This window comes from Salvelinus alpinus, chromosome 1 (assembly GCF_045679555.1).
Source record: "Salvelinus alpinus chromosome 1, SLU_Salpinus.1, whole genome shotgun sequence".
NCBI classification, from domain to species: domain Eukaryota; kingdom Metazoa; phylum Chordata; class Actinopteri; order Salmoniformes; family Salmonidae; genus Salvelinus; species Salvelinus alpinus.
This window is the reverse complement of record NC_092086.1, coordinates 99680769-99785704: the sequence shown is the minus strand read 5'-3', so window position 1 is coordinate 99785704 and position 104936 is coordinate 99680769. Positions and strand designations below refer to the sequence as shown.

At 44.1% G+C, this 104936-nt stretch overlaps 1 long non-coding RNA gene and 3 pseudogenes across 1 annotated transcript; all 4 read right to left on the bottom strand.

The window, feature by feature from the left end:
* Positions 1-12120: 12120 nt before the first annotated feature.
* LOC139567519 (WD repeat-containing protein 70-like) lies at positions 12121-72767 on the bottom strand (annotated as a pseudogene).
* Positions 72768-75553: 2786 nt separating this feature from the next.
* Positions 75554-79270, bottom strand: LOC139536567 (uncharacterized). Its single transcript, XR_011667328.1, has 3 exons — positions 78144-79270; positions 76090-76183; positions 75554-75721 (listed from the first exon to the last, which is right to left on the bottom strand). It is a non-coding gene; the product is annotated as an uncharacterized lncRNA (long non-coding RNA).
* A 649-nt stretch (positions 79271-79919) lies between these two features.
* On the bottom strand, positions 79920-85586 carry LOC139567510 (ciliogenesis and planar polarity effector 1-like; annotated as a pseudogene).
* Positions 85587-89378: 3792 nt separating this feature from the next.
* On the bottom strand, positions 89379-101974 carry LOC139536559 (ankyrin repeat and LEM domain-containing protein 2-like; annotated as a pseudogene).
* Positions 101975-104936: the final 2962 nt, after the last annotated feature.

Sequence of the window (104936 nt, the reverse complement as noted above, 5' to 3'; positions counted from 1 at the left end):
ATCTAGAATCGGCTTCCTATTTCGCAACAAAGCCTCCTTCACTCATGCTGCCAAACATACCCTCGTAAAACTGACTATCCTACCGATCCTCGACTTCAGCGATGTCATTTAAAAAATAGCTTCCAACACTCTACTCAGAAAACTGGATGCAGTCTATCACAGTGCCATCTGTTCTGTCACCATAGCCCCATATACCACCCACCACTGCGACCTAAATGCTCTCGTCGGATGGCCCTGGCTACATATTCATCGCCAGTCCCACTGGCTCCAGGTCATCTATAAGTCTTTGCTAGGTAAAGCTCTGCTTTATCTCAGCTCACTGGTCACCATAGCAACACCCACCCGTAGCACGCGGTCCAGCAGGTACAGTTGAAGTCGGAAGTTTACATACAAATAGGTTGGAGTCATTAAAACTTGTTTTTCAACCATTCCACAATTTTCTTGTTAACAAACTATAGTTTTGGCAAGTCGGTTAGGACATGTACTTTGTATATGACACAAGTCATTTTTCCAACAATTGTTTACAGACAGATGATTTCACTTATAATTCACTGTATCACAATTCCAGTGTGTCAGAAGTTTACATACACTAAGTTGACTGTGCCTTTAAACAGCTTGGAAAATTCCAGAAAATTATGCCATGGCTTTAGAAGCTTCTGATAGGCTAATTGACATAATTTGAGTCAAACTCACAGCCTCTTTGCTTGACGTCATGGGAAAATCAAAAGAAATCAGCCAAGACCTCAGCAAATAAATTGTAGACCTCCACAAGTCTGGTTCATCCTTGGGAGCAATTTACAAACGTCTGAAGGTACCATGTTCATCTGTACAAACAATAGTACGCAAGTATAAACACCATTGCATCACGCAACCGTCATACCGCTCAGGAAGGAGACGAGTTCTGTTACGGCAGATTTCCTCCTCTTCGTCAGAAGAGGAGGTGTAGGGATCGGACCAAAACGCAGAGTGGAAAGTGTCCATGTTTTATTCACAATAAACTGAACACTACACGAAACAAAATAACAAAAGATAATCTAACCGAACAACAGTCCCGTGTGGCACGAACACTGACACGAAATACAAACACCCACAAACACACACGTGAACCCCGGCTGCCTAAGTATGATTCTCAATCAGGGACAACGATTGACAGCTGCCTCTGATTGAGAATCATACCAGGCCGAACGCACAAAACCCCAACATAGAAAACAACACAGACAACCCGCCCAACTCACGCCCTGACCATACTAAATAAATACAAAACAAGAGAAAACAGGTCAGGAACGTGACAAGTTCTGTCTCCTAGAGATGAACGTACTGTGGTGCGAAAAGTGCAAATCAATCCCAGAACAACAGCAAAGGACCATATGAAGATGCTGGAGGAAGCAGGTACAAAAGTATCTATATCCACAGTAAAACGAGTCCTATATCGACATAACCTGAAAGGCCGCTCAGCAAGGAAGAAGCCACCGCTACAAGACCGCCATAAAAAAGTCAGACTGCGGTTTGCAACTGCACATGGGAACAAAGAATGTACTTTTTGGAGAAATGTCCTCTGGTCTGATGAAACAAAAATAGAACTGTTTGGCCGATAATGACCATTGTTGTGTTTGGAGGAAAACGGGGGAGGCTTGCAAGCCGAAGAACACCATCCCAACCGTGAAGCACGGTTGTGGGGGTGCCGTGAAGCAGCATCATGTTGTGGGGGTGCCTTGCTGCAGGAGGGACTGGTGCACTTCACAAAATAGATGGCATCATGATGAAAGAAATGTATGTGGATATATTGAAGCAACATCTCAAGACATCAGTCAGGAAGTTAAAGCTTGGTCGCAAATGGGTCTTCCAAATGGACAATGACCCCAAGCATACTTCCAAAGTTGTGGCAAAATGGCTTAAGGACAACAAAGTCAAGGTATTGGAGTGTCCATCACAAAGCCCTGACCTTAAACCTATATAAAAGTTGTGGGCCGAACTGAAAAAGCGTGTGCGAGCAAGGAGGCCTATAAACCTGACTCAGTTACACCAGCCTTGTCAGGACGAATGGGCCAAAACTCACCCAACTTATTGTGGGAAGCTTGTGGAATGCTACCCGAAACATTTGACCCAAGTGAAACAATTTAAAGGCAGTGCTACCAAATACTAATTAACACCAGATTGACTAATTGAAGGAAATAAAAGCTGGAAAAAATCAACCTCTCTGCTTTTATTCTGACATTTCACATTCTTAAAATAAAGTGGTGATCCTAACTGACCTAAAACAGGGAATTTTTACTAGGATTAAATGTCAGGAATTGTGAAAAACTGAGTTTAAATGTATTTGGCTAAGGTGTATGTAAACTTCCGACTTCAACTGAATATCTCACTGGTCATCTCCAAAGCCAACACCTCCTTTGGCCGCCTTTCCTTCCAGTTCTCTGCTGCCAATGACTGGAACGAATTGCAAAAATCGCTGAAGTTGTAGACTTATATCTCCCTCACTAACTTTAAGCATCTGCTATCTGAGCAGCTTACCAATCGCTGCAGCTGTACACAGCCCATCTGTAAATAGCCCATCCAACTATCTACCTCATTCCCATATTGTTTTTATTTACTTTTTTTGCTCTTTTGCACACCAGTATTTCTACTTGCACAGTGTTAATTTTCTAAATTGTAATTACTTCGCTACTATGGCCTATTTATTGCCTTACCTCCTTACTCCATTTGTATATAGATTTTTCTATTGTGTTATTGACTGTACTTTTGTTTATCCCACATGTAACTTTTTTGTCGCACTGCTTTGCTTTATCTTGGCATGGTCGCAGTTGTGAATGAGAACTTGTTCTCAACTGGCCTACCTGGTTAAATAAAGGTGAAATATATATATTTTTTTAATGTGGGGAGTATTACAAGCTGTGTGCAGTATTACAAGCTGTAGGGAGCATTCCAAGAAGTGGGCAGTATTACAAGCTGTGTGCAGTATTACAAGAAGTGGGCAGTATTACAAGCTGTGGGCAGTATTACAAGAAGTGGGCAGTATTACAAGCTGTGGGCAGTTACAAGCAGTTGTCACGACTGCCGCCGAAGTCGGGTACTCTCCTTGTTCGGGCGGCGCTCGACGGTCGGCGTCGCCAGTCTTCTAGCCATCGTCGATCCACTTTTAATTTTCCATTTGTTTTGTCTTGTTTTTCCACACACCTGGTTTCAATTCCCTCATTTACGTGTTGTGTATTTAACCCTCTGGTCCCCCCATGTCTTTGTGTGGGATTGTTTATTGTAGTGCTTGTGCACGTTCCCTGTGAGCACACAACGGGTTATTTTTGTGCCCATTTATCTTGTTGTTCTGGATGCCGTGGGTTTTGATTAATAAATCTCTGGTTATTACCCAGTTCTGCTCTCCTGCGCCTGACTTCTCTGCCGCCAATTACGCACCCCGCTACAGCAGTGGGCAGTATTACAAGCTGTAGGGAGCATTACAAGCAGTGGGCAGTATTACAAGCAGTGGGCAGTATTACAAGCTGTGGGCAGTATTACAAGCTGTGGGCAGTATTACAAGCAGTGGGCATGGATGGAGTATTAGTGTGGATTGGAAGACCCTAGTTAACCCCAGTTTGACAAAGTGAGCGTGTGGGTGGAGGGAGGGATTGTATGTACATGTGTAGCAGTGTGGTGTTTTTTGTGTGAGGTGTGTTTGCCAGAGAGAGAGTGGTGTAGCTGTGGCATGGCGTGCCCTGGCCCTGCGGGTGGATCAGGGTAGCCCTGTGGAGGGTGGGACAGGATGAGGAAGGGCAGGACTAAGGGTGCTGTGCTGTGGGGAGGGTTTGTGACAGCGTCAAAGCTGCTTAACGCACAGCTGTTCAGCCTCCCACCAGGCTCCCAGTGGTAAGGGGGAACCCCACACACACAGCAACACAAAACACCCTTATAAATGCACATACTTACACAATGCATAGGCATTACACATCATGCACTTACGTAAACAGTCAGCCAAACACCTCCACCCCCAGACCCCGCAGGCACCACCAGCAGCTGTGTGTGTGCCGAGTGAGTAAGTGTACTGGACATATAGGGGTTAATCTGCCCCACTGACCATGTGGTGGAGTAATTGATGATTTAGAAAGATCAAGAAAACGCTCCCAAACAGGACTTTAGGTAATCTATCCTATCAGCTTGAAGATTATAGATCATTTCATTTACATCACATGAGGATTTCCATTACACTCCAGTTGAGCTCAGAGACTTGACCCAGTAGCCTAACACAGGCAATAACCAAGTAGAACAACAGTCCAGTCCGATCCAACCCAACTGACTTAGCCCAGTCAAGTATAGCCCAGGCCAGCAGAGCTATGCAGTAGCCTCACCCAGGCGACCCAGCAGTAGGGTTCCAATGTGGATATTCAGAGCCATGTGTTTATAGTGTGTTTATAGTGTGGGGAATACACTGTTTACACTCCTACTCCACTACATCACACCATGAAGGAGATGAGAGAGGCTCTTTAATCAGCTATTCAATAGCATTCTTTCTCTGCCTCCTGTCTGAAAAGAGAACATGTAGTGGATAGTATCTATCAATGTGTGGCTGATGAAGAGAAACAAATTGGTTAGATTTTGGTTAGTCAAACTGAGCATGTTTTTGATCTTCAGAAAGAACTTCCTGGCCCTTGGTTAGCTGCCAGTGTGTTCATTTTAACAGGGGTATTGCTGTTGACAGAGAGAGATAAATGGTGGCCCGGCAGAAACAGAAGGGAGAAAGGACCACAGCTGACTATTTACCCACAGCAGCCAAACATCTAGCTTTGGTATAAGTAAAGGGGGAAATCTCAATTAAAGTGTGAGTTTGCCTTAGCACCCCATAACCGACATCAGAATGAACTCCAAATAGGCCATTGTGGAGGAGCAGTGTACTGACCCACAAAGAGGAGAACCATAGCCCATTTTCCCCTGTCCCACCTTTCACCCTCCTCCTCCCTCTAAAGATGAAAGCCTAAACCTCTCCATCAAAGAAAGAAGGAGAGGGAGAGGCAGGCTTCTGTTTGAGAGCCACCACGCGTGAGAAGTGAAGTGTAGAGTACAAACATCAACACACAGACACGCTATGGGAATGTGAGGCAAGGACAACACAACTAAACACAACTTATCTAGGTCTTCCCCATTTCTTCCCAGGGCAATCTACTGTAGGATTTCCAGGACTGCTACATCCACTAGTACTCTCACTGAGAGGTATTTCTCTGAGATATTTCCCACTGTACCTCAGTGGGAGTGAGTCTGTGAGTTGTCAACAGGCTCATGGCCTCCTGTGATAGACAGAGATAAGTTAAGAGTGGATGGAGTATTTACCTTATCCAGGATTAAAAAAAATCTTCCGTTCCTTAGCACAGCCTATGGCCCAGGTCTGGGTTTATGCAGACTGTTTAGTTACCTTGCCTTTCACTCGACTGTATGGTACACCACTTCATAAAGACAGCACTTAAATTCTTAACCCATCTCAGAGCAGGACGGGCTAGTGTAAACACAGTAAATTGCTCATTCGTCAGGTCCCGAGTGCACCCCCCACCCCCCCCAAAATTAACTTTACTACCTAGCTCTGCTTATCTGGTTTGGGATGGGGAAGGTACTAAATATACATGGGTACAGGCACTTAGAGGTGTGTCTCTCTCTCTGTAGGCTGTACCAGGCCTGCTGTCAGACAGGAGAGGGAGAGGTGATGGCAGCCGGCTGGAAGAGGAGAGAGGCAGGGCGCAACATGGCCGCTGTAACCCCAAGGAGAGGATAGCCGAACCTGGCTGTCAGGCCTGGACCAGAGGGATACTGAGTTAGAAGCTATTAGCCTCCATCAGACCTCACTGTTATGACTACAAATACACTCTGCTAAATCCCCTGGCCGACAGAGACAGTAGAGTTGGAGATAGAGAGAGGGAGGGAGACAAATCAAATCAAATTGTATTTGCCACATGCGTCGAATACAACAGGTGTAGATCTTACTGTGAAGCACTTACTTACAAGCTTCTCTAGGGTAGGGGGCACTATTTTCACCTCCGGATGAAAAGCATGCCCAAAGTAAACTGCCTGCTACTCAGGCCCAGAAGCTAGGATATGCATATAGTTGGTAGATTTGGATAGAAAACACTCTAAAGTTTCCAAAACTGTTAAAATAATGGCTGTGAGTATAACAGAACTGATTTGGCAGGTGAAAACCTGAGAAAACTCCATCCAGGAAGTAGGATTTTTTGTTTGTTTGTAGTTTTCTATTCAATGCCATTACAGTATCCATTGACTTAGGACTCAAATTGCAGTTCCTATACCTTCCACTAGATGTCAACAGTCTTTAGAAATTGATTCAGGCTTGTATTCTGAAAAATGAGGGAGTAAGACCAGTCTGAATGACTGGACCCTAAAGTGTCACAGAGCTTTTTCATGCGCAATCCCGAGAGCACGCCTTTCTTGTTTACCTTTTATATTGACAACGTTATTGTCCGGTTGAATTATTATCAATTATTTAGGCTAAAAACAACCTGAGGGTTGAATATAAACATCGTTTGACATGTTTCTATTAACTTTATGGATACAATTTGGATTTTTGTCTGCCTGTTGTGACTGCGTTTGAGCCTGTGGATTACTGAAGAAAACGCGCAAAAAGAGAGACTTTATCGAACAAAACAAACATTTATTGAGAAAATGAATGTCTTCTGAGTGCAACCATATGAAGATCATCAAAGGTAAGTGATACATTTTATCTCTATTTCTGACTTGTGTAACTCTTCTACTTGGCTGGTTACTGTTTGTAATGATTTGTCTGCTGGGCGATGTTCTCAAATAATCGTATGGTATGCTTTCGCCGTAAAGCCTTTTTGAAATCTGACACCGTGGTTGGATTCACAAGAAGTTGATCTTTAAACCTATGTATAACACTTGTATGTTTTCAGAATTTTTATAATCAGTATTTCTGTTTTTGAATTTGGCGCTCTGCAATTTCACTGGATGTTGGTCAGGTGGGACGCTACCGTCCCATGTACCCTAGAGAGGTTTTAACCAACAATACAGATCAAAAAAAGATTTACTAAATAAACTAAAGTTTTTAAAAAATCAAATCAATCAAAAAGTAACACAAGAAATGCACATTACAATAACGAGGCTATATACAGGGGGTACCGGTACCGAGTCAATGTGCGGGGGTACAAGTTAGTCTCTGTATTCAGATAGCCAAAAGGAGCGATGGAAAGGGATCGAGGTGGAAGAGGGGAGGGAGAAAAAGAGCTGCACTGTGCATACTGTAATGTATGACATCACAGACAACAGAGAGAACATACTCCCAACAATGAGCTGTGCATACTGTACTGTATGACATCACAGACAACAGAGAGAACATACTCCCAACAATGAGCTGTGCATACTGTACTGTATGACATCACAGACAACAGAGAGAACATACTCCCAACAATGAGCTGTGCATACTGTACTGTATGACATCACAGACAACAGAGAGAACATACTCCCAACGATGAGCTGTGCATACTGTACTGTATGACATCACAGACAACAGAGAGAACATACTCCCAACGATGAGCTGTGCATACTGTACTGTATGACATCACAGACAACAGAGAGAACATTTCCAACGATGGGCTGTGCATACTGTACTGTATGACATCACAGACAACAGAGAGAACATACTCCCAACGATGAGCTGTGCATACTGTACTGTATGACATCACAGAAAACAGAGAGAACATACTCCCAACGATGAGCTGTGCATACTGTACTGTATGACATCACAGACAACAGAGAGAACATACTCCCAACGATGAGCTGTGCATACTGTACTGTATGACATCACAGACAACAGAGAGAACATACTCCCAACGATGGGCTGTGCATACTGTACTGTATGACATCACAGACAACAGAGAGAACATTTCCAATGATGGGCTGGTGGTGTGGTTTCAATTATCGACAGATCTCTCTCTCTGATCTGAACCTCTATTTAGCCAGGTGAAGAGAGCTATTTTGATTGGCTAATGCAAGACAGTCACTGCAGTGGAGTGTTGGTGAGGAGAACACCTGCAGCTGATGTATCTCTAGAAGCATTATAGAGGTGTAAATAACTGCTACTCCATTTTATGTTATGGATCCATGCACTTTGCCTTGGCAACACATAGCATGTAGGTTCTCTACATGCAGATAGATTGTGTAGAACATTACTTCACATGCACATTAATATGTGTGTGAATGGACTATAATAATTTTGCTAGTTATACTATTTCATTCTCTATCTAATGTTTACTGAAGCAATTGGAAAAGCATCTACTGTGCCTCTCCTGCCAACACTGGATGGAGATGACAGGCAGAGAATAGGGGTACATTTCTACCCTCTTTTCTGGCTTGGCTGGGCCTTCAAATCGTGTTCCTGACTCTTTTCTCCTCTCTTCTCTTTCTTCTAGATGGGCTTGGCAGGGTTGAGCTGGGTTTTCCAGTTCTCCCTGCACTGAAAGACGATCGTGCTACTGGCAAACCATAGTGTTGGGGGAACATCACCATTCTGGTCTCATCCACATGTAGCACAGTTGGTCACATAACTCAAGTCAGATGTTTTAATGAAAGGCTTTCTGTTGAAATGTAACAATGATACATGTAGGCTAATTGTGATGTTCAGAAACAAATGCATGGCTTGAATTACATCATGTAATACAAAGCCTTAGTCAATTGTTCCATAATTAACAACCCAGAACTTCCGACTTCCTGACGGTCTGCCCCCAGGTGGTAAGGGTAGGCAACAACACATCTGCCACGCTGATCCTCAACACAGGGGCCCCTCAGCGGTGCGTGCTTAGTCCACTCCTGTACTCCCTGTTCACCCACGACTCCATGGCCAATCACGACTCCAACACCATCATTAAGTTTGCTGACGACACAACTGTGGTAGGCCTGATCACCGACAACGATGAGACCGCCTATAGGAAGGAGGTCAGAGACCTGGCAATGTGGAGCCAGGACAACAACCTCTCCCTCAACGTGAGCAACACAAAGGAGATGATTGTGGACTACAGGAAACAGCGGGCCGAACAGGCCCCCATTAACATCGATGGGCTGTGGTGGAGCGGGTCGAGAACTTCAAGTTCCTTGGTTTCCATATCACCAACAAACTATCATGGTCCAAACACACCAAGACAGTCGTGAAGATGGCACGACAAAACCTTTTCCCCCTCAGGAGACTGAAAAGATTTGGCATGGGTCCCCAGATCCTCAAAAAGTTCTACAGCTGCACCATCGAGAGCATCCTGACCGGTTGCATCATCGTCTGGTATGGCAACTGCTCGGCATCCGACCACAAAGCGCTACAGAAGGTAGTGCGTACGGACCTATACATCACTGGGGCCAAGCTTCCTGCTATCCAGGACCTCTATACTAGGCAGTGTCAGAGGAAGGCCCAAAAAACTGTCAAAGTCTCCAGTCACCCAAGTCATAGACTGTTCTCTCTGCTACCGCACGGCAATCGGTACTGGAGCGCCAAGTCTAGGTCCAAAAGGATCCTTAACAGCTTCTACCCACAAGCCATAAGACTGCTGAACGATTAATCAAATGGCCACCCGGACTATTTACATTGATCCCCCTCTTCCCTTTGTTTTTACACTGCTGCTACTCGCTGTTTATTATCTATGCATAGTCACTTTACCCCTACCTACATGTACAAATTACATTGAATAACCTGTACCCTCGCACATTGATTCAGTGCCAGTACCCCCTGTATATAGCCACATTATTGTTACGTAATCCTATTGTGTTATTTTTTTATTTAATTTTTTACTTTAGTTTATCTAGCAAATATTTTCTTAACTCTATTTCTTGAAGTGCAAGGATGCTTAGCTAACATTCACCTAGTAAGCATTTCACGGTAAGGTCTACATCTGTTGTATTCGGCGCAAGTGACAAATAACATTTGATTTGAAATAACTATTGATTTTCTGCATCATTTAAAAACGCTAAACTTAGATGTGTTTTGGTTGTTGAGTCAATTAGAGCATGCCCATTTCAAGCTCATCTTTCCAAAAAATAATGTTATTTCAGAATATTTAGGCAAGTTAGCTGGCTAACTCATTGATCCTACTTTGTAGAATGGCCCTCTGGTGGCTACTGGTTCTGTTGCATTGTGTGTACTGGTCTGTGTAATATACCCCTCTGGCCTAAGTAATTATGTTTAGTGTTTAGCAGTATCAGACCTTACTAATTGAGTACAGCAGTATCTACAGTATCAGACCTTATTAATTGAGTACAGCAGTATCTACAGTATCCGACCTTATTAATTGAGTACAGCAGTATCTACAGTATCAGACCTTATTAATTGAGTACAGCAGTATCTACTGTATCAGACCTTACTAATTGAGTACAGCAGTATCTACTGTATCAGACCTTATTAATTGAGTACAGCAGTATCTACTGTATCAAACCTTATTAATTGAGTACAGCAGTATCTACAGTACCGGCCCTACTTAATTGAGTACAGCAGTATCTACTGTATCAGACCTTACTAATTGAGTGCAGCAGTATCTACAGTATCAGACCTTATTGAGTACAGCAGTATCTACTGTATCAGACCTTATTAATTGAGTACAGCAGTATCTACTGTATCAGACCTTACTAATTGAGTACAGCAGTATCTACTGTATCAGACCTTATTAATTGAGTACAGCAGTATCTACTGTATCAGACCTTATTAATTGAGTACAGCAGTATCTACTGTATCAGACCTTATTAATTGAGTACAGCAGTATCTACTGTATCAGACCGTATTAATTGAGTACAGCAGTATCTACAGTATCAGACCTTATTAATTGAGTACAGCAGTATCTACTGTATCAGACATTATTAATTGAGTACAGCAGTATCTACAGTATCAGACCTTATTAATTGAGTACAGCAGTATCTACTGTATCAGACCTTACTAATTGAGTACAGCAGTATCTACTGTATCAGACCTTACTAATTGAGTACAGCAGTATCTACTGTATCAGACCTTATTAATTGAGTACAGCAGTATCTACTGTATCAGACCTTATTAATTGAGTACAGCAGTATCTACTGTATCAGACCTTATTAATTGAGTACAGCAGTATCTACAGTATCAGACCTTATTGAGTACAGCAGTATCTACTGTATCAGACCTTATTAATTGAGTACAGCAGTATCTACTGTATCAGACCTTATTAATTGAGTACAGCAGTATCTACTGTATCAGACCTTATGAATTGAGTACAGCAGTATCTACTGTGTCAGACCTTATTAATTGAGTACAGCAGTATCTACAGTATCAGACCTTATTGAGTACAGCAGTATCTACTGTATCAGACCTTACTAATTGAGTACAGCAGTATCTACTGTATCAGACCTTACTAATTGAGTACAGCAGTATCTACAGTATCAGACCTTATTGAGTACAGCAGTATCTACTGTATCAGACCTTACTAATTGAGTACAGCAGTATCTACTGTATCAGACCTTACTAATTGAGTACAGCAGTATCTACAGTATCAGACCTTATTGAGTACAGCAGTATCTACAGTATCAGACCTTATTAATTGAGTACAGCAGTATCTACTGTATCAGACCTTACTAATTGAGTACAGCAGTATCTACAGTATCAGACCTTATTAATTGAGTACAGCAGTATCTACTGTATCAGACCTTACTAATTGAGTTTAGCAGCATCCAGTATTCCCCAGGCCAACTCTCCTCTCCTGCCTGTATAGTCACAGTACTGTCTGTACTGTAGCTCTAATCCCTGCTGGGGATAATTCAGCTCTGGTTAAATGGGAGATTAAAGAAACTACCGTAAACCTCTTAATCTAAACAGACAAGACTTCTTTCCTGCCCAAATGAGAGCTTAGACTGATGTAGGAGAGTTTTAGGATGGAACACAAGGACAAACCACAAATCCTGAGAGGAAATTCAATTCTAGGATCTTTCTAGGTAAATCCTCAACACTGCATCTGTTGCAATGTACACAAATTAATGTTGTCCCTTCAACCAAATAATGTTGGATTATCTATGTCCATGGTTGTTTATGGTTGTGAACCAATACATTTAAATGAAACTTTAGGATATGATGTAGCCATTCTGGTCAGTTATTATTAGTGTTGCTTGCAGTCAGAGTTAAAGGATGTTACTCACCACGTTGGTGACATCTATCTCATACACCTTCTGGAAAGAGGCTCTGTCGAAGAACACCAGCTTCCTATTGCCCTCGTCCTTTTTCACCGACGTCCCCGTCACCAGCAGCTTGTCATCAGGGCTGAAAGAACAGTCTGTCCTGTGGGGGGGCATCACACAGTCACACACCACAGTTCAGCCAGCTAATACTTGACAAGCACGTTTGTACAAAACTTAATGTCATACAGTTGTCTTCAGTAACTGTACCCTGCACATGTAGGTAGTGTGCCAACCAGTTACGTTGAAGTAATCACAAGAAATCCCATAAAGGGTGTTAAAATCACCAGTGATTAATGTCAAGGGAATAATGACAGTAGTACTCACATGGGGAAGAAGGTGGAAAGCCCTGTAGCCACATTCAAAATCAAAATCAAATTTTATTTGTCACATACACATGGTTAGCAGATGTTAATGGGAGTGTAGCGAAATGCTTGTGCTTCTAGTTCTGACCATGCAGTAATATCTAACAAGTAATCTAACCTAACAATTTCACAACAACTACCTAATACACACAAGTGTAAAGGAATGAATAAGAATATGTACATAAAAATATATGAATGAGCGATGGCCGAACGGCAAAGGCAAGATGCAGTAGATGGTATAGAGTACAGTATATACATATGAGATGAGTAATGTAGGGTATGTAAACATTATATAAAGTGGCATTGTTTAAAGTGGCTAGTGATATATTTATTACATAAATGTTTCATTATTAAAGTGGCTAGAGATGAGTCAGTATGTTGGCAGCAGCCACTCAATGTTAGTGATGGCTGTTTAACAGTCTGATGGCCTTGAGATAGAAGCTGTTTTTCAGTCTCTCGGTCCCCGCTTTGATGCACCTGTACTGACCTCGCCTTCTGGATGATTGCGGGATGAACAGGCAGTGGCTCGGGTGGTTGTTGTCCTTGATGATCTTTTTGGCCTTCCTGTGACATCGGGTGGTGTAGGTTTCCTGGAGGGCAGGTAGTTTGCCCTCGGTGATGCGTTGTGCCTACCTCACTACCCTCTGGAGAGCCTTACGGTTATGGGCGGAGCAGTTGCCGTACCAGGCGGTGATGCAGCCCGACAGGATGCTCTCGATTGTGCATCTGTAAAAGTTTGTGTTTTTGGTGACAAGCCAAATTTCTTCAGCCTCCTGAGGTTGAAGAGGCACTGCTGCGCCTTCTTCACCATGCTGTCTGTGTGGGTGTACCATTTCAGTTTGTCCGTGATGTGTACGCCGAGGAACTTAAAACTGTACACCTTCTCCACTACTATCCCGTCGATGTGGATAGGGGGCTTCTCCCTCTGATGTTTCCTGAAGTCCACGATCATCTCCTTTGTTTTGTTGACATTGAGTGTGAGGTTATTTTCCTGACACCACACTCCGAGGGCCCTCACCTCCTCCCTGTAGGCCGTCTTGTCGTTGTTGGTAATCAAGCCTACCACTGTAGTGTCGTCTGCAGGCGTGCATGGCCACGCAGTCGTGGGTAAACAGGGAGTACAGGAGAGGGCTGAGAACGCACCCTTGTGGGGCCCCAGTGTTGAGCATCAGCGGGGTGGAGATGTTGTTACCTACCCTCACCACCTGGGCGCGGCCCGTCAGGACGTCCAGGACCGAGTTGCACAGGGCGGGGTCGAGACCCAGGGTCTCGAGCTTAATGACGAGTTTGGAGGGTACTATGGTGTTAAATGCTGAGCTGTAGTCGATGAACACCATTCTTACATAGGTATTCCTCTTGTCCAGATATGTTAGGACAGTGTGCAGTGTGATTGCGATTGCGTCGTCTGTGGACCTATTAGGGCGGTAAGCAAATTGGAATGGGTCTAGGGTGTCAGGTAGGGTGGAGGTGATATGGTCCTTGACTAGTCTCTCAAAGCACTTCATGATGACGGAAGTGAGTGCTACGGGGTGCTTTCTTGGGAACAGGAACAATGGTGGTCCTCTTGAAGCATGTGGGGACAGCAGACTGGGATAAGGATTGATTGAATATGTCCATAAACACACCAGCCAGCTGGTCTGCGCATGCTCTGAGGACACGGCTGGGGATGCCATCTGGGCCGGCAGCCTTGCGAGGGTTAACACGTTTAAATGTTTTACTCACGTTGGCTGCAGTGAAGGAGAGCCCACAGGTTTTGGTAGCGGGCCGTGTCAGTGGCACTGTGTTGTCCTCAAAGCGAGCAAAGAAGTTGTTTAGTTTGTCTGGGAGCAAGACATTGTGGTCCGCGACTGGGCTGGTTTTCCTTTGTAGTCCGTGATTGACTGTAGACCCTGCCACATACCTCTTATGTCTGAGCCGTTGAATTGCGACTCTACTTTGTCTCTATACTGACGCTTAGCTTGTTTGATTGTCTTGCGGAGGGAATAGCTACACTGTTTGTATTCGGTCATGTTTCCGGTCACCTTGCCCTGATTAAAAGCAGTGGTTCGCGCTTTCAGTTTTGCGCGAATGCTGACATCAATCTACGGTTTCTGGTTGGGAAATGTTTTAATAGACGCTGTGGGTACAACATCACCGATGCACTTGCTACTAAACTCGCTCACCGAATCAGCGTATTCATCAATGTTATTGTCCGACGCTATGCAGAACATATCCCAGTTCACGTGATCGAAGCAATCTTGAAGCGTGGAATCCAACTGTTCGTACCAGCGTTGAACAGACCTGAACACGGGCGCTTCCTGTTTTAGTTTCTGTCTGTATGCTGGGAGCAACAAAATGGAGTCGTGGTCAGATTTTCCAAAAAGAAGGGCAGGTTTTGCCAGCCCGGGTCGCGCATTCGATATGCTGATAAAATTTAGGGAGCCTTGTTTTCAGATTAGCCTTGTTAAAATCCCCAGCTACAATAAATGCAGCCTCAGGATATGTGGTTTCCAGTTTACATAGAGTCAAATGTAGTTATTTCAGGGCCGTCGAGGTGTCTGCTTAGGGGGGATATACACGACTGTCATTATGATCGAGGAGAATTCTCTTGGTAGATAATGTGGTCGGCATTTTCTTGTAAGGAATTCTAGGTCAGGTAAACAAAAGGACTTGAGTTCCTGTATGTTGTTATGATCACACCACGTCTCTTTAATCATAAGGCATACACCCCGCCCTTCTTCTTACCAGAGAGATGTTTGTTTCTGTCTGCGCGATGCGTGAAGAAGCCGGGTGGCTGTACCGACTCTGATGACGTATCCCGAGTGAGCCATGTTTCCGTGAAACAAAGAACGTTACAATCTCTGATGTCCCTCTGGAAGGCAACCCTTGCTCGGATTTCGTCTACCTTGTTGTCAAGAGACTGGACATTGGCAAGTAGTATACTCGGGAGCGGTGCGCGATGTGCCCATCTTCGGAGCCTGACCAGAAGACCACTCCGTCTGCCCCTTTTGCGGCGCTGTTGTTTTGGGTCGCCGGCTGGGATCCGATCCATTGTCCTGGGTGGTGGACCAAACAGAGGATCCGCTTTGGGAAAGTCGTATTCCTGGTCGTAATGTTGGTGAGTTGACATTGTTCTTATTTCCAATAGTTCCTCCCGACTGTATGTAATAAAACCTAATATTTCCTGGGGTAATAATGTAAGAAATAACACAAAAAAACAAAATATTGCATAGTTTCCTAGGAACGCGAAGCGAGGCGGCCATCTCTGTCGGCGCCGGAACCATTGTCTAAGCTGGAAGAGGCTTCTTGAAATTAGGGATGTCCCAGATCTTCAGAGTGTCATCACCTGGCAGAGAAAACAATGTAAACAGGGGAGTTATTCAAGAGTTATTGTAATTATTTCATGGTGGTCTGAAGTACAACTCTCTCCTGTGTTACATACTATAGGTCACATGGCCTGATAATTCTGGTACAGTGTTCTTAACTCAACAGTGACCTTCCTGGAACTAGAATGGTTTAAGAACACTGGCACCACGATGAGAGAGTCCACACAGGCATATAGAAGTCTGAGGCATGGCGGGCCAAGCAGACGGTCCAGCTTAGAGGGACATACGGCTACAACAGAACACTCATTAAGACTCCAGGGGAACCCCTCTGCTTCTGTGTATAGAATGTGTGCTGGACAGCTTTGCTGATGGTGACAGACTGGCCGTCTTTATTTGCACTTGGGGAAAAAGATTAGCTCTTTCCCCGCTGAAACAACAGAGAATGTAGGATGCGTGTTCAGACATTACAGCTTCCCTGAAAGCGCTGAGTCAAGGCTGGAGAAGAGGGACTCGCTCCAATGTATATACACACAGGCAAAGAGCTACAGTACAGTGCTGTTGAATGCACAGTCAAGCAATGCTGATGTTCATGTTAGATTGGTGGTGTACTGTAGTAGGAATGAATCAGGAAAGCATAGGCAGTGAGGCAGGCTGATAGATCTCACCTCCTCGAGATGCCAGTGTTGTACCGTCGTAGGAGAAGGTGAAACAGGAAGTGTCTATTCCTGCGGCGTGGGCCTGGCGACAGTGGAACTTGGTGTGGACCTGGGGATGGAAGAGGATAGAGGTCAAACGTATGACAAGTGAAGGTGACCCAACATTCACAGACATTGTATCAGAGTGAACATTCCGACCAATCTGAATCCACGCTTCAAGACTGCTTTGATCACGCGGATTGGAATATGTTCCGCACGGCGTCCAACAACAACAATGATGAATATGCAGATTCGGTGAGCGAGTTCATTAGGAAGTGCATTGACGATGTCGTACCCAGAGCAACGATTAAAACATTCCCAAACCAGAAACCGTGGATTAACGGCAGCATTCGCGTGAAACTGAAAGCGCGAACCACTGCTTTTAACCAGGGCAAGGTGACCGGAAACATGACCGAATACACACAGTGTAGCTATTCTCTCCGCAAGGCTATCAAACAGGCTAAGTCCCAGTACAGAGACAAAATTGAATCGCAATTCAACAGCTCAGACACAAGGGGTATGTGGCAGGGTCTACAGTCTATCACGGATTACAAAAAGAAAAGCAGCCCCGTCGCGGATCAGGATGTCTTGCTCCCAGACAGGCTAAATACCTTTTTTGCCCGCTTTGAGGATAATACAGTGCCACTGACACGGCCCACTACCAAAACCTGCGGGCTCTCCTTCACTGCAGCCGAGGTGAGTAAAACATTTAAACGTGTTAACCCTCGCAAGGCTGCAGGCCCAGACGGCATTCCCAGCCGCGTCCTCAGAGCATGCGCAGACCAGCTGGCTGGTGTGTTTACGGACATATTCAATCAATCCTTAGCCCAGTCTGCTGTTCCCACATGCTTCAAGAGGGCCACCATTGTTCCTGTTCCCAAGAAAGCTAAGGTAACTGAGCTAAACGACTACCGCCCCGTAGCACTCACTTCCGTCATCATGAAGTGCTTTGAGAGACTAGTCAAGGACCATATCACCTCCACCCTACCGGACACCCTAGACCCACTCCAATTTGCTTACCGACCCAATAGGTCCACAGACGACGCAATCGCAACCACACTGCACACTGCCCTAACCCATCTGGACAAGAGGAATACCTATGTGAGAATGCTGTTCATCGACTACAGCTCAGCATTTAACACCATAGTACCCTCCAAACTCGTCATCAAGCTCGAGACCCTGGGCCTCGACCCCGCCCTGTGCAACTGGGTCCTGGACTTCCTGACGGGCCGCCCCCAGGTGGTGAGGGTAGGTAACAACATCTCCACCCCGCTGATCCTCAACACTGGGGCCCCACAAGGGTGCGTTCTGAGCCCTCTCCTGTACTCCCTGTTCACCCACGACTGCGTGGCCATGCACGCCTCCAACTCAATCATCAAGTTTGCGGACGACACTACAGTGGTAGGCTTGATTACCAACAACGACGAGACGGCCTACAGGGAGGAGGTGAGGGCCCTCGGAGTGTGGTGTCAGGAAAATAACCTCACACTCAACGTCAACAAAACAAAGGAGATGATTGTGGACTTCAGGAAACAGCAGAGGGAGCTCCCCCCTATCCACATCGACGGGTCAGTAGTGGAGAAGGTGGAAAGTTTTAAGTTCCTCGGTGTACACATCACGGACAAACTGAATTGGTCCACCCACACAGACAGCGTTGTGAAGAAGGCGCAGCAGCGCCTCTTCAACCTCAGGAGGCTGAAGAAATTCGGCTTGTCACCAAAAGCACTCACAAACTTCTACAGATGCACAATCGAGAGCATCCTGTCGGGCTGTATCACCGCCTGGTACGGCAACTGCTCCGCACACAACCGTAAGGCTCTCCAGAGGGTAGTGAGGTCGGCAGAACGCATCACCCGGGGCAAACTACCTGCCCTCCAGGACACCTACACCACCCGATGTCACAGGAAGGCCATAAAGATCATCAAGGACAACAACCACCCAATCCACTACCTGTTCACCCCGCTATCATCCAGAAGGCGAGGTCAGTACAGGTGCATCCAAGCAGGGACCGAGAGACTGAAAAACAGCTTCTATCTCAAGGCCATCAGACTGTTAAACAGCCACCACTAACATTTAGCGGCCGCTGCCAACAAACTGACTCAGCTCCAGCCACCTTAAAAATGGGAATTGATGGAAATTATGTAAAAATGTACCACCAGCCACTTTAAACAATGCCACCTAATATAATGTTTACATACCCTACATTACACATCTCTTATGTATATGTATATACTGTACTCTATATCATCTACTGCATCTTGCCATCTTATGTAATACATGGACCACTAGCCACTTTAAACTATGCCACTTTATGTTTACATACCCTACAGTACTCATCTCATAGGTATATACCGTACTCTATACCATCTACTGCACCTTGCCTATGCCGTCTGTACCATCACTCATTCATATATCTTTATGTACATATTCTTTATCCCTTTACACTTGCGTGTATAAGGTAGTAGTTGCGGAATTGTTAGGTTAGATTACTTGTTGTTATTACTGCATTGTCGGAACTAGAAGCACAAGCATTTCGCTACACTCGCATTAACATCTGCTAACCATGTGTACGTGACTAATAAATTTGATTTGATTTGATTTGATTTGAACATTCCAGGACATTGTCTCAGAGACTGAGGTAGAAAATGCATGCTCCGTAGACTGTCAACCATCCTTAGTGAACTTCTAAACACTTTGCTAGAGGTTTTCTTTCACAAACGGATGTTGAACTCCACTCCAGTAACATAAAGCCATTTTCATGCTCCATCTCTTCAAGACAACATACGGTTTCCATTTCTTCCTAAAACACTATACCCTCAAAACCTCCAAGCTGTATGAAATCCTCCAACCTTTGCAGACAGGACACATACAGTACACACATTTGTTTGATTTTAGACTCCGGGCGTTTACCTTGGCAAGCTGAGCTGCCTGACTACTAGTCTTTGTTTTTCTCTATTCAAATTCGAAACACACTACAGTTGCCATAACTCAAGCCATGAGTCCCACACCACATTACATAGCAGACAAACCACTTAGGCCTGGGTAGGTTGGAAAGCTTACAAGTTAATAGATTTTACATGTGACTGGGGTCAGTCATAGTAATATCAATAACACTGTAGCCAATGTGTCAGGAGCGTCATATGTCCACTGACCTAACAACACCTAAATGACAATATGGTTGACATGATCAACATGTGCCACTATGGTGGTCCTCTTTAGCTCAGTTGGTAGACCATGGATAGCGGGTTCGATTCCCAGGACCACCCAGTGGTGAGTGAGTGAGTGAGTGAGTGATTGAGTGAATGAGTGAGTGTGTGTGTGTGTGCATGTTGGAGTGTCAGTGTATTATGCGTGAGGGTGTGGGTAGAGTCAGGGTGTCAATGCAAAAAGTCTGGGTAGCCATTTGATTAAGCTCTTTAAGCTCTAGACCCCCTCTCAACTTCAGCCCCGTCGATGTGAATGGGGCGTGCTCGGCCCTCCGTTTCCTGTACTCCACGATCAGCTCCTTTTGTCTTGCTGACATTGAGGGAGAGGTTGTTGCCCTGGCACCACACTGCCAGGTCTCTGACCTCATCCCTGTAGGCTGTCTCATCGTTGTTGGGGATCAGGCCTACCATCGTTGTGTCATTGGCAAGCTTAATGATAGTCTTGGAGTCGTGCGCGGCTACGCAGTCCTGGGCGAACAGGAAGTACAGGAGGGGACTAAGCACGAACCACTGAGGGGCCCTCGTGCTGAGGGTCAGCGTGGCGGATGTGTTTTGCCTACCCTCACCACCTGGGGGGCGGCCCGTCAGGAAGTCCATGATCCAGTTGCAGAGGGAGGTGTTTAATCCCAGGGTCCTTAGTTTAGTGATGAGCTTGGAGTCAATGAACAGCATTCTCACGCAGGTTAAAGGACAGTGTAGAGTGCAATAGATTGCGTCATCTGTGGATCTGTTGTGGCAGTATGGGAATTGGAGTGGATCCAGGGTGTCTGGGATGATGGTGGCTACAGATGTGAGTGCTGCGGATTGATAGTCATTTAGACAGTTTTCCTTAGTGTTCTTGGACACAGGGACTATGATGGTCTGCTTGAAAAATGTTGGTATTACAGACTGGGTCAGGGAGATGTTGGAAATGTCAGTGAAGACACATGCCAGCTGGACAGTGCATGCTCTGATTATGTGTCCTGGTATTCCATCTGGCTCTGCAGCCTTGTGAAAGTTAACCTGTTTAAAAAGGTCTTACTCACATCGGCTACAGAGAGTGGCATAACACAGTTGTCCGAAACAGCTGGTGCTATCATGCATGGTTCAGTGTTGCTTGCCTCGAATTGAGCATAGAAGGTATTTAGCTCATCTGGTAAAATCACGTCACTGGACAGCTTGCGTCTGGGTTTCTCTTTGTAATCTGTGATAGTTTGCAAGCCTTGCCACATCTGACTAGCGTCAGAGCCAGTGTAGAAGGATTCGATCTTGGTCCTGTATTGACACTTTGCCTGTTTGCTGGTTTGTTGGTTTGAGTAGCGGGATTTCTTATGTGTCCGGAATAGTGTCCCGCTCCTTGAAAGCTGCAGCTCTAGCCTTTAGCTCAGTGCGGACGTTGCTTGTAATTCATGGCTTCTGGTTGGGATATGTACGTACGGTCACTGTGGGGACAACATCGTAAATGCTCTTATTAATGAAGCTGGTGACAGATGTGGGAAACTCCTCAATGCCATCGGATGAATCCCAGAACATATTCGCCCCACAGGGAGAGTTTTGTATGCATCTCTGTATGTAAAGGTGATCTAGAGTTTTGTATGCATCTCTGTATGTAAAGGTGATCTAGAGTTTTGTATGCATCTCTGTATGTAAAGGTGATCTAGAGTTTTGTATGCATCTCTGTATGTAAAGGTGATCTAGAGTTTTGTATGCATCTCTGTATGTAAAGGTGATCTAGAGTTTTGTATGCATCTCTGTATGTAAAGGTGATCTAGAGTTTTTTATGCATCTCTGTATGTAAAGGTGATCTAGAGTTTTGTATGCATCTCTGTATGTAAAGGTGATCTAGAGTTTTGTATGCATCTCTGTACGTAAAGGTGATCTAGAGTTTTGTATGCATCTCTGTATGTAAAGGTGATCTAGAGTTTTGTATGCATCTCTGTATGTAAAGGTGATCTAGAGTTTTGTATGCATCTGTAAGTAAAGGTGATCTAGAGTTTTGTATGCATTTCTGTATGTAAAGGTGATCTAGAGTTTTTTCGCCTCTAGTTGCACAGTTGACATGCTGGTAGAAATTAGATAAAAAGGATTTCAGTTTTCCTGCATTAAAATCACCGGCCACTAGGAACACCGTCTCTGGATGAGCCGTTTCTTGTTTGCTTATGGCCTTTTACAGCTTGTCTTTATGCTAGCATCAGTTTGTGGTGGTATATAGACCGTTTTTTCCCGAAACTGTCTCGGTAAATAGTATGGTCTACAGCTGATCATGAGGTATTCTAATTTAGGGAGCAGAACCTCAGGACTTCCTTAATATTAGAGATCACGCACCAGCTGTTCTTAACAAAAAGGCACATGCCCCCTCCCCTGAGTTTACTCAAAGCTGCTGTTCTGTCCTGCTGATAAAGAGAAAAACTTGATAGGATAGTCTCGAACAGGTGCTCGTCCAGTTTATTCTCCAGTGATTGCACGTTCGCCAATAGAACAGAGGGTAGAGGCGGCTTATCCACGGAAACATTATGTACAAAAAAAGTTAAGAGCATCGACGAAAGAAATAGCACAGGAGCCCGTAAAACGGCCGCTATTCCCTCCAGCGCCATCTCTCTTTAGGAGTCTCGATGGGGTTATGGTAAATTGGTGTTGACGTAGCACAGTTAGGCTACTGATTGAGATAAAAGCTAGTGGCCACCAACATTCATCTCAGCTCCCTAACCATGTCCACTCAGCCTGCCTGAAGGTGTTTCCAAGATGGCCTCCCTCCCATCAAATATGGTTTCTCTGTGCTTACTGCTTACTCAGTTTGTTACAGTGCAGCAGCTCCTGTGGTGGTAGAGTGGCTGTGTGTGCCAAGGCCCACAGGTCTGTACTGTTGGCATTGCCCCAATGTGCTTTCAACATGGAATGGCACAGAGAGTTATAACCTTATGCTGCTCAGCACAAAAACAAAGCTGCTCAGAAAGTGCATGAGAGAAAAACTCTAGAGATGAACATCTGTACAGCCCAGCTAGTACTGAGGTTAAATTTGAAACTGAAGATAACCAGACTGGAATGATAGTGATGAGGTTCTCTATTCTATGATATAAAGACATATCTGCCTCTGCCCTCTACCTGCTTCATTCCTGTGTGACTTGGCAGTGAGCTCTGGCCAGCATACCTTGGTTTTACCTGTGCTGAGTACAACCAGACTACCAAGTTAAATCACAAACAGACAGCTTTTAACACATAGGTAAAATACTTCCCATCACTCAAACATAGACAACCAGTATTTATGTATGTAAACATTCATAAATTCTAAACAATAATCAAATAAATAAATGGTCAAATATAGCAACAAGGGAATTTCAGTCAGCGAGAAAAGGTATTTGAGATGGAGGGAGGGAAAAAAAGACCGAGAGCAAGGAAACAAAATAATAATATTGCCAGGGAAAGAGAGGAGTGGAACAAGTGGTGGTGTACTGACGATAGAGATGAAACAGGGCCGTAAGCATTTCCATACTAAGTGGAGGGACGTTATTAAGCTGGAACCGAGCGAGAACGCTGATAGCGATATACAGTGCATTCGGAAAGTATTCAGACCCCAAGAATTTTTACACATTTTGTTTTATGTTACAGCCTTATTCTAAAATGTATTGAATTGTTTCCCCCCCCTCAATCAATACACAATACCCTATAATGACAAAGTAAAAACAGGTTCTTAGAAATGTTTGCAAACGTATTAAAAATAAAAAACTGAAATATCACATTTACATAAGTATTCAGACCCTTTACTCAGTACTTTGTTGAAGTACCTTTTGCAGCGATTACAGCCTTGTCATAGCTGTATTTGGGGAGTTTCTTCCATTCTTCGCTGCACATCTATTTTCAGGTCTTGCGAGAGATGTTCGATCGGGTTCAAGTCCAAGCTCTAGCTGGGTCACTCATTCAGAGACTCCTGCGTTGTCTTGGCTGTGTGCTTAGGGTCATTGTCCTGTTAGGTGAACCTTCGCCCCAGTCTGAGGTCCTGAGCTGTTACAAATCCCTTTGGCCCGACAGTCTAGGGGGGATGGTAATGGGACCCGTAACACAACTCATGCAAATTATAGTAGTGAAAACGTAACAGTGAGAACAAATAACACAGACAACTTAATTACCGTCAAACACTAAATGTTTATTTATAAACACACGGTAAATGGGGGGGAAGCAGGAAAAGGGGCTGAGCGGGACCCAAGGAATGAAAGAATAATAATTCAAAAACACCCCTAAGCTAGACTAGCCTACTTCACAAACAGCTAACTAACTAACCAAAAATACAGGGGGTGGTCCGCCCAGTTCTAACTAGTGTTTTTAACAATGTTTAACTACGGGTAGTGTAGCCCAAGGGCGACTTGTCTGGTTACCCCCTTTTCCCACCATCAAACAAACACTCAAACACCATAACCAAAACAATACTCACAGGTGGGGACAAAGTGACATGCAGATGCAAAACACACAAGCGATCTACAGACAGAAGGCATGTTACAAAGAGATTGAGCTGGGGAGAAAACAACTGACAGGGGTTTTAAACCAAGGGAAAGGGACTGTGATTGGGTAAGGGAATAGGAGCAGGTGTCTTCCGATTAGCGACTGATTGATGACTGATTGGGGAATGATTATTGTCACCTGTGAGTAGGGGAGAAGGAGAGAAAAGAAATACACACAGGATACACACAGAACACTTGTATCCGTAACACCCCCACCATTAAAAGTGCAACCCTAGTGATTGCGAACACATTTACAAAACATATAAACATCATTATTTTTCTATCAGGCGTTTGAAGCACATAATCAGTTTCACTTAATTTCTTCTCAATGAAATAAGGACCAGAGAAACGAGCTGACAGTGAAGATCCTGGAACAGGCAATAACACCAGTACTTGGTCACCTGGCCGTAGTGGACGAGAAACAGCCTCTTTATCATAGTGTCTTTTCATGCTCCTTTGGGAGGAAGACAGAGCTTCCTTTGCAAGAGCACAGGCTTGGTGTAGGCTCTCCCGAAAGCGACTAACGTAGTCCAACACATTTTCATCTCCTGTACACAACTCTTGGGACAAAAACTGTTCTTTAAGAACTTTCATTGGTCCTCTCACTGTGTGACCAAACACTAGTTCAGCCGGGCTGAAACCCAGGGACTCCTGTACAGTTTCACGAGCAGCAAACAAAACTAGAGGAACTCCCTCATCCCAATCTTTCTCAGATTCCAAACAATATTTACGTAGCATAGACTTCAACGTCTGATGCCAACGTTCAAGTGCACCCTGAGACTCTGGGTGATAGGCGCTTGACACACGGTGCGTAATTGACAAGGATTTTAACACCTGCTTGAAAAACTTTGTACCACCTTAGGTAATCCGAATGTCGTGAAGAATTTAATTAAGGCTTTACTCACTACCGGGGCTGTAATCCTTCACAGAGGAATGGCCTCGGGGTATCTTGTTGCCATACACATAATTGTCAACAGAAACTGGTTACCCGATTTTGTCTTCGGTAACGGTCCAACACAATCAACCACCACATGTTCGAATGGTTCACCTATGACAGGTATTGGACAAAGAGGAGCGGGAGGAATAACCTGATTTGGTTTTCCTGTTATCTGACATGTGTGGCATGTACGACAGTACTGAGCCACATCTTGTTTTAAACCTGGCCAAAAGAAATGGCGAAGAATCCGATCATAAGTTTTTGTGATTCCTAAATGACCAGACCACTGGTGATCATGAGCAAGGGATAACACATTTTGTCGAAAGGCTGTAGGAACCACTATTTGGTAAACAGCATTCCAATCTCCGCCCGCGTCATCATGGGATGTCCATTTACGCATGAGGAGATTACCATCAATGAAGTAAGCCACGTTTTTCTTCTTTACCTCTTCCAATGAGACAACACTAGAAAAACATTTAGCAAGCTTGGTGTCAACCTTTTGGTTAGCAACCAGCTGCTCACGAGTGACTGGTAACTGTATTGCATCAGCAATAAGTTCAACATTCTTCGCTTCTTTCCTGGGCTGTTTGTCAGAGGTGATCAGCTTCCCAGAGGTAGCGCACAACCCATCCTCTTGATCATCCTCTTTGAACAGAACAGTGTTCGACAAATCTATCACGTCACTCTCTTGTCGTGCCTGAGCACGAGTGACAGCACAAGCAGGGAACACATGTGGATAACTCTGTGCCAGCTCATTGGAGAGAGAGTGGTCACTTTTATCCAATACGGGTACTACCTTTCCTCTGGCAATATCGTTACCCATTATAAAGGTCACACCTTTTACTGGCAACATGGGACGTACCCCCACTCTGAATATTCCACTGATTAACTCAGAGTGTACTTTCACAAAGTGCAATGGCACTGGGACAAAACCCATTTCTATACCCTGAACTAACACACTGGAACCACAGTATGTATCGTCGGATAAGGGCAACACATCAGACAATATAAACGACTGCGCCGCACCAGTATCTCTAAGGATTTTAACCGGACGCTGAGACGCTTCGTCATTCGCTAGGGACACAAACCCCTCGAAAATGAACGGTTCATAACTACGGTCGGGAACTGGGACTTTCAAAATACATTTACCCTTAGGCACCTGTTTCGTTTCAGACCTCACAACCGTACGAATTAGACCAACACCTGTTGGTGGCTTGGCACGAAGAGGCATCCCTTGTTTACGTTTTAGCAGGAAGCAATCATTAATCATATGTCCCACCTTATGACAATAGAAACAGGGACGCTCATTTTTCTGGCGTGCTTGATATACTGCTGGCCGACTAGGGCTATAAGTACGCAATTCTGTAACTCTACTCTCAGTATGAGCCGAAAACACACTCTTGTGCGTCAACACAAACTCGTCTGCCAACACAGACGTTTCTGACAGGGAGGATACTTTCTGTTCGTTTAGGTACACTACAATGCGTTCAGGTAAGCAATTTTTAAACTCTTCCAACAAAATTAACTCCCGGAGAGAGTTAAAATCAGTTACCTTGCTAGCAGCATGCCATTTATCAAACAGATTTCCCTTCTCTCTAGCAAATTCCACATAAGTCTTACTAGAAGACTTCTTATGAGACCTAAATCTCTGTCGGTATGCCTCAGGCACAAGCTCATAGGCGCGAAGAACAGTAGCTTTGACCACTTCATAATTTAAACTGTCTTCAAGAGGTAGCGCTGACAAAACCTCTTGGGCTTTACCAGTTAATTTACACTGAAGTAATAGGCACCATACCTCTTTAGGCCATTTCAAGGCTACGGCTATACGTTCAAATACACAAAAATAGGAGTCAACCTCTGACTCTCTGAACAAAGGTACCAAGGCAATCTGCCTACTAATGTCAAAAGTGTTGGGAGCTCTAGTTGGTGAGGACGGCTCACTAACAGTCACTGCAGGAACGAAGGCTAGCCTCGCTGTCTCTGCCTCCAGTTCCATCTGGCGCATTTTTAACTCCATCTGCCGCTGTTCTCGTTCTTTTTCTGCCTCAATTTTACACATCTCCAAATCTAACTGCCGCTGTTCTCGTTCTGCCTCAATTTTACACATCTCCAACTGGAGAGTCTCTCGCCTAATTTGGGCTCTCTCTTCCGCCTCCAGTTGGAACTGTATTGACCGGACATCCCTCCTGGTATCACCGGTTGACTGTGGGGAGAGTGGATCAAAACAGGGCAATGTGGCTGGAGCTTTAGCCTCGCCCTCAGACACCACTGGGCTTAGAGGAGCAGCAACATCCCCTACAGGGGTAGTAGGCTCAGGCAGCGGTAATACAAGCACCTGTTCTTCCAACAAAACATTCAACACTAGTTGTTTAACCTCCGCTTTAACTACATTCTGTGGAATCAATACTGAATAATGGTCAGCCAAGGTCATTAAATCAACTCTACAACACCTATCAAAAACCTCCCACGAAGGGTTATCCAAAAAGGACTTCAAATCAAATGTAGCCATTTTTAAATACTACACAGAGCCAACAAATAGCAAACACTAATTCTACTTTAGCTATAATGTTCAACACTGAACTAGACCACTAAAACAATCTGCACAAGCAGTATGGGTGTCAGTAATGACAGATCCCGGATGAGCCCCCACTTATGTTACGAATCCCTTTGGCCCGACAGTCTAGGGGGGATGGTAATGGGACCATCCCCCATAGTTCTAACTAGTGTTTTTAACAATGTTTAACTACGGGTAGTGTAGCCCAAGGGCGACTTGTCTGGTTACCCCCTTTTCCCACCATCGAACAAACACTCAAACACCATAACCAAAACAATACTCACAGGTGGGGACAAAGTGACATGCAGATGCAAAACACACAAGCGATCTACAGACAGAAGGCATGTTACAAAGAGATTGAGCTGGGGAGAAAACAACTGACAGGGGTTTTAAACCAAGGGAAAGGGACTGTGATTGGGTATGGGAATAGGAGCAGGTGTCTTCCGATTAGCTACTGATTGATGACTGATTGGGGAATGATTATTGTCACCTGTGAGTAGGGGAGAAGGAGAGAAAAGAAATACACACAGGATACACACAGAACACTTGTATCCGTAACATGAGCGCTCTGAAGAAGGTTTTCATCAAGGATCTCCCTGTACTTTTCTCCATTCATCTTTCCCTCGATCCTGACTAGTCTCCCAGTCCCTGCCACTGAAAAACATACCCACAGCATGATGCTGCCACCACCATGCTTCACCGTAGGAATGGTGCCAGGTTTCCGCCAGACGTGACACTTGGCATTCAGGCCAAAGAGTTCAATCTTGATTTCATCAGACCAGAGAATGTTTCTCATGGTCTGAGTCCTTTAGGTGCCTTTTGGCAAACTGATGACAGTGGGCTGTCATGTGCCTTTTACTGAGGAGTGGCTTCCATCGGGCCACTCTACCATAAAGGCCTGATTGGTGGAGTGCTGGTTGTCCTTCTGGAAGGTTCTCCCGTCTCCACAGAGGAACTCTGGAGCTCTGTCAGAGTGACCATTGTGTTCTTGGTCACCTCCCTGACCAAGGCCCTTCTCCCCCGATTGCTCAGTTTGGCTGGGCGGCCAACTCTAGGAAGAGTCTTGGTGGTTCTTAACTTCTTCCATTTAAGAATGATGGAGGCCACTGTGTTCTTGGGGACCTTCAATGCTGCAGATATTTTTTGGTACTCTTCCCCTTCCCCATATCTGTGCCTCGGAGCTCTCGGACTATTCCTCCGACCTTGTGGCTTGGATTTTGCTCTGACATGCACTGTCAACTGTGGGACCTTAAATAGACAGGTGTGTGCCTTTCCAAATCATGTCCAATCAATTGAATTTACCACAGGTGGACTCCAATCAATGGAAGGATGATCAATGGGAACAGGATGCACCTGAGTTCGATTTTGAGTGTCATAGTAAAGGGTATGAATACTTCTGTAAATAAGGTATCTGTTTTTTATTTTTTATTAAATTTGCAAAAATTTCTAAAAACCTGTTTTCACTTTTTCGTTATGCGGTATTGTGTGTAGATTACTGATGATATTTTTTTATTGAATCCATTTTAGAATAAGGATGTAACATAACAAAATGTGTAAGCAGTTAAAGGGTCTGAATACCTCCCGAATGCACTGTACCTTCAGCCTCAGATAACACACACACACACGTATCCAGACTGTTGATCCCTCAGCGTCTCTCTCCGTTTATTTCCAGTCCTCTCCACCACTTGGCCTTTGCACCTTTTTCTAACTTTATTTTATTTTAGCATTATAATATTTTCCCTCGTATTGCCGAACCCATTTTCTTTTAACTTGTTTATTGAACACAGTGATTTGTTTTTCATGGTCAAAAGTTCACAATGTTAAATGAAAAACTGGCAAATTGTAATTCTCTCTGTGTTGAGATTAAAACTAAGACAACATCTGGTAGCTCTCTTAACCTACAAATAATACATTTTGCATACCACAAGAATTAAATTCGCTTTTCTTACTGTGATAAATGTGACAACCAAGAACTAAGTTCATATTTTGGGTCAAATGATCTAATTTAAGAGCTCCTAAATATTTTTGAAAATCAAGCAATAACAAGAAGTTCTTACTTTTGCTAAACTGAGCAATGTGACCTCTACTTGAGCTTTGGGAAGTGGGGTATTTTTTCTCCCAGCCCAAAATACAGACATGAGGTAAGCTTTGATTACAGGGAGATTTGATTACTGTTGACATATTTCAGCCCTTTTTCTGCACCCCATCATCAGGAGGGGAAAGTGAAAGGGGAAGGGAGAGACAGAGAGAGAGGGGAAGAAGGAGATCGAGAGTAGCTGAGAGATGAAGAGGAATGAAGAAAAACCAAAAGATTGTGCCTTCGTGACAGTCAAGTTTTCAACCACCAGGAAAAGCTCTTCTGAGATTTGCGAATCCTGTTTGCTCTATGCAGAGCCCCAAATTCTTCTGATTTCACCCATTGACGGCTCTGCGCAGACCTTCTTTTTTTATAAGGAGCACGTGCCAAGTTGAAAAAATATATTAAAGCTAGAATTCTTAGTTTTTCTAGGCGCACTGGTGCTCCTAAATAAAAATTCCAGGTTTCACAGCAAAATGTTTTGGCGCATATGCCAGTAAAATGTTTGCACTGTAGAGCCCTGGGGAAGAACCTTCCTAATAGTGACCAATAAATCACACTGACTTAGCTATTCTACCTAAGTCATTCATGGTAAGTGATGGTAAATCAACCATCATTGTGCCAACAAAACACATAATGCAATTGTGTTACTTATTACAATCATATAATGGGTTTTCCTGAATACATTCTTACAGGTGTGCAGGTTTCAAGGTTTTATGTGGTCATTTCCTGATGTTGGATGGCAGCAACTCCTGATGTTGGTTTGTTTCCCGTGTTAAGCCTAGCTTCCTGTTCTGCACCAGGTTATGAGACTGGAGGCTCTTCCTCAGTATTTAAAAAAAAAAAAAAATTCACCTTTATTTAACCAGGTAGGCTAGTTGAGAACAAGTTCTCATTTACAACTGGGACCTGGCCAAGATAAAGCAAAGCAGTGTGAACAGACAACAACACAGACTTACACATGGAGTAAACAATAAACAAGTCAATAACATAGTAGGGGAAAAAAAAGAAAAAAAAAGAGAATCTATATACAATGTGTGCAAAAGGCATGAGGAGGTAGGCAATAAATAGGCCATAGGAGCGAATAATTACAATTTAGCAGATTAACACTGGGGTGATAAATCATCAGATGATCATGTGCAAATAGAGATACTGGTGTGCAAAAGAGCAGAAAAGTAAAGTAAATAAAAACAGTATGGGGATGAGGTAGGTAAATTGGGTGGGCTATATACCGATGGATTATGTACAGCTGCAGCGATCGGTTAGCTGCTCAGATAGCAGATGTTTAAAGTTGTTGAGGGAGATAAAAGTCTCCAACTTCAGAGATTTTTGCAATTCGTTCCAGTCGCGAAAGGCGGCCAAATGAGGTTTTGGCTTTAGGGATGATCAGTGAGATACACCTGCTGGAGCGCGTGCTACGGGTGGGTGTTGCCATCGTGACCAGTGAACTGAGATAAGGCGGCGCTTTACCTAGCATAGCCTTGTAGATGACCTGGAGCCAGTGGGTCTAACGACGAACATGCAGCGAGGGCCAGCCGACTAGAGCATACAGATCGCAGTGGTGGGTGGTATAAGGTGCTTTAGTAACAAAACGGATGGCACTGTGATAAACTGCATCCAGTTTGCTGAGTAGAGTATTGGAAGCTATTTTGTAGGTGACGTCGCCGAAGTCGAGGATCAGTAGGATAGTCAGTTTTACTAGGGTAAGTTTGGCGGCGTGAGTGAAGGAGGCTTTGTTGCGAAATAGAAAGCCGACTCTCGATTTAATTTTGTATTGGAGATGTTTGATATGAGTCTGGAAGGAGAGTTTGCAGTCTAGCCAGACACCTAGGTACTTATAGATGTCCACATATTCTAGGTCGGAATCATCCAGGGTGGTGATGCGAGTCGGGCGTGCGGGTGCAGGCAGCGACCGGTTGAAAAGAATGCATTTGGTTTTACTAGCATTTAAGAGCAGTTGGAGGCCACGGAAGGAGTGTTGTATGGCATTGAAGCTCGTTTGGAGGTTAGATAGCACAGTGTCCAAGGAAGGGACAGAAGTATACAGAATGGTGTCGTCTGCGTAGAGGTGGATCAGGGAATCGCCCGCAGCAAGAGCGACATCATTGATATATACAGAGAAAAGAGTCGGCCCGAGAATTGAACCCGGTGGTACCCCCATAGAGACTGCCAGAGGACCGGACAACATGCCCTCCGATTTGACACACTGAACTCTGTCTGCGAAGTAGTTGGTGAACCAGGCAAGGCAGTCATTAGAAAAACCGAGGCTACTGAGTCTGCCGATAAGAATATGGTGATTGACAGAGTCGAAAGCCTTAGCCAGGTCGATGAAGACGGCTGCACAGTACTGTCTTTTATCGATGGCGGTTATGATATCGTTTAGTACCTTGAGCGTGGCTGAGGTGCACCCGTGACCGGCTCGGAAACCGGATTGCACAGCGGAGAAGGTACGGTGGGATTCGAGATGGTCAGTGATCTGTTTGTTGACTTGGCTTTCGAAGACCTTAGATAGGCAGGGCAGGATGGATATAGGTCTGTAACAGTTTGGGTCCAGGGTGTCTCCCCATTTGAAGAGGAGGATGACCGCGGCAGCTTCCCAATCCTTGGGGATCTCAGATGATACGAAGGAGAGGTTGAACAGGCTGGTAATAGGGGGTGCGACAATGGCGGCGGACAGTTTCAGAAATAGAGGGTCCAGATTGTCAAGCCCAGCTGATTTGTACGGGTCCAGGTTTTGCAGCTCTTTCAGAACATCTGCTATCTGGATTTGGGTAAAGGAGAAGCTGGGGACGCTTGGGCGAGTAGCAGCGGGGGGGGCGGAGCTGTTGGCCAAGGTTGGAGTAGCCAGGAGGAAGGCATGGCCAGCCGTTGAGAAATGCTTGTTGAAGTCTTCGATTATCACAGATTTATCGGTGGTGACCGTGTTACCTAGCCTCAGTGCAGTGGGCAGCTGGGAGGAGGTGCTCTTGTTCTCCATGGACTTTACAGTGTCCCAGAACTTTTTGGAGTTAGAGCTACAGGATGCAAATTTCTGCTTGAAAAAGCTGGCCTTTGCTTTCCTGACTGACTGCGTGTATTGGTTCCTGACTTCCCTGAACAGTTGCATATCGCGGGGACTATTCGATGCTATTGCAGTTCGCCACAGGATGTTTTTGTGCTGGTCGAGGGCAGTCAGGTCTGGAGAGAACCAAGGGCTATATCTGTTCTTAGTTCTGCATTTTTTGAACGGAGCATGCTTGTCTAAGATGGTGAGGAAGTTACTTTTAAAGAATGACCAGGCATCCTCAACTGACGGGATGAGGTCAATATCCTTCCAGGATACCCGGGCCAGGTCTATTAGAAAGGCCTGCTCGCAGAAGTGTTTTAGGGAGCGTTTGACAGTGATGAGGGGTGGTCGTTTGACCGCGGACCCGTAGCGGATACAGGCAATGAGGCAGTGATCGCTGAGATCCTGATTGAAGACAGCAGAGGTGTATTTGGAGGGCAAGTTGGTCAGGATAATGTCAATTAGGGTGCCCATGTTTACGGATTTAGGGTTGTACCTGGTGGGTTCCTTGATGATTTGTGTGAGATTGAGGGCATCTAGCTTAGATTGTAGGACTGCCGGGGTGTTAAGCATATCCCAGTTTAGGTCACCTAACAGAACAAACTCTGAAGCTAGATGGGGGGCGATCAATTCACAGATGGTGTCCAGGGCACAGCTGGGAGCTGAGTGGGGTCGGTAGCAGGCGGCAACAGTGAGAGACGTATTTCTGGAGAGATTAATTTTTAAAATTAGAAGTTCGAACTGTTTGGGCATAGACCTGGAAAGTATGACAGAACTTTGCAGGCTATCTCTGCAGTATATTGCAACTCCTCCCCCTTTGGCAGTTCTATCTTGACGGAAAGTGTTATAGTTGGGTATGGAAATCTCAGAATTTTTGGTGGCCTTCCTAAGCCAGGATTCAGACACGACAAGGACATCAGGGTTGGCAGAGTGTGCTAAAGCAGTGAGTAAAACAATCTTAGGGAGGAGGCTTCTGATGTTGACATGCATGAAACCAAGGCTTTTTCGATCACAGAAGTCAACAAATGAGGGTGCCTGGGGACATGCAGGGCCTGGGTTTACCTCCACATCACCCGAGGAACAGAGGAGTAGTAGGATGAGGGTGCGGCTAAAGGCTATCAAAACTGGTCACCTAGAGCGTTGGGGACAAGGAATAAAAGGAGCAGATTTATGGGCGTGGTAGAATATATTCAGGGCATAATGTGCAGACAGGGGTATGGTGGGGTGCGGGTACAGCGGAGGTAAGCCCAGGCACTGGGTGATGATAAGAGAGGTTGTATCTCTGGACATGCTGGTTATAATGGGTGAGGTCACCGCATGTGTGGGAGGTGGGACAAAGGAGGTATCAGAGGTATTAGGAGTGGAACTATGGGCTCCATTGAAAACTGAAACAATGATAACTAACCCGAACAACAGTATACAAGGCATATTGATATTTGAGAGAGACATATAGTAAGGCATAAAGTAATCGCAGGTCTTGATTGGGAGAGCTAGCTAAAACAACAGGTGAGACAACAGCAGCTAGTCAGCTAACACAACAACAGCAGGTAAAATGGCGATGACTAGGCAGAGAGGGTCGGATTAACTACACACAGAACCTGAGTTAAAACACAGGGCCGACAGATAAACACAAATAAACAGAATGGAGTACCGTGATTAATGGACAGTCCAGCAGGCATCAGCTATGTAGCCAAGTGATCGTAGTGTCCAGGGGGGAGCAGTGGATGGAACAGGGAGGCCGTCACCACGCTAGCACGCGGCGTTTAAAGTTAGTAGCCCGGGGGTGGTCTGCTCAGACGGAGGCCGGTTGAGGGCACAGCGGATGGAGTATTCGTCGGCAGACTGATTAGCTGGTTAGCTACTGGAGGTTCTTGAAAGTGTTCCAAAGTTAAAAATAATAGCGATTCCGTATCACATTGGGTGAGGCAGGTTACCGGAAGGTATAATCGAATTAAAAATCGAAAAGAGATAGAAAAATAAATTAAAATATATACAAAAAATACGAAAATACAAAAGTACAAGGGAGGACGAACAAAAACACGCATACACTGCTACGCCATCTTGGATTTATCTTAGAGCAATGGGTGCCCCCTCACACACAAAAGCAACCTCGCACAAACCCACACTATCATACATGCATGGACGAAAACAGATTAAAGGGCTCAGAGCTTATAGCGCTGATCCCTGGGACATCAACGGAGATTTCACACATTTTCAATGGGGGGAGGGGGGTTGTGGTGCATGACCAGGCTCACATGCTGACCAGACCGGACACGTCGCGTGCGCGAGCGTCGCAAAATAAATTTAGAAATCCATGTTATTAAATTATTGCACCCACACTGCTTGCGCGTGGCAACGAGCGTCTGCGACACCGAGGGCTAAAATAGACGTGCCATCTCCTCATTGGTTATACCCACATGGGTGACTGAAAGACAAACTTTGTTGCCATTTGTCGTGGTAATACAATGAAAGTTTAGATGCGATCACCATATAAGTTCAAAGATGAAAAAGCCTGGAAGGAGGAGAGATGACTAGAAACGATTCGGTTAGCGGTTTTATGTGTGGATTAATTGTCGGAGTAGATGTCCTTGTGCATTTCAGGTAAAATAACAACTCAATGTTTATATCCCAGGACAAATTAGCTAGCAACAGCAAGCTAGCTAAATAGGACAAATGAACGTTAGCTAGCAAGTGCAAGCTAGCTAGCTAAATTGCCATACATGTTTAATGCTTTTCGAGCTGTCCCCCAATTAATGTCATTGGTTCAGAGTTTGTTTTGATATTTTAACCTGCGTGTCGTGATCGCGTTTGGTGTGGGGGGGCAAAATAAATGTATGCACGATAGCGCACGATGGCGCACGCGTGCAGCCGGTTTGGGTTTCGTGTCAGAGTTAGGGTTAGGTTTCATCCTCGAAAGGGTCTGATAAAGATCTACCCCAAGCACAACTATTCCTGACTTTATTATCCTAGTAAAGTTATATTTATATTACAACCCCTACACCCAACACACACACACACCCAACACACCCACAGACTAATACACACACCTGAACCACTGTGTGATGACCTCTGTACAGTCAGATCAGGCTATGAATTGCTGTGTTCTGAGGATCAAGTGGCCCAACTCCAGCCCCGAACAGCTGCTCTGATCCTTCATGGAAATAAACAACTGATACTTTCTCTCCCTCTGTGTGTGTGTGTGTGTGTGTGTGTGTATGTGTGTGTGTGTGTGTGTGTGTGTGTGTGTGTGTGTGTGTGTGTGTGTGTGTGTGTGTGTGTGTGTGTGTGTGTGTGTGTGTGTGTGTGTGTGTGTGTGTGTGTGTGTGTGTGTGTGTGTGTGTGTGTGTGTGTGTGTAGGATGATGTCAGTGTGTCTCACATTCCTGCCAGTGTTTCACAGCTCCTTTCCTCTATCTTATCTCCAACACCTTTCTCTGAGTCTTTAAACCTCAGCCAAAATGCAGGGAATAAAACCTATTCACTGTAGGATGGCGAAACTGGTTAAGAACCATATTGCAGGCTGTCTGTGGCATTCCATTTCCACAAGGCAAATCTCCCAGTTCCTTAACTTGCTGGCTACTAGTCTCCCAGTCCCAGCTGTGACAGAGGCTGTGGTATTGGGTCTGGGTCTGTAGGAGGCAGGATGCATTCAGCCAGACAGGCCCAGCTGTGATAGAGGCTGTGGTATTGGGTCTGGGTCTGTAGGAGGCAGGATGCATTCAGCCAGACAGGCCCAGCTGTGATAGAGGCTGTGGTATTGGGTCTGGGTCTGTAGGAGGCAGGATGCATTCAGCCAGACAGGCCCAGCTGTGATAGAGGCTGTGGTATTGGGTCTGGGTCTGTAGGAGGCAGGATGCATTCAGCCAGACAGGCCCAGCTGTGATAGATGCTGTGGTATTGGGTCTGGGTCTGTAGGAGGCAGGATGCATTCAGCTAGACAGGCCCAGCTGTGATAGAGGCTGTGGTATTGGGTCTGGGTCTGTAGGAGGCAGGATGCATTCAGCCAGACAGGCCCAGCTGTGATAGAGGCTGTGGTATTGGGTCTGGGTCTGTAGGAGGCAGGATGCATTCAGCTAGACAGGCCCAGCTGTGATAGAGGCTGTGGTATTGGGTCTGGGTCTGTAGGAGGCAGGATGCATTCAGCCAGACAGGCCCAGCTGTGATAGAGGCTGTGGTATTGGGTCTGGGTCTGTAGGAGGCAGGATGCATTCAGCCAGACAGGCCCAGCTGTGATAGAGGCTGTGGTATTGGGTCTGGGTCTGTAGGAGGCAGGATGCATTCAGCCAGACAGGCCCAGCTGTGATAGAGGCTGTGGTATTGGGTCTGGGTCTGTAGGAGGCAGGATGCATTCAGCCAGACAGGCCCAGCTGTGATAGAGGCTGTGGTATTGGGTCTGGGTCTGTAGGAGGCAGGATGCATTCAGCCAGACAGGCCCAGCTGTGGCAGTTTGTTCACACTCCAAAGGGTTCGCTGAAGACGGGCTCGTAAAGCAGGCTGAGTAGCTGCTCTAGCTGGCTGTTAGGGCCTGGACTTCTCCTCTAAACATTTTCATAGGGCCTGTGTTTTTAGAAGTCTGTAGGCAGTTCCTAGCCAATCTCCCCGGCACCATCTTTTATGGCCTAGGGATTTACTGGTTTACAGTGACACTGTGCAGAGTCACATTGCTGCTACTTTGAGGTCCCAGTAGGCCGATGACTGCAAATGATGTGTTGGCCAGCTCTGGTCCATTTACACAGGCAGGGATACAGTGTGTGATTAGAATAAAAACAGTTGGTGGCTTATCACCAAATGTTACTTAATTCAGTCACAATTCATATGAACACTATGGCTTGAAAATATGAATATCACAAATAGTGTATGTGCCTCCTCCTTATTATGGTGTGCAGAACATTGCGTGACGTCTCTGTATTACCCTAATCATCTCATGACTTGATCGTAAAGTTGTAAAAGTTCATGGAAACCACACCTTGAGTGGACGCACTTTGTAGTCTGCAGTGCTACGAGGAGAACAATGACGACATAACATTCCTTACGTTTCTGTGGTAATGTTCTGGAACTGAGGCCAGCGCAGCAGAGCAGCGTTTTCACTCCTACATCACCCATTCCTAGCAGCACCCTCAAGTACCAATGGGACATTATCTGGCAACCCTGGACATGAAACGGGGTAATTTTGGCCAAAATAGAGTAAGAGCAGCTCGGAGAACAAGCCATGCAACCACTGCCTACCCAGCAAGGCTGAGAGACCTCCTTGAGTCCCATTTTATGATTAATCAACCCCACGTCAGTGTTCAAGAGCCTGATCTGCCATCCTCAATAATCCTTCTTTAGTCTAAATCACTAGATCAAGGTCGGCTGGATAATTGATATTGTCTGTCGACATTTTCTGCCAAAGAGTAATAGTAGTGATATGGCAAGAGATGGACTTGATCCTAACCCAGGGGTGGGCAACATACGGCCCGAGGGCCGGATCTGGCCCGCGAGCCCATTCAATCTGGCCTGCGAGAGGTTGCAGATAAAATAAAATAAAAATTGTTCCAAAAAAACAATATTTGTGGCCCTCCCCTGAATTCTTAAAATCCTGATGTGGCCCTTGAGTCGAAATGATTGCCCACCCTTGTCCTAACCTCTTCAGAGTGGAGAGTACCACCAGTGATGGGTTGGTAGGGTGTCTCGTTTTTAGCTGGGAAGAGGGTCTAAATCAATGAGAGTGAAACAAGTGAATTGATTATATTTCGTCATAACGTAATAAAGTTTTCTGGGTTCCTCCATTCAAATCACAAACATGTCCTGGGCTTGTCCCAGGGCTAGGACTCTTTCAAGCCTGTAGCAGTGCATATGGCACAGGGCAAAGGACACAGCCCATGTCATGGGGCATCCAGTGAAAACTTGCCGCTCCAGCCCAGGCAGCGGTGGCCAGGGAACACATAGTGTTATTGTAAGCTGCTATGGGATGCTGGGTAAATATTTAGTCAAGGAGAAGGAACAGTAATAAATTAAAGAGCTTTTACTCAATCTCTCTGAGCCTGCTGTTACAGCCATGCAGCAGGCGGGGCAAGGCTCTGGGCTCTGCTAGGGCTGCTGGCAGGACAGGAATCAAGCTGCAGAAAACTCTGTAGTATCACTCAAGTCACAGACGGAGTGAGAAAATCTCTTGGTCTCGTAAACACGCATGCATGTCTACTAGTAGTGACCAAATGTGAAACTAAAAGCATGACTGCTATAGATACAGTATAATCAAAGGTTCATGGATCGTTATAATAAAAATAAATACTTTGAAAATGTGTGTATATAGGAGGTTTTAACCTCAAAACAGTAATCTGTCTGAGCCCTGCTCCTACCTGTTCTGACTCACTGCACAGAGAGCCTGCGGATATCAGGCCTGCCTGTCACGGTCTCACATACCTCCCCTAGCACTAAATAACTGTCACATCACACACACACTACTATTAACACACATTCAGAGCTACTCAACCCTGTCTACAGAAAGGTCCTCAGAGAAAGGGAGGGATGGAGGGAGCTGGTGGAGGGGTAAGGGAAAACCCATATTGTCGCTGTCTGATGAAATCCTTGTAACTACATTTTTGCAAATTTTCATTTATTTTTTTACATTTATTGAAAGCAGTAACTCCCCTAAATGTACTGCGAATGTTTCATGACTCTAGAACCAATAACATGTATTCAAAATAGCTTCTGAAGTTACATGATCCCTTGTGGTGATCCTCGTGTGGCTCAGTTGGTAGAGAATGCAGCTTGCAGTGTTGTGGGTTTGATTCCCACAGGGGACCAGTATGAAAAATGTATGCTCTCACTACTGGTAGTTGCTCTACTCAGAGCGTCAATTAAAATGTAAAAAATAAAACAAATAACTACGTTTGTTAATAGGAAAATATGTTTTTTTCCCTGAAAAGTCCCGTTTTGGAGATGGGGTTATCAGACAGCGACAGTATGCTCTGTATTATCTCATAACATTTTTTCAACCAATTACAACTCTCCAGTTGTACAGTATCTGTTAGCAAGGCAGACAAGCCTGAATGACGGTAATCATCATTGAAATTTGGATTAATGTTGTCCTGATTTTGTTTGTTAATCGTAAATAGGAGGGAGGGGAAAAAAACTAAGCAAAAGCCAACATGGGAAAATAAAAAGACAAAATGACAGTTTGAGTCCAGCATTGGATACTAGAGTACTTTGTGAATAGCCTACTCTGGTGGGAAAATAAGCCTTATGAAATTTGGCAATAAGCACAGCGGAAATGGCCATAACTAGGAGGATATCAAACCGGAGTGACGTCCTGATGTTCTGACACCTCAAGCTTAAAGATATGGTTTTGCCAGGTCTTGAGCCCCCCCACCCCCTCCCACTTGGAGAGTCAGGTCTGTCTGTGACAGCTGTGAGTGAGGAAGTGAGTGATAGACTGCCAAACCTGCTCTATCCACTGATCCCTCCACAGGAAACTGTGGCGTGTAATTTCCTCCCACCACCACGACACTGACCAGAGACGTGTCACCCACCGGCCGCAAAATCCCCCAGGCAGGGAGGATCATGGGAAGATGGCTGGGCAGGGCTTGGAGAGTCTGGGAAGAGGAGAAGTGAAGATGTGACTGAGCCGGCAGACAAGGCCTGTTTCTCCTCAGTCCGTACTCCGTAGCCAGACAGGAAACTCTACTCCATGAGAACAACTAGACTCAAGCAGATCGACTCATACTCAAGTGCTGAATGCTATGAGTAGGGCTTTGCGGTGACCATATTACCACCACACCGGAAGTCATGAGTCATGACCGCAGTCAAATTCCACGTGACCGCTGAGTCATGGCAAACTCTTCTTATACACTCTGGACATGCGTTGGTAAGCACAGCGGAAGTACCCAACTCGTTAACGACCATCAGGTCGCTAACGGCCTGGTACTCAGTGCTTTATTGGCCCTCTAACCACTGACATCAACGCAAACGCAATTGAAAATCACAAACACTCATCAAAACAGTATCATGCTTTTAAAACTCACCGTTAAGCTACATTTTTGACCTCACTGTGATGATCAATTTGAAGAAAGAAGTTCAACAACAGGTTGAAACAGTGGAAAACATGGCGTTGTTGATGTTGTTTCAAAGCCAAACAACAATGGACAGTCCTGTCTTTATTTATTTTGTATTTGTATTGATTTATTTTATGCGCTTACAGCACCTGGTATTCCCAGGCGGTCTCCCATCCAAGTACTAACCAGTCCCGACCCTGCTAAGCTACCGAAATCATGCGTGGTCAGGGTGGTATGGCCACAAGCATATGTTTTTCCCCATTTTATCAGGAATGAAGATGGCTCATCGCTCACCCAGGGCATACAGAGTTTGGGCGGAATATGGAACATCACCTGTCGCACATTACGAAGCTGCATGCTCTTCAAACAGTGGTTGATGCATGATGTGAAATAAGTGTTCTTATAAGCCCAGACTTTTCTATATGCAATGCCGTGTGAAAGCAGAGTTTTGATGGTTGCCACTAAAAAGAGGTTCCCAGTTGCTACTATATTTAGGCCTATTTCTCAGCTGCCTCCTATAAAACCGGAGTAGCCTGATTTAAACTGCGGGAAAGCAGCCTCCATTTGCTATTCGAGTGCATACGGATGACATGTCTTTATCAAATGGGTAGGAATAGTCTCTAAATGTTTACCTAAGTATTCAGACCCTTTGCTATGTGCCTCGAAATTGAGCTCAGGTGCATCCTGTTTCCATTGGTCATCCTTGAGATGTTTCTACAACTTGATTGGAGTCCACCTGTGGTAAATTCAATTGACTGGACATGATTTGGAAAGGCACACACCTGTCTATATAAAGATCCCACAGTTGACAGTGCATGTCAGAGCAAAAACCAAGCCATGAGGTCGACAGAATTGTCCATAGAGCTTCGAGACAGGATTGTGTCGAGGCACAGATCAGGGGAAGGGTACCAAAATATTTCTGCAGCATTGAAGGTACCCAAGAACACAGTGGCCTCCATCATTCTTAAATGGAAGAAGTTTGGAACCACGAAGACTCCTCCTAGAGCTGGCCGTCCAGCCAAACTGAGCAATCGGGGGAGAAGGGCCTTGGTCAGGGTGGTGACCAAGAACACGACGGTCACTCTGACAAAGCTCCAGAGCTCCTCTGTGGAGATCGGAGAACCTTCCAGAAGGACAACAATCTCTGCAGCACTCCACCAATCAGGCCATTATGGTAGAGTGCCCAAATAGAAGCCACTCCTCAGTAAAAGGTACATGACAGCCCGCTTGGAGTTAGCCAAAAGGCACCTAAAGGACTCAGACCATAAGAAACAAGAATCTCTGGTCTGATGAAACCAAGATTGAACTCTTTGGCTTGAATGCCAAGCGTCACGTCTGGAGGAAAGAAACCTGGCACCATCCCTACGGTGAAGCATGGTGGTGGCAGCATCATGCTGTGGGTATGTTTTTCAGTGGCAGGGACACTACTCAGGTTCGAGGGAAAGATGAACGGAGCAAAGTACAGGGAGATCCTTGATGAAAACCTGCTCCAGAACGCTCAGGACCTCAGACTGGGGCGAAGGTTCACCTTCCAACAGGTCAACGACCCTAAGCACACAGACAAGACAATGCAGGAGAGGCTTCGGGACCAGTCTCTGAATGTCCTTGAGTGGCCCAGCCAGAGCCCGGTCTTCAACCTAAACAAACATCTCTGGAGAGACCTGAAAATAACTGTCCAACCTGACAGAGCTTTAGAGGATATGCAGAGACTAATGGGAGAAACTCCCCAAATTCAGGTTTGCCAAGCTTGTAGCGTCATACCCAAGAAGACTCAAGGCTTTAATCGCTGCCAAAGGCACTTCAGCAAAGTACTGAGTAAAAGTCTGAATATGTATGTAAATGTGATATTTCAGTTTTCTATTTTTAATAAATTTGCACAAATTTCTAAAAACCTGTTTTTGCTTTGTCATTGAGGTATTGTGTGTAACTTGATGAGGGGAAAAAACTATTTAAACAATTTTAGAATATAGGCAGTAACTTAACAAAATGTGGAAAAAGTCAAGGTGTCTGAATACTTTCCGAAGGCACTGTATGTTTTGATTTCTAAGACATTCTAAGGTTTGTATTATTCACAGCTAAATTTGCCAAATAACTCAATCTTGTGTATAGGACCTGTTTTCAAATGATCACTTTTATGCTCAACATAAATCAAAATTTTATTGATCGCAAACACATAGTCAGATGTTATTGCGGGTGTAGCAAAATGCTTGTGTAAAAAATATGGTGTTGAAGGCTGAGCAGAAGTCAATGAACAGTATTCTTACATACAGTGGGGCAAAAAAGTATTTAGTCAGCCACCAATTGTACAAGTTCTCCCACTTAAAAAGATGAGAGGCCTGTAATTTTCATCATAGGTACACTTCAACTATGACAGACAAAATGAGAAAGAAAAATCCAGAAAATCACATTGTAGGATTTTTTATGAATTTATTTGCAAATTATGGTGGAAAATAAGTATTTGGTCACCTACAAACAAGCAAGATTTCTGGCTCTCACAGACCTGTAACTTCTTCTTTAAGAGGCTCCTCTGTCCTCCACTCGTTACCTGTATTAATGGCACCTGTTTGAACTTGTTATCAGTATAAAAGACACCTGTCCACAACCTCAAACAGTCACACTCCAAACTCCACTATGGCCAAGAACAAAGAGCTGTCAAAGGACACCAGAAACAAAATTGTAGACCTGCACCAGGCTGGGAAGACTGAATCTGCAATAGGTAATCTGCAATTGTGAAGACTGAATCTGCAATTGTGGCCTGCTGGAGGTCATTTTGCAGGGCTCTGGCAGTGCACCTCCTTGCACAAAGGCGGAGGTAGCGGTCCTGCTGCTGGGTTGTTGCCCTCCTACGGCCTCCTCCACGTCTCCTGATGTACTGGCCTGTCTCCTGGTAGCGCCTCCATGCTCTGGACACTACGCTGACAGACACAGCAAACCTTTTTGCCACAGCTCGCATTGATGTGCCATCCTGGATGAACTGCACTACCTGAGCCACTTGTGTGGGTTGTAGACTCCGTCTCATGCTACCACTAGAGTGAAAGCACCGCCAGCATTCAAAAGTGACCAAAACATCAGCCAGGAAGCATAGGAACTGAGAAGTGGTCTGTGGTCACCACCTGCAGAACCATTCCTTTATTGGGAGTGTCTTGCTAATTGCCTATAATTTCCACCTTTTGTCTATTCCATTTGCACAACAGCATGTGAAATTTATTGTCAATCAGTGTTGCTTCCTAAGTGGACAGTTTGATTTCACAGAAGTGTGATTGACTTGGAGTTACATTGTGTTGTTTAAGTGTTCCCTTTATTTTTTTGAGCAGTGTATATTATTCTTACAATAAAATCATAATATAACATAATGGCACAGGATTTATAAGCTTATCTTGCCAGCTAAATGAACTAGCCTACAGTCTATGGCATGGTGCAGAGCCAGATAGCATACTATAGCGACCCTTGGTTTATAAGTGCGGATATCGACTCTGCCACTCAAGCATGCTTTTGTGGCACTCCATGGCACAGTCGATGGTGCGCTGCGTTTCAGCCAAGAAGGTTGAGCGTTCAAACCGCGCTCACTGCCTGTTTCATTACAATGGTGTCGGAAGTGATCGGACCTCACATCCACGAAAATCCTTGGCCGGTGAGCGCGTTCCCATAAGACGGCGTCCTGTGAGGTCTAGCGCAAAGGACGCGCTCTTTGTTACGGAGTCTAGTTAGGTAATCGACTAGCTGGACTGTTCCCCGGACTCCGCGTATAGGGATTTGTACAATGCATGAACAAGGCTATTGAACTAGACATTGGTGTCTGTCTTTATTCCTTAAGGATGAAGCCGCTGCCGGGAGACCACACAGGACTTTGGAGGCTGGGCACGTGCCTACAGAGAGTTGCACCACGTTCTTACCTGGTGGATGTTGGTGGCTCCCTCTATCGTCGCAATCGGGTGGATCTGCGCGTAGCAGAGCAGACAAACCATTACACGCCATACACTCACCTAGATGAGCTGGTTCACAGTCCAGGCCTAAGGGTAAGGGGCGCAGAATTGAGACATGCGCCAACTGAAGGTGAGGCTTCTACCCCACCAAGCTCTCCAGCTCGTGGCCCTAATCCTACCCCTATCAGAGCCAATACTTACTCACGGGTGGGTTGGCTGTGCAAGCCACCGGACAGGCTTACTCTGTAAGCAAGAGACTGTGTTAACTTGTCCTCTGTTTATATAAAATATATATATATAATTTTTAAAGGAATATGACAATTGAAGTAAAAAGAAAATGTCATGCTTTTTCAATTGTTATGACTTGACTGTTAAGAACTTAATGTTATGCCGTTATGTTTGCACTTTCTACTGAAAAGGATGATGTTACGGAGTCTAGTTGATAGGTAATCGACTAGCCGGACTGTTCCCCGGACTCCGCGTGTAGGGATTTGTACAATGCATGAACAAGGCTATTGAACTAGACATTGGTGTCTGTCTTTATTCCTTTATCCAACATATCATACTGAAACACTCTTCTGAAAGAAGGGAGTTGTGTAGCGACCCTGGTTTATAAGCTCAGATATCGACTGCTTTTGGGGCACAGTTGATGGCGCACTGGGCTTCAGGCCAGAATGTTGAGGGTTCGAGCCGTACTCCCTGCCTCCTTCATTTCAATACAGTAGACTCATAGTCGGTTCTTCTGAAATACATTTTCTTCATATGATGTTTCTTTAAACCTGCCTAAAATAAAAAATGTATTTATTGTGATGGTGTATATTAAATTAATTTATTAGACTTTAATGTAGCTGTTCCAAAGGCGAGCATCAGCAGCTTGTATACGTGGAGAAGCTAAACATGTTTATGTTATTAATTAACGCACAATTACCGTGAGACCGGCAGTCATTTGCATGAAAATAACCAGCTGATAAAACTTCATGACGGCCACAGCCCTTACTGTGAGGCTTTATCACATATTTTCAGAGAAAAACTGAACAGTCAGGCGAATGTGGAGAATGCTTCCCAGGAGCCAAAATAGACAATTAACCATGCAGTCGGGATCAGAGAGATGGAATGTACACTTTGATTACCTAATTGCATAATTAACTAATAGTGGAAAAGTACAGAAGAGAGTAGATGTGATTAGGCCTCCCAGCAACATCCATGTCTGCCCACTCCATCATCACACCCTACTACAAAGAAGACTGTTACATCACTGGCTATTTTTCCCTAGGCTAGAGTTAGGATGAGGGTTAGCGTGTGGAGCCAAGCCTATATTCTGTACTACGGTACAGAGTATTAGGTAAGACCGCAGGATCGTCTAGTGGTAGACTGGACTGTTGACCAAAACCTCCAGGCTATTTCTGTGGTTCAAACCCCAGGTGGGAAATGTTACTCTTCTGTTGTTGTGCTGTTTACATGCACTCAAAATATTCCAGCTCACCATGAATAACATTACGCTAAAGTCTAGGGCCACCCAAATAAGGTTGTATAACAAGTCTACTAAGCTAGGAATTGATTTACTGTGTGTGTTGCAGAGAAAACCTAGCTAGTAATTCACAGTTCTCTCTCACAAGCTGTTCACAACCTTAGCTGAACCCTCAAATCTGACATTTTCACTCTAGGATTTCTCCCCAGGTGGAGCAACAGTAGGACACCTCCCTTTAACACACAACTACAGTACATACCTCCCCTTTAACATAAAACTGCAATATGTTACCTTTTGGGCGACCTGACAAAATTAACATAGAAAAGTTTGTTCTAGTTCTGTCATTCTCATTGAATGCAAGTCTAACTGGTATATCGGTTCTGTGTGTGCTACGTCTATGTTTCCTGTTTTTCAATTTAGTTTTTGAGTCTTTTAGTTTCGGTTTTGAAAAGCAGCTTCAAACAGCTGAAAGAAAATACAATATTTTAGGTCATGGAAAATATATTTCACAGCGGTTTAAATGGTACAATGATTCTCTACACTATACTTGCTTGTTTTGTCACAAACTGAAATTAGACGAACTATTCGAATTTTAGCAACCAGGAAATGGCGAAGCGATTTCTGCATAGTACATCTTTAAAGCAGCATACCTCCGCTTTAACCTAGACCAGCATTTATCCCCTATATTCTTCTGGGTGGGTTATATCTAATGTAAATGGTTATCCCTCCCAGTGACCAAAAACAAAAGATGGTCGGCTAACAAGTACACAGCTTTGCACACTCTTGGCATTCTGTCAACCAGCTTTGAGGTAGTCACTTGGAATGCATTTCAATTAACCGGTGTGCCGTGTTAAAAGTTCATTTGTGGAATTTATTTCCTTAATGCGTTTGAGCCAATCAGTTGTGACAAGGTAGGGGTGGTATACAGAAGATAGCCCTATTTAGTAAAAGAGCGGGTCCATATTATGGCAAGAACAGCTCAAATAATCAAAGAGAAATGACAGTCCATCATTACCTTAAGACATGAAGGTCAGTCAATCCGGAAAATTTCAAGAACTTCAAGTGCAGTCGCAAAAACCATCAAGCGCTATGATGAAACTGGCTCTCATGAGGACCGCGACAGGAAAGGAAGACCCAGAGTCACCTCTGATGCAGAGGATAAGTTTGTTAGAGTTACCAGCCTCAGAAATTGCAGCCTAAATAAATGCTTCACAGAGTTCAAGTAACAGACACATCTCAACATCAACTGTTCAGAAAAGACTGCGTGAATCAGGCCTTCATGGTCGAATTGCTGCAAAGAAACCACTACTAAAGGACACCAATAAGAAGAGACTTGCTTGGGCCAAGAAACACGAGCAATGGACATGAGACCGGTGGAAATCTGTCACTTGGTCTGATGAGTGAGTTTCCTGAGATTTGTTTCCAACTGCTGTGTCTTTTTGAGACACAGAGTAGGTGAACAGATGATCTCCGCGTGTGTGGTTCCCACCGTGAAGCATGGAGGAGGAGGTGTGATGGTGTGGGGGTGCTTTGCTGGTGACACTGTCTGCGATTTATTTAGAATTCAAGGCACACTTAACAGCATTCTGCAGCGATACGCCATCCCATCTGGTTTGCGCTTAGTGGGACTATCATTTGTTTTTCAACAGGACAATGACCCAACACACTTCCAGGCTTTTTGACCAAGAAGGAGAGTGATGGAGTGCTGCTTCAGATGACCTGGGCCTCCACAATCACCAGACCTCAACACAATCCCCAGACCTCAACCCAATTGAGATGGTTTGGGATGAGTTGGACCACAGAGTGAAGGAAAAGCAGCCAACAAGTGCTCAGCATATGTGGCACCTCCTTCAAAACTGTTGGAAAAGCATTCCAGGTGAAGCTGGTTGAGAGAATTTCTTGAGTGGGCAAAGCTGTCAAAGAAAAGGGTCACTAAATATAACATGTATTTTGATTTGTTTAACACTTTTTTGGTTACTACATGATTCCATATGTGTTATTTCATAGTTTTGATGTCTTCATTATTGTTCTACAATGTAGAAAATTGTGGGGGAAAAAGAAAACCCTGGAATGAGTAGGTCAACTTGACTGATACTGTATGTCTTACTGTATACATTCGTTTTTGACATGTATATTTGTCACGTCCTGACCATAGAGAGTCCTTATTTTCTATGGTGGAGTAGGTCAGGGCATGACTGGGGGGTTAGTCTAGTTTATTATTTCTATGTGGGTGTTCTAGTTTTCATGTTTCTATGTTGGTGATTTGTATGTTTCCCAATTAGAGGCAGCTGGTATCGTTGTCTCTAATTGGGGATCATATTTAAGTAGTGTTTGTTCCCACCTGTGTTTGTGGGATATTGTTTTGAGTTAGTGCACGTAGCACCTCTGTAGTCATTGTTAGTTTATTGTTTATTTGTTTTTGTCTTTGCTAAGTTTCACTTTATTATTCAAATGATGTGGAAACCATATCGCGCTGCAGTTTGGTCCGATAATTATTCCAGTGAACGTGACAATATTCTATTACATACACTTTAATGTCTGCTTTTAAATTATATTATGTTACCTAAATAAAAAAAATATACAAATAAAATAGAAACATTTTCCTTAAAATATATATTTTTTAGAGAGTACTAATGTTACTTTCCCCACTACAACAACAAAAATACTTAAATACTTACTTAAATGTAATTTTGACCTTGTAAAATTCCATTCATTCCTATGGAGGACTACTCCTACTGGGGAGTGCCAATATGGTCGACTGGTGTATTCAAAGCCTCTCAATAACCAATACATAGCATCAGAAATCCAGAGTTTATATACGTAATTGGTTAAGACCTATCCATCTGTTTACCACACAGTCCTTCTTCTATATCACACCAGATACAAGACAGATGGAAAAAACAGATAGGATGTTTTAAAATAAAGCTATTTACCAAACACAAACAGCACTTTCCCACCTATGGCTTTATTTACTGCTGGGTCCTATTTAGTGTTGGTGACCTTTTGACTCTGACCCCATTACGAGGTCCAGTCAGATTTTACAACCCAGCTCACATCCTGTCCTTCTCCTCTCAGTCCTCTATGTGTGACTAACCACACTGTGTGCGCCAGTGTGAGACAATGTTGAGGTTGTGTGTGTGTGTGTGTGTGTGTTTGTTTGTTTGTTTGTGTCAGTCAGATGGCGTTGAAGTGGTTTGTGTGTGTGTGTGTGTGTGTGTGTAAGAGAGAGAGAGTGTGAGTCAGTGTGTGAGTGTGCGAGCGAGAAAGCGAGACTCATGTTGAGGTTCCGGTCCTAGATCTGAATGGTTCCGTCCTGGCAGCCGGCTGCCACCAGCTTCTCATCTCGGCTCTACAGTAGGTGCAACAGGTGGGCGTGACTTTTTTCCCCTGCAGAGAGCGGGGTTTGAAGCACATCTTGTGATTCTTGTTAGAGCTCAGGCCCCATGTGCAGTAATACTGAGAACACAGTGAGAGAGGGGAGAGGTTAATTATTAACAAACACACAGACTCTTCATCAACACACAATATATACAAAAGTATGTGAACACCCCTTCAAATGAGTTGATTCGGCTATTTCAGCCACACCCGTTGCTGACAGGTTTATAAAATAGAGCACTCAGCCATGCAATCTTCATAGACAAATATTGGCAATAGAATGGCCTTACTGAAGAGCTCAGTGACTTTCAACGTGGCACTGTCATAGGATGCCACCTTTCCAACAAGTCAGTTCGTCAAATTTATGCCCTGCTAGAGCTGCCCCGGTCAACTGTAAATGCCGTGAAGTGGAAACGTCTAATAACAACAACGGCTCAGCTGCGAAGTGGTAGGTCACACAAGCTCACAGAACAGAACCGCAGAGTGCTGAAGCACGTAAAAATCGTATTTCCTTAGTGTCAACACTGGAGTGATGTAAAGCTTTTCGCCATTGGATTCTGGAGCAGTGGAAACGCGTTCTCTGGCGTGATGAATTACGCTTCACCATCTGGCAGTCTGACGGACAAACCTGGGTTTGGAGGATGCCAGGAGAACGCTACCTGCCCAAATGCATAGTGCCAACTGTAAAGTTTGGTGGAGGAGGAATAAAGGTCTGGGGCTGTTTGTCATGGTTCGGGCTAGGCCCCTTAGTTCCAGTGAAGGGAAATCTTAACGATACAGCATACAATGACATTCTAGACAATTCTGTGCCTCCAACTTTGTGGGAACAGTTTGGGGGAAGGCCCTTTCCTGTTTCAACATAACAAGGCCACCGTGCACAAAGTGAGGTCCATACAGAATGGTTTGTCAAGAGCCCTGACCTCAACCCTATCGAACACCTTTGGGATGAATTGGCACGCCGACTGTGTGCCAGGCCTAATCACCCAACATCAGTGCCCGACCTCACTAATGCTCGTGGCTGAATGGAAGCAAGTCCCCGCAGCAATATTCCAACATCTAGGGGAAAGCCTTCCCAGAAGAGTGGAGGCTGTTATAGCAGCAAAGGGGGGACCAACTCCATATTAATGCCCATGATTTTGGAATGAGATGTTCGACGAGCAGGTGCCCACATACTTTTGGTCATGTAGTGTATCTAAGCCTTACCTCTGTGTATCATATCCCAGGGCTCGACATTAACGCTTGCTCTTTTCTCTGGGACAAGTAAAAAATATAAAAAATCAGACAAGAAATTATAGATTTAAGTTGTCCGAATGGGCAAATAACTTTTTTAAATGTGGGACCGGATGAGAGCCTTTGGAGTGACAGGTCAGGCAGATTGCCAGTTCTTGGCCACGCGCAGAGGGTATGTGATGTCTTTGTCTGCACTGCGTTAGATAGACATGAAGAAATGCTCCGTTTGGGACGTTATTGGATATATATGAGAAAAACATCCTGAAGATTGATTCTCAACTGAGTTTGACCAGTTTATTCGACTTTTAATATCACTTTTTGAAGTTTTCTTTCATTGCGCAAATGTGTATGGACACGTGAGCTACACATGCTAGCCAAAGTTGCTAATTCTACAGAAGAAATGGACATTCTAAAACAAAACAACGATTTATTGTGGAACTAGGATTCCTGGCACTGCATTCTGATGAAAGTTCATCAAAGGTAAGGGAATATTTATGATGTTATTTCGTATTTCTGTTGATTCTGTTGACTCCAACATGGCGGAGAATGGCTGAGCGCTGTCTCAGATTATTGCATGCTGTGCTTTTTACTAAAGTTATTTTTAAATCTAACACAGCGGTTGCATTAAGAACCAGTGTATCTTTAATTATATGTTGAACATGTATCTTTCATCAAAGTTTATGATGAATATTTCTGTATTTCACATTGCTATCTGTAATTACTTTCGCTATTTTGGAGCCATTTCTGAACATGGCGCCAATGTAAAACCACGATTTCTGGCTATAAATATGCACATAATCGAACAAAACATAAATGTATTGTATAACATGATGTCATATGACTGTCATCTGATGAAGTTGTTCAAAGGTTAGTGATACATTTTCTCTCTATTTGTGGGTTTTGTGAAAGCTATCTTTTCTGTGAAAAAATGGCGGTGTGTTTTTGGATATTGTGGTGAGCTAACATAAATATATGTTGTGTTTTCGCTGTAAAACATTTTAAGAATCGGATATGTTGGCTGGATTCACAAGATGTTTATCTTTCATTTGCTGTATTGTACTTGTGATTTCATGAAATTATATTATATGATATCCCTGTGGCGCTAGGCTAGGCTATTCTAGTCAGCGTCTCTGATGAGAATGATCCCGGATGGGGGGTCCGTATTAAGCCTCAAAATACAACTTAGTTATAATTCTAATTCTATTTGAGGCTCCACATGTTGTCATGGAAAATAACGTTATTTCCAACAACCAATGAGCAACTCCATCGTCAATCCAGCTGCATATTGAACATTGAGATTGCCTAAAGGCCAATGACTTGGAGTGGCAATAAGGAGGCGCCAGAAGCCAAACTTTAATGATAATATAAACTAAACGCCAGTCATGCTTGACAAATATAATGAAGGATAATTAACATTAACGTCTAAAGGCTTGATTCTGTCGACATACTCGAGGCACGGTTCGTTAAGATCAAATGATCACAAGACCGGCGTGTGAAGTACAGTGCCCGTTGCACACCGCAACATCACCCACCTGCTTAAAACCTGGACGTTTTATGACACTTTATGAAGCATGTCTTACCTTCTTTCAAAGTAGCCTAGCCAAAATACGACAATCAAAATGTTGAGGGAATTATTTTATAAACACTTAATAGCCTATGCCATTGAAACCAGCACTTTTCTCATGTTCTATAATTTTTTCAAAATCAGCTTTATTTCATTGTCCAGCAGCCAAAAGGCAGAATCCTAGTCATATTCGTAGCCCATGCTAGTGTTGCATCTTTGGATCTCCCCCTTCTTAATTTCAAATTGATATTTTCATCTCCATCATATGAAACCGCTTGCGGCGTGCGGTGTGCTTTTTAGAATGGTGTGTTCCCGATAAATACATTTTGGAACATTCGCGAGTAGCCAACAACCATGTGTACATTGCTGAGCTTACAATATGAAGAAATACAACTATCAACATTAAGCTAAACAGTCTGATCTATTGCAATTTCCTTAAAAAAATGTTTTTATGTGCACTGGTTGTATGAATTTGTGATCTGTTGACCCAGAACTGTCCCAGTCTGTTTTTACCATATGCATGTTTTTAATCGGCCCAGGGACGACAGGATGCCCCAAATTTCGAGCCCTGAAGGAATTACTTTATTAAGGCATAAAAAGTATTTGGTTGTAATGTTGCAATATTTTATTGGTTACCAAGGGTGGTGAACCATCCACCAGGAGAGCCTTAAAAGGATCAGTGTTGTATTTTGAGATAGGCTTGAATATGCAAAAAAGCCAATAGGCAGAGTGTAGCCAACATTTTGTCTCATTCTATCAACAGAGAGTAATGCATTTCATTTTGTAAAGTGGTTTCTTGCGTAATACAAGGATGTAAAAATGGTGTTACAGTGACTTGATCTTCTGGACAAGTAAAAAACTGAAATCAGTCCTACTTGTCCCAAGGACAAGTGGCAAAAAAAAGTGAATGTCAAGCCCTGTACCCCCTACTAGAAATTCATCAAATTCATTAGCAACACGCCATCATACAACATACCATCATTTCATTTTCACCCAAGTATTCTAAAAGCTCTCCTATTACAACTCCACAATTCCTCTCACCTATTAAGTCCCATCGTATAGATGTTCCCTAGTCTCCCGAGCCCCTCCATATCAGTCAGATGTGTGTTGAAGGGTGAGAGGTTATGTAACAGAGCAGAGAGACAGAGTACTAGATCAGCCTGACAGGCATGTCTGAAGCCTCTATGAAATCCGGATTTTCTTCCCTACATCTGCGTAACACATTACTGACCCATGCTGCAGACTGACTGGGCAGGATGGGCAGGGAGGGAGGTATTAAAAACACATATTTCCTAACACAGACTTGTACACAAACACAGCTGAGGTGGCTGTACACACCACATATTTATTTATATACTGGATTCTTGACATAGCTCACTCTAACCTACTGTATCTACTGCTGCACATATCATTCCCTGTATATCTCGTGTAAATTCATCCTGTTTAGATACATTTAGATTATATTTGGATTAGCGTGACAGTACTATTGGTTGTCAATTGGATTTGTTCACACATTTCTTGATTTCTTGTTCTTTCAGTTTAATTTTTTTTTTTTTTTTGATTGATTATTTGTGTACCTGTTTGACATTTCACTGCATTGTCAGGAGCTACAGTAGTAACACACATTTCACTGCATTGTCAGGAGCTACAGTAGTAACACACATTTCACTGCATTGTCAGGAGCTACAGTAGTAACACACATTTCACTGCATTGTTAGGAGCTACAGTAGTAACACACATTTCACTGCATTGTCAGGAGCTACAGTAGTAACACACATTTCACTGCATTGTTAGGAGCTACAGTAGTAACACACATCTCACTGCATTGTCAGGAGCTACAGTAGTAACACACATTTCACTGCATTGTCAGGAGCTACAGTAGTAACACACATTTAGCTGCATTGTCAGGAGCTACAGTAGTAACACACATTTAGCTGCAACATCTGCTAACTGTAGACAACCAACTAATAAACTTTGATTTGTATGATGTATTGTTGAGTCAGTTCTTTAACATCAACACGGTTGGTTTCCCATCCTAAGGATGTCCTAAGAAGGTAGGTTCCACCTCACTCAACATTATAACCTTCACTTAGCACCTATGTTCAGTACTTCAGCCCTTTCAAGAGGTGAAGGAGATAGACAAGAGGTGGGGGGAGAGGGTGGAACATAAGTGAAAGGACAGGATGAGAGAAACTAAAGAGAGAGATGGAGTAGAGAGTAGAGACAGAGGGGACAGTAAGGAGGGGGACGGAGAAGGATAGGAGGTCAATGGAGGCCAACTAGCTCAAACATGAGTGGTAGGGGGCAAACACTAGAGGCGCCTGCTGCCATGTGTCAGCCTAGCAGACTGGCCTTGTCCATGTATGTCTCTCTGACCCAAACACACACATACTTGGACACGCTCAGTCTGGCATGTCTCTCTAACCCACTGCCTGCTTCAACAGGCCTGACCTTGAGGGTCACGGGGTCAGGAGGGGAGCATAAACACACAGACTGACAGAGCTGCTACTAACAGCCAGGCATGGCTAACAGCCAGACAGAGCTGCTACTAACAGCCAGGCAATCCTCCATGGCTCGCTACACACTACAACAGTGAGACACTCACTCAACTGTGGTTAGATACATTTGACATGGTGACACAGATGCCAGCCAAAGACGGACCATCAGAGAGTATTGTCAGAAATGTAATAAACCTTACAGTTTTACAAGGGTTTAACAATGCTGCTAGCACAAAGTGCTTTCAGGTTGATCCTTGTTCTAGAAACAAAACACTGACCATGTTTAGTGCGTGCTGTAAATTTGTATATGTGCGTGTGTCATGGTGTGTGTGTGTGTGTATGCATTGCATACGTGTCCTATGTGACAGGAGTGTGCAGGGTGACAGATTGTTCCACCTGCTCTCTCACAGACGTCTCTATTGTGTTTACATAGGAGCCTAGGCGTCTGTCCGGACACTAAAGACAACAGAACCTTTAATGGAGCCGCACACAACACCAGGAATTCAATTCATCTCAGCAGGTCTCTTTCTAAAACATGGCCCTGATGGCTGACCAGGGCAGGAGCAGAGAGGCCACTGCCACCCCACCACGGCTGGTCCGACCCTGAGTCTCTCACACATCTCAGCAGCTAGGAAAGCAAGGCTGGGAAGGAAGGCGAGTGTGGTCGGCATGCTCTATTCCAAATTAGTTGGGAAGTTGTAGGGATTCAAGAAATGGCAGAAAAGTAATGCAAAAGCCACTGGATTGGCTTAAAGGGACATTCAAGATATTTAGGAGCTGCACCTCATGTTTCTTCTAATGAATTCCTTTTGTGAACCTCTAACCTTGCCTTCTTTAGAAGGGTGCTACGTTCCTGTGTGATGAATTAACAACTTGGCAACCATCTCACAAGTCCCAACTCAATTCTATTCAATGAGGTGACAAAACATTCATGTACAGTATAATCAACAAACACAAAGTACCACTCCACCCTTTATTTCCCTTCCCCAACAAGCCTGTTTTCCCCTCAATCAGCACTCCCCTTCTTCTGTGTGAGCGCTTAAAGACCCAGAGGGGTGAATGTGATAAAAGACGAGAGCCATACAGGCTCAGTCATGCGTGTGGTTTACGAGGTAACACAGCTGTTCACACATCAACCCAAGAGTAAGGCATCACTCCCTGGCCTCCACCTCTCCCCCACCTCCTCCCTGCCTTCAGATGCTACCATTGGCACAGTCTTTAGGTCTGCCAGGGACGGGTGGCTGGGAGTCTAGGACAGCTCCCCAGATGGAGGGATAAGCAGGAGAGGAAGAAAGGAGAGGCTGATCAAAGCGCTGGGGCCTGTGTGTGTCAGGTTGTGTTATAAGGGATGGGGCCAGGCTGTGGGGCCCGCTGAGGTTCTGTTATTACTAATGGGGATTATAGAGGAAGATGGAAGCTGCTCCATCTCAGGGGATGTAAAAGATAAGGAGGGGAAAGTAACAGGGAGAAAGTCCAAACAGGGGTAATGCCACTGCTGGTTGTCAAAGAGGAAGTGGAGCAGTCAAGAGACTTAGGAGAACACAGTAGGTTCAACCAGACATCCAGGTGCGGCCGTCAACTGATAAGACGTTGACTTATATATATAGCCTACTTAGTGCACAAACATAGTACTGTATACATAATATAATATCCAGAATATTGTTATGCTATTCCTGTGTGTGTGTGTGTGTGTGTGTGTGTGTGTGTGTGTGTGTGTGTGTGTGTGTGTGTGTGTGTGTGTGTGTGTGTGTGTGTGTGTGTGTGTGTGTGTGTGTGTGTGTGTGTGCGTGCGTGCGTGCGTGCGTGCGTGCGTATGAGTCTGTATACACTGGATATGAATCCACCTCAATAGTGAGATAAAGCTTATCAATATGGCCAACTTGGTTTAATGTATCATCACTAACCTCAATAAGTAAGGCAGTGGCATCCAAAGCCCAAATTACTGTAGCTCTTGATTGAAGCCTAATCAAGCAGGTTGATTGGTTAAAAAGTTAAGTAAGAACAGGAGGAAATGACCATGAAATGATCGTTTCACTCCAATAGCCAGGAGTAGCCTGACCATAACAGCAGATCGAGGTAACAGAAGACACTGCTATCAGTTCAACATCCAATCCATCCGGTGCTGTGAGACAGCAGTCAGATCAACAACAGTTCTTGAAAGTATCTGGTTTGTTTTATGTAGTACGTTCCAGGGCAGCAGGACATGGAACACTAGCTCTGTAAGGCAGGCGGAGCGCCGGGAGACGTGGTGTGAGAGACGCACTGGACTGTGGATGAACCTGGTGTGTTCGAGTGTCTCAACACCCCGAGAGGCAGAGACATGTTCTCTCCGACCCCTGGGACGTCAGTCTGTTCTCCTCACTCAATTGTATTTGTCACATGCGCCGAATACAACAGGTGTAGATATTACCATGAAATGTTGACTTCCAAGCCCTTCACCAACAGTGCAGTTTTAAGAAAAACAAGAGTCAAGATATTTCCTAAAACTAAAATAAAAACACAATAAACAGCAGCATACCACCCTGCATCCCACTGCTGGCTTGCTTCTGAAACTAAGCAGGGTTGGTCTCTGGATGGGAGACCAGATGCTGCTGGAAGTGATGTTGAAGGGCCAGTAGGAGGCACCCTTTCCTCTGGTCTAAAATAAATATCACAATGCCCCAGGGCAGTGGTTGGTGACATTGCCCTGTGTAGGGGGCTGTCTTTCGGATGGGATGTTAAACGGGTGTCCTGACTCTCTGTGGTCACTAAAGATCCCATGGCACTTACCGTAAGAGTAGGTGTGTTAACCTTGGAGTCCTGGCTAAATTCCCAATCTGGCCCTCAAACCATCATGGTCACCTAATCATCCCCAGTTTCCAATTGGCTCATTCATCCCCCTCCTCTCTCCTATAACTATTCCCCAGGTCGTTGCTGTAAATGAGAATGTGTTCAGTCAACTTATCTGGTAAAATGTAAACAATAATGAGGCTATATACAGGGGGTACTGGTACCAAGGTGTTGAGGTAATATGTACTTGTAGGTAGGGGTAAAGTGACTATGCATTGATAATAAACAGAGGGAGGGGGGTAAAAAGTCCCAGTAGCCATTTAATTAACTGTTCAGCATTCTTATGGCTTGGGGGTAAAAGCTGCTAAAGAGCCTTTTGGACCTAAATTTGGCGCTCCAGTACCACTTGCCGTGCGATAGAACAGAGAACAGTCTATGACTAGGGTGGCTGAATTCTTTGAGCCGTCCTCAGACGGCTCGGTATATAGGTCCTGGATGGTAGGAAGCTTGGACCCAGTGATGTACTGGGACATACGCACTACCCTCTGTAGTGCCTTGCGATAGGATGCTGAGCAGTTGCCATACCAGGAGCTGATGCAACCAGTCAGGATGCTCTCGATGGTGCAGCTGTAGAACTTTTTGAGGATCTGAGGACCCATGCAAAATATTTTCAGTCTCCTGAAGGTGAATAGGTGTTGCCATCCCCTCTTCTCGACTGTCTTAGTGTGTTTGTACCGTGTTAGTTTGTTGGTGATGTGGACACCAAGGAAATTAAACTCTCGACCCGCTCCACTACAACCTCGTCGATGTGAATGGGGGCGTGCTCGGGTCCTCCTTTTCCTGTAGTCCACAATCAGCACCTTTGCCTTGATCACGTTGAGGGAGAGGATGTTGTCCAACGAACACACTGCCAGGTCTCTGACCTCCTCCCTATAGGCTGTCTCGTCATTGTCAGTGATCAGGCCTACCACCGTTGTGTCGTCAGCAAACTTAATGATGGTGTTGGAGTCGTGATTGGCCACGGAGTCGTGGGTGAACAGGGAGTACAGGAGCGGACTAAGCACGCACCGCTGAGGGGCCTCTGTGTTGAGGATCAGCGTGGCAGATGCATTGTTGCCTACCCTTACCACCTGGGGGCAGACCGTCAGTAAGTCCAGGATCCATTTGCAGAGGGAGGTGTTTAGTTCTAGGGTCCATAGCTTAGTGATGAGCTTCGTGGACACGATGGGGTTGAACGCTGAGCTGTAGTCAATGAATAGCATTCTCACGTAGGTGTTCTTTTGTCCGGATGGGCAGTGTAGAGCGCAATAGAGATTGCATCATCTGTGGATCTGTTGGGGCGGTATGCGAATTGGAGTGGGTCTAGGGTTTCTGGGATGATGGTGTTGAGGTGAGCCATGACCACCCTTTTAAAGCACTTCACGGCTACAGACGTGAGTGCTACGGGTCGACAGTCATTTAGGCAGGTTACCTTGGCGTTCTTGGGCATAGGGACTATAGTGGTCTGCTTGAAACGTGTAGGTACAGTGCATTCGAAATTATTCAGACCCCTCGACTTTTTCCACATTACAGCCTTATTCTAAAATAGAAAAAATAATAATAATCTCAATCTACACACAATACCCCATAATGACGAAGCGAAAACTGGTTTATTTAAATTTTTATATTTTTATATTACATTTACATAAGTTTTCAGACCCTTTGCTATGAGACTCAAAATTGAGCTTAGGTGCATCCTGTTTCCATTGATCATCCTTGAGATGTTTCTTCAACTTGATTGAGTCCACCTGTTGTAAATTCAATTGATTGGACATGAAATGGAAAGGCACACATCGGTCAATATAAGGTCCCACAGTTGACAACGCATGCCAGAGCAAAAACCAGGCCATGAGGTCGAAGGAATTGTTCGTAGAGGATTTTGCCGAGGCACAGATCAGGGGAAGGGTACAAAAAAAATCTGCTGCATTGAAGGTACAAGAACAGTGGCCTCCATCATCTTAAATGGAAGAAGTTTGGAACCACCAAGACTCCTCCTAGAGCTGGCCGCCCAGCCAAACTGAGCAATCGGGGGAGAAGGGCCTTGGTCAGGAAGGTGACCAAGAACCCAATGATAACTCTGACAAAAGTCCAGAGATCCTCTGTAGAGATGGGAGAACCTTCCAGAAGGACAACCATCTCTGCAGCACTCCACCAATCAGGTCTTTATGGTAGAGTGGCCAGATGGAAGCCACTCCTCAGTAAAAGGCACATGACTACCCGCTTGGAGTTTGCCAAAAGGCACCTAAAGGACTCAGACCATGAAAAATAAGATTATCTTGTCTGATGAAACCAAGATCGAACTCTTTGGCCTGAATGCCAAGCATCATGTCTTGAGGAAACCCCATCCAACCTGACAGAGCTTGAGAAGATCTGCAAAGAATGGGAAAAAACTCCTCAAATTACAGGTGTGCCAAGCTTGTAGCGTCATACCCAAGACTCGAGGCTGTAATCGCTGCCTAAGGTGCTTCAACAAAGTACAGAGTAAAGGGTCTGAATACTTATGTAAATGTGATCAATCTTATTTTTTCAAATACTTTTGAATAAATTTTTTAAAAAATCAGCAGTTTTTGCTTTGTCATTATGGGGTATTGGGTGTAGATTGATGAGGAAAAAAACAATGTAATCAATTTTAGAATAAGGTTGAAACGTAACAAAATGTGGAAAAAGTCAAGGGGTATGAATACTTTCCGAATGCACTGTATTACAGACTCGGTCAGGAACAGGTTGGAAATGTCAGTGAAGACACTTGCCAGTTGGTCAGCGCATGCTCTGAGTACACGTCCTGCTAATGCGTTTGTGAATGACCTGTTTAAAGTTCTTACTCACATCGGCTACGGAGAGCGTGATCACACAGTCGGCCGGAACAGCTGGTGCTCTCATGCATGCTTCAGTGTTGCTTGCCTCGAAGCACGCATAGAAGTCAATTAGTTCATCTGGTAGATTTGTGTCACTGTGCAGCTCGCGGCTGTGCTTCCCTTTGTAGCCCGTAATAGTTTGCAAGCCCTGTCACATCTGACGAGTGTCAGAGACAGTGTAGTAGAATTCAATCTTATTCCTGTATTGACGCCTGTATTGACGCCTCGTAAGTGGGCATAGCAGGATTTCTTATAAGCGCCTGGGTTAGTGTCCCTCCTGCTCCTTGAAGCGGCAGCTCTACCCTTTAGCTCAGTGCGATGGACTTATTGATAAAGCCGGTGACTGCTGTGGTATACTCCTCAGTGCTATCGGATGATAGCAAAATAGTCCTGTAGCTTAGCATCTGACCAGTTCCATACTGTGCAAGTCACTGGTACTTCCTGCTTTAGTTTTTGCTTGTAAGCAGGAATCAGGAGGATAGAGGGCGAGGGAGAGCTTTGTACGCTTCTCTGTGTGTGGAGTAACGGTGGACTGGAGTTTTTTCCCTCTGGTTGCACATATAAAAATTAGGTAAAATGGATTTAAGTTTGCCTGCATTAAAGTTTCCGGGCCACAAGGAGAGACGCTTCTGGATGAGCATTTTCTTATTTGCTTATGGCCTTATACAGCTCGTTGAGTGCAGTCTTAGTGCCAGCATCGGTTTGTGGTGGTAAATACCCAGCTACGAAAAATATAGATGAAAGCTATCTTGGTAAATAGTGTGGTCTACAGCTTATCATGAGGTACTCTACCTCAGGCGAGCAAAACCTTGAGACTTCTTTAATATTAGATTTCGCACACAGGCTGTAAATTGACAAATAGACACAGACCATAACCCACTCGTCTTACCGGAGGTAGCTGTTCTGTCTTGCCGATGCACTGAAAACCTAACCAACTGTATATTTGCCATGTCGTTCAGCCACAACTCTGTAAAACATAAGATATTACATTTTTAAATGTTCGGTTGGTAGGATAGTCTCGAACGGAGCTCATCCAATTTATTCTCCAATTTATTGCACATTGGCCAATTGGACAGATGGTAGAGGCGGGTTACCAACTCGCCAACAAATTCTCCCCTGTATCGGCGTCTCCTCTTCGTGTGAATGATGGGGATTTGGGGCTGTTCCTGGAGCAGCACTAAATCCTTTGCGTACGACTCGTTAAAGAAAAAGGAATTTGTCCATTTCGAAGTGAGCAATCACTGTTCCCATATCCAGAAACTCTTTTCGGTCATAAGAGACGTTGGCAGAAACATTATGTGAAAAATAAGTTACAAATAATGCGAAAAAACAACACACACAAGTGGTTAGGAGCCCGTAACGGCAGTCATCCCCTCCGCCGCAATCTGACCTATCGCCATGGAGATCATACTAAATAGCCCTGTGATCCGGCTCAAGCCCTCCAAAAAGAATCTCCAGGCTCCATGATTTGGGCTGAGAGCTTAGGGTTACATATAGAAAAATGGGAGAAATACTCAGTTGACAAGCATGGTATGCCTGTGAAATGAACAACTAAGAGATGATCTCAAGAGCAGGGGGAGTGTCAGTTTACAGCGAGACAGGACACAAAACATTTAGGCCTACAGTTTGAGAGACCTTAACATCCTTTACAATACTGATTCCTCAAAATTGTTTAGATCATATGCATGGCATGGTGGGGTGTACTATAGGATAAAAACAGCAGACAGGTGGACGGACCTCCAGCACACATGCTGCTCTCTGGGGCCAGTCTTAGTCTACATCCCAGTCCTACAGCCAAGACCAGCATGTAGGGAATCCCTGGCATCCAGAAAAACATTCCTCACAGTGTTTCGGGTTATTGAGTGTGTGTGTGTGTGTGAGCCTACATCCCCATTACCCTGTATGAAAAAATGTCTGACTTAGTAAAACCCATAGCTTAATCTTGGCTAGGAATACTCCCACAGAGGAATAGACTCTTTACACTTTCTGGGGGCAAACTCTTTGGCCTGAAACATATTCTCCATAAGGCTTTCAAACAGGTGTTCTTTCAGCAGATAATTAGCAGATAACTCTGCACTTAGCAGGTAATTGGGCCCTAAGCATTAAATATGAGTATTATTTACTGCATTTAGCTAGAATGCATTTTGGCATGGATGCAAAGTGAATCTCAAATAAGAGAATGATGAAAGCGTCAACACAGTCCAACTCTAACTGCTGCTCAGTGCTTACCAATTGAACATGTCAACAGCAAATCAGACTCACACGGAAGACTCTCTACACCCCAACAGCATCCAAGACAGAATCTGCAGGGACCCCAAAACAAAACTCCACAATGGTTCTTTATCAGGATACTACATCTCTTGACACATACCTCTGAAAGAAACATGTCGGGAAGGGATAGTTTAAAGACACTTAAAGAGGACAGATACAGGCTATGGGAAGAGGAAGAAGATGAATCTACAGCATGTGACAACCAAATAATCTTTTCTACACTGAGTATACAAAATATTAGGAACAACTTCCTAATACTGATTTGCCCATCCGTCCGTCAGCAGCAAATCATTGCAACTAACACAACAATATGCTTCATTCAGTCCCTTGCAGAGTTACTGAACAGAGTAGTACAAGGTAGTACTAGAAAGTACCAAACATCCCCTTTCAAAACATCCGCCCTGACACTCATCCATTCCCTAAGACCCCAGAGTGAGACGTGTGATTGAGGGAGACAGAGGGGAGAGGGGCAGAGAGGAAGAGACTCAGAGAGAGGAGGGACCTCCTCCCAAAAGCAGGCCACATTGGGCATTCACCTCCTCTCCTGGTCCCGGAGAACTGAAATGACCCCCTCCGTACCCTCCCACTGGGGACCCTTCACATCTACAGCAGGTCGCTGCTGCAAACAGCTCCCTGTCCACTGCCAGACCTGGGCCACCAACACCAAGTGCTAACGTGCCATGGGAAGATTTTAAGAACATAAAGTAAAGATAAATAAACCAGTAAGCCCCCGCCATATCTGGAAGGGAGAGCTGCAGTAAGCAGAGGTAGGCAGTGGTAAACACCGGCCCCAGCCCTCAACAGCCTTGTTTTCAGGAATGATTGAGGTGTTGGGTTTCTGCACCGCAGCCTGTCACACTCACTTAGACTCATCACTGGGGTTCTCTCTCTCCGTCTCACACATACACATATTCAAAGAAACACACACATGGCCCCCAGCCCTAAACATGGAAACACAACAGCCCCTGAGATAAGTTCTACGGGAGAACCAATAGGTTAGAGGACAACATAACAAACAGAGGGCTCGTGAAACTGTATGGATATGGTTTACATGGATCGTTCTGTATCGTATCACCATTGTATTCTGAAAACATGAGATTTCCCTCATGAAAGATACAGAGGTGACTCCACATTGTGAGAGAGGTGAGGACAGTGAGAGAGGTGAGGGTGGCAGGTTGCCTAGCAGTTAAGAACATTGGGAATTGTAAATGAAAGGTTGCTGGTTCGAATCCCCGAGTTGACTAGGTGAAAAATATGTAGATGTGCCCTTGAGCAATGCACTTAACCCCAATTGTTCCTGTAAGTTGCTCTGGATAGAGTGTCTACTAAATGCCTAAAATGTTTAAAAAAATGAAATGCCAGACCAAGGCTCCCAGAAGGATAGTTTAGCCTAGGGGACTCCCTGCTGGTGACAATTGAGATGAAGGGGAAGCAATGATAAACCAGCACCCAGAGAGTTGTTTTTGGATGTACACTTCCAAGTAACTAGGGCCGGGACTATACCAGTATCGCGATACTCGTTAGTATTGTGGCAAGGAAACAAAACACAAAGCGGATTAAACTTCTTTAGGGAAACAGCCCTAATGTTGGCTGCAAACATTATGTTGTCATCCAGAAACACATTTATTTATAGCAGACAATATTTTACATACAGACGGTTATTAAAGGACCAAAGAGTTAGATCTGCTTCGTGTTTTCATTTTTGCCATGTAAAAAATATTGCAATACTGGTATAGTCAGAGCCCTACTGGTAATTGTTGAAATAGAAATGAGACTTCAGAGAGGGCCATATTGATGCCCGGGTGATCTCAATGAAAATGAGTCTTTAAGGGATATATTATGTTATAATGCTCTAGCTGATCCTGGATAAGCCACTGTACCCCAGCTCAAACAAAGACTCTGGTGCACATACAGGCATTACTGTCCTTAAATGTTGGAAGGCTAAGGAGTGGGTGAGATTATCTGACTAATTTATTCCCTGTAAGAATCATTTAGTGTCGTCTTCTCAGGTGGGGGTCCTGATCCACATAATCCTGCTTTTAGGAGGATCATTGACCAAGTGGGCATGAGTTGCACGATGCCATTCTGAGAGACCAGTGAGACTCTTATTCAAATGATCACTGCCTTTTTTAAACCAATTATCACACTCAACCCAGAGAGCTGAGCCCTCCAGCTGTAGTGGTCTATCTTCACTCAGATTCAGAGACAAACACGCATGACCACGAGCCCGCACACACACACACACAGTCACTCAACTCACCCATCATTGGAGCAGGTCATAAACTCGTCCTTTATCTTGGGGTGCCAGCAGCCGCTGTTCAGGATGGCAGTGTGACCCTGCAATAATAGGAAATTATGTAAAACTGTGGCACAGATGTACAGATAGCAGTCATTTACTAGAACCTGATAATAGCAATAAATTCAAAATAGCCCTTCCCAACAATGTGGTTTAAACATTTTTAAATAAAATAGTAACACAGGAATAAAATAAAATGCACAAGAATGGAGTTATATACAGGGAGTATCAGTACCAGACGTACAAAGGCCTATTATCAGCAACCATCACTCCTGTGTTCCAATGGCACATTGTGTTAGCTAATCCAAGTTTATCCTTGAAAAGGCTAATTGATCATTAGAAAACCATTTTGCAATTATGTTAGCACAGCTGAAAACTGTTGTCCTAATTAAAAAAGCAATAAAACTGTCCTTCTTTAGGCTAGTTGAGTATCTGGAGCATCAGCATTTGTGGGTTCGAATACAGGCTCAAAATGGCCAGAAACAAAGACCTTTCTTCTGAAACTCATCAGTCTGTTCTTGTTCTGAGAAATGAAGGCTGTTCCATGTGAGAAATTGCCAAGAAATTGAAGAAAGTACAACGCTGTGTACTACTCCCTTCACAGAACAGCGCAAACTAGCTCTAACCAGAATAGAAAGAGGAGTGGGAGGCCCCGGTGCACAACTAAGCAAGAGGACAAGTACATTAGAGTGTCTAGTTTGAGAATCAGACGCCTCAAAACACCTCAACGTCAACAGTAAAGAGGAGACTCCAGGATGCTGGCCTTCTATTGGCCAGTCTGTGATATGGCTTTTTCTTTGCAACTCTGCCTAGAAGGCCAGTATCCCGGAGTCACTGGTGTTTTTCGGGTACTATGTAATGATGCTGCCAGTTGAGGACTTGTGAGGCGTCTGCTTCTCAAACTAGACACTCTAATGTACTTGTTCTCTTGCTTAGTTGTGCACCGGGGCCTCCCACTCCTCTTTCTATTCTGGTTAGAGCCACTTTAAGAAATGGAACACTAGTCACTTTAATAATGTTTACATATCTGGCATTACTCATCTCATATGTATATACTGTTTTCTATACAATTCTACGGTATCTCATTCACTTTAATAATGTTTACATATCTCTCATTACTCATCTCATATGTATATACTGTTTTCTATACTATTCTACGGTATCTCATTCACTTAATAATGTTTACATATTTTGCATTACTCATCTCATATGTATATACTGTTTTCTATACTATTCTACGGTATCTCATTCACTTAAATGTTTACACATATTGCATTACTCATCTCATATGTATATACTGTATTCTATACTATTCTACTGTATCTTAGTCCGTTCCGCTCTGACGTCATTCGTCCAAATGTATATAGTCTTAATTCATTCCTACTTAGATGTGTGTATATGTTGTGTAATTTGTTAGATATTACTTGTTAGATATTACTGCACTGTCGGAGCTAGAAGAACAAGCATTTCGCTACACCCGCAATAACATCTGCTAACCATGTGTATGTGACCAATTTGAATTGATTTGTTTGCCGGACGGTAGCAGAGTGAAGAGTCTATGACTAGGGAGGCTGGAGTATTTGGCCATTTTTCAGGCCTTCCTCTGACACCGCCTCATATAGAGGTCCTGGATGGCAGGGAGTTCGGCCCCAGTGATGTACTGGGCTGTTCACACCATCCTCTGTAGCGCTTGCAGTCAAGATGCTCTCGAAGGTGCAGCTGTAGAACTTTTGGAGGATGAGGGCCCATGCCAAATATTTTCAGCCTCCTGGGGGGGAAAGGCATTGCCTACCGTGCCCTCTTCACGACTCTGTGAGTGTGTGTGGACCATATTAGGTCGTAATGTGATGTGGACGCCAAAGAACTTGAAGCTCTCGACCCGCTGCACAACAACCACGTCGATGTGGACGCGCTCTCCCCTTTCTCCTATAGTCCATGATCAGCTCCTTGGTCTTACTGACGTTGAGGGAGAGGTTGTTGTCCTGGCAACACACTGCTAAGTCTCTGACCTCCTCCCTGTAGGTTGACTCATCGCCGTCTGTGATCAGGCCCACCACCGTTTTGTCGTCAGTAAACTTGGAGTTGGGAGTTGTGTGTGGCCACCCACTCGTGAGTGAACAGGGAGTACAAGAGGGGACAGCACACACCCCTTAGGGGCCCCCGTGTTGAGGGTCAGCGTGGTGTAGGTGATGTTGCCTATCACTACCTGGCGACAGCCCGTCAGGAAGTCCAGGATCCAGTTTCAGAGGGATGTGTTCAATCCCAGGGTCCCTAGCTTGGTGATGAGCTTGGCGGGGACTATGGTGTTGAATGCTAAGCTGTAGTCTATGAACAGCATTATCACATAGTTGTTTACCCTCTTGTCCAGGTGGGAGATGGCAGTATAAAGTACAATTGAGATTGCATCATCTATGGATCTGTTGAGGCGGTACGCATATTGGAGTGGGTCTAGGGTGTCTGGGATGGTGTTGATGTGTGTCATGACCAGCCTTTCAAAGCACTTCATAATTCCCCGTAACATGAGGCCAATAGACCAATGCTCTTAGCAGTCAGAGGAAGGGACTGGGAGGCATTAAAATAGTTATTATACCCAGTTACCAGTACCACACAGGAATCTGGACTTAAACAGATCAAACTCAAAACACAACTGGACAGCTTTACAGACAGAAGCCTTGCATAGCAGCCTGAGATAACTGTGCCTAGCCAGCCTCTGGTCCTTCGCCACAATCTCCAAAGAAAATGCGTGGGCCTAGAGCAGGGGTAGACAGTAGTTTTGGCTCGAGGGCCACAGCAGGATTTCAAAATTGGCTCGAGGGCAGCACTGATTTTTTCAGGACCGATTTGTTAGTCAAAAGCAATTTGCAGGCCAGAAAAGGGGCAGTTATTTGAAAATATAATTTCTACATACTTTCTATCTAGTTTTCGACATCCAAGCCCCCCCCCCCACAATACTAGGCCTACTTTAGTTTCAATATTGACAGATAAAAACAAAAAGTATTTTAACCTATACTTGTAATGATTAGAGTACAGTCCACAAACTGCATGTGTATGTTTACAGCTTAAATGGTTTGTAAATAACTGAATTGCTTCCATGTTCTGGAAAACAGCATCAAAACAAACAGCTCCGGTCGTTCACAGCGATAGCCTTTTAATTGGACTGGAGGAACTACGGCTGCTATGCACATGTGATTCCCCTCCTTCCCAACAGAACTGGACAGGAGAGCCAACTGCCAAGGCCTAAAGAGAACCAGACTGATACACACTGTCAGTAAACACCACATCAATACGATGAGCCTAATTACAAACAGAACCTGGGCGGAAATCCGTCTCACTGATACGAAGAACGTTTTCTTCGTTTTATTTATTAGTCGTATGTACTATGACTAATGGTATTCACTATCCAACTAAATGCTTACTTGCAGGTTAATTCAACAATAAAACAAGAATATTAAATAAAAGATATGAACATAAAGTAAATGGCTCAGTGGAATATAATAATTTTTTTTGCATAAGTATAATACAGGAAGGCACAATTTATATAGTGAACAAAAATATAATAGCAACATGTAAAGTGTTGGTCCCATTTTTCATGAGCTGAAATAAAAGACCCCAGAAATGTTCCATACGTACAAAAAATGTATTTCTCTCAAATTGTGTGCACAAATTTGTTCACACCCCTGTTAGTGAGCATTTGTCCTTTGGCAAGATAGAAGCTGATTAAACAGCATGGTCATTACACATGGTCATTACACAGGTGCACCTTATGCTGGGAACAATAAAAAGACAATCTAAAATGTGCCGTTTTGTCACACAACACAATGCCACAGATGTCTAAAGTTCTCTCCTCTGCTTTAGATTGTGTGTGTGTGTGTGTGTGTGTGTGTGTGTGTGTGTGTGTGTGTGTGTGTGTGTGTGTGTGTGTGTGTGTACAGTGTGTACAGTGTGTACAGTGTGTACAGTGTGTACAGTGTGTACAGTGTGAGAGACAGCAGAAAAGTATTGGTAGGTGTTGTGCGAGTGATGGAGCATAGAAGAGAGTGAGGGAGAAAGAGTGAGACTAGTGTGCGTGTGGTGGGGATGTAGTGATGTGAGAAAATTTGTTTTGGACATTAGCTGGGTCACCTTTAACGGTCCACTGCAGATCTTCACTACCCAGAAGCCTGCTGCCAGTTACAGCCCCAATGGAGCAGGGATCCACAGGAATGTAGAGAGACACCCAGCTACAGTCAACATAACACAGTTCTCCTACTGGGGAAGTCATCTCTACCACATCATTCTCATTAGGTATGCAAGTGGCATTGCAGATACCCGGGATGGTTATTGACCAGCCACCATGCAGAACATGCTCTGCAAATGGACAGTCAATAATGGCCTTTTAAACAGCCAGACAGTTCACCCTAGACGTATTGAATGAACGAAACCCTGGTCAGTGGTCGGGATGAACTAGTTGTGATTGTTCTCACCCTCTCCCAGCTGTAAGTACAGTATACATCATTACCCCCATACACAAACTAACCTGCAGCTGCAGTACTACCCTGAGAGAGCACAGTGCAGGAGTCATCACTGATACAAAGCTAGGCCTAGACCCCAAAAGCTTGCTTCAGTGGCCACAGATAGGGGGCATCTGATGGATTTTGATTTTCCCTTCTCAGTTTTTGGTATTTATTAGGATCCCCATAAGCCTCTGCAAAAGTATCAGCTCCTCTTCCTGGGATCCACATGAAACATGACATAATGCATAGTACAGAACAAGGACTGAAATACATCAATTTAAAACGTCAAACATAGCATACATATCAGTACATACACACAATATCTAGGTCGAATACATAGTACAATGCAAATTACAATACAATACATAAAATGGCTGTCTCTCTTCACTGTCCCCTTTGTGCAGTAAGGTGTTCTTTCATCTGTTTTTTAAATAATTGTTTTTATTGCTAGCTTGAGTTACTTGTAGTCATAGCTCTATTTTATACTGTGTGTTTCCCAGCCTCTGTTCTGGACCTGGGGATTGTGAAGAGACCTCTGGTTGCATGTCTTGTGATGTACCGATGAGTGTCCAAACTGTGCCAACTTGAACAAATAGTCCGGTACTTTCAACACATTTACATTTGAGTCATTTAGCAGACACTCTTATCCAGAGCGACTTACATGATGACCACACCGCCCGCGTTGCGTGCGCTGCAAAATAAATGTACACATACATGTTATTCAATCATTGCACCCACACCGCCAGGCGCTAAAATAGAACTTGCTCCTATTTGTGACGCTGCAAGTCCCGCCTCTCATATACCCACGTGGGTGATTGAAAGATGAACTGAGGTCCACACTCCCGTTCAGTTGGTGGTGGTAATGCACCTTAAAGTTGGATGCCAACCACCATATAAAGTCCAAAGAAGAGGCCTGAAGGAGGAGAGATTATAGAAATGAATTGTTGGAGTAGAGGACCTTGTGCATTTCAGGTAAAATAAAAAAACAATGTTTATATCCCAGGACAAATTAGCTAGCAACAGCAAGATGGCTAGATAAATTACCATAAATGTTTGCTTTTCGACCTGTCCCCAAATTAATATAGTTGGTTCAGAGTTTGTTTTGATATTTCAACCTGTGTGGCCTGATCACGTATGGTGTGGGTGGGCAAAATCAACATGCACGTGATAGCGGACACACACGAGCGGTCTGGTCAGCATGTTACAGGAGCAATTAGGGTTAAGTGCCTTGTCTAAGGGCACACCGGCAAAGCCTTGTCGGCTTGGGGTTTCGAACCAGCAACCTTTGAGTTACAGGCCCAACACTCTAACCACTAGGCTACCTGCCGCCAATAGTGATGCAGTCATTCTCATGTTACTGACACTTTCCCTCCGTGTACATCTAAGTGCAATTCATGCTGCTTTGTTCTGCACCAACTGCAATTAACCTATGTCCTTCTTTTCCGCACATGACCACACAGCTAAGCAGTTGTCCAGGTGCGACAAAACTAGGCCTGTAAGACCTGTCTGGTTGACTGAGATGTCAAGAAGGCAGAGCAACGTCCTATCATGGACAGGAATCTTCCCATTTTAGCAACCATTGAGTCTATATGTTTTAACCATGAAAGCTTGCTATCTAACGTTACACCCAGCAGTTTAGTCTCAACTTGTTCAATAGCCATATTATTCAATAATAGATCTAAACAAGGTTTAGTGTTGAGCGAATGATTTGTTCCCAAAATTATGCTTTTCATTTTTTTAGATATTTAGCACCAGCCTATTGCTGGTTACCCATTCTAAAACTGACTGGAGCTCTATGTTAAGTGTCTCAGTTATTTATTTTACTGTTGCAGCCGACGTGTACATAGACACAGAGGCTTTATTCAAGGTCAGTGGAAGGTCACTTGTAAAAACAGAAAGCAGTAATGGCCATAGCCGGCTGCACTGCGGTACACCACACTCAACTGAATTTGCATGAGAGGCTTCCAATAACAAAAACACTGTGTTCTAGTAGATAGGTAATGCGCTATCCATAATAAGGCAGAGGATACAAATCCATAACACCTATGTTTTTTCAGCAATAGGTTATGATCAATGACATCAAAAGCTACACTGAAGTCTAGCAAAACAGCTCCCACAGTCTTCTTACTATCAATTTCTTTCAGCCAATCATCAGTCATTTGTGTCAATGCCGAGCATGTTGACAGCCCTTCCCTTTAAGCATGCTGAAAGTCTGTTGTTGATTTGTTTCCTGTAAAATAACTTTGTATTTGATCAAACACAATTTTTTCCAAAGGTTTGCTAAGCACTTGTAACAGGCTGATTGGTTGGCTGTTTGGGTAGCAGAATGACCTTTGCCTCCCTCCATGTCTGAGAGCACACTGTCTTCTAGGCTTAAATTGAAGATGTGGCAAACAGGAGTCACAATGTATTCCGCTACCAACCTCAGCAATTTACCATTCAGGTTGTCGGTAACAGGTGGTTTGTCCTTATTTACAGATAGCAATAAAATGATCAACTCTTCCACACCCACTTTGTGGAACTCAAAACTACAGTGCTCAGCTACAGAGGAAGCACATATTTGAGAGTAGGAGATGAGAGCATACCTTGGTATTAGCCATATCCACAATGTACTGGTCTCCCTTGGGACACTATGACCGGGAACCCGTCTCAGTCCAACACCTTGGCCTGGGCATTCCCAGGGACCACCAGGATGACATCACCGGGGATGCTGTATTGTAGGGACCTGATCTGGTCCCTGAGAGGGGACACAAAGTGAGAGGATGACAAAGGCAAATCTTTTTACTTATCATTCCTGTGTAGGGTTGCAAAAATCCAGTAACGTTCATAAAATTCATTGGTTTTCCAGAATTCCTGGTTGGAAGATTAAGAATCAGGAAGGAATAAGTAGGAAATCATTCAGAAATTAAGCATTGTTATATAACAGCTTTAAATCCTGAAGAAGTTTTAAAACAGGAACCGTGACAACACACATCATAGAGAGATGCAGAGCACATGCCCCGCCCACTTGAAGATCTGTCTTTTTCAACCATCTATTTCCTGTGTTTGAGGGATGCAAAATCCACTTGTCACTTAAATCTTGCTGGATTGATTGCTTTCATTTTACCTCTGCGACTCTTTCATACTCTTGCTCGTGCCTGTCGTTTTTTTCCTGTTAAAATCGTGAACATTTTTGTAATGACCACTCAAACACACACCGGTAATGGCTGAAATGGGTTCAAAGGAATACATTGTTTTTCTGTTGCATCTATAAGAACGCTAAAGCTTCATCTGGGATTTAACGCATCGTCTCGACACTTACAGCACAAGAAAGAGAAGAAATAACTTTATTTTGATGGGTGTACATTTTGTTGTGGAAATGAAAAAAGTTCTTATTTAATACAGTTGAAATGTTTACAAATTAGATGCGCTAAATGAAATGAAAGCAACTTCCGAAAATGAAAACTCAGATTATAGTTATATGTCTATCTCACAAACAATGTAAACTGCTATTATACAGACAGAACGTGGAGATGTCTAGGTCTGGGGCTCCCTCTTTCCAATCCCTCAGACTCAACACAATGAAAAGCCCATCAGGCTGGGCAGGAGAATGGAACACACCGAACCTTGGCTGCACTAGACATAGTTGGGTTTCTTCTTTCCATCAACAAAAGGAGAGTGGAAGGTTCAAATGAGCCCAAAGATTGGTATTTAGCTATACCAGCAACCCCTTCACAATACCAATCTGTTTGCTGAACTGTTACCCACTAAGCTGCACACGCATACAACACACAGCACGCACATAACTACTCTCCCAAAGTGCAGATAGCAATTCAGGTCAATATCAAACCGCATTAACACAGCAGGGGGTAGAGGGGCCAGAGACATTTTCGTGTGGGAAGCAATAAGCTCAGGGATGGGGACCATTGTTAAATAAAGTGGGTTCCTATCTCCAGGGACTTGAACACAGTGCAGGAATCACTCACTGGATTTCCTTTAGAGAAAGAGTCAACAGTGAACCAATCAAGGTTCCTCGTTGAGGAGAAGACCCTAACATTAGTGTGAGCCCTGCAGGCCATGAAGGGAGGAACAGTGGGCTTCGCACGGCTCTCCAAATATGGCCCAGTGTGTCAGTGACCGCAAAGGCTAATGGATGGCTCTGTAATCAGGCTAAATATGGCATAGAGTTCTGCTAATACATTTCAGGGAAAGCTCGCTCCAGCTCAGCCGTTGGCAGTTAATAAATATAGAGGGGGTTTAAAAGGGAGGAAAGTAGGAAAATACTTACTGTTTTGGAGCCATGCTGCAGTGATCTCATAATTGTCTGGAATCTTTTTCACTGGATTCTGAGAGAGAAGAAGTTGACTGTCATACATGTGTGGTGGTGATTGGTGATGGAGTGGGCTGCCTGGCACTCTGTCATACACGATATTTCAGCTTTACTGGGCTGTGTGATATTTTAGGTTACCTGGGGCGGCAGGTAGCCTAGTGGTTAGAGTGTTGGACTAGTAACCGAAAGGTTGCAAGATTGAATCCCCGAGCTGACAAGGTAAAAATCTGTCATTCTGCCCCTGAACAAGGCAGTTAACCCACTGTTCCTAGGCTGTCATTGAAATTAAGAATTTGTTCTTAACTGACTTGCCTAGTTAAATAAAGGTAAAATTACAGGCTGGTTTTCTACCATAGCAGTGCCCACTAGGTACACCTGCACCCAATGCGAGGTCTAGGTTTGGCCTGAGGGCTGTGAGAACGCTAGGTGTCTAGGCTATTAGTGTTGTCACGATAACAGATTTTCCTTGGCAAAAAAGAAAACACGAAGCAGACTAAATTCTTTAAAACCAATTTTTGTACAATATTGTGTGATATAGCTTGGAAAAGAAACAAATGTGACTCTGGGTGCCAATATAATGCTGTTTTTTCCAACATTAGGACTGTTAGTTTTCCTTTGCTTCCTGGTATAGTGATACTGTTATCGTGACAACACTATGGGCTACATCACCCATATCGCACACACAGCAAAGAGACATTTACTACTCAGAGAGTGAGAGGAGGAGATGAGAGAAAATGCTTTTGTAAGGAGAAAACCATGTGGCCAAGTGTCTTTGGGCGGTGCCTTTCGGTGGCCTACATACTTTCAAACGATGGCTTTTTATTGTGGTTTTATCAGGAGCTATGTGTGAGAAAGCCAACTCTTACTCCCCATGATTCATTGTGAAGAACCAGTAAACCTAGATTGCACTGGGTCGACTCAAGACCATTGTGTAAAATGAACAATAAAGCTTGTCTCAGGCAATGCTAAGACTTTGCTCCCAAGTGGCGCAGCGGTCTAAGGCACTGCATCTCAGTGCTAGAGGCGTCACTACAGACCCTGGTTAGATTCCAGGCTGTATCACAACCGGCCATGATTGGGAGTCCCATAGGGCAGCAGGTATCCTAGTGGTTAGAGCGTTGGACTAGTAACCGAAAGGTTTCAAGATTGAATCCCTAGGCTGACAAGGTAAAAATCTGTCGTTCTGCCCCTGAACAAGGTAGTTAACCATCATTGAAAATAAGAATTTGTTCTTAACTGACTTGCCTATTTAAAAAAAAAAAAAAAAAGCGGGGGGCGGCGCACAATTGGCCCAGCGTTGTCATGGTTAAATAAAGGTAAACAATTAAAAGACTGTGCTACCCTCTGGTGGTATAACGTAGTAAGAACACACCACTAAAATAATGATGCGGCTTTTATGACTCTAGAATGTTCAGTGTTGCATACTGAAACGAATAAAAATCATCAGTATGAATATACTTGGCCTGCTTATGTAAATGTATGTACTTAAGTAGTTTAGCAACAGTATGGGAGCGAATATTTTTTAAACTCAAGTAAATCTATGTAAAACGTTCAGTCGTTTCCTTGTGTGCAAAATGGAAACATACAGACTTACATCATCTTCGTCATCTGCATATCCTCATCATCGTCTGCTGTGCTTTCTCTGTACCCTGGTGGTAGTGGTGGGCCACCAAGTTAGCATCCTCCTCCTGAACAGTCAGATGTTGGGGCACTGGGGGGGCCGATGAGCTCTGAGTCCGAGTCACTGATGCCACTGCTCTACTTCTTCCTGCTTGGTAGTGGGTGATTGAGTCGCATGGGTTATAATAATCCAGCCAATCACACATACTGGTAATAACAACACTTTGTTCTTAAATGTATGTAGTTCTGTCCTTGAGCTGTTCTTGTTTTTAATGTTCTGTATTATGTCACATTTTATGTTTTGCGTAGACCCCAGGAAGAGTAGCTGCTACCTTAGCAACAGCTAATGGGGATCCTCATAAAATACAAAATCCAGTGCATTTGAATGAACCTCCCACCCAGTTATTTTAACTCAGAGCATGTAAAAGTAATTGGTCAGTTAGGATGGATTGTGTGTGCTCTGTTTGGAGCTATCCTAAAACTGAGTTAAAAGGCACTTAGCTATTTGTCACAAACCTAATACTTGCTGACTCCTCTCCTGACTCCTCTCTTGACATTCTTTGGGTCTGCTCAAAGATGGCATCCAGGTCAAAAGTGCAGGCTTTCTTTCCTGGAGGGAAGTGAGAAAGGCTGGTATGAAAATTCTGTATTCACCTTTTAAAATAAATGTATGGTGAATTTGTTGTTGATATCAGTGACGTAAAGTACTTAAGTATAAATACATGAAAGTACTACTTACGTAGTTTCTTTAGGTATCCGTACTTTACTTTTTACAACTTTATAATTTTACTTCACTACATTCTTAAAGAAAAGTATGTATTTTTCACTCCATACATTTTCCTTGACACCCAAAAGTACTCGTTACATTTTGAATACATAGCAGGACAGGAAAATTGTCTAATTCACACTTATCAAGAGAACATCCCTGGTCATCCCTACTGCCTCTGATCTGGCATACTCACTAAACACATGCTTTGTTTGTAAACTATGTCTGAGGGTTGGAGTGTGCCCCTGGCTATCCATAAAAAAATTTAAACAAGAAAATGGTGCCGTCTGGTTTGCTTAACTTTCACTTCAGTCATTTTCAAATATGATACCTTTACTTTTACTCAAGTATGACAACTTGGTACTTTTTCCACCATTGGTTGATATCAGGTTGATATGATTGTTTGTGTCGCACTGCTTTGCTTTATCTTGGCCAGGTCGCAGTTGGAAATGAGAACTTGTTCTCAACTAGCCTACCTGGTTAAATAAAAGGTGAAATAAAATGTTTTTTAAAAAATACGGAAAATTTCAAGCACTTTGAAAGTTTCTTCCAGTGCAGTCGCAAAAACCATCAAGCGCTATGATGAAACTGGCTCTCATGAGGACTGCCACAGGAATGGAAGACTCAGAGTCCCCTCTGCTACAGAGGATAAGTTCATTAGAGTTACCAGCCTCAGAAAATGCAGCCCAAATAAATAGTTCAAGTGACAGACACTTCGCCAACATCAACATGGTCGAAATGCTGCAAAGAATCCACTACTAAAGGACACCAATAATAAGAAGAGACTTGCTTGGGCCAAGAAACACGAACAATGGACATTAGACCGGTAGAATTTTGTCCTTCGGTCTGGGGTCCAAATTGGAGATTTTTGGTTCCAACCGCCATGTCTTTGTGAGACGCAGTGTGGGTGAACGGATGGTCTCCACATGTGTATTTCCCACCGTAAAGCATGGAGGAGAAGGTGTTATTGTGTGGCGGTGCTTTGCAGGTGACCCTGTTTGTGATTTATTTAGAATTCAAGGCACACTTAACCAGCATGGCTACCACAGCATTCTGCAGCGATACACCATCCCATCTGGTTTGGGCTTAGTGGGACTATTATTTGTTTTTCAACAGGACAATGACCCAACACACCTCCACGCTGTGTAAGGGCTATTTGACCAAGATGGAGAGTGATGGAGTGCTGCATCAGATGACCTGGCCTCCACAATCCCCTGACCTCAACCAAATTGAGATGGTTTGGGATGAGTCAGACCGCAGAGTGAAGGAAAAGCAGCCAATAAGTGCTCAGAATATGTGGGAACTCCTTCAAGACTGTTGGAAAGCCAAGAGTGTGGACTGGACTGGAGAATGCCAAGAGTGTGCAAAGCTGTCAAGGCAAAGGGTGGCTATTTGAAGAATCTCAAATATATTTAGATGTATTTAACACTTTTTTGGTTACTACATGATTCCATGTGTTGTTTCATAGTTTGTGTCTTCACTATTATTCTACAATGTAGAAAATAGTAAAAATAAAGAAAAACCCTTTAATGTACATACAAAAATAAATATACAGGTATTTTAAACATAAAACTAAAATGTCATATATATACACACACACACACACACACAGGATCTCCAAAAACAGACATGACAAACTCAATCAATACACTACAAAGATGTGGCATGATGCTGATGCTAGAGACAACGCAGAACTCAGCAATTTCACTTGACTCATTGTAGAAAGATGAGCTCTGAATTACAGACTTTGAATGCATCATCAGAATCAACCAATAGGAATCTCTACGCAAAAAAACGTACTCACATTTTAACTCAGAGGTTCCGAGTTGTCTTGAAAGCACCAAGTACTGAGTGTGCTGTTCAGGCTCATCCTCATTGCTCTCTTGCCGGGGTATGACAGAGTCCTCTGGTCTAAATATGACATCTGCTTTCTCTCCCACTCTCCTCAACCTCTCTTCTCTCCAACTCCAGCATGAGGCAGAAGAGGTGCTGGTGGAGGGTGTTACAAGGGCAGGGTTCGGTGTCCATGTGTCCACTCGTCTTCCTGCAGCACAGTCCATTAGCTCCTCCAGAGGGATGAGATGAGGCACGAGGGCCGGCATGGGGCGACATCATCCTAGGAGGGTCTGGGTCTCTCTGTAGTAGCTGTAATCGGCGGTTGTGGTTCATGGCTGCTGGGGTGACAGTCAGGGTTCTGGAGGAGTGTGGGAGGGTATGCGAGGGAAGGTGGTGGGGGGTGGGGGTCAGGGTGGAAGCGGAGGAGAGGGAGGCCGTGGACAGTGGGAGGTCGGTAGGGGTAGGGGGGGGTGGCGACCTCTGGACCTCTGCACCCTGGCCTCTGGAGCTGTGTGCTCCTGGTGGACATACTGTGTCAGATTGAGGTGTGATGGTGGAGCGGTGGACTCTCTCTCTGCCCCCCTCCTCCTCCTCTGGGGTTCAGGTAGGGGGCACAGTAGTGCTGGATTTCTCAGACGGGGGTCCCCAGGCCTCATGTACAGGGGTCGTGTTTCCATGCCGCCGGAGGGACACCAGGGGAGGGTGCAGCTGAAGCAGCCTCAGTCCTGAGCTGTAGGGAGCAGGAGTTTGTTGTTCTGTGGGAGGTTGACAAACAAAGATCCAACCACCTGCATCAGACACATGAAGTTGATCTGCTGCAACTGAAGAGAGAAACACAAATCAAACATTAAATAGTGCTTAGCTACATACATTCACTTTTTCCTTTTCCTCTGCCTCGTCTGATGTTCATACTTATCTGCACCAGTATAAATAGCTCGTCCTGCAGCAGCTGTCTGACGGTCTGTCTGGGCAGGTAGTATTGGTGCTCCTCTGGGGCAGTCCTCCATTAGGGCAGAGTCTGCTGTCTGAGCCCCAGCCTGAGGCCATGCCATGGGGAGTGGTTGGAAGCTGGTCTGGGGAGTCAGATCCTGGACCCTGACTGGGAGGTCTGAAGAGGAGAAAACAGACCAAGAGAATGTTTCAAATGCCATTTTTAAGGTAAGTGAACCAAAGTATTCCTGCAATGTTATAATATGGATCAAAAGGAATACAAAGCAATATACAGCTTGTTTCTGTTTACGCTCGCTTACATATCTCTTGTCCCTTCTACAGTTATATCTGATGGTCTTCTCAGGGAGCCACGAGACAGCATATTCTCTACCTCCTCCTCTCTAAAACACACAGAAACATTCATGTAAACAAAAACATTGTGTAAACATACTATTACAAAGAGCAAGGACAGAAAACAACCCCTCTAGTAACTGGCTGCCTTGGTTAGAATCAACCGTGTCTGTCATACCATACCGTAGCTTCTATCACCATAGTAACACTAGCCTACCAACTCACCTCAGCCAACCAGCCATGATTGCTTTTGGCTCTGGTGTCAAAAACTAAATGAGAACATGAGTATGTTCATAAATAATACATCAGTGACATTTTGTTTGGGTTTCCAACACCCAGAACTCACTGTGAGCTGATGTCCTCTTCTCTCTCTGAGCACTGCAAATCTGCTAGTGTTAATGCCTGGGGAAGAAACATGACAGGCACACTTAGTGACTAGAACCATACAGGAATGGCCTGATTGTCAGAGACCACCTGGTCTTGTGGGCTCAGTGTTCGGTGGAGACTCTTGATGTGGACAGAGATGTTGGGGATGAGCACCATCCAGCAGCCTGCCAAGCCCGGTGAACTGGGACTCCAGCTTGGACTCCAGCTCCACAGCCTCCATGGAGGCCTGGGGCCCAAACGTCCAGCACTCTGATGGCTGCTCCCAGGGAACAGAGTTCTGACTGGGGAAAGGCTCCAAGCTGAGGAGGTGTGGGTTCTGGAGCTGGGCTGGACTGGACTGGACTGCATCCAGAGCCCAGGGAGGGGCAGGGCACTGGCAGACATGCTGGGTCTGGGAGTTGGTGGGCTCGCTGTGGAGAAACCAAGGGGGTGGTTCAGGGATGGTAATGAAGACAGACTGGCTTGTAGCAGTGTCCAGCTCTGAACATGGGGGCGTGGCATCCGTCTCTCTGGCAGCGGGAAAGGGTGCCCCTTCAGCAGGGGAGGGTCACAGCCAGTCTGGGTCAAGGCCATCCTTCTCCGCCACTTAGCTGAGGAAGAGCTCCAGGAAATGCAGGTACTCCTTATCCTCCAGCTCAAACTCCCAGGTCACTACCACAGGAGGGTCAGGGAGGGGCTGTCCTCCCCCACATCAGGGTCCTGGGCTGGACCCGAGCGGCTCTGGACCTCCTCTTGGATGCTCTCACCCACCATTACTTGTTTTTTTCCAGGCTTGTCTGCTCTGTCTTGCAACATCACACTCTTGCTTCTGCTGAAAACAAAAAGGGTTGACACTGTAAATTCTGAGGATTAGCTGAGAAATATTTAGATCAAGGTAAAGCTAATGTCTAAGCCTCTCTACCTGTTATGAGGCCTGCTGTGCAGGTTAGGAGAGAGAGCCTCAGTTCTCAGCCGTGTTCTCGGCTGTGTCTCCATCGCTGTACAGCAGGGGGCGCCCATAGTCCGTCAGGGTGCAGTTACTCAGACTGGTCCCCACCTCTCTAGCAGGGCTACAGCCCCCTGCCCTCCTACCCCCCTCTCCTCCTCCCTCTCCCACAGGTAGAGCTCCAGGTGGGCCAGGTGCCTCAGGTCCTTCTTCCTCTGTCTGAGCCACTCCTGAATCATCTCCCCGCCATTATGTCCTGAGGCTAGAAGAGAGAAAGAAAGACAATGTCATTGAGAGAATGAAAATCATTAAGAAACATTAATATTAGCCTTTACTTAAGGCTGGGCAGGAAGGTGAAGAGCAGAGATAGTAGTAGACAGTAGCTACCTGGGACAGTGCAGTGCCTTAGTCTCTGTGGTAGTGAGTTGTACTTCCATCTCAGAGGGACCCTGACTGACTCCTCCTCCTCAGTGAAGACCTGCATCAGTCTCTGCCACCTGGAGGAAGACAACAGCCTGGGAAAAGAGACATGTCACTAATCTGTACCTCTCCTGTGTAGGACCTGGAAAAACACAAATAACTGAATAGGAATGTCTGTGAATACATGTGAATGAGGTGACTGCTGGTCAGGTTTACCAGGGGTAGTTCAGAGACCAAGCTGAGGAGGAAAAGGGAAAGGGGGATACCTAGTCATATGTACAACTGAAAGCATTCAACTGAAATGTGTCTTCCACATTTAATGACAGGCCCAGTGGAGAGCCTCCTCATAGGCTGCTTTCACCTCACCGTCATCTGCTGAGACTTACAGGGCGAAATATGCATAAGCAGGTTGTTAACTGACTATAAATGACAGAGGATAACACAAACACACACTCCAGGCTGAACAAGATACAACAAACAATATACACAGTCAAAAAAAACATTGTGTTGTACCTGGGGATCTCTCCCACGGTTCCTTGCAGCCTGATACTTCCTGCAAGACATTGAGAACTGGTCCCTGACATGCAACATCCAGCACAGGCCACACAACTCCCTGCAGCAGACTGGAGGAAAAAGGCTCTCGAATTAGGCTATGCTTCAATGGATGAATGTAGTCCAATGGTGTGACAAACATAGAAAGTCTCTTACTAATAGTTTGTATAGTGACTGAGTCCAGAGTTCCGTCCCCATTGGGTCCAGTCTGAAGAATCCACTGCGGGTCACAAAGTTCATCAAAGCCTCTAGAAAGGCCTTGGCCACACACTGTTGCTGCTGGGAGTCCTTCTGACTGATCTAAAGACCGACAACCAAGTTAGTCACCACAAGATTCAACATAATACTCCAAATAGTCTAATTTCACTCAAGAAAATTGAGGGGTTTCCCCCACTTTATGAAGGTAACTAAACAGATAGGAGGGGGGAGGGTGTAGGGACAGAGGGCTGGAGCAAGATAGCAGGGTACAGTACCTTGTGTAGGAGAAGAGACTAAATACCTTGTGCAGGAGATGTCGAGAACGTCGCAGGGGGCTGATGTACCAGTTGGCAGATCTCAGGAGCAGCATCACTTTCTGGAGGACCCCTGACACCCTGTGACGTATGTCCCTTACAACAGCTGTCCTAACACCCCTGACGGGTCCTACGTATAGAGATATAATTGTTTTCTCTATAGCTCTGAGGTGGTAACACACACTGTACATACAGTTGAAGTCGGAAGTTTACATATACCTTAGCCAAATACATTTAAACTCAGTTTTTCACAACTCCTGACATTTAATCAAAGTAAAAATTCCCTGTCTTAGGTCAGTTAGGATCACCACTTTATTTTAAGAATGTGAAATGTCAGAATAAAAGTAGAGAGAATGACTTATTTCAGCTTTTATTTCTTTCATCACATTCCCAGTGGGTCAGAAGTTTACATACACTCAATTAGTATTTGGTAGCTTTGCCTTTCAATTGTTTAACTTGGGTCAAACGTTTCGGGTAGCCTTCCACAACCTTCCCATAATAAGTTGGGTGAATTTTGTCCCATTCCTCCTGACAGAGCTGGTGTAACTGAGTCAGGTTTGTAGGCCTCCTTGCTCGCACACACTTTTTCAGTTCTGCCCACACATTTTCTATGGGATTGAGGTCAGGGCTTTGTGATGGCCACTCCAATACCTTGACTTTGTTGTCCTTAAGCCAATTAGCCACAACTTTGAAAGTATGCTTGGGGTCATTGTCCATTTGGAAGACCCATTTGCGACCAAGCTTTCACTTCCTGACTGATGTCTTGAGATGTTGCTTCCATATATCACATAATATTCCTCCCTCATGATGCCATCTATTTTGTGAAGTGCACCAGTCCCTCCTGCAGCAAAGCACCCCCACAACATGATGCTGCCACCCCCGTGCTTCACGGTTGGGATGGTGTTCTTCGGCTTACAAGCCTCCCCCTTTTTCCTCCAAACATAACGATGGTCATTAAGCCCAAACAGTTCTATTTTTGTTTCATCAGACCAGAGGACATTTCCCCAAAAAGTACGATCTTTTTCCCATGTGCAGTTGCAAACCGTATTCTGGCATTTTTATGGCGGTTTTGGTGAAGTGGCTTCTTCCTTGCTGAGTGACCTTTAAGGTTATGTCGATATAGGACTCGTTTTACTGTGGATATAGATACTTTGCACCCGTTTCCTCCAGTATCTTCACAAGATCCTTTGCTGTTGTTCTTGGATTGATTTGCACTTTTCGCACCAAAGTATGTTCATCTCTAGGAGACAGAACGCGTCTCCTTCCTGAGCGGTATGACGGCTGCGTGGTCCCATGGTGTTTATACTTGCGTACTATTGTTTGTACAGATGAACGTGGTACCTTCAGGCGTTTGGAAATTGCTCCCAAGGATGAACCAGACTTGTGGAGGTCTACAATTTTGTTTCTGAGGTCTTGGCTGATTTCTTTTGATTTTCCATTGATGTCAAGCAAAGAGGCAGTGAGTTTGAAAGTAGGCCTTGAAATACATCCACAGGTACACCTCCAGTTGACTTGATTTATGCCAATTAGCCTATCAAAAGCTTCTAAAGCCATGACATCATTTTCTGGAATTTTCCAAGCTGTTTAAAGGCACAGTCAATTTAGTGTATGTAAACTTCTGACCCATTGGAATTGTGATACAGTGAAATAATCTGTCTGTAAACAATTGTTGGAAAATGACTTGTGTCATGCACAAAGTAGATGTCCTAACCGACTTGCCAAAACTATAGTTTGTTAACAAGAAATTTGTGGAGAGGTTGAAAAAACGAGTTTTAATGACTCCAACCTAAGTGCATGGAAACTTCCGACTTCAACAGTACAAGACCTTCCAGTGTATGCATTGACACCTACAGGTTTAATTCCAGTTTTAAGATATTTCTATATTTCAGGTTTGGAATGGTTGTGGACAATTGATTCAGTCCCCCCACAGTTGGGTGTGGGTATACTCTTTAGTACCTGTGTGTTGTGTGCAGGCTGGGGGCAGCAGAGAGAAGGGGCAGGCAGGTACAGGCCCATAGGCACGAGAGCAGGAAGGCAGGAGGACAGGTCTTTGGCTGAGTTCAGCAGAGCACCCAGGGGCTGAGATAACATATCTACCCCAGCCATGACTGACGCATTCAGGATCTGATGACAAAAAGAAAAGTGTAGAATGGAGGAGGTGAGACCCACCGTCAGGCACAACACACCTGTGAAGCTTTTGTAGTTATCCTCATCTCCATGGGTCTCCTCTGACCCGGCCTTCATGCCCAGTAGAGACTGCAGCTGACCATGAAAGATGCTCAAAGGGCTGCTGGGAGATATAGTTCCCTCCACCTGAGACTTTAGTGGCAACAAACAGTCATCAGAAACTCACAAAATCTCATTAACCTATTCATCACAATCCACAATTCATATACATGTCTCAGTGGTGAACTGATGAGCTAGCAGCTCTTACACGTACGAACAAACGTACACTGACCCGATGAAGTCGCAGTGATCTGTGGAGTAGGTGGTGTAGGCCAGGCCCAGGGAGGCTGCAGTTTCCAGTCACCCAGTCGATAAGCCAGCCATGTGGCCTCAGGCATCAGCCCCCCTGCAGCAGCATGTCCTGGGCATAGACCACCGTCCACACTTCTGACAGCTGCTGCCCGGCGACACCCTCCTGGCACAGGGGCACCAGGCACCCAACACCTGGGGCTGGAGGGAGTGGACACACAGTCAGAAATAAACACACTGGCCTGTATTGTGTGTGTACACCTTTTAATATACTTGTGAGTACCAAAAGTCATCAGAAGAATAGCAAACCAACTAAAATTCAGTGAAGTGAGGACATTTTACTGGTCCTCACTTGTAAAAAGGCTATTTTAGGCTCAGGGGTTAGGGTTAGAATTAGGGGTTAATGTTAGGGTAAGGGATAGGTTTAGGGGTTAGGGATTTTGAATGGGAATCAATTGCTGCTCCCCAAAAAGTAATCACAAGTATAATAAGGTAAGTATGTGTGTGTGTGTTGAGATGTTCTTACCATGGGGAGGTGTAAGGGAGGCAGTTCAGGACTTTGGCTAACAGCAGGCCCTCATGGGAGAAGGCTGGGACCAGTACCCCCCTGGACTTCACTGGGCGACAGGGTGGGGTGATTCAGGACATGGGGTGTCTTGGTGACCCTGCGTACACTGTAGCCCACAGGACTGCAGGAAAAACAGACAATCAAATATGTTCCAGATGAGCAATGTGAGAACACAGATCTTTGATTGTATTATGAAAATAAACGTATATAGGAGTATAAATGCTTGAGAGGAAGTATTGACCCTTTGACCCTGAGAAGTATTTCCCAGTAGACTCACCTGACACTGGCCATCCTGCCATTGGATCTTCAAGAAAGTGACACTTAGCTCCAACTCTGGGATTGCTGCCACGGGCTTCAAGGAGTCTTTGTCCCTGCTCCATAGATACATCTCTCCAGAGACCAGCAATCCTGCAAGCCAGACACCTACAAACAGAAATGAATCATGGGAATGAGAATTACTGCCGTGTTAGTATGGAGTCAAATGGTGTTGAACTGAACGGGTCACTAAAAGCTTGGGGGTCTTCTTCTTGGTGCATCCTGACACCATGTTGATCTCACTGATACGCTTGTCATCCAGCAGGAAAACAAAGTCCTTCTGAACATGAAATAGACTAGTGAAAACAGGCTAGTAGTATCTGTGCAGTTTGTGAATGTGTCAAACTGTTGATTTGTCAAGGAGAAGGAGTCTGTTTTCCTGCTGGATGACAAGCGTATCAGTGAGATCAACGTTTCAAGCAGACCACCATAGTCCCTGTGCCCAAGAACACTAAGGTAACCTGCCTAAATGACTACCGACCCGTAGCACTCACGTCTGTAGCCATGAAATACTTTAAAAGGCTGGCCATGGCTCACATCAACACCATTATCCCAAAAACCCTAGAACCACTCTAATTTGCATACCGCACCAACAGATCCACAGATGATGCAATCTCTATTGCACTCCACACTGCCCTTTCCCACCTGGACAAAAGGAACACCTACATGAGAATGCTATTCAATGACTACAACTCAGCGTTCAACACCATAGCGCCCTCAAAGCTCATCAATAAGCTAAGTACCCTGGGACTAAACATCTCCCTCTGCAATTGGATCCTGGACTTCCTGACGGGCCGCACCCAGGTGGTAAGGGTAGGTAACAACACATCCGCCATGTTGATCCTCAACACAGGGGCCCCTCAGGGGTGAGTGCTCAGTCCCCTCCTGTACTCCCTGTTCACTCATGACTGCATAGCCAGGCACGACTCCAACACCATCATTAAGTTTGCCGATGACACAACAGTGGTAGGCCCGATCACCGACAATGACGAGACTATAGGGAGAAGGTCAGAGACCTGACCGTGTGTTGCAAGGACAACAACCTCTCCCTCAACGTGATGAAGACAAAGGAGATGATTGTGGACTACAGGAAAAGAAGGACCGAGCACGCCCTCATTCTCATCGACGGGGCCATAGTGGAGCAGGTTGAGAGCTGCAAGTTCCTTGGCGTCCACATTACCAACAAACTAACATGGTCTAAGCACACCAAGACAGTCGAGAAGAGGGCACGACAAAACGTATTCCCCCTCAGGAGACTGAAAAGATTTGGCATGGGTCCTCAAATCCTCAAAAGGTTTTACTGCTGCACCATCGAGAGCATCCTGACGGGTTGCATCACTGTCTGGCAACTGCTCGGCCTCCGACCGCAAAGCACTACAGAGGGTAGTGTGTACGGCCCAGTACCTCACTGGGGCCAAGCTTCCTGCCATCCAGGACCTCTATACCAGGCAGTGTCAGAGGAAGGCCCTAAAATTGTCAAAGACTCCAGCCACCCTAGTCATAGACTGTTCTCTCTGCTACCGGACGGCAAGCGGTACCGGAGTGCCAAGTCTAGGTCCAAGAGGCTTCTACCCCCAATCTTCTACCCCCAAGCCATAAGACTCCTGAACAGCTAATCAAATGGCTACCCAGACTATTTGCATTGCCCCCCCCTTCTATGCTGCTGCTACTCCCTGTTATTATCTATGCATAGTCACTTGAATAACTCTACCTACATGCACATATTACCTCAATTACCTTGACACCGGTGCTTCCGCACATTGACTCTGTACCGGTACCCCGACTCTGACTCTACCCTGTCTCTACCCTGTACAGGGGGTACCGGTACAGAGTCAGAGTCAGAGGGTACCGGTACCCCCTGTATATGGCCTCGCTATTGTTATTTACTGCTGCTCTTTAATTATTTTTATTCTTATCTCTTACTGTTTTTGGGGGGGGTATTTTCTTAAAACTGCATTGTTGGTGAAGGGTTTGTAAGTATTTCACTGTAAGGTCTACAACGGTTTTATTCGGCGCATGTGACAAATACAAATTGATTTGATTTGTCAAGATTGCAAAAATATTACAAGAAATCTAGTGATGTGATTGATGTCAATATCTCTCTGTGATTGATCCCAGCCAACAGAACCGTGGCCATGGTTTCTTCCGTTTGATGCTCGATGACGACGCAAGTTAGCTACTCCCTTTTTAGGTTACTGATGGAGACATCATCATGAACCAACTTCAATCATCTCAGGTCGAGTTGATACTTTGTCATGGTAGGGACTAGCTAACTAAACGAAATGCAGACAAGATATCACTGGTCAGATATCACACGTCAAACAAACAGTGATGATAAATCACTGCGGTTGTGTTATTTTATACCTAACTAGCACGTATGCTACTTTAGCATACCAGCAGCAACAAGGCAGGTGGGTTGGCTGGCTAGCTGATACTAACAACACAAACTTTTTGTACTGAATATCAACATTAAACTCTGATTTCATTCAAACATTATTCTTCTACACATTATTCGAGTACACTGGTCAGCGATTGGCTGCCTTGGCGTTGAAGTATGATGTCATGGTCCACTCCACCATGACCTGTGCCACAGAGACCGGCAACATCAACAACTATCTCCCTGGTCAGAGACAACAGGACACCACTCATTCTAACCTCAAACTCAAAAGTAATTCTAAGCCTCCAGTCTGAAGTGTCCTAACCATTGAACTTGTCTGTTTCTCTCTCTGCATTAAAGTTGGATAAAGTGAGCTGTGACCTGCTTAGAGAGAATGCCCCTATTGAGCCTGTGCCAACTATCACCTGGAAACCTGTGTTGAGTGATTGCTGTGCTTAATCCCGGAGATAGATGTAATTACCCACTTCACCTTTTTATTGTGAGATACAATCTATTTAGCTCTTGAGATTCAAAGCAATCTGTGTTAAGCGCTGTGCAAAATTGGATATCTGTCATAACTTTCCCTTATACCCTGTACTGGTTCTTTGGTTTCTGCAGTATCATGAAGATGGAGCTCGGATTGAGGTAGCCTTCCGTCACTACATCCACCGTGCAGACAGAGGACAGATGTAAGATCATTGTCTGCCACACAAATGTTATTCGCTACTTTGTGTGCAGGTCAGTGCCTCGCGTCAATCAACAACACCCTAGGAATGGAGTTGCATTTCTTTTCACAAGCAGAGCATAGCTCAGCTAATGCATAGTGAGTGATTGTCCTCAGTGAGGTGAACATTCAAGAAATTCATTGATTACGTAAAGGTGTGAAAAACAAAGATGATATGCTCTGTATAATCTACTAGTTGATGCTCAGCAGTCTCTAATAATCTAGTCCAAGGTCCTGGTTTCCTATGGTAATGTTTTTAATAGGGACATTTCTTTAGGCATTGATTGTGAGGGCAAATGTTCTTACAATATGGAACGGTTTCTCTTGGTTGATCCAGGGCTCTGCAGTCTCCCCCTGGGCCTGAATAACGTCTAGGCCTGAATACCGTCTGGGCCTGAATAACGGCAGCATCACCTGGATCCCCATCAGACCGAGTGGCAGGGTGGGACTGAGGATGGGCGACTCGGGCTTTATGCCTCCTGAAAAACTCACCCGTACCGAACACTCCAGCACTATTGGCTGACCCCATGTAAACTGACCTTCTGCTGCCACATCATTTGAAGCAAACATTTCTCCTCTATAAGATAGTTTTGCCCACGTTAGGTATCATTCTTTTGACTAGGGTTTTGTATGGAAAAACATTTTGAATAATGTACTTTACAGTATCTTTTCATAGTAAATTGATTTATTTGATCATGCTTATTACATTTTATGAATAAACGGTTATCTGAACACAGCCATAATCATTCTTTTTGTGTATAGGTATAAATTAAAACTCTCCAAATGTATCTCTGGAATAAGGTAATAGTGAAAAACAATACAAAAGCATTATTTGAACATTTCCTGTATAAAGCATCTTGTATATACACACATTACATAGGCACTGGGAAAAGTGTACACTCCATGTGTAATCTGTAGCTATGCTATCCGCCAGAAGAGAATGCTTGCATTGAGGACATGCATGTAGGCAGGCAGCATTAGTGCTGTTGAATAGCTACCTGTTAAGGTAATAGTGTTAAGTGGAGCAGTGCCTTGCAGAGAACAGTCGAAAGAGTTGTACAAATGGAAACCAGCACATGGGTAAAATAAGGACTGCCTGGGTTATAAAGTCAGTTGTTAGACTATGGACCTGCTGTGGTGTTGCAGGATGTTGGCCAACTTTCCCTTTTGTATGTGCAACACCACCTTCAGATCCTGGGACGTGACATCCTGTTTTCTTGTGGTTTCCCTGTGTCAGTTTGGGGAGCGGAAGAGGGTCCTGCAGAGGATGGTGTGGGTGTAACAGCTCTGAGCAGGAGTGTGGGGGGCTGCAAAAGCTGAGCCTGCTGGGAGAACAGTTTGGTGTCCCAGTCAAGCTTTTCCTCCTTGTCAGCCTTGGCCAGCTGGAAATACACAACATCAGCAAAATGAACCACCTGGAGCATCGAAGACTGTTGACACAGCATAAAGAAACGGAATGGGTATCTAACTCACCTTAGCCACTGTGAAGAGGGATAGGCCATAATGGTGTTCCTCCACTTAGTAATGCAGGGGTGTTATGTTATTCATTGCAGACAGGACCTCACTGTCCAACTTGGTGGGAGATTCCCTGCAAGAAAGATTCAAAGAACATTGGTGAACACGTCCTTGAGTTACCAAAACAAATGCAGCAGATCATTTTGACAGGTTGACTGATATAATTTACTGTTACAGTAAATATAGACTTACCCGTCCATGAACAGTTCCTGTCTTCGTTTTATAGGGGTGTCGGTTGTCAGAATTGTTTCTTTCAAGGCGTCTCCCTTCGTGGATTTGTAAGATGCGCTAGAGGATCCTGAGCCTCTACTTTCTCTTCTCCCGTCTCGCCCATCTCTGGGACTACCTGGGCACTCAGAGTCTGATCCCTCATCTGCTGTCAGATACTCCTCTGAGCTGGGGTTGGAGAGCTCCTCTACCTGCCTCTTCCCCTGGCTCCCCTCCCAGGTCCTCCAGAAACTGTCATCCCCCAGGTCCAGGCTCTCTTTCCTGGGTACAGAGGGAGCCAGATGGCCCTCAACACTCTTTACCTCCTCCTGGTCCTCCACTTGGACAGAGCCATCCTTTAGGCTAGATTTCTCAAAATCTGGCAGCAGTTTACACACAGGAGACTGGGAACTTTTCTCCTTTGATGGAGACCTTCTGTCATTCATGATGTTGTTGATTGGGACATGGCTCTGGTTCTGCTCCTCTGGAATGACATCAACCACATGATGAATTGTAGATTATTTTTGGGGGGGATTTCCCACTATAATTGAATGCCTTTAATAATATGATGTTATCACATACAATCCATGTTTCTAAGGTTTGCTATGGAAGTGCTTACCTTTGGAGGGGGTTGATGTTTTAAATCCAGCACCCTCTGTCTTCCCATATCCTTCCTATCCAGATACTCCTCTAACCTCCTCAGTCCCTCCTCTGTAGACAGGTCAAGGAAGCTATCCAGGAAGTCCCAGTACTCTGCCCAAGGATGCCCCATGTCATGTGCAATCTCCCTGACAATAGGGATCACTCAGATAATATACCAACTGTACTATGTCTGTTCCCTTTGGGACCCAAATGCTGTTTTCTTTAATCCTAATCATGGTAATTTGCCCACTGTCGTTATTATTATTCTGTTCACACACCTCCCCACACGCTCTGCTCCCCGTTCAGGGTCAGATTTGAGAATAGGGTGGAAATACTCTGCTCGAACCCTGGGTGGAATTCTCCATAGTCTGTGGAACTCATCTGCCTGGAAGACAAACAGTTACTGGCTTGTAACGTTTAGAGACATAGAATAGTGGAGGTGGATAAAGATGGCGGCCTCCATGCACTTACCACAAAAGCCTTGTTAGCTAAGTTCGCCGTATTGTACATTACTCTTCCTTACTCTTTTTTTGTATCGAAATTGGCATTGTATACATGATCCCAATTTCAGCTGAAAGACGCCAGCAAACCAAAAAGTAGATTGTGCTGATTTATTGGGGCATTGTTGCGCACCATAGATTAAAAACTCTGTGGATAGTGCTAAAACAATGAAATCATATCTAAATTCTGACAGCCTTATGTACCTTCACCATTAGGGATCAATTGTAATACCAATACTCCAAGTTATTGAGAATGAATATGATTTCAAATGATGGTGTTACCTTAGAAGGACTGAGTGGTCCCACAAAAGCTTTCACAGTCATGACTGGCTCTATGGGACTCCTGACCACTGCAGATCCCAGCTAATTAAAATCCACCTCCAATGGGCTTGGAGACCATGGCAAGCCAATCACAGGCTGGAAGCTGTTGTTGGTATCCCTCAGCAAGGGAACATAGCACCGTTCTGTGTCAGCAAGGTTAAAAGTTAGCAATGTGTTCACAAGTTGGAATTTGCACTCACAAAAAGGTATTATAGCCAGCATTGGCAACCATCTAAACTTACCCTCCAAATATTCCTTGATTTTCTTTTTTATGACAGGGGTTTTGTTTTTCCTCTCACATATCACCTGTAAAAGCAGTAATACAACTATTTAGTCTTCTAAAGTGTGCAGTTTCTGGCATGAAATTCATGGGACAATACACCTTAATGAGCAAAAATGGAATGCTTAAGTGTTTTTGTGCAAAAAAAGTGATTCTGTATTTCATAGCTTACACTAGAGGGCTTCTGGTTGTACTTGTTCTGCCGCTGTTTGTCAGTAGCAGGATGACAACACAGCACATTGACCACGTCTGGACATCCAAACTTACAGGCAAAGTGAAGAGGAGTTTCATTGCTCTGCAGGAACATCACACACATTCAGCACATCGTATTAATACATTTACACACTTTAACTCAAATGAACAGACTACAATGTATGTGTGTATTGTGGCGACTACGGTTCATACAAGTTCTCACTGCTTTGTCAGGTGTGTTGAGGTACAGGTCAACGAGGTAGCGGATGCGTTGGTGTAACATGGCCTCCTGGTCATCAGGATACATGAGTCTCATGAAGTCTGGACTCTCCAGGGTGTCCAGGAGGAGCTGGACCCTCCCTGACTGGTTCTCTTTGGACGCCACATGCAGAACATTGTAATGGCACCCTTCCTACAAACATGAAGAGGGTGAGTTATTTGACCACGTAAGATGATGTGAAGTACCTTTCTGCTCTCATGGAGATGTTAGATGCATGAGTCATATGAACCATACATGGACGATGGTGGGGTTGTCTCCAGATCCAATGAGGTAGCGTGGGTTGGCCCAGACCAGCCTGCTGAAGGCTTCCTTGTCCCCCTTCTCCACAGCGTTCCTCAGCTTGGCTGTCAGGTCTTGGGTGCGGGGGCTACGGAAATCATTGGCCCTCTCCAGGTTCACAGGTGAAGTTCCCCCTGCGATAGGGCTGCCTGGGAGGACAACAGTGTCGTTGTATGCATGTTGATCAGTGTGGAGTGAGTAACTCATTCGAAAAACACTTTTCTTGTTAATTTTACATGACACAAAAGAGGTGAATGATCCATCTAGCTCTATCTATATAGTGGTTCTGTATTAGATACAGCTATGCTATGAAGCAGACATACCTACAGTGGGGCAAAAAAGTATTTAGTCAGCCACCAATTGTGCAAGTTCTCCCACTTAAAAAGATGAGAGAGGCCTGTAATTTTCATCATAGGTACACTTCAACTATGACAGACAAAATGAGAAAAAGAAATCCAGAAAATCACATTGTAGGATTTTTAATTTATTTATTTGCAAATTATGGTGGAAAATAAGTATTTGGTCACCTACAAACAAGCAAGATTCCTGGCTCTCACAGACCTGTAACTTCTTCTTTAAGAGGCTTCTCTGTCCTCCACTCGTTACCTGTATTAATGGCATCTGTTTGAACTTGTTATCAGTATAAAAGACACCTGTCCACAACCTCAAACAGTCACACTCCAAACTCCACTATGGCCAATCTCTATCATGCACTATTCATAGTACAAAAATAGGTCTTACCATCAGCTACCACTGACTCCTCCCAATGAGGACATACACCATAGTAAACAAGGGGATATTCTGGTTCATCCAATTCCTCTGTCTCTTTACCCTCCTCTGCTGATGATTTGAGTTCCAGATTGTGGTCAGTTTCTACTCTGTTCGTTGTGGGTCCATTAGACTCTGTATTGGAGGAGCTACCTCTATCAGTCACCCCTCCATCCCCTCCTTGCTTCTCCAGGAGGGCTCTGGCCAGCTTCCTCTCAAAGATGGCTCTTGTAGTGGGGGTAAGGGGGCCACACTTCAGCCCTGCCCCGATAATCTCCTGCCGTAGTTGATCTGCACTCAATGTCTGCAGCCTGCTCATGACTTCCTCCATGTTTCTGTCAGTACCTAGGATAAATAAATGTGGCATACCCAGAGAAGTCATGTTACATACTACATAAGAATAGTCAAATGACACGCATACATCTTCGGGGAAAAAATACTACTAATTCACATCAGAAATTACACTTTTAAGTTGTCGTTCCTGGGCTTATAACAGTAGATAACCACGTCAAACAAAATGGTACACATCGTGTCATAGGCTACAAATAAGATGTGATTCAACCACAACATGCATGAATTGAAAAAACAGTCTACAACTAGTCTACAACAGAACATACTTAGCTACTATACATCATTGTAGCCTACGCATGTATCTTTTTTATATGGAACAGGGTATTCAACCAGGGGTCCGCGGCTCCCTGGGGTACGTAGACAACTTTTGACTGGTACTGTACATTCCGTTGTAGACAATCCTTTTGCCAATGTATGCAGGTACAGCAGGGGGTCCTCGAAAATATAAAAAAGGAAAAAATATATTTATTTTTTTATGAATATTGGTAGTGTAAAGGACATCACGCTGCTTGCTTAGTGAGTACCACTACCTCACGATTCAGCCAATACCTGGAGTGAACTCGGACCTCTGCCTTGCTAGAACACGTGACCACTCTCTTGAAGAGTCTTACCAGTGATGCCACGCGACACTTCAGGCTGAGGAGTAAGTTTCACACATCCCCATGTGCTACACTAGCAACAACACAATAGACTAGAGGTCGACCGATTAATCGGAATGGCCGATTAATTAGGGCCGATTTAAAGTTTTCATAACAATCGGAAATCGGTATTTTTGGACACCGATTTGGCCCAATTTTTTTTTTACACCTTTATTTAACTAGGCAAGTCAGTTAAGAACACATTCTTATTTTCAATGACGGCCTAGGAACGGTGGGTTAACTGCCTTGTTCAGTGGCAGAACGACAGATTTTTACCTTGTCAGCTCGGGGATTCGTTTTTGCAACCTTCCGGTTACTAGTCCAACGCTCTAACCACCTGCCTTACATTGCACTCCACGAGGAGCCTGCGTGGCAGGCTGACTACCTGTTACGCGAGGGCAGCAAGAAGCCAAGGTAAGTTGCTAGTTAGCATTAAACTTATAAAAAACAATCAATCTTCACATAATCACTAGTTAACTACACATGGTTGATGATATTACTAGTTTATCTAGCGTGTCCTGCGTTGCATATAATCGATGCGGTGCCTGTTAATTTCTCATCGAATCACAGCCTACTTTGCCAAACGGGTGATGATTTAGCACTGTCGTTGCACCAAACCTAACCATAAACATCAATGCCTTTCTTTAAAATCAATACACAGGTATATATTTTTAAACCTGCATATTTAGTTAATATTGCCTGCTAACATGAATTTCTTATAATTAGGGAAATTGTGTCACTTCTCTTGCGTTCCGTGCAAGCAGTCAGTGTATATGCAGCAGTTTGGGCCACCTGGCTCGTTGCGAACTGTGTGAAGTCCATTTATTCCTAACAAAGACCGTAATTAATTTGCCAGAATTGTACATAATTATGACATAACATTGAAGGTTGTACAATGTAACAGCAATATTTAGACTTAGGGATGCCACCCGTTAGACAAAATACGGAACGGTTCCGTATTTCACTGAAAGAATAAACGTTTTGTTTTCTAAATGATAGTTTCCGGATTCGACCATATTAATGACCAAAGGCTCGTATTTTTGTGTGTTATTATGTTATAATTAAGTCTATGATTTGATATTTGATAGAGCAGTCTGACTGAGCGATGGTAGGCAGCAGCAGGCTCGTAAGCATTCACTCAAACAGCACTTTTGTGCGTTTGCCAGCAGCTCTTCGCAATGCTTCAAGCATTGAGCTGTTTATGACTTCAAGCCTATTAACTCCCGAGATTAGGCTGGTGTAACCGATGTGAAATGGCTAGCTAGTTAGCGGGGTGCGTGCTAATAGCGTTTCAATCGGTGACGTCACTCGCTCTGAGACTTGGAGTAGTTGTTCCCCTTGCTCTGCAAGGGCCGCGGCTTTTGTGGAGCGATGGGTAACGATGCTTCGAGGGTGGCTGTTGTCGATGTGTTCCTGGTTCGAGCCCAGGTAGGGGCGAGGAGAGGGACGGAAGCTATACTGTTACACTGGCAATACTAAAGTGCCTATAAGAACATCCAATAGTCAAAGGTATATGAAATACAAATGGTATAGAGAGAAATAGTCCTATAATTCCTATAATAACTACAACCTAAAACTTCTTACCTGGGAATATTGAAGACTCATGTTAAAAGGAACCACCAGCTTTAATATAAAGCTGTTCATGTTCTGAACAAGGAACTTTAAACGTTAGCTTTTTTACATGGCACTGTTACTTTCTTCTCCAACAGTTTGTTTTTGCATTATTTAAACCAAATTGAACATGTTTCATTATTTATTTGAGGCTAAATTGATTTTATTGATGTATTATATTTAGTTAAAATAAGTGTTCATTCAGTATTGTTGTAATTGTCATTATTACAAATATTTTTTATTTTAATTTTATTATTTATTTATTTATTTATTTTTATTTTTTTAATCGGCCGATTAATCGGTATCGTCTTTTTTTGGTCCTCCAATAATCGGTATCGGCGTTAAAAAATCATAATCGGTTGACCTCTACAATAGACATGTTGAATTGCATACCTACAGTAGAAGAGAGGAGAATATCTTCTTTCTGTCTTAGCTAATAAGCTATGTTTGAGTTTACACTTCCTCTTCTAATTATGTGGGAAGGTCAAAATAAAGAAAAGCTTTCTACCGAAATTATAATTTTTTAAATGTTGATTAGTTATCCTTGCCATTATCATTCAGCTGCTGATAAGAAAAGAGGTTAAAAAGAAAATCTGCATTTTTGCTAATGTATGATGGGGATCCGTGGATCGCCAGTTTGCCTGAAAGGGGATCCCTGGGCAAGAAAAGGTTGAAGATCCCTGATGTGGAATGATTCCATGTGGTGAATAGGTGGAGAATATAGTCTCAATATTCATGTCATCATGCCTTCCAGTTCTCTGCTGCCAATGACTGGAACGAACTACAAAAATCTCTGAAACTGGAAACACTTATCTCCCTCACAAGCTTTAAGCACCAGCTGTCAGAGCAGCTCACAGATTACTGCACCTGTACATAGCCCATCTATAATTTAGCCAAAACAACTACCTCTTCCCCTACTGTATTTATTAATTTTGCTCCTTTGCACCCCATTATTTCTATTTCTACTTTGCACATTCTTCCACTGCAAATGTACCATTCCAGTGTTTTACTTGCTATATTGTATTTACTTCACCACCATGGCCTTTGTTTGCCCTTACCTCCCCTCATTTGCTCACATTGTATATAGATTTATTTTTCTACTGTATTATTGACTGTATGTTTGTTTTACTCCATGTGTAACTCTGTGTCGTTGTATGTGTCGAACTGCTTTGCTTTATCTTGGCCAGGTCGCAATTGTAAATGAGAACTTGGTCTCAACTTGCCTACCTGGTTAAATAAAGGTGAAATAAAATAAAATAAATAAAAAATAAGAAGGAATTCCCCTCTAACACACCCACAAATTGCAGAAAACAAACATTCTTTCTCATTGAGCCCCATTGTAAAAGAGCAAACTTCGTTGTCCAGTTTTTGTTATATAGAAATAACAGAACATGCCGAAAAGCTGCTTTGTTGTTAAATGTATAGGTAACCTGTTCAGAAATTATGGCTATTCAGCATGGGACATAACACCCACCCTGTATTCAAGAGAATGTTGTGTCTCAAGTCTCAACCGATAGTGGGAACAACAACAAAAAACTTTGCTGATGTAAAATAGGGTCTAAGCTCCAACACATGCGAACATGATTTTTTAAATTTAGTTTTTCTGTTTTTAGATAATTGACACTATAGGTTAAAAAAGTAACACATTTTACTTTTTTTTCTCTCCTGAAAATATAAAATAGTTTGACAATGCTGTTTGTCAAATAATATCAATATCAACCGTTAGTCTTTTCCAGTGATGAAGACATGTCTCATGGTATAGTGGGGTATGCAAATTGGGTCAACTTTGAGCACCTTTATCTCTTGAATGTTTTGTCATTCAGGTCCAAAAAGTCACTTTCTGTCCACCTCTACAAGAGTATGTATGGAAGGTTTCATTCAAATGAAAATGGGTGCTTTAAATGTCTTACCTGTGATTAAATAAGTCGCTCTGGATAAGAGCGTCTGCTAAATGACTTAAATGTAAATGTAAATGTTTTCCCTACTTGGACACCGGGTTCCCACAACCCCCCCCCCCACCTCCCCTCCCCTCCCCTCTCGAATAGCCTGACGCCACTGGGCTCTTCTCACATGCTCTATTTCCCTATTCGAAGCTTTGCGAACCGCATGTCTAGATTTTTGATCTGGTTACATTGAACAACACAGCAGCTTTTCGGCATGTTTTGTTATTGTTGTATAAAAAAATTAAAAATAAACAACGATGTAGGCTCTTTTCCCCAATTTGTAGGCTTGGTCAAGGGGACTTCCTTGTTATCACAGGAATACAGATGTGGCGTATGACTGTATACACTGAGTATACCAAACATTAGAAACAAAGGTTACGTATGCAACCACGGTTATGTGAGCTATATGGATCACTCCAATATATTGGTATCACTCCGCGGTGGAGGGATACATCCGAGGTGATGATTTACAGATTTACTCCGGTGTACACCTGTGTCATGGCTGGGATCCGCCCCTATATATAGACTCCATGGCCGCGACACACGTTATCTACATCCTTTTTGAGGCGCCTCTAGCACCGTAGAGGATTGGAGTGATCCATATAGCTCACATAACCTTGGTTACATACGTAACCTTCGTTATGTTTCATTATATTGGATCACTCCAATATATTGGTACACCCGTACCAGATTAGTTGGTGCTAGAGGGACCTGGCCAGCCAGCGGCGAAGACGCAGGGGCCGTCAATGTGCAGGGGGGGTCCCGGCACAGATGCTGGGCCATGTTGACTCCAATGCTTCCCACAGTTGTGTAAAGTTGTCAGGATGTCCTTTGGGTGGTGGACCATTCTTGATACACTTGGGAAACTGTAGTGTGAAAAATCCAGCAGCATTGCAGTTCTTGACACCTCTGAATGGCACACACAATCCATGTCTTAATTGTCTTAAAAATCCTTCTTTAACCTGTCTCCTCCCCTTCATCTACACTGATTGTGGATTTAAAAAGTGACATCAATAAGGGATCATTGCTTTCACCTGGTCAGTCTATCATGGAAAGAGCAGGTGTTCTTAATGTTTTGTATCCTCAGTGTATATACAGTATGAAAGGACGCACAAGATAGAGGAAGTTATAGACTGTTATAAACCCATATCCATCCTGCCCTGCGTTTCTAAAATCTTCGAAAGCCAAGTTAACAAACAGATCACTGACCGATTTGAGAATCTCACCGTACCTTCTCACTACTATGCAATCTGGTTTCACGTAGCTGGTCATGGGCCTGCACCTCACGACTCAACATACTCGAATGCGTCCTAAACGATATCATAACCGCCATTCGATACAAAGACAGCACTGTGCAGCTCGATGGCATTTTCATTCGACCTGGCCAATGGCTAGTATCAACTATTAGTCATATACACTACGGCATATACTTAGTCTGACCCAGTACTCACAGTAGCTGCCCTTGGTTTTTCATAATCGACTGGTCTCACCTAGGTATACATTTCCAACTACTTCTCAGATAGACGTTCAGTGTTTCGACATCGAAGTTGGCCTGTTAGTCCGGACCTCTGGCTAGTCTCTCAGTTGGTGGGTGCTCTTACAGTGGCTTAAGCCAAATTCATCGGGCCGACTCTTTTCTCTGTATACTATCAATAGATGTCGCTCTTGCTGCTGGTGATTCTCTGAATCCATCCTCTACGCAGACGACACCGATATCTGTACTACATCTGGCCCTTGCTTGTGAATCACTGATGTTAACAAACGTCCAAACTGAGCTGTCAACATTCCATACAACACTCCTTCCGTGGCCTCCAACTGCTTTTAAATGCTAGTAAAACTAATTGTGGAGTGGCGTATGGTCGTGAGAGGCAATATAAACCAGCAGGTTGCAATGCCACAGACAGCAGCGGCTCCCGCCACAAACATATTTGTCATTACATTCTCAATGGGTCGGTTCATGATCCTAGAATATGTTGGACAACTACAAATAACCTAGGTAAGTCTGGTTAAGACTGTAAACTCTCACTTACCACTGACGGTCTAAGCATTAAGCATCTCCAATCCAAAATTAAATCTAGAATCGGCTTCCTATTTCGCAACAAAGCCTCCTTCACTCATGCCGCCAAACATACCCTCGTAAAACTGACTATCCTACCGATCCTCGACTTCGGCGTTGTCATTTACAAAATAGCCCCCAACACTCTACTCAGCAAACTGGATGTAGTCTATCACAGTGCCATCCGTTTTGTCACCAAAGCCCCATATACTATCCACCACTGCGACCTGTATGCTCTCGTTGGCTGGCCCTCACTACATATCCGTCGCCAAACCCACTGGCTCCAGGTCATCTATAAGTCTTTGCTAGGTAAAGCCCCGCCTTATCTCAGCTCACAGGTCATCATAGTAACACCCACCCGTAGCACACGCTCCAGCAGGTATATTGCACTGGTCATCCCCAAAGCCAACACTTCCTTTGGCCGCCTTTCCATCCAGTTCTCTGCTGCCAATGACTGGAACAAATTGCAAAAATCTCTGAAGCTGGAGTCTTCTATCTCCCTCTAACTTTAAGCATCAGCTGTCAGAGCAGCTTACCAATCACTGTACCTGTACACAGCCAATCTGTAAATATCACACCTGACTACCTCATCCCAATATTATTACTTACCCTCTTGCTCTTTTGCACACCAGTATCTCTACTTACACATCATCATCTGCACATCTATCACTCCAGTATTAATGCTAAATTGTTATTCTTTTCACCTCTAGAGCCTATTTATTGCCTACCTCCCTAATCTTCTACATTTGCACACACTGTACATAGCTTTTTCTATTTTTCTTTTCTTTTGTGTTATTGACTGTACGTTTGTTTATGTGTAACTGTGTTGTTGTTTTTGTCGAACTGCTTTGCTTTATCTTGGCCAGGTCGCAGTTGTAAATGAGAACTTGTTCTCAACTGGCCTACCTGGTTAAAAAGTGTCTATGTTTTCACATGTAAAAGTGATTGCTTTTAATAAATGAAAACTAGTTTGAAAATTCAAACATATATTTTATAGAAAATAGATGTTTGTTTCTGGACAATGCACCATGCTGACTTGTTGACAACATGACCAAGTGGCGCAGATTTTTGTTCGAATTGAAAAGGTCACTACCCCCTCACTGCTTGTTCCCTTTCATGTACGGGGCATAGACCCGTGCCTCGCGACTCAACATAATCGAATGCGCCCTGTGTGTGTGGCGTCATTCAATTCAATGTGCTTTGCAGCTCGATGGCATTTTCATTCACATAATCAATAAATAGTATAATATTAATTATTTACGCTACGACACATACTTAGGCCGACCCAGTTCTCACAGTAGCTGCCCCTGTGCCCCATAATCGATTGGTTTTTGCTAGGTATACATTTCCATTGCGATTGTAGCTAACGTTAGGCTACCACAGCTAATGTTTACCTAGCTAGCCACCCTAGCTAATGTCATGTCAGTTGATGAGTCTCTTACAGTGGCTGTAAAGCCAAATTACATTACGAGCCAAACATTTCTTTAACTTAAATAAATGGACTTGTAAACGTTCTTGAATACATTTTCTAATCAGTTAAATTGATATCTTACTTCACAGACTCGTGCTTGTAGTCCTGATCTTTTTTTCCAGACTGGGCCGTCCACATTCCAGTCAACCAGCCTTGGTGTATTCGAGGTGCGTAATCTCGTAAAACTAATTGTGGAGTGGCGTATGGTTGTGAGAGGCAATGTAAACCAGCAGGTGGCAATGCCACAGACAGAAGGGGGTTAGTTATAAATATATTTGTCAATACATTATCAAAGAATCGCATCATAATTCCAAATTTGTTTGACCTTTATTTAACCAGGCAAGTCAGTTAAGAACAAATTCTTATTTACAACTGACGGCCTACACCGGCCAAATCCGGGCGACGCTGGGCCAACTGAGCGCCGGCCTATGGGACTCCCAATCACGGCTGGTTGTGATACAGTCTGGATTCGAACCAGGGTGTCTGCCTCTAGCACTGACACGCAGTGCCTTATACCATTGTGCCACAATTTGAAGCTGAAAGTGGATTCTCAAAAATACAGAAAAGAAAAAAGGCACAATGAACACAAATGTAGATGTAGTCATTTTTTAAATGTTTATATAATTTGTATAAGTCTTCTCTCAGAGATAAAGTGTATAATAATACAACTCCACCTCTCCACTACATGAGACCAGGGGGCTATCCCCCCCCCCCCCCCCCCCCATAGGTACTGTTGAGTACAGTACTCATATTGTTGAACTGTATGTGATCATCTGAGAGATGGAGCAATTTGAAGATAATGCTTTTTCCACAATTAGTCTCTTTGACATTTCTGAACCTCAGTCATAATGTCTCTGCTGACCCTGTTACAGATAGTGCTACCGGGGTCGCCTCTGACCCCTGCTGGAATTTAATTACCCCTGCACCACTCTTCCCCTTTCATCATGACAGAGCTCAGGGGAGCCAGTGGCATGGGGTGAGAGAGGAGATGCTACAGAGAAGTTCATTGGTTCACTCGCCTCTTTCCTTCCGCCTGCCAGGCACAGATGGTATTCTTTATTAGTGTCAGCGCCAGGTTCATTCCGCTCTGATGAGGACACTCTGTAGAGGGAGGGGGCCTGCCTGACATCCTCAGCAGTGAGAGACAGTCAACCAGCAGCGAAATGGCATGACTGAGATAGGATGTAGCTATATGGGAGTTGGGAAAGCACAGGGGGTCTTGGTTAAGAAGTTGAGAGTATCTTTTAGTGAATAGACCTGAGTCTAAACAGTCTGTGAACATATGTTATAGTGTTATATCCAGGTTGCATCACATCTGGCCATGTTTGGGAGTCCCATAGGGCGGCACACAATTGGCTCAGCGTCGTCCGGGTTTGGCCCGGGGTAAGCCGTCATTGTAACTGACTTGCCTAGTTAAATAAAGGTTAAATAAAAATAAAAAATATATATAGTGTTGATCATTAAAACTAAGCAGATGTTGTTTGCTGTATTAAATAAATATGAAAACAATGCCTAACAAATATAATTTGAGCATGAACATTAACCAGAATTACTAAAATGCCATATTTGGATCCTGGTTTGGCCTATATTCATACTGGCTTTTGTAACACCAGTTTTCCAATGTGGAGAGCTAACATGGTAATGCAGTGATTAGATTATCATCATGCTTTATAGTTTTGTATTGATTAATATAAGCTCGAAGACATCTGTCTCAGCCTTTCAGGGTAAATGTAATCACGTAGATGGTTTTCAATCTATATTTCATTTTTCCTCCATTCCCTAAAAGCCTTTCACAGATTGCACAGACAGCTTCCGCATGTTGTTTCTCTTTGTTATATTTGGCAGACAAAATGTATCCATATTTGCATCCCTCGGTGTGTCCCCTTGGTCATGCTATTCTTTTTGCTAAGCGGCTCCCTGGATTTAAAATAATCTCCATCTCTCTTCTTGTTGTTTCTCTTTTAGGGGGATTAAACAACATTATAATCAAGATGATGATTTTTCACTGCTTCATCAAGAATTAATTGAAGACAAATTGTTCTGTTTATATAAAGCATTTAAGCTGTGTGTGTGTGTGTGTGTGTGTGTGTGTGTGTGTGTGTGTGTGTGTGTGTGTGTGTGTGTGTGTGTGTGTGTGTGTGTGTGTGTGTGTGTGTGTGTTAAATCTTGCTAGCTAGAGGAACATTTAACCCCTTTTGTCTGACAGAATTATAGCTCAATTTGAATTTCTCAATCTCTTTATACAGAATTTCATTTCACGCTAGAATTTCATTTTTCGTGGGAGACTAGAAAATCATATGATTTACTGTACATTAGGAAGAATAACTGTAGTTTGCCAATATAGCATGGATATATTTTACATACTATATTGTAAACATGTTGACATACAGTACTGCTGCAGAATATTTATGAGTGAAAGGGGAGAATTAACATCCTGCAAAATTACTGTTTGAGAATGATAATCAAATCTAAATTTAAACATAACTAAACTCGTTCAGATGAGTGACTGCCCTTTGAGTTTTGCTGTTGAAATTCACTTAATGCTCTCTCTTCCTGGTTGTGGTTAATTGCTTCATCAAAGACATTCTGCTTTGGAAAGTCATTTTCTAATGAAACATCAAATAGAGGAGATACATTTAAAAAAGGAAACTGAAATTAGAGGAATATAACCACATTGTGGATTGATTCCACGAAGTGATTTTAAAACTTATCTTAAGAGCACATTTTCTATTTCTAATTAGGCTGGTCATACACTAATTCTATCATTATCATCATGCTGATGTGGGGGTCTTTTTCTGTGTCTCTCTATAGAACCATTTCAGACTTTGAGAATATATTACAATGAGGGTGTATTATTCCCTCTCTATGATTGACGAATGAAACTTGCAGTACTATCAGTAAGAACTGCAAAATATGGTTTAACACAAATTAAGTAGGCCTAAGAGAATGAGTACATTATCTTTTAGCTGAAGAAAATGTTCTGTATTACTGTAAAACATTCATATGCATAAGGAGTCCTGATAGACTAAATTCGGGGGAGCCCTTTCCAAATTATTCTGCTGTCACAAGCTCAAGGGGATGAAAGTAATTTCCCTTTGATCGATTAGCTAATTTATGAATTAATTAGTGTGTTTTGCATTGTTTAAGGCTGGCAGCAACAACAGTTACTGG